The sequence below is a fragment of the Crotalus tigris genome, unplaced genomic scaffold (genome assembly GCF_016545835.1).
Source record: "Crotalus tigris isolate CLP2741 ecotype Arizona unplaced genomic scaffold, ASM1654583v1 scf7180000017977.1317863, whole genome shotgun sequence".
In the NCBI taxonomy this organism is placed as follows: domain Eukaryota; kingdom Metazoa; phylum Chordata; class Lepidosauria; order Squamata; family Viperidae; genus Crotalus; species Crotalus tigris.
In genome coordinates this window covers 437686-548988 of record NW_024096755.1, presented here as the reverse complement: position 1 = coordinate 548988, position 111303 = coordinate 437686, and the positions used below count along the sequence as shown (strand labels likewise).

At 39.8% G+C, this 111303-nt stretch overlaps 3 protein-coding genes across 4 annotated transcripts; 2 read left to right on the top strand and 1 right to left on the bottom strand.

The window, feature by feature from the left end:
* Nucleotides 1-35296: 35296 nt before the first annotated feature.
* LOC120309033 (spidroin-1-like) lies at nt 35297-72046 on the top strand. Its single transcript, XM_039345823.1, has 19 exons — nt 35297-35412; nt 38677-38693; nt 44449-44505; nt 45012-45065; nt 46590-46634; nt 48814-48870; nt 49816-49845; nt 53826-53870; nt 55578-55610; nt 59243-59308; nt 60288-60335; nt 64178-64249; nt 64802-64882; nt 65402-65473; nt 66305-66358; nt 67396-67458; nt 68106-68189; nt 70593-70634; nt 71311-72046. Exons 4-19 carry the CDS (start codon nt 45041-45043, stop codon nt 71334-71336), a joined length of 843 nt encoding a protein of 280 aa, XP_039201757.1. The 5' UTR covers nt 35297-35412; nt 38677-38693; nt 44449-44505; nt 45012-45040; the 3' UTR covers nt 71337-72046.
* A 1517-nt stretch (nt 72047-73563) lies between these two features.
* PKMYT1 (protein kinase, membrane associated tyrosine/threonine 1) lies at nt 73564-91542 on the top strand. Of its 2 annotated transcripts, XM_039345821.1 has the most exons (9): nt 73564-74223; nt 76394-76461; nt 80507-80877; nt 81802-82292; nt 82470-82576; nt 82749-82921; nt 84450-84709; nt 85757-85855; nt 86361-91542. In XM_039345821.1, exons 3-9 carry the CDS (start codon nt 80509-80511, stop codon nt 86605-86607), a joined length of 1746 nt encoding a protein of 581 aa, XP_039201755.1. In that variant the 5' UTR covers nt 73564-74223; nt 76394-76461; nt 80507-80508; the 3' UTR covers nt 86608-91542. The 2 variants fall into 2 exon arrangements, with proteins under 2 accessions (XP_039201755.1, XP_039201754.1); XM_039345820.1 differs by lacking the exon at nt 76394-76461 and having other exon boundaries at nt 73566-74223.
* Nucleotides 89493-108602, bottom strand: PAQR4 (progestin and adipoQ receptor family member 4). Its single transcript, XM_039345822.1, has 3 exons — nt 108157-108602; nt 93332-93550; nt 89493-92499 (listed from the first exon to the last, which is right to left on the bottom strand). The coding sequence occupies exons 1-3, from the start codon at nt 108320-108322 to the stop codon at nt 92066-92068; spliced, it is 819 nt and encodes a 272-aa protein (XP_039201756.1). The 5' UTR covers nt 108323-108602; the 3' UTR covers nt 89493-92065.
* Between the last annotated feature and the right edge of the window lie 2701 nt (nt 108603-111303).

Here is a 111303-nt window from a genome sequence, read left to right as displayed (position 1 = left end):
AAATTTGAGCTAATATACTTGGCTCAGTTATTCCAATTATCACCTTATGAAATAGGTTAGACCATAGAAAGTGCCAGTCTGAAGTCTCTTCTGTACTTTATAGCAAAGAAGATGGGATTTTAATTTTGACTTGCCTTCCAAAGCTGACCATTGCAGTATAGCCTTCACAATTTGCTAACTCCCAAAATTCCTTTATCCAAACAACACCCATGCTGGCTGGGAGATTACAGTATGGAGTTGTCCAATATTACATCTGGGAACACTAGGTCAGGGCTTTTCAACTTTTTCACCCATTGTACCACTTTTAGGATATGGCAACATCCGAGTACCACCTGTCACCTAACAAGGTGTCAAAAACTTGATGACCAAAAAAAAAGGAAAAAAGTGATGAAGTACAGGTAGTCCTCGACTTACAACAGTTCGCTTAGTGACTGTTCGAAGTTACAATGGCACTGAAAAAAGTGCTCCTAAGCCACAGCCGAGCAAGACAACCCCCAGCGGCGCTCTTCCTCCTGTCCGAGGTTTCCATTGTTGTGAGCATTTCTGTTGAGGATTGGCAGTGGGGGTGGGGTGGGTGTTTGATTTTTATTCCTCCCATCTGCTGAGTGGTTGCAGCAGGTTTTGGTCACTTCACATGACCCTGGGACACTGTGACCATCATAAATATGAATCAGTTGCCAAACATCTGAATGTAAATCACAAGACCCTGGAAATGATGCAACATTCCAGCTGATCAGCACTTATTCTGGGCTCAGCAGAAGCACCAGGATCAGCGCCAAGCTCCAGCTGGAGCCTGGCGCTCATCCTGGTGCTTCCGTTGAGCCCTGACAGCCTTGCAGCTCCAGCCATCTCTCGCTCAGGCTTGTGCGTTGCTGCCACCAGTTCAGCTCATTCCCCTCCTCCGCTACCACTTTTCTAGGATAGTTGTGTACCATCTGCGAGGTGCCAATGTACCACAGGTGGTACCTGTACCACTGGTTGAAAAGCCCTGCACTAGGTTACAGAAGTATTCTAAGCATAAATTACTATTGAAAATATCTTGCTCGGTCATTATTCACTACAGCAAGCTATTCTGCCTTTCTACTGCAAAGTTTTAGAGCACTAGGAAAATATTGATTACTTGATTGTTTACTACTCTATCATTCTCTGGTAAATCCTCTTTTCATCTTGTCTTACAATTAGAAGATGCCCAGTTGAAATGCCATTTATCACAGCTACTAAAATTATAATCCTGTGGAACATCTGGATCAGGGCTTTCTCACCGGCTACTTATAGTAGGAGAAAAACTGTCATTCCTGGCAATGGAATAGCTTTTTTGCAATGCAGTGGCAGTCTTCCATTAGGCTGGAATCAAGGCGTAAAAATATCTGTGCTAGGGTTTGAACATGAGTGTCTTCTCATCACTATTCACATGTTATTTTCTCAGTTTAAAAAAAACTAATACCTTCACCTTAATCCTACTGAGAGCTGTTAAATACATTCTGCAAATGCATATAGCTGTGTAGTGCATTGGATTTGGTCTCCAAAAGGTGTTTTGGAGCATGTGTGAGAAAAAAACCCAGGTTTTTTGGATATAACACCAAAAGTGCTCTAGTACTGAGTAGCAGTTGCTGGTCAAGGGGAAACATCAGATTATTGCTGTTTTGATATTCTTCAGGAAGTATCCAGCTGAGCATGGTGTGATCCAACAGACTAGATGGCTTGTCAGTTTAACCTGTGAGAGCTGTTTTATATGTGTTATAATAGAGGACATGCCCTCTGATCTGCTAATCCAGTTATGTAGGATTCAACACTAGCTATAGTGTGAAGGAAATGTCACTTTTTATATAGTTCAACTGGGGTTGGCATTTTCTGGTATCAAGCCCCTTTTCATGGATCATGGAGCCCCCTTTTGCTGAAAATCAACAGTGCAACTTCTATCATTTTTAGGTAAAAAGTGCAAAAACACCATGTAAACTAAACAGGCTTCATACAATTAAAATGAACAAAGTCCTCCAAAAATAAAAGCTAAAAAAATAGCTTTGTCTACTTTTATTTTATGCATGTTCTTCTTTGAAACTGACCCAATTACAAACTTAAACTAGCTAATGAAGACACTGGAAAAGATGATGTCTCTCTGAACAAATCTGCTTGTTTCCTCCTCAGCCACTGCTTAATTTCCCTTTAAAAATGTTTTCAAGGCTATTATTTGCTTCATTTTTCAAATTATTGCATTCTCAACACATTTTGATTATCTTTACAGTCATTCAGAGATATTTAGATAGTACTTTGCATATGCAGAGTCTTTAAGAATATGCATGCATTATAGCATTGGCATATCCTTCATCTTCAGACACATGGCAACAGACTATAACTGGATTAATACAGTATAGTGAACCACAAATGAGTCATTCACATATTAACTTAGCATACTGTGTCACCTAAAGTCCATCAAATTAGTTTTGTGGTTTAAATGCTGTGGTAATCCAGCTATTGTGTTGGTATGTTGTATGAGAGAGAGCATTTTATTAAGCCATGATGATTCTATTTCATTGAACAAAGCTTATTATACAAACATAGCAATTGTGTTTCTGATTTAAATTCATTAGCTTGCTTTTCCATAAATTGATGTGACCAACCATGTTATCTTCTGCGGCTATTTTGTCTATAGCAGCCATTTTGTGAGCATGCCCACAACATGCTGTCAAAATTCCAGATGTTCTTATTATTCCTGTACAACAGCTGTGCAATAGGGAGATAAAGTAGTTTATAAATGCACTGATTTGAGTTAGTATTTGGGTCTCAGTCCAAGCAAACTCACAGAGTTGTTGTGGGGAACAACAGGAGAATAAACTATATATATCACCTTGAGGGCCTAAAAATAATGTCCTCATTTATTATTAGAACAAATAATAAATAAATGAACAACAAATAAATAATACAATATTTTTTCTGAAAAACTCTCTAACACTGGTTACCTGAAACATGGGTGAATTGAATGCAGTACAGGTAGACCTTGACTTATGAACACAATGGAGCCCAAAATTTCTGTTGCTAAGCAAGACAGTTGTTAAGTTAGTTTTGTTAAGTTAGTTTTGTTAAGTTAGTATAATACGGTTGTTAAATAAGTCTGGCTTCCCCATTGTCTTTGCATGTCGTGAGATCGCAAAAGGTGATCATGAATCCAGGACACAGCAAATGTAATAAATATAAGTCAATTGACAAGCGTTTGAATTTTGATCACATGATCATGGGAATACTGCAATGGTCAAAAGTCGCTTTTTTCAGTGTCATCACTAAACAAATTGTTGTAAGTCGAGGACTACCTGCATTTACAAGTCACTCTTGTTTTTGTACATTTGTTTGAAATTATAATCAGAGCAATAAGAGTAAAGATCTTCATTATCATTCTCCAAAGTGCTTATGGAACAGCAGAGGGTTTCCCATCCTTTCACTTGTCTTCACAACGCTTCTGAGAGGTAAGTAACCTAGAAAAAAGTGTAGCTCCTCCAATTCAATTCACTTTGGAGTTCAACTGAGAAAATCCAAATTTGGGATTGCTCCTTGCCGAGTCCAACACTCCAGCCCAGCTGCTCCGCACAGCATCTCTGAAGTCCTGCCAAATCAAGATAGTAATCCTGGGTGAATCACTAGGTTGACAGGGAGGCCGGGGTGACCTGGGTCAGTTCCCAGAGGGAGGTTACTTGAAACTACCGCTGGCTGAAAGGGGCGAAAGAAGGAGGCCGCTGGGAGGCACAGGCGAAGCTGGCTTTCTAGGTCATTGCTGCCTGCAAACAATGCCCATGTTCCCGCTTTGCAGAAAATAGGATCGCGTTGCCAAGGGAGACGAACTGGCCCGGGGAACAAAGGCAGGCAGTGAAGGGAGACCAGGGCTAGCTCACCTGGGAGAGATCAAGTGTCCAACCAGCTTGTTTCCCCGGGGCGCCATCTGGCGGCCAGCAAAGAAGGAGCGCGCCTTCCAAAAATGCCTTGCCAAAATTGCCTCTCCCTTCTCCCCCATCTTCACCCGTGAGCGCGGGGTAGGCCGATTTGCCCGGAGCAAAAATAATGACCGCAAGAGTTGAGCGCCTGCTTTAAGCGGAAAACATTTTTCCCTTGTTAGGCCAGAGGCAGTTTGAACACAAGAGTCGATCTGAAGTGTGTAGCCGCCAAATGCAAATGAGCAGGTGCTTCCCTCCCCGCCCCCCCCCCCGCTTCGGTTATTTTTGCTTTGCTTTCGGGCGCATCGGGTTTGTAACTTCCAGGCCTTATTTGCGGAGATCCTTACTGTGTTCAGCCGGGTAACTCCGGGTTGTGCTTGCTTGTAAAGGTGGATTGGGAATCATATGTGTTCGTCAACAGCCAACCCGAAGGAACGGCCCATTGCTTTACAGCGCCACGATTCTAGGGCCGAAAATTGAGTTTTCTGCCCCTTGCCATTACTTCATGCTGCTAGGAGCTCGCTTTCCTTCGCTGCATTTTTATTTTGTATTTTGTGGTTAGCTGTTTTTCCACCCATGTAAAATCCAAGGAAGGTGAATTCTTCTCATTTTTTTTAAAGAAGCTCTTACAATACAGGTACTCCTCGACTTACAACAGTTCGCTTAGTGACCTTTGGAAGTTACAATGGCACTGAAAAAAGTGACGTGACCATTCTTCACACTTATGACTGTAGCAGCATCCCCATGATCACATGATTTACATTTGGATGCTAACAAATGGTTCATATTATGGTTGCAGTGTCTGGGGTCATGTGATCATATTTTGCGGCCTTCTGCTAAGCAAAGTCAATAGGGAAACAGATTCAATTAACAACCCTGTTGCTAATTTAACAACTGCAGTGATTCAGTGAACAAATGTGGCAAGAAAGGTTGTAAAATGGAGCAAAACTCGCTTAACAAATTTCTCATTTAACAACATAAATTTTGGGCTCAGTTGTGGTTGTAAGTCAAGGACTACCTGTACACCAACTACCATTGGGATGATATAAAGTTCTAACCATTTAGAGCAGAACACCATTTGTGTTCTGGAGGTATTGCATTTTGACAGCAGGTGCTGGGCTCATTCACAAAATGGCTGCCAGGGGACACTTGCGTACTCTAAAAGTGACTGGCTGTAGCATCATCAGTCACAACATGCACATTAACCAGAAAGTGAACAGTATCCAAGATAAACCAGAAATCGTAATAATTTGTGCAAATGGAAGTTTGCATTCAACAACCTAGCACTTTCCTATTTATTCCCTTTTAATTTAAAATCTCTTCCCAAAACCACTCAGAGCCTAGTAAGCACCAAGGGAGATATCTGAGAGTGCTCTGTTGTTATTACTTACCTCTGCCCTGTTTATAATTTATGCCAAAGCTAATAACTTTGGTTTAAGATGCTGCACACATGTGTTTTACCCAGGGGATAATGCCAAAACTGGAACAGTCCAGTTAGTGACAAATGAGGAAGATTTAAGAGTTGAAACCTATCCAATATTAAACGTTGATTAACCCATTGACACTCAGCAGCCATCAGGAGCAGAACAGAATGGCCCCAGCATAAAATGTCAGGGTAAGCCAACTTTAAAAAATGCATTTGTCACACAAGACTAGATAATGGATTATGCAAAAATCACAACACTCAGGAAAGAACTCAATTTCCAAGGCTAATTCAGGGCAAGAAGTGTCAGTCCCCAAGAAAAAATATCAAATAGAGCAGAATATTCAGGGATCTGGGTGGCACCTGGGCTGGGTTTGAGGCCAGAGGCTAATGCTTAGCAATACTGTGGATCTCAGGACACACAGTTTTTAAATAAGTATTGCCTATTTGTAACAATCTCCTGTATAAAGCATGCACAGGTAAATGTGCAACCTGGATGTGTGAGGAGTCTTATCTCTTTTTAAATGAAGTTCTCCAAATTAACACTTCTCTGTTTCTTTCTGGATACTTGAACAAAAAAGGGGAAGGGGAGCAGAAAGGCTACCAATATTTCCTCTATTTATAAATGAGGGCCCAATTCATATATAATTAGGGGTAGTCCTCGACCCCTGACCATAACTGAGTCTGGAATTACAGACATAAATCTTTGTAGTAACACAGTTAGTGCAGCATCATGTGACCAGACCCAATTTTTCAGCATTTTTTGTGGCAATCATTAAGCAAATCTATTTTAATGGGTATTTTTTTGCCAGAAACTAAATAAACTCTGGAAAGCAGTAAAAAATGTAAAAAAAATCACAGTCATGTGACAGCAGGACACTGCAACTGGTTATAAAGATGGGTGGGTTGCCAAGGGCTTGAAATGTCATTAGGATTAGAACTGTGAAAATTGTTGCCAACTTACGGATGCTTTACAATCAGCATCATAAAACATTTTAGAATTAAACCAATATAGCTTAGATTAGTTTTGAATGAAAACAAAAAAGACAGATTAGATCTTATGGTAAACATTTTATCACATTCTTAAAACCTTCCTTATGTTGGCTGGGGAATTCTGGGAGTTGAAGTCCATGTATCTTAAAAGTTGCCAAAGTTGAGAAACACTAGCTTAGACTCTTTAGGTAATCTTGAAACCGTTGTAGAGAACATAGGCACCCTGAACATGCTTAGAAAACCACAAGCACTGAAAAGAGATGGGAGAGGCAGAGCACAGAATGGGACAACTTTCCTGGACCAACTCACTATGGCCAATTTGCTATGGCCAATCCGCTGCAACATAGCTCACCATCGCCAATTTGCCACAGGACAACTCACCGCAAGACAATGCCACATGGGATAACTCAATGTGATAAATAGTATCTGCCATTATTTCTTTAACAAAAATGGAAATAATGTTAAAGAAACAGTGGTGGATAACATTTATTGTGTTGGGTTATCCCACATAGAATTGTCTGTAACAAGTTGTCCCACAGCAAGTTGGCTGTGGCGACATAATGTGGGGATTTGGCCATGGCAAATGGTCTTAGACCGGCAGAGCAATGATGGATTCCTACTGCCATCTGTACTCACCCACCCACTTTTATGCACACCACAGACAAATCTGCTTGGTGTACAGAAAGCTCCAGAGGGGAGCAAAACCTGAGGATTTTGCATAAATTGGAAGGCAACTAAGAATGCTGTCAAAGGACCTCCCACCTTGATAGAAAAGAGGGCAAACCTTCAAGACAGGTGATGATGGGGCCATGACTTGGACTGAGAGCCAGCACAGTTGAACTGAAGTGCTTGAGAGCTAGACAAATTTTGCGAATGGAAATTTTAGGGACAGCAGCTGATCTATAAACTCTGAGCTTAGCTAAATAGGGTTATCAATGCCATCTCTATAGCATTTTTTAGCTGGAAAGGTAAATTGCTTTTTTCTCAGACCAAAATGTTTGACAACTGCTAAAGTAGATTATGTTGGGAATCTTGCTAATATCTGGAAGCAAAGTTTGATAAAAGTAAACTCTTGTTTCAAGTTTCCTTCTTCTGCACTGTTTATAATCTTATTTCTTTCCATGTGTTTGCTGCCTCTTCAAATATTATTACTCAGATTGTTGCTACTGAAAACAAAGGGTTTCCAGATTTAGCTATCTGTAAATGTAGACAGTCTGTAATCAAAGAACTTAATTTATCCATCTTGACACGATGGTGACCTATTTCTCAATAGAAAACAATGAGCTTAACAAACCAGTTCAAAACACATAAGGATATTCATTTGTATAAGGAAAGAAACACTGACGAGCCCATGAAGAGTTTTCAAGATTAGTGCCAATAAAAATGAGAAATCAGTACATGTTTGGCAAACTGGTTGAACCCAATACCTGTCAGGAGCAAGATAGTGATGTAACTAGACAGAGGTATAATATTTAGTTTGGGACTCACCACCTAAAACTTTGCCTTGCCTTGTCTTGCCCTTCTTTGTGTCTTGGCAAAACTTACCAACTTACCAATCTGAGAACAGATTAAATCAGACCCATAAACAAAGAGAAGGAAGAAATAGGGCAAGGAAGGTGAATTGGATGGTTTTGGCACTTGGTCGGCCGTTAACGACAATTGTAGGAAACCTATAAAACTTCAAACCTGTTCAGAAGCGTTGGCCAAGATAAGCTCATGTTCACCTGTTCTGCCCTCCCCATTGGGCCAAGAGTCTAATCCACTGGACAAAAATTTATTCTATGCCTTCCAGTATTTCACACAAATAGAAAGGTGCTTCTAACCAGTTATTTCCCCCAAAGAGAATCCTTGACGTACAGGATGCTTCCCTTTTCCTCCATCTTTTGCTATTTAAACAGTTCTAGGGAGTAAATTCATTTTAGGTTTATGTTTAATTTAGTTTTAGAGTAAGAATTTAACTGATCTCTTGCTATGTTTGGGAATACTATTCATGAGCATCTACTGGGAGGGGGGAATAGCATGTTCATAAAAAATATGACAACTGCTGTCATTCTGTCCCTTTTTAAAGTGTGGCTTTGATGGCATTTTGAGATTTTTGACACTACAATTGACCTCTCAGTTACTGTAACGCGGGGGTGCGGCCACCCCATTGCTGGCAAAGGAAAAAAAGGTGCGATACGTCGCAACACATCACGTGACATTGCAAGTTTGACACCCATACTGTAACGGAAGCTCCACTGTTAAAACCAGAAGTTCAATGAATGAGGGTGGGGGAGGCATATGTACAATAGTTTGGCAGCATCTGTTGTGTGATTCCAGTGGGTTAGCTCAACATTTTTGGTTTTCTCTATTAATTTTTGTATTAGTTTTGGAGAAGGATTCAGGGGTAATTTTCCATTTGTACAGCACCCCCAAAATGATTCTTAGTCTGCCCATTTTTAGAAAAGATTTGCTCATGCTATGGAAAGTTTGTAACACTCCTTAAACAAATGAAATTGGCCCATTTTGGCTTATTATCCTTACTTCAGCACCAAGAATTTCTTCAGCAATCTTCCATCTGATTTTAAAAGCAGGAAGGAGATTATTCTTTGTGTTAAAGATAAACTAGTAAAAAATGCCACTATCCTACAATGAGTTATCAACCATTCAACAAACATAACACAGCTCAATGGCCCATTCAGTCTAGCAAAAATAAACTGCACATATTTCACATTCACAAGAATATTAATTGCAGTTAGATGTAGAGTGAGAGACATGTGTGCATTTATATACAAAACGTTAAAATGTGCAGTGGTCAGTTAATGAATCTGCCAGAACTTTGATCGGTTACGCACTTTTGTCTAGCTGAAATACATTATTTTCCTTATAAAACTGAAGGTGGCAAGTACTACAGGTGGGCCTCAACTTACGGTTGGTCGCTTGGCAACTGTTCAAAGTACGACAGACACTGAAAAGGGGTCTTACAACCTAGTTTCAAAGTTCTGACATTCCCCCCACCACAGTTAGGTGACCAAATTTCAGGCACTCTCCAATCAGACCGCATTTATGGCCATTTACAGTGTCTCACAATCACATTAACATTATTTGTGATGTTTTTGCCAAAACAGAGCATTTTCTTCTAGTTTCCATCAAAACCTTCCCAAGAACAATAAATTTGCTTAATGACCATGGCGTTCACTTAACAGCTGTTACATTGACTTTACAATTGTGTTCACTTAATGACCATCATAAAAATGATTGTAAAATTGAGCCCAGTCATATGATAACTTATTTTATGAAGGTCATGGCTTACAATCAAAATTGTGGGGCTCAATTACGATTGTAACTCAAGGGCTACATATATAGCTTATAGTCAAAATAATACTACAAATGCAAGAAGCCTAAGCTCTGTGTCTGTTGGAAAATAGTAGTAGGTAATGGGAAAATCTCCACCTTAGACTTGGGCAAGACAGTGCCAGTCATACGTGATCATTTTTTATGCTGTAGGTATAAGAAATTTGAGAGCTTATTTATATAATGTGTCCCTATGATGATTTTATATCTTTTTGAGATAATGTATTAATATAGGTTAGTACATTTATGGGAAAATCTTTAATTGTTATAGATGTTAATGTAATCTTGAATTATACCAAAGGTTTGGAATTTGACTGTTTATCAGGAACTGCAGTTAGATTGTGCATGGGGGAATGGGGATTCCAAAAAGAATTATATTAAAATATTGGAAAAGCTATATATTCCAGATGACAAGGAATGCTTGAAAAAGTGTAATTTACAATATCTGTTTTGGAAAAAGCGACATTTTCTGCCAATCAAAGGATATGTGTTGTTATGGTAGAGATTCTCTGATATCTTACAATAATAACTTGTATTGATCATATTATACTATGATAGTAAATTCATTGGTAAATCAATGACTCTGTGAATAATTATAAAATACTAGGCAATCTATGACCTGTTGAATCATCCTTTGAGACAAAAGTTATGCAGCCTGATGTGACCAGAATGAGCCATAAATTTTAGGCCAGTTGAAAATGACCGGTTATTATTATTTTTATTTACTATTTTTCTACGGTGGCTACCCTCTCTTGCCAATGATGGGAAAACATCTAGAAGACAGATGGCAGCTCTCATGAAAAGATGATCCACTACCTAGGACTAAGATCTAAACACAAAAGCATGTTTGTTGTTTCAGCTGCCCAGAGAATCTGCAGCTTAATCCCTTAATTGATTACACCATAAACAAATGAACAGGAATGAAATGAGAGCTGGTTTATCATGCTAAAAGATATAGATAGATAGATAGATAGATAGATAGATAGATAGATAGATAGATAGATAGATAGATAGATAGATAGATGATAGATTGATAGATTGATAGAGAGAGAGAGAGATAAAGAGATAGATAGATAGATAGAGACAGGCAGACATAGACACAGAGTAACAGACAGACTCTAGAGCAGTGGTTCTCAACCTTTTTAATGCCGCAACCCCCAACCGGTCGTAAGTGTAGGACTACTCAACTGGTCGTAAGTCGAGGACTACTCAACTGGTGCAGCATCGTTTGCAGAATGGGACTTTTGGCGGGCTCAGCAGGGCAGAGACAGCCTGGACAATTCCTATTGGCTTTTGAAAGCCAATAGAATTAGGCTCTATTCAAGAGAGTCTATTCTATTGGCTTTCAAAAGCCAATAGAATAAAAGGGAGTAGCACAGCTAAGGAAAAGGGGGGGGGGGGAAATGGTGGACTGCATTGTTTGGCGACCCCCGTGAAATGGTCATTCGACCCCAAATGGGGTCCCGACCCACAGGTTGAGAACCACTGCTCTAGAGAGAGACAGAAAGAGAAAGAGAGAGAGACAGAAAGACAGAGAGAGAAATTATCTAGTTATTGATTTGCTGTATTTGTATGGTGTTCATCCCCAAGGAAATATTATAAAATTATAATAAAAGAAATAAAAATAAACCCATTGGGAGAAAAATAAGAAAGTTTGAGGAAAAGAGTTGAATGGTTATCCTAGCCAAAACTAAAGATTGTTCCAGGTGTGTTCTAGCATTTCAACATACTTAAAAGGCTTATTGTTAGCTCAAAGAAAAAAACAAATTTTGTAGCTGAGGCCTGGCAGATGCAAAGTGCCTGGCTTCTCTCTAGTGGTAAAATCTAGTATTGCCTTTTCAAGAACACTGACTGCCCAACCTATACATGATGAAGAGATGCTGAAAGTGTCCTTTCTTTAAAAGCAATTGTAGGACTCTTTCCTGTGAATTAGAGTAGTACAACTAAAGGAGGGATCTTAATATTTTCCCCACTTGTTTGTTCCCTGACTTAAATCTCCACTTTCAATATGCCATGTGAACTATGATATTGCCTTTATATCATAAAGTTGTCAGCTTTCCCCAATTCCCTTTTGCCACAATTAGTAGCTTCAGCAGAATTGAAAACAGGAAATTCATCTCATAAAACATTTTTTGCACTAACTCACCTCTGTCTTATCCTGCAGCAAAGAAACATAGTCTGCCATCTGCTCTCCCCACATTAATGCAATATTTCTTCCTCTTTTACTTTCTCTTCCATAAAGGGTATACCAATTTACATCACAGTGCTCTGTCTCTATCCCGATGATTTAAATATAAGATTGTAAATCTTACTTAGCCAATGAAATTAGTTAACTGGTAAAAGTCCAGAGCTATTAACTAATGTTTTTCCTCAATCAAGCAATAGTCCTAGCCTATCCACACATGGCAGATAATAGTATTCATTTATTTGTTACATTTTAATCTGGCATTCCTTCTAAGAAACTCGAGGCATATATGGAGTGAGAACTCTTGACATAAGCTAGAAAAAATACTGATTACTCCAGAGTGGGCAAATGAGGTTGATATGGAACTTGAATCTGGATCATCCCAGACTCAGTCCAACCCTGTAATCATTGCAACATGCTGGTTGAATTTAAAATGTCACCTATTTCTAGGCAAAAACACACACACAGGCATGCATTTTTGTGTGGGCTGCTATATGTATTCACTAGTTTATTTCCTATGTTTTGGCATAGGAAATAATATTTAGTATATAGTGTCGAAAGAAAATTCTTCATCAAGGTCCAATCCAAGCTGGGAATAAACAAAATGGAGACTACTTTAGAAAGAAGGCTGGAGTTTATTGAAGAGAAGAGCCAGACAGAAGCGTGGCTCTGGGGAAGTTGACCACGTTGCTGGGAGTGGTGGGTTTTTAAACCTTCTCGGGCTCTTGAGGTTGTTTCCTGTTCCTGTTTGAGGCTTTGTATTTTCTGTGTCATGTACTTTGACCTGAGTCTGAGTGTGCCCTTTTGGTATTGGTGGGTTAATCCCCAAGGTCATGTCTTTTAGAGTTTGGGAGCGGTATGTAGATTTTAGATGTCTTTGTCTTCCTAATTTCAGCTTCTAGCTTCCTGGTCCCAACCTTCCTGAATGGATTATTACATCTGCATTTCTAAAAACTGGTTTCTGCTGAATTTTCTGATTGGGGGGGAGGGAGAAGTTTCTGCCTTTTAAAGATCTTCTCCATTATTCCTTTTGGAGAAATATATTCTGCCTTTTTAATATTTCCCAAAATATTTCTTTCTCTGGATTCTTCCCACAATAGTATAGTACAGTGGTGGCGAACCTATGGCACGGGTGCCAGAGGCGGACTCAGGGCCTTCTCTGTGGGCACGTGCGCCGTCGCCCCAGTCCTAGGCCTTCAGCTGGGTTTTATAAAACCTTTTCACTTTAGGCCTCCGCCGTCATGTGCAAAAAAAAAAAGGTTCAATCAATCAGTCAATTTCAACTTCTTGCGGGGAAAAAAAAATCTTGCAAAGTTGGAATTCATAGATTGAATTTTTTAGTCCCATCCAGTCTGCCATTACCACTGCAGCCATGCCCACCCAATGGGCCACACCCAGCCAATGGGCCACACCCATCCGGCACCCGACGATGCATAAGTGGGTTTTAGGTTGCAATTTGGGCACTCGGTCTCTAAAAGGTTTGCCATCACTGGTATAGTATATTTAATACAAATGTGTTTATGTGTGTGTGTGTGTGTACCTGAGATAAGTTGCTGCTGTATATGTACTACATATTTTTATCTTGTATATAAAAAAAATTAAAAAGGGTCAAACATACAAAAAGCACATAAAGCAACACAAAAAAGAAAAAGAAAATAGTAGACATATATTACATATAGAAAAACATTCAGCTTTGTTTTAAAATACATTATTGAAACTTCATCTTATAGAATCATATGGATAGTCTTTCTTTTGCCTTTATAAAGACAGTTTATAAAGACAAAGTGAACACATATTGGTAATCCAATGAATCTGAATTTAAATTGTATTTGAAATATTCAGGTACAGTATAATCTTTTTGCCACTACCAAGCTCAGTAAATCCCTAATTTTTGCTATAGTGAGAACATTGAAAGTTTGCAAATATATAACTAAAGAGTACATTAATTATCTTTAATAGTACATTTTCACTTTTTATATCATTTGATATTTTGGATATTAAATCAGAAATGGGCAAACTTACCTTATATGAGTACGTATCCCCTTACCATTTTATATTTCAGACATGGTGTGACTGACCTCACCCCTTTCTCTGAAGTGTCACTTAAATGTGAACAAATATCTGTTATTGAACTGATCTCATCTTTAAGATATTTTCTTAATATCAATATGTCTCTCACGAAACTAATCTAACATTTTAAAGACCCTTAGTTATTAATTGATTACAGCTATTCTTACAAACATTACATTATTCTTACAAATAACACATTAAATCCAAATTAGAAACAACCTAGTTGTTTATTTAAAGTATTCTGTACCCTTAGGGCATCTCAATTTAATATGAAAGTTCAGTCATGACTAAAGGCATCTGGGGCCAAATTGTGAAATCAGGACCTCTTTTAATTTAATTCTACACGTTTTGGGCCATTCAAATCTCTCTATAACTCAAACAGTTTAACGTTTGATTGGCAGTGAGCTGATCAAAAGTGTTAACATCCCTACTTAACCATGATTTATTTAAAAAGGATTACCTGTGATTTTCAGGATTTATAATGATAATTTACTAGGGATCTGCAGTGCTTTGGTTTTGATCTCCAAAAGATGCTTCATAGTGCACCTATCTGCATTACCATAAGCAGCCACATTTTTTTGATTTTGGGGGGGGAAAAAACCCAGCTAATTTAAGAAGTTGTGACAGATGCTATTTTCATGGACCCCCATGGTCTGAAGCATCTTTTGGAAACTGTATTCAAAATGTTGTTCATCTTACATGAGAGTTACAAAATTCTCCAGCTACGATAATGCAGAGCTTCAGTGCTGCACTGAACTCTGGAAGAAAGGGGGCTTACCATTGCAGCTTTACTCCTTCCCCCTCCCCTCTTTCCCCTTCCCTTCCCATGTGAAGTTTTTTTGCTTTGCCTTTCCTAGAATGAAAACAAATGACAAAGGCAAGACATCAAAGAGGAAGGCAAAACCCAAAATTGTTCACACCCTTTCATGCCACATCAACCCTTCCTGCCCACGCATATTCTTTTCTTCCTGACTCGCTCTTCTTGAGCTCAAGGGAAAACAGCTGTGGGGTGGCGAACAGGGTTCAACCATTGTACAAAGAGAAAACACCATTCCCAGCACAGGGCAGCAATTACATCAGCCACTCCCAAGTTCATGAGATCATATATTTCTTAACCTAAATATTAACACACAGCATCAGCCGGTGCTTTAGAATTGATCTCCATAGACAGACAAGCAAGGTTTGGGGCCAGAAAAACAGATCTTCTATCGCAGGGGTGTCAAACTCAATTTCACTGAGGGCTGCATCAGCACTGCGGTTGCCTCGGGGGGGGGGCCAGGTAGGTGCAGCCTACTGGGTGGACGTGGATGGAGTTGGTGCGGCCTACTGGGTGGGTGTGGCCAGTTCTACCATTGTTCGTGTCAATGGTGCCTGTGGGGGCCTGGACAGGAGTGGGCCAGATCTGAGGGTCTCTGGCAGAAGGGGGTGGGACCAGGACACGTACCAAGGCATGGTCCACTGGAGGAGCCTCACTGTTCCTCTCAGGCCATGGGGGGGGGCTGGATGGTGGTGCGGGCTGCTCAGAGCACTGGGCAGCAGAGGTCAAATGCCCTCAAGCACCCGCGGCACCAAGCCCAGCCCCACTTCCACAAGGGGACACCCAGCTGCACTTACCTCCTCCTCAAAGCTGCTGCTGCTGTGCTTGCTCTCCTTAGCCAGGTTGCTCATGATGGATAGGAGGGCAAAGTCAGAGGGAGGCCCATTCCCTCTCCATGGGAGGAGACCCGGCTTTGTATCCAAAGCAATAGGATGGGAGACCCCAGGATAGGCCAGGAGGAGGGGGCAAGGGGATGGTGAGAGGGCAACAGGGCAGGACTAAGGCAGGATTTCCCTCAGACCCTTCTTCTCCTTCCCTTCCTTCTTTCCTTCCTTCCTTCCTAAGTACAGAGTGGTGGGAAAAAACAGACAAGAAACGCAGCTGGGGAGGTGTCACCCTTCGTGAGGAATGAAAAAAATGCACCATCGCTTGGAAGTGGCCAGCACATGGCCCTCACCTACTTCACATATCTGGCTTGGTGGGCTCTGGGGAGGGGATGCCATGAGCAGTGTGAGAGTCAATGTTACCTGCGCAATGCCGCCCAGCCCCCAGCCTGCCCAGTTTTGGCAGGCAACGGGGTGCTTTCCTCACAGCGCCAAGAGGCTGAGCCAAGCGGCGCGAATCCGAAAAGAAGAGCGCCGCCGCCCAGCGCTCAGCCTGCCTGGTCTCGGCAGGCAGCGGGGCACTCTCCTCACAGTACCCAGAGGTTAAGCTGGGCGGTGCGAAGCTCGCCAGCTTTGCACCTTGCTGCCTGCTGAAACTGGGCAGGCTGGGGGCTAGGCAGCATTGCACTTCTTATCAGATTTGCACCACCCAGTTCAGCTCTTGGCATTGTGAGGAGAGCGAACACAGTGGTTATTGCTAATACTGTACATGAGGCTGCCTTTGGAAGATATCCAAAAGCTTTAGTGATGCAGAATATAGTGGTGGGGACAGTTATGTGTGCCCCTAGAAGGGCACGTTATATCTCTGCTCCACGAGCTGCATTGGCTTCAGTTTGCTTCTGGGTTCAATTCAAAGTGCTGGTTTGGGCCTATAAGCCCTTAAGGGCCTGGGGCTGGGTTACTTGAGGGGCTGCCTCATAACTGATAGGATTAACTCAATGGTCTTCAAAATTTACAGATGTAAGAAAAAAAATAGTTGTAAGAGAGAATAGCTATAAAAGGAAATAGCTAGCTGAAAGACAAAACTGAATTGTATAACAGGAAAGGCAAAACTAAAACTGAATAACAGAAAAGAACCTATTGTTCTAAGAAGCTATAAAATACCCAAGAACTCAAAACAAGCTAAAAGAGCATGCTCAATACATTATTGAATATTAGCTGACACACCTTGCATATATTATCTGCTAATTTAAATGCCCATGTGATGTGTGATTTAGTATGTTTGGGAAGGGTAGCAGGAAATGTATAGAAGGGGTCAGAAAGAGTGTGACCTCATAGTACCTCAGCCAACAGGAAACTAGGAGGGATGTGGTGGCTGGGACAGGGTTGTATAAAGAAGGGAATAGTTTGAGTTGGAACTTTAGAGAGAACCAAGCTTTGATAGCTTCTCTCCCTATTTGTTGCAATAAACGAAACAAGGAGATCTTCACTATGTCTTGGCTGGTTATTGGTCAGGTAAGCTTGTCTCTAGTCATGAAGGAAAGTGGCCAGGAGTACATAACATCTTGATTACATCTACTCATCCTATCAAGTCTGATAAAAGAGATATGTTGCAGGTGCTGTCTGCTAAAGAGCTACACCTGGTGGAACTCAGGAGACAAGACTCTTTGGAACATCATCCCTCCATACCCCAAGGCGAGACTGACCTTATCTCTGCGAGCCTTTCAGAAGTCCCTCAAAACCAGGTTGTCTCAACAGGCCTGAGGGTTTCAGCTGAATGGTGATCAGTTCAGTGGTGGCTTCATTGTTCATCATATCTGATGCTCTCTCTTAGCTTTTTAATAATATTATTTTTTGTATTTGTTGACTGTTTTTTTTAATTTATTTTTTGTAGTTTGCATGCCATTTAGAGACACAATTTATGGGATGACCAGCCATATAAATATGATCAATCAATAAATAAAGGTGGATCTAAATAAAGAGGAAACTGGCCTAAAATTCTATAGACTTCTTTTGGATCACTGATCACTAATACCTTTGTAACTTCTCTCGGTGTCTGATAATTAGGAATTGTAAAAAGGCAACTGCAGCTAATGGGGCTGGGTAATAATAATTATATCTATCCAATGAAACTAGAAATGTGGTTACAGAGACGGGGAAGTTAAAGAAGAGGTTCAGCCAAAAATAAGAGGAGAAAATGTATGATGCAGGGAGTACTGTGGAAGAGATGGTTTAAGAGACATATTTTGGCAAAGGAAGAAAAGAACTTAAAGGGGGTTAAGAAGCAAACTCCCATCACAATTTTTTTTTCCTGCCAAAAATCTGCATTTTTATTTTTCCTTTCAAGGTAAATTCCCCTCCAACATTCCTAAAAGCCTAGACGATTCAGAATCTGGAAAGCAAAATCTGCAACCATGGGATGTGGGGCAAATGAGACATTACGCCATTTTTGCAATGTGCAGTTGCATGAATAGATTCTAAAATAATAATGAGCAAATTGGTCTTAAAGAAGGGTTCAAATTAGGACTTTGTAGTAAGAGTGATGTTAGGGCTTCCCCCCACCCCCCACCCCGCTATAACCCTAATCTAGAATCTGTTACAAACTACATGTTATCAGGAGGAAAAATTCACCTGATGCTCATGGGAGTTTTCAGGCAATTTAACTCCAAACTCTGCACTCTTGTAACTTCTAAGTTAAATCTGATTAGGTCTGCTGTAAAGGATCTTTTACTTTGCCAGAATTTTGATCTGAATTCTGCAGCATCTCCTTTAAAAATATGAATTCATTTGACTGATAATCTCCAATTGGCACTGTCATACTCATACATCTGTAAGAAGCTGTTCTTGCCAGAGTAGGCTGTTTGTCTACCCAGCTCAGTGTTTTCAGCACTGATTGATAGCATCTCTCTGTGTTTTAAGGCAGGAATTCTACCCACTGTATCTGTGTAGAAACTAAGGCCTTCTGCATGCAAGACTTATCATGAGACAAGTCATGAGAGATATCTGGACTGCAAAAATAAAGACAGTCACTAGAGGGCAGCAGACACAGAAAAAGAAGCCTCTTTGCTGCCATCTGGTGGTCATTGGACATTTTCCAGTCTAAATCTGTTGGCAGAGGGAATTATGAGGAAATAACGATTCTTAGAGTAAATCTATAGATGAGGGCTAATGGAAGATTCATAGGTAGTATTCTAGCTTTGCCCTCATAGAATTAGCATTTGTTTTCAAAGATTCCACGTTGAATCTCTAGTATCCAGAAAAGAGAAGGTAGCTAAGTGGAGGTCTAACTTGGGATAAAATAACAGAATTATTATTTCTTATGAAATAATTCTGAAGAGAATTCTGCCCTTCCTTCCTATCTTTTCCCAAAGACCAATTAGAAAACAATCATAATAAGGAAAACCTAAACTGGATTTTTTCTGTGATGGCCTAGTTTCCAACTTCAGATGTAGATAAATGTAAGAGAATCTTAAATCAAAGTTGACTACTGATAGACACATCAGTGCAGAATGGGTTTTTTTTAAAAAAAAAACTTCTAGCCTAGATTATAATTGCAGGATCTAAACAGTTAGGATTGGTCCAGATCAGCCTGATTCAGCTACCTAATGAAATGAAATGTAACCATATATGAAATTTCTCTTAAGATGATGTTTCCTTCCATCCCCAAATTATGTTTATCTTTTAAAAAATTGCTGCTATCATGTTCTCAGCAAATGTAAAACTTGTACATTTTGAACACAAAGTATTTTGAGGAAAATACTTATTTTTAGGCAAAACAATATGTCCGCATTTAACATTATGATAAATTTAAAACATGAACCCCCATTTGCTCTACATGGAAAGGTGTCCATTCTGTCATTTCCTTCCATGGTTTGGAAGCTACAACTGCCTGTGTCCCCAACCAGCATTTCTAGCTGAACATTTCCACCGCTTCCCAATACTTTTTTCCTGATTGAAACCTTCCTATCAGCCTAAACCCTCTGCAGATCATCTCCATCCGATCTTATTTTGACATGGGACTTTTCCTGAGCAATCTCCCATATTTCAATTTCACTTTTGAAAGCCAGTGAACTCATTTATATAGCAGCCACTTTCCTTTTTCATAATCTGAACTCAAGGGCAGGTTGATGCATTAAAGGGAGAAATTAATCACACTTTGCACTTATATGTATAAGGGGGTTGTAATCACACACATGTCAAGAGTGAAAACTTGGCACAGACATCTGAAATAAAGGCTCATGTCTGGATTCCTAATTCCTAATTTCTATTTTGTGACAAATGGATTATGTAAAACAAATAACCATTATATGCAGCTGATCCAACTTAGCAACGGCTCTGAAAAACATAACTGTGAAGACAAATATTATTTCTCTTGCCTGGAGAAAATTTGGGCACAAGCTTCACTTTTTGCTCCCATAACAATGCTGTTTAAAAATTTAAAGGGCTGATTGAAGTCCCTTCATTTTTTTTAGGCTCCTATTCTCCATGCCTTGATGTTTCCAACTGGCTGCTTTATACAGTGTATCAAACATGACAGTGTGTATATGGTGACAAATCTACAATCCTGAATTTATGTGGTTCGTTGTGCAGTTAATAATTTTGCACAACAAACCAATAAGGTCTCTTTGATTGGATTCACACTTTGCATCAAGCCATGATGTAACTTATTTGGTTTTGGCTTAGATGAAGTCAATTGTTACTGTTTGTAGACCACGTTGTATGACTTTGCATGAAAACTCAGCTACAAAGTTAAGGAAATCATGGCTTGGTAGAGAATGTGAACCTGAGTTTTTTGTTTTGATCCTCTCTTTTTCTTACTTCTGCTGCTATGATCTATGTGATTTTTAACTATATTGCTTTTAGTCTGGGCAATATTGCTTTGAAGAGTACATATATTAGCAACCTGAGACATTTTTTTTAGTTAGATGACATGCATCTTAGTATATAAATAAAAGTACTTCTTGGATAAGCCATCAGTGGAGTATACATTATTTTTCAAAAAATGTTATACTTTCAACCTAAGAGCTTTAAGAAGGGAGGTTGAAGTGCTGCTCAACAGCCATCTGAAAACCATCTGATCACCATATGCATTGACTCTCTCCAGGTAATTCTCAATTTACGACCATAATTGGGTCCAAAATTTCCATTTCTAAACAAGATGATTATTAAATGAATTGCAGCCAATTTTATGATCTTTTGGCTACAGTTGTTAAGTGAATCATTGCAGTTGTTAAGTGAATTATATAGACATTAACCAAATCCCACTTTTTTTATTTTGCTTGTCAAAGTCTGGCTGGGAAGATTACAAATGGCAATAACATGACACCAGGACGGTGCAACATCACAAATACATGCTGGTTGCAATAGTAGCAAATATCTGTAGCTTAGGTATAGGATGAGGGTGAAGCTTCGTTCTCCGAGCTTGTGGGTTGATTTCCAACCCTTTCATTATGAGATTAGGTAACATCTTCAGCAGAGTTTAGGGGATGTCAGTGTTCTTCTGTTTATAAGAGCTTCAGGTGTGGGTGTGTCAAGTGAGGGTCTTGTGATGGGTCAGGTGTGAGTTATCAGAGAGAGGCTTGTGATGGGGAGGTTACCTGAGGTCAGGGTCACTGGATGATGTGAGGGTCTGACCCACTGATGACTTACACTCTCCAATCCCTGACTTGAAGTAATCTCCCCATCAGAAGACCCATCACAAGCCTCTCTCTAATGACTCACACCTGACCTATCACAAGACCCTCACTTGACACACCTACACCTGAATCCCTTCTAAACAGAAGAACATTGACGCAAACATCCTCTAAACACCGCTGAAGATGTTACCTAGTCTGGTAATGAAACATTCGAAAACCAACCCACAAGCTCAGAGAATGAACCTCCACCCTCACATGCTTGTTGTTTGGTGCCCAATGTTGATCATGTGACAGTAGGGATACTGCAAACGCCATAAATGTGAGGACCAGCTATAAGTCACTTTTTTCAGGCATCTTGTAATGTTAAACGTTTGCTGAATGAATGGTTATAAATCGAGGATTATCTGTATTTAACAATCACAATCATTTTAAGGTTGGCCAATGCAAATTTTATAGCATCATCTTTTGGAAGAGGAGAGGAGTGGTGTTTTTCCACTTATGGGCAATGCATAAATAGGCACATTATAGAGTAAGAGGTTCAGGACCAAAGCCATCCCTCTCAGCATCCTCTCTACTTGAAAGCAGTTTTGCTGTTTGGCACTTTCTGCCAACTTGGCACCTTCCAAATATGATGGAAGTCCAAATCCAAGAAATCCCAGCCAGTACAACTGGGGAATTGCAGTCTGGGAAAGAGCTGTGCCATGCTCTGGATTTTAAATGCCAACACTATTGGTTGTTGTACTTTGTCCAAAATCAAGCAGTGGTTTCAACAGGAGGCATATCTGATATCCCAGAAGTTAGTGTTGATGACCAACAAGAAAGAATGTGAGGTGTGCATGTGTGGTTGCATTCATAAAATCTTGAGTGTGGGATGGTTCTGCTATTTATTCCCTTGACCCACAGGACGGAGCATAAGGACTCATTTAGCAGCACAGACACAACCATGTTTCTTTGAACAATAGGGCAGGTTTATTCCATTGACCTAAAGTTGCCTTTGCAATTTCTCTGCCTTTCTCTATTCTTACATTCTTACATATTATTATTTATTTCTTGATTGGGGTTAGAATTATCACTAAGGAAAAAAATTAAGAACATAACATAATAATAATTTTTATTTTGCGGTCACAGACCAAAATGCAAGTGCAACAAAAGAAAACACAAGAAAAATATAATCACAAACAATTAACACCAGAAGCCTTGGCTAAAGGGAATTACAACATTCTCTTCTAATAGTTACAGCTCTTAAGAGAAATTTAGAAACCTGAGAAGTAATACAGGAGGAGCCATCCCCTCTTAGACAATATAAGACCAAATTACTAACATTAGAACCAGAGGGATCAATTCCAAGAAGAGACAATAATTTAATTATGGCTGTGTTATACATAGGGCAGTACGATAAGACATGCTCCACAGTTTCAACTTCAGCCCTATCACAGGGGCATAATCGGTCATTAAACAGGAGCCTCTTGAATCGCCCATCGAGTAATGCTGAGGGTAAGACAATGGGCTAGGGAAAAGATTCTTCTATACTTGGGGATGGTTAGAGTATAGAAATATGAAGCCATCCTCAATCCATAATTATTAGAATGGCTGAAGATCAAAGGGGAGCAGGTTTTGTTGGCTCTGGCTCTTAAGTATTGCAAATCTATGTCCACAAGCCATTCGACTACCCTAAACTGGGCGTCCTTGAGACCATAATATCCCAGAGCATCCCCCATAAAACCTAAGAGAACATAACATAATGTTACCATAATTATGTTTCACGGTTATCTTCCCAATTTGTGTTATTGAGCATTTGGAGGAGAGAAACAGAGAAATGTATGATGCTCCCATCTACACCTTTCCTGTTTTCCCGCCTACTTCTATACATCCAAACAAAATTTTAAAGGCCTATCAAGGCTGATAGTGGTGGGGGGAGGAAGGGAGGGGTGTATGTTGAATGTGTGGTTTTGGGAAAGTGGAAGAAGAAATTGTAACTTCTGAGTGAAATTTAGTGACTGCAATTGCACATCTTCCTGCACATCTTCGTGCAAAAGTGGGAGGCAATTTCAAAAGGTTAGATAAATCTATATGGGGCAGCTTTAAAAAAAAACTTCAATAGTTTCAAAATATTCCTGTAGCAGCAGCCTTTCCCATTAAATTACCCTCCATTTGTATTGAACTACAATTCCCATACTTTCCTTTCAATATTGACTGGCAACCAGGGAGGGCTATGGTACCATGTTGTAGAAAGTACATTGGAGAATATAAGTCTAGATTAAGGTCAAGGGCTGCCTTATGCTAGCACTAAAGAATTCTCTCCTGGTTGGTTTTATTCATCAGCCCACAATGATCCTGTTTGGGACATCTGTCTGGATTGCTGGGTTTATTTATTTATTTATTTATGAGACTTATATACCGCTTTAAGTGCAAGCACTCTCTAAGCGGTGTACACCAGTAAGCAATGTATATATATATATATATATATATATATATATATATATATATATATATATATATTTACATTGCCCCCAACAATCTGGGTCCTCATTTTACCTACCTCGGAAGGATGGAAGGCTGAGTCAACCTTGAACCGGTGAGATTTGAACCGCTGACCTGCTGAACACAGTCAGCTAAAGTGGCCTGCAGTACTGCACTCTAACTGCTGCGCCACCTCGGCTCTTCTAAAGGTTGCTCCCTTTTTTATTTTTGTTGTCTCTGATCAAGTGTTTGTCACTAATTAGCATTTCCCTATTTCTTGAGGTTTACTCATCATGCATTGGTCATCTAGGATCATTTCAGTACTCATCCATACTACTTTACAGAAGACAGTTGTAGGAGCGTTCATGGGGAAAGTAAAATGCAGTGATCACAACCATTCAGCTAAAACCTGTCCCCTTTTTACATATGTTGCATATCACACGTATAAAAAGGGGGCAAGACATCAGTCATGCAGCCGCTTGGATGATTTTTTTTATCCTCCCTTTGATGATGCCCTTAGACAGTTGTCTTCTTTAAATGGCTGGTAGAAACCAATTCTTGCTTTGAAAGCTTTCTCAGTTTGCATGACTGTCCAAGCTGAATGCATACGCACACACGGACACAACACACACACACACACACACACACACACATTCTTTACGGTAAAAAGGAGACTAGTTAGAACATAGGTAGCATACATAGCAGAAACAGAAATAACCTGCTGTAAGGTTTTACAATATGAAAAGATCTCATATAAAGTACAGGCCTACCTCAGAGATATTGCAGGTTTAGTTCCAAACCACTGTAATAAAATAAATACTGCAATAAAACAAGTCACACAATTTTTGGGGTTTCTAAGTGGATACGAAAGTTATGCTTACACTATAATCTATTAAGTATACAATAGCATTATGCCCAAAAGAATGCCAATTCATCATCCTAATGTATTGCTTAACACCCCCCCACACACACTAATCTTCATCTAAGCATTCAACTAGTCGTAATCTTTTGATCTTGTAAAAAAGCACAAAAACCAAGATACACCTGTAGAATCATTATTTTTAAACTTGCATGTGTGTGCAGTATTTACACAGACTTCTATCCTCCTTTCTCCTCCTTGTGAGACATTTTCCTTTCCAAGATAGGGCACACTTTTGTGGAATAAGCCTTTGCTGTATTTTGCTGGAGCCTCCCAGGATGCCAGGACAAAATGCCTTTGCACTGGCTCACATCTGTTCTTTTTAACTCTCTTACTTCTTTCTTCTCCCTGCATTAAATGTCATATTAAATAAAGGCAGCGTATAAATCTAATAGACAGATATTTCAAGCCCCAAATTTCCTAAGAGTTGTTGACAGCAAGTAGGGAGCTGAAAAAGATGCTCTTCCTCTCTCTTCCTACTGCTTGGTCTCACACCTCAGGAGTAACAGAAAAGAGAAGACAAAAGGCAAAGACAGCAAAAACAATCCTAGATCACACATCAACTAACAAGACCAGGACAAGTTGGGAATTGTAAAATAGCCACCACTACGACATTACCCGCAAACGGATCCTTCTCAAACCTGGAAATGCTTAATTTCATTTGCACATTGTAAAGACTGCCTTGCAGTCAGTTCTTTCCAATAAGTTATCTCAGTTGATCTTGTTCAGCCTCAAAAGAGCTTTTGTATCTTCCTGTAGAAGGACCCCACTCTTTTTGCGTGCTTGCCCACCCACGTCATTTGTCGTAGCCTACCCTACACTCCTTTCCCCAGATTTCCAAACATTTCATCTGTTTGCTACATGCCTTTCCTGGAATGTACCTGCTGTTTGACTTTCCCACGAGAATAGTCAGGTTCTGATGAAGCTTCAGAGGAACTTTGTGTATTAGGGTGACAACTGATCCCACCCACCTTGATAATTCAAAGGTTTTCTCCCACAAGCCTGGAAAGAGAAAATGTAGAATAAAGGTTCAACACACACACACACACACACACACACACACACGTTTGACAAGCTGAACAATTAGGTTTTATAATGGGTTTATGGATTCTTTCGGAAAGCATAAAGGATGGGATGACCACTCCTTTGCTTTGCTTATTTAGTTCTAAAGACATTGGAAGCTAGTGGGATTGACCTCTGAGTAATCCATAAATTCCAAGCAGCAACCATGATTTGCATTCAGAAAATGCTACTTCTAAGCACAAAAGTGCCCATTTTGTGGCCCATTGATCCCTAAAAATTCACTAGGGATTCTCTTTATTTTAACTTAAAGAGGACTTTTAGACATTTGTGCTCACTTCAGGAGCAGTAATTAAAATGGATGTAGGATATCCATTGGTGACCAGATATGTATATACTGAGGTTGAGAATATTATGAGGCAATAATTAATGCAATAGTCATCCTGGCAGACGATAATGGGAGTTGCAGTCCAGCATTATTGAAATGCACTGTCTTCTTTCATTTATGAATAGATTGCCAGCAGACACAGTGCGAGGTGAACTTTTCTGGACAAGATGTTATTGTGTTCTCTTTCAGAGAACCCAGAAACCTTGGCTATCATTTTTGCACTGGATACTTGTGAACATCTCTCAAAATATCTGACAAAACTGGCTCCCAAGACTTAGGTATTCTTTTTTCTCTCCAAGCATCTCAGCTCCAATTTACAACATGCACGCATAATTCAGAGGTATCAAAAGTTCGTGTTTTCAACTCCTTCAGTTCACTTTCTGATTGGGTGCCAATCCTTCTGTATCTTTCCATTCTGCTCTTCAGGTGGACTAGAAATTAGATTTATTGGTGGTTTCTGGCACTCTTCTCTTTTCAGGATAATCTGTCTTTCAAATCTGTCCTGGAGTCACCTCAGTTTTGACTCTGGGATTAGAGATATTTTAAGCAAGATAAATTCTGGAAGAAGTAAATGATCAAAAAGCAACAACAGACTGGTTATCCATTTGTTTGAGCAAATAGACTCCAATACAGTGAGAAGTGCAAAATCAGAGCCAACTGTAATTGAGACTGGAAGGACAACAGTAGAAACAAAATTGGAAAGTGGAGCATACTCTTCAGAACAATAGCAGAGCTGACTAGAAAATTAAAAAAAAACAGATGTATGATACTTCCTCTTGCTAAGCTTAGAGACTTAAACATATTTTGTTCTACTCTGTAAAACAGGAACAGTAATATTATGGTGATGTTTTCACTATTAAAAAATACCTTATGGTAAGCCAATTTTATCCCATTTCCTACTTAAAAACACGCAGGAAATCATGCTATGGATTACTAGCCAGGGCATCACAGCTTCTGCAAACATAGGAATTTATTTTTAGCCCTTCAATGAAAAAAAAGGAGAAAAAAGATTTCAAGTCATAGCCTTTGACAATGAGAGTTGTGTTATGAATATTCTGGGTCCTCTATCTTTTTTCTAATTCTGCTGTAGGCCAAAACTAAGGCATTGAGGGAGCTCAACTATTTGTAACCAATTTCTTCTAATTAGGAAATTGCAGGTGTTTTAATTATTCCTTCTATATATCCTACCTTTCCCATGAGGTGGCATTTATTCACTGCTATTCCTGCCCTCCATTTTATCTTGCTCAACATTCTAAAATAGATTGACCGAAAGAATGAATGAGGTACAGTCATTGAGCGACCTTCCAAGCTGGGAATTTATAGTACAACTTTGAAGTGCTATTGCCCTACAAAATGTCATCACTCAGATGCTAACTCTGAATTTGAAGAAACTGTTCTAGTAGAACCTATGTATGGTATGTCAGCCTCAGGAGACCAGAAACCAAGAGTTACCAGAGACAGGTTAAACACAGCTAGCATCTGAATAACTGGAGTAGTTAGATAATGAAGATGTAAGGTCGCTAAGCCCCTGCACCTGATGTGTAGAGTGAAGAAGAGAGCAGAGATTTTTTTATGAGACTCCTTACCAAGGAAGGGCGTGATCTCTGGCCTCTTGTGTGACATTTGTATGGATTCTTCTTGTGCAATTCTGACCACTGGACTGGCTGACAACTCTGACCTGGCTCTTGGAACTTGAGACTGAACTTTGACTATTTTCCTTCACATTCCTGTTAACAGTAAAACCACTCAGGCAAGTTTCTTTTAAGGACTCTGTTTTAGTTTACATTCCTTGTTTGCTGTTATCTCCTTGACATTTAGTAAACTGCTAAATTTCCATTGCAAATGTGTGTGAGAGTGTATAATGGAACCAGAAGCTGAACATAAGTACTAGTGGCAGCAGATTGTAGGAGAAATATAGGATCATGTTAAGTGATATCACTGATATGATAATTAATACCATTATCATATGGTATTTCTTTAAAAAAATTCATTGGTATTTGTTCCTTTCATAAAAAGTTAGCTATTAGCTTGTTAATCTGTTTAAAATATTTGAGTGCGCCTGTATAAATACCACTCTCAAATGTCTATGGAGATTCAGATCGTGGTTGTCCCAAAGGTGCTTTTTCAAGAGGTAACTGGACTTTCTTGTTTTTTCTTTGAAGATAATGCAGTGATACATGTGCAGATCTGTACATTGGAAATTCCTGAATAATGGGAGCTTACTGTATGGAATACTAAAACTAACTTTTATCCAGTTTTTATCCAGTGAAAGTTAGTTGTAGTTATCTCCCTCTGTAATCATTGTGATAAATTATAGCATTGATATCTTACACTGAGATAGTTTCTTTAGCCTGGCATAATCAACTTTGGTTGGAAATACTGTCTGGGAGCTAACTTGGGGATCTCTCCTAATTTGTTTAGAATCACTTTGATATAGGTGCAAAGAACTTAACTTGAGGTCTCCCAGTGTGTATCTTCAGTAACTATTGATGTGTTTTGTTCCATGTTCCATTTTGTTCTTGACTTAGAGCTATACATTTAGCAACCATTTAAAGTTACAATGGCTTTGAAAAAAGTGAGTTACACAACTAGTACTTACAATCACAACCATCATAGCTGCCACACAATCACATGATCAAATTTCAGGCAATTGGCAATCAGCATACTTAACAAAGATTGCATCATCCCAGGGTGACATGATTGCCATTCACACCATCCCAGCCAGTTTCTGACAAAATCAATGGGGAAAGTTGGATTTGCTTAATGACCATGTGATTCACTTAACAGCCATGGCAAAATGGTCATAAAATCAGGCCCACCTCACTTAACAATTGCTTTGCTTAACAAAGGAAATTCCAGTCCCAATTGTGGTCATAAGCCGAGGAGTACCTGTATTAAAAAACTTTGACGCAGTATTAGTGTCGTATTTAAGTCCAAATTTTCTGGAGAAGGCTGTAATGTTGGGAAAGGTGGGAGAAAAGAAGACCAACCAAAAGCAAGGTGAAGGGACTCAATTTTAACCCATTGGAAGACCTGAAATCCTGAGTTAGGGATAGGTTGTCATGAAATCTATCTATCTATGTGGCTATTAAGAATTGATACTGACTTGATTACACATAATCAAGATACAGACTCCTGCCATACTACACCAATTTGTAAACTGTTCTCAACAAAAGATAAGCTCTTTTCCAACACCCCAAATGTATGCTAGTGTTTTTTTAAAAAAAAAACACTGTTTAGAAGTTTGTTAGGATGAAAAGAGGTAACAGAGATTTTCCTCTGCAATCCCAGTCAGAGGTCAAAAGACATGCTCTTTATGCATTCCTCCTGATATAGAAACAAGGAGAAAATGTTTCCAGTGTTTGCAGAGAAGTTTGGAAATTTTGGTTGATCATGTTGGCCCACTATTGTTTCCACTGTTGAAGGATCATGAGAATGTTAAGGTGTGTCTAGTAATAGATGCAAGGTTTCCTCTACATCTGGGCTGAGGCCTGTAATATTTCTAGGTCAAAATGGGATGGATAACTTTTTGACTTTGATGCTTCATTCCAAATTAATTTTTTTTTAACATTTGTGAATGCCCCCTAATTCAGATTTTACAGTATCAACTTGTCTTGGTTGGTACTGCAATGTACTACACACTCTGGTTTATCCTTCTAAAGTGTTGGACTACAAGCCCCACTTACTAGGTCATTTAGTTCAATATATCCTCTATTGGCAAGTTAGCAGTTCTCCAGGATTTCAGGCAAGATATGTTTTTCCCTACTCTGCTTGAAATTATGGGGACTGTTATGTCCCGAGCCTTGCAAACGGCTCGGGCGTTTGCAGGCAGTCCCGGGCAGGTGCAAAGCTGCCCGGGACCAGACAGGCTGTCGCCAGCGCTGTGCGCATGCGCGGGTGCTGGCGCGGGAAAAGTAACACATTTACCCGGGAAGCGTCTATATAAGAAGCTGGGAGGTTTTGGGAGCTGCTGAAGCCATCTACTTGTAAGCTGAACGCTGAATAAAGGAAACTGAGAACTTCAACTGCTTCTCGTGTCTGCTTCCCGCCAAGGACTCAACACTGGCGACGAAGGTGGGATGCCTTGCACTACCTGGAAAGGAAGAAGTGTAAGCTTACCCAAGGAGTCCTGAGCGGCGGAAAGGAACGGCGTCGACTCGGCAGCTGCCCGCCAATCCGGTGCGCATTCGGGGGTAGGCTGGCTGATAGACCCGTCTCCTGAAGATCTAAAGATGGCAAAAATCGGAAGGCTTTCGGAATTCGACGTCTCACATCCAGAGCGGTGGGAGTCATACGTAGCCAGGGTGGAGAACTACTTCAAGGCAAACCAAGTGAGGGAAGAGAGCTTGAAGGCTGCCACCCTGCTTTGTGTTTGCGGTCAAGACGCCTTCGACATCGCAGAAAACCTTGCAGCACCTGTTCCAGTAGAGTCTGTCAGCTACGCAGATCTGAAGAAGCTACTGAAAGAGCACTTCCACCCCAAGATGTCCATCATCGCATGGCGCCACACCTTCGAGCAGAGGGATCAACGGCCCGGCGAGTCGGCCAAAGAATTCATCGCCGCATTACGGAAGGCCGCCAAGCACTGCGAGTTCAAAGACCTCGAAGAACGACTGAGGGACCGATTCGTGTGCGGGTTAAGGCATCGAGATCTACAACAGAGACTTTTCGCTAAAGAAGAACTGTCCTACCAAGATGCCTTAAGGGAAGTCACCGCAGAAGAAGCAGCAGGCGGCGCTATCAAGAACATGCGGCCGATCAGAAACAGTCCAGAGGTTGCATCCGTGCACCAGGAAGATGCCCAAAGGAACTCCGAGGAGGATCCGGACGAGGAAGTCGACCGTCTCCACCCCACGACGGAAGAAAAACAGAAGGGAAGCTCTTCAGCTCCGCTCAAGTGCATCGGCTGTGGAGGTCGCCACAGGAGAACCGACTGCAAGTTCCGCTCCGCTACCTGCCGGGCATGCGGCAAACAAGGACACATTGCAGCTGTGTGTCTGGGCCAACGAAAGGTACAACCTCAGGAAGAACCGCGCCTGAAAGGTACCAGATTCCCCAGCCAGAATAGGGTAGGGTTTTGCGCTTCGCGAAGAAGCATCCTTAGGACAGGCACACACAAGCCAATTAAGAAAAAGCTGTCACTCAAGGTGAAGCTACAAGGGGTTCCATTATCTATGGAACTAGACACAGGGTCTGCCTTTTCAATTATCTCCTTGCATACATTTAGGAAGATTTGTTCCGGTAGTGGAACTCAGGCCAAGTTAAGGCCTTCTGACATTGTGTTAACAGATTTTCAAAATTCAAGAGTGTGTGTTAAGGGGGAGGCCACCCTTAACGTGCAATACAAGAGTTTTGAAGGTCCACTAGACTTATTAGTAGTAGGGGGTGAACGAACGAGTCTCATAGGACTCGATTGGTTTGAGGCCCTGGGGATACACGTCACAGGACTCAACAGTTTACAAACACTCGACCTACAGGAAGTCTGCAAAGAATTTGCAGATGTTTTCAGCCCCCAGCTGGGCACATTCAAAGGACCCCCTGTGTCCTTAAAGCTAGACCCCACTGTCACTCCCATTAGAATTAAAGCAAGAAGGATCCCTTTTGCTTTAAAGAGTAAAATTGACACTGAGTTAGACAAACTGATTCAACAGGGAATCCTAGAACCTGTTGATTCCAGTCCTTGGGAGACCCCCATTGTCACGCCTCTAAAGGCACATTCGCATTTGTGCTGATTACAAATGAATAAGGCATTGCAGCAACATGCCTATCCTGTTCCTGTGGTCAGTCATATTCTGGCCTCCCTCAAGGGGGGGCGCGTTTTTGCAAAGCTTGACCTAGCTCAAGCGTATCAACAGCTGCCTGTTGATGATGATGCTGCTATAGCTCAGACTATTGTGACCCACAGGGGAGCCTTTAAGGTAAAAAGGCTACAGTTTGGAGTGAATGTCGCTCCTGGGATTTTCCAAAGCGTAATGGAAAACACACTACGGGGTATACCAGGGGTTTGCCCCTACTTTGATGATGTCTTAATTGCAGGAGACTCCACACACATTCTAGCTGAAAGGCTAAGGGCTGTTCTGTTAAGATTCAGGAAAATCAGGCCTCAAGCTCAAAAAAGACAAATGCAAGATTGGGGTGCCTTCTACTGAATTTCTGGGGTTCAAAATTGATGCTGCTGGGATTCACCCTGCTGAATCCAAACTGACAGCTATTTTAGAAGCACCTAGGCCAAAGTCCAAGGCCGAACTTCAGGCCTTCCTGGGCCTCCTGAATTTCTACAATTCTTTTCTTCCACATAAAGCTAGTGTAGCTGAGCCTCTTCACAGGCTACTAGACAAACAAGCAGTGTGGCAGTGGTCACATACACATGAGGCTTGCTTTAACAAAGTCAAGGCCTTGCTCACTTCTAACAGTGTACTTGCACATTTCAACGAAGTCTCTTCCTGTGTGCATCGCATGTGATGCGTCCCCTTACGGGGTAGGAGCTGTCCTGAGCCACCTCAGGTCTGATGGAACTCAGGTTCCTGTTGCATATTACTCCAGAACATTGTCTTCTGCTGAGCGCAACTACGCTCAGATAGACAGGGAGGCTCTGGCTGTTGTCGCTGGAATTAAAAAATTCCACGATTTTCTCTATGGTAGGCATTTCACGGTCTTTACTGACCATAAGCCTCTGCTGGGACTGTTTACCACACCTAAGCAGACTCCCCAAATCATTTCCCCTAGAATGCTTAGGTGGTCTATTTTTCTGTCTGCATATGATTTTTCTTTACTCCACAAGCCTGGGAAAGAAATGGGCCATGCTGATGGCCTCAGTAGATTGCCTCTGCCAGTAGTAGAAGCTGACCCTGCGCCAGCTGTCAACATTCTATCAATCCAAGCCTTGCCCGAGCTCCCTCTTTGTGCCAGGGATGTTGCCGCTGAAACAGGTACAGATCACACACTTTCACGTGTCCGTTCCTGGGTTTTGTCCGGTTGGCCTGAGCACTGCCCTAGTCCTGAGTTTCAGAGTTTCTGGTCCAAAAGAAACGAGTTGTCCCTTTCTCAGGGTTGTCTGCTTTGGGGAAACAGAGTTGTCATTCCCACCTCAATGAGGACTAGGGTCTTAGAATCCCTCCACGAGGGTCATCCTGGCATTGTTCGTATGAAGGCTCTTGCACGCAGCCACTTGTGGTGGCCTGTTTTAGATAAGGATATTGAGGCTCAGGTGCATGCATGCCACCTGTGCCAACGATCTCGCCCAGAGATGCCCCAAGCTCCCGTGCATAAATGGGAGGAAACACAGTCCCCATGGTCTAGGGTGCACATTGACTACGCTGGGCCCTTTCAGGGCCAGTTCTTCTTGGTCCTTGTTGACAGCCATTCAAAATGGCTTGAGGTTGTACCTGTCTCTTCCACCACCACTGCAAAGACTATTCAGGTACTGAGGGGGATTTTTGCTGCACACGGGCTTCCAGATGTCATCGTGTCTGACAACGGCCCTCAATTCACTTCCTCCGAATTCCAAGCTTTCTTACAGGCTAACATGATTCGTCATGCCACGTCTGCACCCTTCCACCCGTCCACCAACGGTATGGCTGAATGTATGGTGCGCATCACAAAGGACGCCTTGAAAAGACTCACCTACGGGGACTGGCATCACAGGTTGGCTGACTTTCTCCTTTCTTATCGCACCACACCGTCCACTTCTACAGGGAGAAGCCCAGCTGAACTTCGCTGGGGGCGTCAACTTACTACTAAACTTGACCGGTTGCATCCGGACAGACTGCCTTCATCTACCTCACATCCTAGGGCACCTAGACAACTACTTGTGGGTGCCCCGGTTTGGGCTCGCAATTACGGGCCTGGTCATACCTGGGTCCCTGCTTCTATTTCCAGGGTCACAGGTCCTCTCTCCTACGAGGTTGCCCTGGACAACGGTCGTGTCCTGCGTCGGCACATCGACCAACTCCGCCCTAGGCGGGACTTTTCAGATGAGACTCCTGGGTCTTTTCCAGGGGGGGAGGGGGACCCTTTGGAGCAAAGGGAAGGGCACGAGCTGCTGCCCATCTCCACTGATGGAGCCACAAACGGCCCATCCCAGGGTTCCGCAATTGCTCCGAAAAGGAATTCATGGAGCTTACCCACACAACAGGCACTCACGCCTACTCCAGCCAGGGAGTCACCCCGGGGGCATACTCACCTTCCACACACATCACACAGCACTCCAGTCACGAAGGATACCCGGGGGCATCCCAACAAATCATTCCCCGCAAGAGAGCTGGCACACAATCCCCAAGATTGGCCTGACCTTACCCCAAATTCTACAGGGGGTCAAACATACAGGGAGGTGGTCGAGGAACCAAGTCCCGACTACAACACCTCTAGCCCAAATCAGGGAGTAACTGAGTTTTGGGAAAGTACAGGAACCCACACAAGCCCGGACACAGAACGGGGTTCAGGGAATGGTCAGCCTCCTGACAGGTCTTGGACGGACCTAGGAGGTTCAACAGAGATGCCCAGCAGTGGCTATCACTTCAAGGGGCCCGAGGGTCTACAGCTAGGCAGGTCAACCAGGTCACAAAGTGACAGAAGCCCTGGCCTGACGAGCCCGGTGGGCAAGCAAGCAGGCCAGGCATTGGGGCACAGTCCTTGGAAGGCACCAAGGCAAAATAAGGAGAACAGGCTCACATCTCCCTCCAGTCAGGGAACTCATGCTAGTAACCCAGAGCTGAGAAGGTCACAGAGAGCAAAGAAGTCTCCTAAATACTTAGAGGATTACATAACATTGCTGGCTAAACAAAAGCCAGGTAACGATAGGAGCACTGAGAAGCAGAACACTGCATAAAATAAATGTTTATATGTTGGTAGTAGTTTTAGCCCGGGGGAAAGGGGTGTTATGTCCCGAGCCTTGCAAACGGCTCGGGCGTTTGCAGGCAGTCCCGGGCAGGTGCAAAGCTGCCCGGGACCAGACAGGCTGTCGCCAGCGCCGTGCGCATGCGCGGGTGCTGGCGCGGGAAAAGTAACACATTTACCCGGGAAGCGTCTATATAAGAAGCTGGGAGGTTTTGGGAGCTGCTGAAGCCATCTACTTGTAAGCTGAACGCTGAATAAAGGAAACTGAGAACTTCAACTGCTTCTCGTGTCTGCTTCCCGCCAAGGACTCAACAGGGACTGAAACAAACAAGCTGGCCAACTACTGTATAAACTATCCAAGAGTGTAGTTTTATAGAAACTGGACTTAAACACGTTATGTTAACAGTTCCAAACTATTCAATTATATGACCTTCTTAATTGTAAGTTGTCCTTTATACTTTCTTGCAGATTGTGTGCATTGTGGGATCTCAAATGCAGCACCATTACTGCATGTAGAGCATGTGGCTTGCTGTGGAGCTGCCTTCCTTTCACCAAGGTCATCTTGTCTTTTGATACGGTTACAATATAGGTACTATACCCTCTATATATGAATTCACTAACTTTTCTCACAGACCTCAGCTTTTGGGAGGGCTCTCATAGCCTAAAACAGCCTTGCTTATCTCATGGTTTCTAGATGTCATGGACTGCAATTTCCATCATCCCAGATCAGGTAGAGTAGTGTAGTAGAGAATAAGGAAGATGACCTTGGGCTCTGTTACCAAAGCAACAGGGGGGAAAAACTTAACAGGCAGATAATTTTCATGAGCAGTTCAGACACTTCCCTAATTCGTAAGAGTATAAGAAAGGGGGACAAATACACCACAGTTATATTGCAATATTCTGTTGTAGCCAATCCCCCCAAAAGTAGTTTTATCCTTCCCTTAGAGTTGATTTCTTGGTCTGGTCTATCTAGAGCTGGTAGGCTACAAGGTTGGGATGTTGCTGCCTTGTAAAATCTATCTAACTTGGTTAAATAAATTTTGTGTCTGAGTTGTGTCTTTTTAGTAAAAAGCTGGTTCAGTTTTTTTCCAACACAATCTTGTTGAATAGAGGAGTATTCTGCTCCCTCCTTCCCTCCCTCTCCCCCTCTCTCCCCCTTCCTTTCCTCTCCCCTCCCCACCACCACAAGCATTCCCAGACAGTGATCTCTGGAACTTAAATACTGCAAGTGGAGAAGAAGTGGATTTGTTTGTGCACCCAACCAGCAGAACTTCCAGCCCCATTTGCCATGTATGCTTGTGTAAAGCACCCCATTCTTGTGACATTTGTTCCTCCTTCCATTCATCAAGATCTTTTGGATCAAATCCTCTGTAGTTGCCCTGAAGATAAAACAGGTCATGGACCAGGAATGTAGATGCATTTTCCAAGATTTAGGAAAGCAGGAAAAGGCTATGTATTTGTTGGCCCCCAAATCAATAGGGAGTCATACTTACACAAGGTGTGTGGGTACACAGTGTGGCAGGATGCTTCACAGGTCGCAGCTCAGCGTTAGCAAACACCAGAAAGATCCAAAAGGAGCAGAACAGGAAGAGAGCCAACTCTATGTTCCTCTAGCTGGATCTTAAAACCTAAGGACAACTGATAGAGCATATCCCAAAAGTATCCGTACCTTTCATACACAAGTCAGTGACACACACACAACCTTGTACAGCTGGCCAGTATTATTCTCCCCATGTTGCAGCTAGAAGTTTCCAGATCATTAACAGCTATTTAGCAAGGACATGATTCGTAATGCAACCAAGTGGAAGTGACACTCAGAACAGATCATCAGCTAATATGCTACTAAGTAATTTAGTCCACATTAAACATTTTTGCAAAAGCTGCACCTCCCGAACTTTCAGCACGAGAGCTAGAGGCATCTTTGGGAACAAGACCTGGCAGGAAATCTAATGTTCAACAGCCGAGACTGTGTCTATCCCAGACAGTTTAAACACGGGTTAGCGGGGAGAAATGAGGAGGAAGAAAAAAGGGGGAGCTGGTGGGGGAACATTACACAGCTGGCTGGATGCAAAAGTTTATGAAATATCCTGGTGGATAAGTAATAAATTCAGGGAGAGAAACCAACGCAAGTATTTACGTTGGATGAGTAGAGCTGATTTTTGCAAATGGCTTTACAGAGTTGTTTTGAAGAAGAACAGGTAGAGCTCACTCTATATTCCCTTTTTTTAAAAGCCAGGAAGAGTCTGTGCCTTCAGCAGATTGCAGCATTCCAGGCATGAAAGTGTATTGAACAGGGGCGAGATTTGTTTTCACTTGTTATTGCTTTTGAACTATTCCTCCCACCAACCAAGCCATCCACCCCCCCCCCTTAAAAGACATCTGTTTCACGCTGTCTTCCCTGTTTCTGCTAAGTTAGCCTGCTGTCTTAGGACAATGAAAGAAGATGTAGTCAGCAGTAACAAATAGCCAAATTCTAGCTCAGATGACTTCAGTATATGGAACCAAGAAATTTCATTTTCATACTTTTATAGAAGTATGTGGAGTGGGAGAGGACCACAAGGATCGTGTAGTCTACCCCTCAGCATAGTAGAGAAAACCCACTTAAACCATCCTTGAGAGGTGATTGTCCAGCCTCTTCTTAAAAACCTTCTGAAGTGGAGAACCCATAATCTCCATAGGGAGACGGTTCAGTGGAAAACTTCTTTTTATCATCAGGAAGTTTTTCAATGTATAAAATACAAAGAAAAATAAAAATAGAAAATTAATTTCCCATTTTTATTTTTCTTTGTAATTTATACATTGATAAAGCAATAAAAGTCATATTTTTTTAAAAAAAAGGAAGTTTATCCTTGTTTTTAAATCTAGGTAACTGCAACTTATTACCCATTATTTCTGGTTCTAGTTTCCGTGGGAGTGGGAAATGGTTCCTGACCATCTTTTTTTTTCTATCCTTTATGCTCCTGAACACTTATTATGCTCCCTCTTAGCCTTCTTTTCCTTAGACTGAATTTTCCAAGTTCCTCCAGCACATATCAACTTTGTTAACCTTTTCTGAATCTATTCTAACCTGTTAGTATCTTTCTGAAAATCTGATGTCCAGAAATGTGTACAGTACATGGTTCTAGAGAAAGATAGAGATAGAGATAGAGATAGAGATAGAGAGATAGAGATAGAGAGAGAGAGAGAGAGAGAGAGAGAGAGAGAGAGAGAGAGAGAGAGAGAGAGAGAGGGAGAGAGGTATTGCTCAGCCTGTAGAGATTGTAAAGCAGTGTGTGTTTGTGTACAGATGCTTAAGGTGTTTATAATTGTTCAAAATTAAACTTAAAATTAAAAATCCATCAAATTATGATTGAGCCATTACCAAGAAGCTACAGTACTTAAAAACAGTGTCTAAAAAGTTTCAGTTCATTTGAACATCCAAAAAACATACTGTATATTAGTTTCTATTCTGCAAAAACAGCAACAAACTCAATATATTTAATGATTTTAAAATATAATGAAACAGCCATATTCATCTTTCTGGGAGCATGGTCCCTGCAGGTTGCACAGATAGAACTGTTGCAAATCTATCTTAGACAGTTGAACAAGGAGGATTGGAGTACAACATTAGTAGCCCATAACACATTTTGGAATTCTGTTCAAAATTGACTGGGTCCTATAAAGGAAGGATCGTCTGAATAGTGAATGAGGAAGGAAGGTTTGAGGTGGGTGGAGTGAGAAGAGGGGATAAAAGCAGCCATCCCATCTCCACTCAACATTGTGTAGCATCCAGAGGCTTTGAAAAGTGACTGCAGCATTTCACAATGGTCAGATTGAATCTCTGTCTTACACTTCTGCTCTTATGTTTGACCAGGTGCAGCCTGCAAGGAGGTAAGTCAGACCGAGGGGGGGGGGTGAAAAGGGACCTTACATAACAGGTAGGAACAAATGGAGAATCTGATCTTTTTTTTAATCACAAGCATGGACCCCCCTTTCCAATGAGGAAAATAGGATAAAATTGGAATTTAAAAAGATGAATGCCAGAGATACGATACAACTTTATAAAGTTACAAAGAGAATGAGAATTCAGTTCTATTTTTTTCATATATATATATTTCCATATATATAAATTTCCATGTATGTGTATGTGTGTGTGTGTATATATATACACAAAAATCACATCAGATAAATAGGTCAGAAGTGTATACACACACACACACACACACACACACATTATATATATATAAAAGGAAGTGTATATATACACTTCTGACCTGTTTATCTGATGTAATTTTTGTGTCGAGTAGTTTCACCCAATTTATTGGATTATAAAAAATGAAACAGTAAGGCCCTGTATATAACAAAACAACATATTTTGGTTTTGAAAACTCAGTAAAGTGGCTAGAAAGTCTGCACGAACCAGGTGATTAAAATGAATGGTTTGCCCCTCATTTATCACTGGGTTTGCACCTGATCAGTGCAAGTTTGCTGGCAAATTTTGACCTGTGTTCCTTTCTACTTTACGGTTCAGGAGAAAGAAAGAAAAGGAAATAGTTAAGGTAATAAATGAGAAGTGGATGATAAGGGAATAGCTTTTGATATAGCATCATGGAGTCAGGGCAAGATTGGTAGTTTGAGGGAGGCAGAATCTGAGATTCTATTCAACAAAATGATGTCTCCAGACACAGCAGAGCTGGCTTACCCAACAGAAGAAATTAGGTCAATCCACCTTGCCAATTAAAGCCTAACAGGAGAAGGACTTGCTTAAATTCTTATTTGGCATGTAAAATTAACTAAACCCAGCACTAAGTGGGCATATAAAGTTTTAATAGAATTTTTTAGCTGTTGCAAAATTGACCATGGCATGCCATATATTTTGAGCATAGGATTAGTTTCATCCCAAATCTGCTTATGCCTCCAAATTAAATTTTTCTTGTGATTATACATTTTGAGGATTATGTGTGCTATATACTTATTTCCAACGGGGTACAACAGAAGAATAAAGTTCCTTAGTGTTTACCTCCAAACCTTTCATTTTAATTTTATCGCAATTTTCTTTCAGTAAATTAAGTGAGGAAGAAAACCACCAAGAACCAAAACAGGAAATCCTCCAATGATGTATAAAATGATATTTTAAGATGAAGGTCAGCTTGTTTCTAGCTAGGCTCTTAAAGAATATTTATAAACTCTCTCAGAAGGAAAGTGGCTGCCGTTTGCTGTGGGTGCTTTTCATAAAAGAGTTGCCTGAAAAAAATAAGAGATTTTGAAGAAGGACATAATCCAAAATGCATTAGGCTTCATATTAATATATGAAGAAAGAGGGAGAGTTCTCTCCCCTGCTTTTGTTTTGTTTTGTGATAAACACAGTTTACCATTTGAATGTAATACACTATTTTCAGCTCTTGTTCCTTATTTTCTCACCTTAATGATAAAATTTTGTGTCCAGAGATTTTGCAGCAGCAAAAAAGAAACAAAAATCCTATTTTCATTGGCTGAAGATGACCAAACAAAAACAGCAGATGCTTTTGTTACATATTAGGAAAAAAAAACCCAAAGTAACATTATGATAACACTTTTGTTAATGCCAGTTAAATAAATTATTTTTTAAGGTTACACCCTAAATCAGGCCAGGAATAAATGAATTGAAATGTCAAGGAAAACAAAGGACATTTGTTGAATTTTTTTTAAAAAAAAATAGCGTGCAGTTTAAAGTCTAATAAAGCAATTTTAATCAGCAGACTCTTTCTCTGAATATGTTGAGACTATAATGCCCAGAATGTTCAGCAAATATGGACAACAGCACATCTGGAGAAGCCGCTATACAGGCAGTCCATGACCTATGATCACAATTGAGCCCAAAATTTCTGTTGTTAAGTAAGACATTTGTCAAATGAGTTTTGCCTTGTTTTATGACTTTACTTGTCACAGTTTTTAAGTGAATCCCTGCACCTGATAAATTAATAACCTGGTTGTTAAGTGAATCTGACTTCCCCATTGACTTTGCTTGTTAGAAGGTTGCAAAAGGGGATCACATGACCCTTGGACACTGCAACGGTCATAAGTATGAACCAATTGCCTAGCATCTGAATTTTGATCACATGATGATGGGGTTGTAACTGTGAAAAATAGTCTTAAGTCTCATTTTTCAATGCTGTTCTAACAGTCACTAAATGAACTGTTGTAAATTGAGGATTACCTCTATTTTGTTTATCTTGAAGGTGCCATACTGACCCAATTAACATCTTGGCTTACAACTGCTCAGATTTTGTATTTTACAAGGTTGTCCTCTGCTTTGTCATTCTAGAGGCCCAAGGGAGGTGCCTTCAGTCTAAATGGCAAGAGATTTCAGGCAGTTTTAAAAAGCATTTTTTTCATACAAGGCCTAAAATTTTTAAGAATAGCAAAGAACAGAAGGCCACCAAATCCTGTTGATCCCAGTTTTTAGTCAACGGGAATTAAAGTCCTAAAATATCAAGAGAGTTTCATTTCCTCAGTCTGAATTTACAAAATTCAACATTATAGATTGTGATGAGGGCTGTCATCCTTTTTTCTATATTTAATTTTAATACATTGTTTTACTTTAAAATATATGTTTATTTGTTTTTAATATACTTTTTATGAAAAAAATAATTATAATTAAAACTAATACAAACTAAACTTAGGGAAAGATAATTGAAAGAATAAAGACCAGATAAAAAGAAGAAAAAGGAAAAAAGAAAGAAAGAATACAATGTATATATATATATATATATATATATATATATATATATATATATATATATATGTTAGTATAGCTGCCTAACATGCACAAGTTTGGCTGAAGAGAGTTAAGAAACTCGAAATAGCTATCCCATTCTCCCTTAAGTCTTTGTTAGCAATATAAATATAAATAAATTTATATTTATTTATAAATTTATAAATAAATTTATTTATTTATAAAAATAAATAAATTTAATAATTCTTCACCCCCATAAGGTTATACAGATATCTCTTCATTCAATAGCCCATCTCTTATCTATAAGCAAATCCAAAAAACATCAACTGTTTAATCCTCATGTTAAACAGTCCATAAACTTTTGCCATAATATTGGGAAAAAAAGACTTCTTTTAACCTTGATCAAATAAATTGATTATATTCCTTCCTTTTACTTCTAACAATTTTAATCTATAATACAAACAAATATCTTCATAGGATTTGATTTCTCTTCAGCTCTTTTTTATCCCATCACACAGATTTCTTCAAGGCTTTAACAAGCTTCTTTTGTAGATCAAATTAGAAAACATTTTTCCAGGTCTTTCTTTTGGTTTATAATTGTATTTTAATTTTCAAAACTTTGGTCAATTTCTTTTGTATATCCAGTAAAGAGTCTTTTTCACAAGCCATTCTCTTAGCCTATCATTTGTAGTTTCACATTCTGTATTTTCGGACTTGTCAGGCAAAATTTCTTCCACGTCTGTCATTCCTTCATGAACATCTTTTATGCATAGTCTATCCACAGAAGACACATTACAGTTTTGACGTTGTAGTTACTAATTTCTGGCTCCATTCTTCAAATATCTCCTTTAACATTTCCTATGTTATAACAATTCTGTCATTTTGTAAAGTGCCAGTATTAACTGACATCAAAAACATACACCCAGATTGGAACCATTTGAACATGGGGATGCTGCAACAATTGTAAGTGTAAGTCACTTTTTTCAGTGCCATTGTAACTTTAAACAGTCGTTAAATGAATGGTCATAAGTAAAGGACTACCTGTAGAGTGTTTCAACCCATCTGGCCTTCTATGTTTCCCAATTCCCAACCAAACCTTCTGTGTCCCAAATCTATCCAAAAGGATGACTCCATGTGAAAATAGGACAGGAATAGGAATTTGCACACTACATCCTATGTCACATAGCTGTCTGGCCTAAAAATGCCAAATTCCTCTAGTTTTCTTGTCCACCTTCTGCACACAAAGACCTCCTTAGTGCCCTCAGTAGGAGGGGAAACATTGACATACTCTTGCAAAGCCATAAAGGGAGGCCAGCCAACTCCCTATGCCAGGAGGCACTGCAGTTCTAGATGGATTAGAAGTTCTAAATGTTTTCCCACAGCAATTAAATAACCCTTTGGCATCAGAGACTCAGGCTCTGAAAGTAACTTTGGGGAAAGACCCAGACCTGACCCCATCAGACTTGTCATGAAAAAAACAATAGATGGTTTCCACCAGATGCAACAGGAAAATTGCTCTCTCAGTGACCCAAACCACCAAGTGTTACAGCAGGCTGAAGTGCTATATTATACAATGCCAGTTGTACATGTGCTGTACACCATGGGCCTGCCATTCCATCACTTCCAGTGACCAGAGTTCATGGTCTGAGACATGGGAATGGTAATTCAACAAAACTGGAGAACCTGAGTAGGAAAGAATGTGTGGGGTTGGATGATAATGGTGATTAATTCAACTATCTGATACATTTCAGAATTACTGAAGAAAGAATTAGTGAAATCATCTCCACACAAGACATATTGGAACTTAGAACACAAAAAAAGCAGATTAAACCAGCCTCACTCAAAGTTCATTGATTTATCTTTGTCTGGATTTAAACCCACATCTAGGATGAGCATATGCATTTCTTGATGTAAGAGGAGATACTGTATCTCCTCTCCTCCCTCAAAGAGATTGTAGATTGCATAGCATTTATATATAGTAATTTATATGAATAAAAGCAAATGTAGAAGTGATTACTATAATATTTCTACTTAGAAATTCTTCTAAAATAGTTTGGATTAGATTGGGGCCCAGAGAATGTGATTATATTTTTTTTCATCTGCTAAAGATTGATGGCCAACTTGATATCTTCTGCCAATCACTTCTTAAAACTTTCTGCCTTTAAATCTGAATGGATTGGACAGTCCTTTCATTTATAGGTTGCTTTCAGACCAATAGTCTTTTAGAACTGCAAATGATCATTGTAATCCAGTTGAATTTAAGATTAGTTGAACTAAGGCAGAAAGGCTATGACGTATAGGATCTGTTCACACAATCCCCATGACATTATTAGGAGCCATGGTGGCGCAGTGGTTAGAATGCAGTATTGCAGGCTAATTCTATTGACTGCTGACTGTCAACAGTTTAGCAGTTCGATTCCCACTGGTTCAAGGTTGACTTGGCCTTCCATCCTTCTAAGCTCAGTAAAATGAGGACCCAGATTGTTGGGGGCAATATGCTGACTCTGTAAACTATTTAAAAAGGGCGGTAAAGCACTATGAAGAGGTATATAAGTCTAAGTGCTATTGCTATTTTTCTTTTTGCACTTTAAGCAAGGCATGAATACCCAACCACCATGAACTGAATTGTATATACGAAATCAGCTGCATTGGTTCAGATCATAGCAGTACCAAAAAGAATTTGGCCCCTAGTAATTTGTGGGTGTGTCTATATAATTTTCTTAGAAATATAAAAACATGTTTGCCATTTCTTGTCCTACATGATTTTTTTTTCTTTCAAATTTACTACTTCAACCTTACCAGGTTCTATGCTGCTTAGTTGTTTTAATTACTTTAGATCTGTGAAAACTGGCTAGCTGGGCTAGTCAACAGATCATGATTTAACGTGATGTGACTCCAGTCTCATTCTCAATTTTTTTCAACATATTTTAGGAGTGAAACCTCAAGTAAATGGCCATGGAGGAGGTTATCTTCCATCTCTAACAAGAGGTAAGTATTTTGTGTCATTCGCTCTCCTCAGGCTTCTTAGAAATAGAGCAGGATGCTAGTTAATTGACAGAAGTCCTTTATTGTCAAAACCTATTCCAATTAGTGATTTAAAGTTTGTACATAGAAACTGAGCTAATTTCCATGCATTCATAGACATGCAGACATGGTTCTCTTGGAGGAGGTAAGAATCTAGCAATAATCATCCACTATTTGTTTTTTTCCTGTTTCAAGGAATTCCCTCATTTCACTCAGCCTAGTTTATAGCTCAGCTGAACTCTGAAACTAAACTAAGGAGGAAGGGAGGTCTGTGGATGGGTTAAAAATGTCCAGAGAGTGACTATGGGCAAGATTGAAACATTCCCCCCTCCATTTATATGAATTGTGCACAAGATGCATATAAAAAAGTGATGGAGGTTCAGTCATGGAATTACAGCTGCCATCCTGACTTTTTTGACCTATGGATGTCCCTGACTTCAGCTTCCCTCCTTCCCTTCCCTATCTTTCAGGTGCAGGAGCCGTACAGCCAGGAGCTGGAATGGGACCAGCTGGAGCTAAAGCTGGTAGGTTGGGTAGCAATGGCAAGTTGGAGAAGAGGTTCCCTTTACAGGTCGTCCTCAACTTGCAACAGTTCATTTAGTGACGATTGAAAGTTACTGAAAAAAGTGATTTATGACTGTTTTTCACTCTTATGACAATTGTAGCATCCTCATGGACACATGATCAAAATTCAGACACTTGGCAACTGAGTCATATTTATGATGGTTGCACTGTTCCAAGGTCATGTGACTATATTTTGCAACTTTATGACAAGCAAAGTCAGTGGGGAAACCAGATTCACTTAACAACTGGTATTACTAAATTAACAACTGCAGTGATTCACTTAACATCTGTGGCAAGAAAGGTCATAAAATGGAGCAAAACTCAATAAATGTCTTACTTACCAACATAAATTTTGGGCTCAATTGAGATTGTAAGTCAAGGAGTACCTGCATTTCAAAAGAGGACTAAAATGAAATTATTATTTGCCTCCTGTCTCTTTTATCCGTTACTATGCAATATGTTTGATGTAGTATCAAAGATATTTTGCCTCTGGAATATTAGGGAACTGCAACTTGAGGTTTTATGTCACTCTGAAATGTGTTTAGGATAAGGTTCATCTATCAGATGAAAAGAGACAGAGATGTGAAGAGGACATGGTGAATATCTCTTTGATTTCAGTGACGGCATGATGATCTTTTAACCACAAATATTTGTGTTCTCTCTCTCTCTCTCTCTCTCTCTCTCTCTCTCTCTCTCTCTCTCTCTCTCTCTCTCTGTCTCTCTCTCTCTCTCTCTCTCTCTCTCTCTCTCTCTCTCTCCCTCCCTCCCTCCCTCCCTCCCTCCTTCCCTCTCTCTCTCCCTCTCCCTCTCCCTCTCTCATCTCCCCCCTTATAAACCCCCCCTTATAATTCTTACCTTAGTCCCTGCCATTTTAGCAGTTTTGGAAATGATTTGCCCTTGCCTTCTTCCTAGGGCCAAGAGATAGAGAGAGCTGGTTTTGTGCCCAATGCTAGACTAGAATTCTTGGTCTCCAGCTTCTAGCTCAGTGTCTTTAACCCCTGCCTCAAACTGGCTCTCTTATTTGATATTAATGATGATTGATTATTGTATCTTACAATTTATGATCTATGATTTATCACTTTGTGGTTTGTATGTACAGTGAGAGCTTTATTGGAGACTTGGCCAATAAAGAATTCTCTTCTCTTCTCTTCTTCTCTCCTCTCCTCTCCTCTCCTCTTCCATTCCATTCCATTCCATTCCATATTACCATTAAGAAGTTGAAAGAATTAAGCAGGGTGACCTCTCTCAAATTATCTCCATAACAGCACTTTAAATTAAAACAAGACGTAATTTTTAACTGATCTGTAGAACCAGTAGGTGTCATAGATGAGGAGGCACAAACCTAGAAGTTTTTTTTCCTGGTTCATATTATAGTTAGCATATGATAAAAGTTAAAATGCAATATTGGTCATAATTTATAGTGCAGACTAACCTGTAATTATCCTTCTGTTTACATTGTCCATTTTTGTCTTTTATTATCATAGGAAAATATTCTGCCTTTGGGGCCCAAGGGCTTTTTGTAGGACTAGGTAAGTTTAGCCAAATAAATGAAATAAATCTAAGAAGCGTAACATTTTTATACTTTTTTCTTTTTTGTACTTGTGGGCTCAAATTTGACTGGAACAGAAACGATTGTATTTGCCTTCTAAAAACTTGAAAGGGCAGAAGCCTCCTATACATATGGTGACATAGAGAAAAAGGAATTTGTGGACAGAATCAGCTCTTGAATGTATGATAAACATCACAGAAACAGAAAACAAATAGGGCAATGGAAAATGCCATATTTTCCTGATGTGCCTGGATACAAGTATTCCTCAACTTACACTACATTTGTAATGGAGCCTGCCCATTACAGTTGTGACAATTGCAAAGCAGGTCATCACATGACGAGACTCATTTTATGACCTTTTCCCCACAGTGGTTGTTAAGCAAATGCAGCTGTCATAAAGTGAACCCATTGTTCACTGTGGGCTGTTTTTGCCAAAAACCAGAAGTAAATACTTGTTTTGAACAAAAACAGCATAAAGCACGGTCATATGACCCCAGAACGCTGCCAATAGCCATAAATGCAGGTCAGTTGCCAAGCATCCAACATTTGGTCACATAAACCAGGTTGGAATTCCGAACTAGGTCATAAGTACTTTTTATTGGGGGGGGGGTCTATTGTAACTTCAAACAGTTGTTAAGCAACTAGTCGTACGTCGAGGGCTACCTGTACATGTTAGTTATTTGCAGAGAGATGTTTATGTATTACCATAGTTATAAAGCTTTCAAAATATGTTCTACTGATATTACGTAGTCAGCAATACACTAATGTTCAAGATGGCAGGTATGGTGTTATGCCTTGCTCCTTTTGTACATATCTACATATGTGTAAAAGGAGAGGACCTGCTTTTGTTATACAGCACCCTCTACCTTGCAGATTTTGACCCTCCCTGCAGAAACTGGTAAGTCTAGTAGTCCACCTTGGTATTTAGACTGAATGTAGAGGCAGGCATTTCTAGCACTTGGTTATGCCAAATTTTCCCCCAGATAAAGTTTGAACCTAGAATGTTTCCATTTTGATTCATTCTGAAGGTTCTGAGTAACCTAAGAAAGGCTGTTTTGGGGACGAACTGTTTCCAGAATGCCTGAAATGCTCAGATTAGGTTGAAAAGTTCAAGCCATTCATAGACTACTCCAAACAGCCCATTGCAATCTCCAAAGAACATTTTGCATGCATCTACCAAGAAGTTCACAAGGTGGACCTCTTGATTTTAAAGTAATAGTTTCATTTTTTTCCATCCCATTTTTCTATCTGTTAAAGACGTAATTGTTCTCTCTCATTCAATACTTTGATCTTAATAGCAACCTGGGTAGGATTTCTAGACCAGCACAGTAACAGTACAGTAACAGTAATTGGTAAGCCCATTCTGTTTCTCTGCTTATGCACTCATCACAACTACTCTAGTTTGAAAGAACTGATGCAAAATTTGGACTCCTCTACTTTGCCAATGGTAGTGACAGATTTTATTTTTCTGGGCTCAAAGATCACCTCAGATGGGGACTGCAGCCAAGAAATTAAAAGACGCTTTCTCCTGGGGAGGAAAGCTATGGCAAATCTAGAGAGCATACTAAAAAGCAGAGACATCACCCTGCCAACAAAAGTGCGTATAGTCCAGGCCATGGTTTTCCCAGTTGCAATGTATGGCTGTGAAAGTTGGACCATAAGAAAGGCTGAGCGCCAAAGAATTGAGGCCTTTGAACTATGGTGCTGGAGAAGACTCCTGCGAGTCCCTTGGACTGCAAGGCGTTCAAACCAGTCAGTCCTAGAAGAGATCAACCCTGACTGCTCTTTAGAAGGCAAGATCCTGAAGTTGAAACTCAAATACTTTGGCCACCTAATGAGAAGAAAGGACTCACTGGAGAAGGGCCTAATGCTGGGAAAGACTGAGGGCAATAGAAGAAGAGGACGACAGAGAATGAGATGGCTGGATGGAGTCACTGAAGCAGTAGGTGAGAACTTAAATGGACTCCAGAAGATGGTAGAGGACAGGAAGACCTGGAGGAACGTGTCCATGGGGTCGCGATGGGTCGGACACGACTTCGCAATTAACAACAACAACAACTTTGCCAATACTAAACAAAATTTATGGTTTGAGGGAAATTACCTTAAGTCTGCCCGCAGTCATACACAAATTTTAACTTTCCTTGTCTCTTTCCTTGCAGGTGTTCAAAATGGATTTGATGCTACACGAGGTTTTGGGGGCAAACCAGGAAAGCCAGGTGAGCAATGCCTTTGTTGACAGCTGGATTCCAATCTGTCAATACAAAAACCTACACTGACAATTTTTGTGCTAAATATGCATCAGAGACTATGACACCTACTCAGTACACCAGGGGTAGGCAACCTTGGCTCTTTTATGACTCGTGGACTTCAACTCCCAGAATTCCTGAGCCAGCCATGCTGAGGAGAAAGGGAGAGGTTTCTAAGCTGAGCCATGCTGGCTCAGGAATTCTGGGAGTTGAAGTTCACGAGTCATAAAAGAGCCAAGGTTGCCTACCCCTGGTATAGACAGAGCAGTTGATTTCTTTTACTCAGTGTAATGCACCCAACTCTTAGCATACCTACTACCATACCAGGATGGTTGAAAAGGTGTCATCTGAAGTTGCTTTTGTGATCATCTGGCCAGCATAACTAAATGCTGAAGCACACAGAATGCTGTTACCTTCCCACTGAAGTGGTATCTATTTATCTATTTGCATGCTTTCAAACTGCTAGGTTGGCAGGAACTGGGGCAAGGACAGGAGCTCACCTCATCATATCTTGAACTCTGACCTTCCAGTCAACAAGCCCAGTGTCTTAACTGCTAGACCAATGTGCCCCTTAACGATCATGTTCTTAACCAGATATTTGTCATTAGAGGATTTAAAGATTTAGCAGAAATGCACAGTCTCTTTGGAGCTAAGGACCTCCACTGCCTTTTCAGTGGCTTCAGGCCAAAAAGGAAACAGGGCTAGGCAATTACTACCCATTTATTTAATCATTGTTTCCTTTTGTGACAACTTAGGAAGGAGCTTGGAACAACAAACCTGGAGTAGCTTGTGGCCCTGAGGTCACAGGTTTGCATATTATGTGAATAACTATTACTACAGCACTCTTTTCCATTTTTTTTCTGAAGTGATTGATGTTACTATCTAATGCTTCTCTGTCTGAATCTTTCTCCACAGGTTACAGAATGCCAGCTGGATATGGAACTGGTATGATGTGCTTTTCCTGTTCAGTTTCAATGCATGCGATGTTCCATGTTCAAAATAGACATTCACAATTCTCCTAGTTCAGAAGTCCAACATAAAAAAGGCCTATTTTGAACATTTCACATTGTTAGTCTCCCCAGATAGACCAGACAGGAAATATGACCAGATGAGCTAATTCTACTTTATTGCAAGGGTTAGGGTTTATTACTTTATTAACAGAATCTTGCAAGTCTGAAAGTAGAAATTTCTCACCCCTTTTACAGACTGAGAAGTTACTGAGGTTCCTTTCTGAGTTTCTTTCTCTGTCCATTATGCAGCTGCAGGCTATGCCTTCTCTTGTCTGATCATTCCCTAGACAGCACCTCTCCCCCACCCTTCCCAACGTCATTTCCAACTTTGTTGTTGTTGTTGTTGTTTTGGAACATCTAAACCAGTCAAGGTCACAATATTCTGTAATGGCCCATTCTACACACACCTATTTAAAACTCAACATTGGGAAATGTTGAGCTCAATTTCATGGGAAGGTTGAGGGGTAAGGATTCGGTTTTTGAAGTATTCTGACCTTTGGGTTGAAGTTCTCTACTCTCATCCTTGAGTCAACAGAGGATTGCATGCACGTATTTGTAACCCCTGTCCTGCTTCAAATGGCTTTGTTTCCAATTATTGAAATCAACTGATTTCTCTTCTAGATAATAAGTGATGAAATGTAACAAATTCTCTATACCTTAAGACTGTTTTTAGATGCTGTCTGGATAAGGAAGGAAAACTCCTACTTTAAGTCCAGAATGACTTAAGCTTCTCTCACTTGTTGCAAGAGGATAAAGTAGAAAAAGATGTCCTCGCGATGTGTTTGTGCTGTAGTAAAATGCCCATGAGACAAAGCCCATAGAACAGTGGTTCTCAACCTGTGGGTCGGGACCCCATTTGGGGTCGAACGACCATTTCACGGGGGTCGCCAAACAACGCAGTCCGCCATTTTTTTCCCCTTTTCTCTTGAATAGAGTCTAATTCTATTGGCTTTCAAAAGCCAATAAGAATTGTCCAGGCTGTCTCTGCCCTGCTGAGCCCGCCAAAACTCCCATTCTGCAAATGGTGCTGCACCAGTTGAGTAGTCCTCGACTTACGACCGGTTGAGTAGTCCTCGACTTACGACCGGTTGGGGGGGTCGCGGCATTAAAAAGGTTGAGAACCACTGCCATAGAAATTCCTTTGGCTATTGGCAGCTTTAGCACAAAATGGGGTCTGACCTTTCCATGCTGTTAACAAGTGAAGATTTCTCCTGCAGGAGAAATCAGTAGTGAAAAATGAACTACAGGTAGTCCTCACCTTAGAATAGTTCATTTAGTAACAACAGCACTTAAAAAAGTGACATGATCATTTTTCACAGTTATGACCATTGCAGCATCCCCAAGGTCAGGTGATTTACATTTGGATGCTTGACAACTGACTCAGATTTATGATGGTCACAGTGCCCTGGAGTCACGTCATCCCCTTTTGCAACCTTCTGATAAGCAAAGCCAATAGGGAAAGCAGATTCATTTAACAACCATTTTACTAATTTAAGAACTGCAGTGATTCACTTAACACATGTGGCAAAAAAAGTCGTAAAATGGAGCAAACTCACTTAACAGATTTCTCACTTAACCACATAAAGTTTGAACTCAATTGTGATCTTAAGTTGAGGACCACCTGTAGTTTATTAAGCCTAACTCTTTTTGCATTATTACTTATGGATTTTTGTACGCACAAATTAGAAAGGCTGCGTCTCCAGACTTGACATGAACCAATGGAAAGAGAAAAGTTAAAGCAGATGGAAAGGAAACTGAACTGGAAAAAGCAGTGTGAATCATCATGATAACAGGCCCATCCAGAGAAAGGGCTGGTGGTAGAGGAGGAACAGTTATCAGTTGGACTCTGTAAACTAAGCAGACTGTTGAAAGAGCAACAACTTTCTCTAGATCTTTGATGATGGAAAATACATTTTAAGAATTTATATGTACTTTTTCCCTGATGACCGAATGAAACATTTTGAAAATATTCCAAATCTAAAAAGAAAAAAAGAAAAGAAAACCTAGACAACAAAACTAAGTCTGGGTATGGACACATGAATAAGATAAGACCAAGAAAAATTAATATACATTTGCCTGCACAAAGATGAGAAATGGTTGGCCTTTTAAAAAAATTATCTTCAAAATCAAGGATTTGTTTGAGTTTTATGATATTCCATGCCAGGAATAGGAGCCAGCTGCCTCAGTTGGTTTGTCTAATGATAGGACAGACCAGCCATAGAAAATTTGCTGATATATTTGATTATAATAGTACTTCTGATAATAATAATAATAATAATAATAATAATAGTAGTAGTAGTAGTAGTAGTAGTAGTAGTAGTAGTAGTAGTAGTAGTAGTAAAGTTGGAAGGGATCTTGGAGGTCATCTAGTCCAACCTCCTGCTCAGGCAGGAAACCCTATACCAAATGGGGTCCCGACCCACAGGTTGAGAACCACTGGTATAGGGTTTCCTGCCTGAGCAGGAGGTTGGACTAGATGACCTCCAAGATCCCTTCCAGCTTTACTACTACTACTACTACTACTACTACTACTACTACTACTACTATTATTATTATTATCAGAAGTACTATTATACTATTATCGCTTCTAGAGGCAGGTTCCACTGGTTAATTCTTCTAACTGTCAGGAAGTTTCTCCTTAGTTCTAGGTTGCTTCTTTTTGGTTAGTTTCCACCCGTTGCTTCTTGCCCTGCCTTCAAGCACTTTGGAAAATAGCTTGACTCCCTCTTCTTTGTGGCAGCCCTTGAGATATTGGAACACTGCTATCATGTCCCCCCTCATCCTTCTCTTCATTAAACTAGACATACCCAATTCCAGCAACCTTTCCTTATATGCTTTAGCCTCCAGTCCCCTAATCATCTTTGTTGCTTTTCTCTGTACTCTTTCTAGAGTCTCAACTTTTTTTTTACAGCGCAGTGACCAAAACTGGATGCAGTATTCCAAGTGTGGTCTCACCAAGGCATTGTAAAGTGGTATTAATACTTCATGTGATCTTGATTCTATCCCTCTGTTAATGCAGCTTAGCACTGTGTTGGCCTTTTTGGCAGCTGCAGTACACTGCTGGCTCATATTTAGGTGATTGTCCATTAGGATTCCGAGATCCCTCTCACAGTTACTACTATTGAGTAAGATACCCCCTATACTATACCTGTGCATTTGGTTTTTCTTGTGACGTGAAGATATGTGACATGAAGATATGATATAGCCTTATAAACATCTGCCCATCTTTATAGACAGTGGTGGGATTCAAATATGTGAACAATTGGTTCTCTGTGTGGATGGTGCTTCTGGAATTCCATTCTGGGCCTGGGCAACAAAAAATTAGCTACCGGTTCTGCAAAGTGGTACAAACTGGCTGAATCCCACCACTGTTTATAGATATGGGAAAGAAATCACCTGATCTGTGTTTTGGAGAACTGCACAGATCCCTTCTAGAAATCATTTTGTAGAATTAGGTGCTAACTAAATACTAGTGAACACAAACTATGTTTGATTAAGTACAGAGACACATCAGAAACTATTTTCCAGTGATTTGAGGGACAGTTGTGGAACATTTCGACCAAACATGTTGTCTTAAGTGAATGCTTCTAATGTCTGGCATTTTAAAAAATCAGAAATTTGTTTGACTTGGAGCAAACTTAGCATAGACTGATACTGGCTATGAATTTAGGAAGTCATCTGAGGTCTTTAACACTGGGTCATCATAACTCTCTCAGCCCAGGGCTCTTATGATGTTCTAGCCTATAAGAATATCTAGAGGGTATCAGATTAGGGAAAGCTGCTTTGACATGATTATCTAAAAATGCATTGTTCACCTAGAAATGAAATATGACTGCTGTTAATTTAAATTAGTTTAAAAACAAATGATCAGTGTCCAAACTAGGATGTAGCTCATGATGCATCTTTGCTTTCCAGGCTTCAGAGGTGTTGGTTACCCCCATCCTGTTCTCCCCTTGGGAGGTAAGAATTCTCATTTGGATATTTTTTCTTCATTTTATGATTTTTCTTTCCAGCTGAAGAGGCACTTCTTTTCTAAAATGTTGGTTTGCTTTCTTTAAGGGAAGGGGGAAAAGGAACAATACATGTGCATTAGAAAATACAGATTTTATATGGGAAATTTTTGCAGAATAATGTATGGTAACATTAGAACAAGGTGCAAATTACTAGAAGAAGCAACTTTCATACTCTAATAAATCCTCCTGAATTAAAACAAATGTAAAGTTGATTGTGACAGTTTAACACCTTAGCATTTTCAAAACTGTTATATTTAACTATTATTAAAGTAAAATTTCAGATTAGCTGAGTGATCTATACAATAAAACTAAATAATCATAGTCAACAACCTTATTTTAAGAGAGCGCAAACCTCAGATAAGGCAGCAAACCATATAGTACTCCATAAATAGTTTCTAGCTTAAACTGAAGTTGACTTTGGACTAACAAAGGCACTTTTACATTTTTTTTCCTCTTAACCTTCCAGTGCAAAATACATCTTGCTCAAAGTATGCTTTTTTACAAGCTTAGAGGCCCACCAGGTGTTTTGATTGCATTTCTTGGTTAAAAACAACCCTTCTTTTTCCTGTGTTGACTTTCTGGAAGCAGTTGGGTGCCTCTTTCATTTTAAGATTCTTGGGGATCAAGTCTTGTAATGATTAGTTTGCTGGTTTTTCTTTCCATTTATGTGAGATCTTAGACTGTTTATTTAACTGATAGCTCCTGTTGGGTCCATTTGACTACTTTAGTTTTCACTCATAAATCTTGGCAGCAATCAGGCTGATTAGCCCAATTATTTCTATTTCTTATGGCAGATTCTTTTTTAAGTGTTTTTCTTATGCAAATCATGCTCTCAGCTTCTTCCTTTGGAGTGTGTGTGTGTGTGTGTGTGTGTGTGTGTATGACTATAATAATCTGACTGTTATTAGTATGAATAGAATAGAATATCTTTATTGTCACTGTGTAACTCACAACGAAATTAAATTGCTCAGAATGTTATTGTTTAGGATTTTAGCTTTTTACTGTGGGATTCGTTGTCTAGTTGAAATAAACAATCACCAGCCAAAACTTCCAAGAGAAAATAATGGTAATTTATTTGTACTACTTTGCAAAGAGGGTACTCCTTGTGCATGCAAGCACACAGTGGACACACCTTAAATCTTCAATATTCATTCTTTATATTCTCCATTGCAGTTACAAATTTCTCACCTCTTCTTCATTGGCTTAGTAATCATATTGTAATCATGTCACTACAACCTATCCAAAGCTTCTAAAGTGAATACATTATCTCCGCCCCTGATTACATCTCCCACCTCCCTAATTCTATCACCCCTGGCCCTTATTTACGAATTACCTTTTATGTTTGTTAGTTCCTAGGGGTTGTCTCTAAAGTTACTATCATATCAATAAATTCTGGTTAAGACCGGTTTTCAGCATAGCAGAGACCTTCCTAGATACAATTCTCAAGCTTCAGTAAGGCTCATGAGATTAAAATATATACAATGTATTTTCTTCACAGGCTAGCATGTCTTCTGCAGTTTCTGTAAAAACAATAGACCCTTTTTCCCACATTACTAAAAAAAAAAAAAAAGGATGAACAATGCCAGATACAGTATCCAAAAAGCTTCATCTGCAGAATATATAGTGTCTGACTTCTCACTCTGTCCTCCTACAGGTCTGGGAGCAAGAGGCAAGCCTTCCAAAGCAGGTAATAGAATCTCAGCTTCCCCAGTGGGTTTCTTTTTGGGACACCTGAAAGATCTACAGGCTACTTGGGATTGCGACTGAGGCCAGAATTTCCCTTGCTAAGCAAGTTGGTTATCAAGTGAGCCCCACCGGATTTACTGCCTTTTTTTTTTTTGCTGTAGTTGTTAAGTGGATCACTGCAGTGAAATGAATTACATGGTCATTAAGTGAATCCAGCTTTGCTTGTCAAAAGCCAGCTGGGAAAGTTCTTTGCTTGTCAAAAGCCAGCTGGGAAAGTTCCCCATGACAATGACATAATCCTGGGACACCGCAACCATCATAAATACATGTGCTTGAATTTTGATCATGTGACTCTGGGGACGCTGCAATGGTCATAAGTGCGAGGACCGATTGTGAGTAACTTTTTTCAGCACTGTTGTAACTTCCAGGGGTAGTTGTAAGTCGAGAGCTACCTCGATCTCCTTCCGACACAAAAAGGGTAGGCTAACTACTATCCTCCAGCTCACATTGCTCAAATCGATGCTCTCTGCTTAAAACCAAGAGCAAATTTTCAGCTTGTTATCACATATAGGTTCTATACTGGTTAAGCCTACACAGAAGGTTCCAGAGCTATCTTTAGCATTCAGCCTGAAAAACCAGAATCTTCATAGTATCCAGCATGTAAAGCTGGGACTCTTTCTTTCTACCATTCTTTGTTCTCTTCTGAGCTCTGCAAAAGTAGCATTTCCTCTTTTGTTCATCTCTCTCTTCCCCTCAGAATCATCTTAAACTTTTTTCAAGGTGGCAAAAAAAGGTGGCAGCAAAATAAACCTTGTCTATGCAGGCCCATCAAAACTAGGGTTCTTGGCCCAAGACATCTCCAGAAACAGACTCTTAGCCAAGACTTTGGAGACTTTGGTTTTATGTCCCACTTGTAAATCTTGGTCCTGTGTATATTAGTATTGAACTCCTTGGAGCCCACAGCTACCCGCCCCTTCTATTACTTCTTGCAAGACAGCTGTTTAGTTCTTATTAGACTATCCAGAAATGCTAGCAAACTCAGTGTTTCATGTGGACATGAGCTTTCATTGGACAAAGTCATCCTTCATTGTTTCTTGACAACTGCAGTTTCTGACTTCCCTTTACTCTGTGAGGTGTTCCTCTCCTCATCTTTTTCCTAAATCCAAAGACCACTTTTAATGGACTTTATGTGCCACTTCATGTTCAATTGGGCAGTTTGTTTTTATTCATTTATTCATCCATCCATCCATTGCTGCAATTGCAAGACTCTCAACAGGTATAAATGCAATAAATAAAGAGGCTTGTCAAATAAATAAGGTAAATAGATAGCAGCCACTGCATTTTTTTTCTCTTTGCTGAATGGTTTTCTTTAAGAAAGCTCTGCAATTATAGACTTTGGTAAGGCACTGATGTATCATCCTAACCTCTTGCCAATCGTTCACAGCAACAATTACACTTCATTATGATTTGGCAGGAAACCCACATGCTCTTCAAGTTCACAGCCATTCCATGTAGCCTCAGCCTTTCCTCAAGGTTGTATTTTTCTTGTAGGCTGCCATGTGTTTGCACTTTTCCAGTTCATCAGATATTACATATTGCAACTTTGGTCTCAGCAAGCTTTTGGCAAGCCAAGTCCTCTCCTTTTTTTGGTCTTTTGCCCATCTTCAGGTATGGTAACTTATAATTTTCCTGTATGTGTTGAATCACAAAATCCACAAGGAAGAAGAACTGGTTACTCACCCGTAACTGTGATTCTTCAAGGAGACTTTTATGAATTTACCAAACCAACCTGTCCTTGTCTTTTGGGTCCAAAAAATAACATGCCACATCATTGAGGCATTGTGGCTGCCTTTGGAAGTGAGGGAATAGTTGGAAGTCCCACCATTATAAGTGTTGCATGGCAAAAGAAGGTAAGGCTCACAAAACCAGTGCTAAGGTCTGAGAACAAGTTGAGTAGGCTACAGGGCAGATGCAGAACCTGTCTGTATAAATTCACAGATAATCGTCCAGGGACTACAGTTGTGTAAGTAAGTTATTCTTCCTAGTTTAAGATTTTCATCTGCTGTATTGAGCCCTTCGTTTCATAATATCCCCATGCTCTTCTCTACACTTCTTTTTTGCAAGCTGGTTTTCCTTTCCTAATTTTTACTTTTGCTATATCTCTGCAAAGATCTTCCCAAGGCCATTTTTGTCCTCCTTGTCACATCTCTCCACAGAGATTCTTCTCTTTGGCATTTCCTTCTCCTTACTCATTAACATGAATTTTCCAAACATGAACATAATGAACAAGTTTCATCATCATTTCAGCCATTGTCTATCCACTGCAGGATGAAGATCTCTTCTGCATGTTTCCAACCAATACAGTCCTGAGCTTTCTTTTGCCAATTGGACCCGCCATACTTAATAATGTTGTTCATCCATCTTGTTTTAGGTCTCTTTCATGGACGCTTTTTATCAAGTGGGATCCATTCTATGACTGCGTTGGCCCACCTGGCATCCGTTCTTCTTGCTATGTGACCAGCCCATTTCCATTTCAATTCTTTTACTCTCTTGATGATATTGTATACTTTTGTTTGTTCTCTAATGAACAAGTATATAATATCTCTAAATGTCACTTAAAATATTTAAATAAGTGATCAGAATCTTCACCCTTTGATCTTGCTCTGATGGAATTTTGAAATTTTGCAGAAAATGGCAAAATACAGTCATTATATATGCTGGAATCACTTAATGACCACATGGTTCACTTAACAGCCACAAGATTTACTTAACAACCTCAATGACTCATTTTGTGACAATTGTAAAAATGGTTATAAAATCAAGTCAGGTCACACGGTGATCCACCTAATGATTGGAACAACTTACAAATAACATTCTGGGCTCAGCTGTGGTCATAAGTCAAGGACTACCTGCATAGTATCAACAACAGGGAATCCCATAATGCAGTGTTCTTGAGCTTGAGTGGTAATGTATCCATGTTCATCAGATATCTGATATCATAAAGACAAGGGAATCCTGGGAAATCACTTACTGTATATTAAGCTCTCTAGCATAACAGTATGATACATTGCTGTTGCACTATTCAAGGGATTAAGAAAGGAGCAAAGGATTGCTCTTAGGGATTGGTTCAGCCAGATCTTCCCGTTGTTACTAGTACCCGGGAAATGAAGAACAAAGGTGGCAACAAGGCAAGGATCAGAGAAGATTATGAAGGAAAGCATTCAAAACACTCTTAGCGTCTGATTACCCTGAGCAAGTTACAAACAGGGCTCATTTCTGAACACAGCTTGATAACCTAGGAATTAATCCACAGGAGATTTAGCTGCAAAACTTGGATATAGAGTCACTGGGAGTTTTCTAAAGGTTTATCTCTTCAAAGGGAGATATTTAGGCCCAATTTTATTTTTAAAATGTATCTTTTAGCTATTCTTTGTCCCTGATGTCTCCTTATCTGAACAGGAAAGATCTTTTACACATATTCAGAAGTACTTACTTCCAGTTTTCCATGTCAACCCTGCTATCTGAGCTTTAAGCAAAAGATAAGGAAAAAGAGGAAGTGTGTGTGTGTGTGTGTGTGTGTGTGTGTGTGTGTCTATTTGTGTCTTGGTTTTTACTGTGTATTTTCTTCCACAGGATATATGGGTGGTGTTGGAGCTGGAAGCTTCCCAAGCAATGGGATGCAGAATGGATATGGCAACGGTAAGAAAGACTAGATTGTTTCAAAAGAGGCACATGTAGGTATTATGCAAGTAAGCCTCTTCATAGAGTTGTACTAATGATAATATACTCATGGACTTGCATGTAAAAATTCAGCACGTGCCAACTTCTAGTCAAGATAGGAGGTGGGTCAGAGTGACCAGTATTGAGCTAAGGAGCAATAAATTTTTTATAAAACTGCTTCTTTGGACACACTATTATGTACAGATTCCCCTTTCATTTTCCTCTTTGTTTCCATTTCTGCCATCTTGTTTTGGGATACTTGAGATACAGGTTTTGGGATACTTGAGATACATTCCTCAACCAATGTCCAGAATTTCCATCATAAATTATTGCGGCCATAAGTCAAGATAGACTCAATTTTACAACCATTTTTAAGTGAATCATCACTTCACATTGAGTGAACCAGGATCATTAAGCAAATGCCACAGTTGTTTGTGGAGTTTTGCCATAAATCAACAAAAATGGTAGCAAATATTAATCATGTGACTGCAGGATGCTGCAGTCAGTCACAAATGTGAATCAGTCACCAAACATTCAAGTTGCAATCATGTGAACATTGGGCTGCTGTCACAGTCAGAAGTGCAAGGACTAGTCATAAGAGCAAGGACTGGACATTTTTCAGTCACTAAACAGATGGTTGTAAGTTAAGGGCTACCTGTACCCTGGTTTTTCACAAAGCAGATAAAAATCATGGCTGCATTTCTCTTTCATGCAAACTGCTCCTGGTTTTCCCTGGCATCATTAATTCAGAAATATAGAGAGCTGCATAATGAACAAAAATGTTTTGCACATCACTTGCTGCAATAAATAGGTATGTCCAGAATGTGGCGCTGTTGACCAATGTGTTAAAAAAATAAAAGCTGTCTTTATCTGAATTCAGCTGCTTTAGAATACACAATAGATTGTGGCATGGGTTTCTAGCTAGCTAGACAAATGACATCTTCTTTTACTTTTTCAGGTTATGGAGCTGGAGCCAATGGATTCCCTCTTGTTGGAGCTCAGCCAGGTGGGAATGAGGATGGACAGCATTAATTTGTTTTTCTCCTTTCCTCCAAAGCACAGGTCGGCAACCTGCGGCTTCGGAGCCGCATGTGGCTCTTTGAGCCTTCCCCTGTGGCTCCCAGCCTCCTCTGCCTTTGCAGAGAGAGACAGAGACAGAGAGAGTCAATTGCGCTTCCCTGCTTCTCTCTCTCTCTCTCTCTCTCTCTCTCTCTCTCTCTCTGTGTGTGTGTGTGTGTGTGTGTGTGTAAAAGAGAGTGCACTCACAGTGTTCCCAGAGGAGCTGAAAAGCTTACTGGGCGGAGCTCCTCCCCTTGCTGCGTCTCTGCAGGAAGCAGGAAGCAGGAAGGGCAGGAGAGAGCTAGCTAGCCCAGCTAGGCTGACTCAGGAATTCTGGGAGTTGAAGTCCATGAGTCATAAAAGAGACGAGGTTGCTTACCCCTGAACTTGTTGGACAATAGCTTGAAGCTTGCCAGGTGAGCAGCAGATAGGAGGGGGGGAGAAAGAGAGAGGGAGGGGGAGAGAGAGAGAGAGAGAGAGTGGGGGAAGAGGAGTGGCAGACCAAGGGCAGATAGAGAGGGAGGGAGGGAGAGAGATAGAGAGAGACCCTTTTGACATCTAAAATGAAGATAACACTGCATATATCCTTTTTTTAACCTGTGTGTGTATGTAATTTTATTCTCTTAAAGCATTCTCTTGGTGATCATTGTTTTAATAGTATGGATATTCCCAAGAGTCATATTTTTACTTTTATTTTTAATGTGTGTGTGTGTGTGTGTGCGCACACACATACATACACACACACACACACACACGCACACACACCTATAATAAAGGTAAAAAAGGATATATGCAGTGTTATCTTCATTTTAGATATCAAAAGGGTTTTGCGGCTCCCGGTGTTTTGTTTTTGTGGGAAACGGGTCCAAGTGGCTCTTTGAGTGTTTTGGGTTGCCTACCCCTGCTCCAAAGAGTTTAGAGAACCGTTTTAACATAACAACTGATAATGGAGGGTAGGTTAATCAGATGGCAAGCTGCTTAAGCCTTCTGGTCAAGCTGATGACAAAGGCCATATTTGAATATCGATTACTCACGTTCAAATTCAGCAGCTGTCACCACTGCACTATATTGGTAGTGATGGGGAAATCCATTTGGGACCGAGATAGTATGAAGAAACCAAAGAGTAAGAAAGAAATGGGCTACAGAATTTGTTATCAATCATGGATCTCTAGCTCAATGTGAGAGCTTATTTGGGTTATTGTGTGCTTCAGCCAAGAAAGTGTGACAGTTAGGGAGGCAGCCATTTGAGCAGGTGAAAGTGTAAGCAGCATTAGTTGAAGGTGCAAGGCAATTTACATGAGACCCAGACAAAGATACTATCTCCCTTCAGTGAAGTTCAAGGTTCATAGCAATAAAAAAATGCTCCTTTGACTATGGCTCAAGGTTAGAATCCCAGGTCCAGTCACTAATATAGCTAATTAAAAGGATCGAGTAATATACCAGTTTCCCATGATGTCTTGCAATCCTTGCAGTTGTAATCCCAGCCTATCTAGAAGGCAGAAGGCAGGAATATCTAATATTCAGCTAAAAGAGATGGCCTACTGTTCCAGTGAGATTTATAATTAGACAGATCAGCATTTTGCAAGAGCAAATGTGTTGATTTCACACATTGTGCTAAGCCATGGTTCATTTCAATCATGAGTTTTGAATAAACCACATTGGGCTAAGCCACAAACCATTGATTCCAAATGTCTGCAGCTTTTACCTTAGACTAAATGATAAACTATGTCTGCAAAATATACCAGCTGAGTACAAACTACCTCTAAATTAACTAGACTATGGCGGCAAATTCAGTCAGTCAATCCACAAATTTTAATCAGGGCTACAATGGGAATAGGCTTTTCCTGCCATGTCTTTGTTGTACCAATTACTAGTCTGAAATTATCCCAGTACCATATAACCCCGATTCATTTTATGAGGCATTGTGTAGCTCAGGAGTGTCAAACTGTCAGCCTGCAGGCCAGACGCGTCACCTGGAAGCCACATTCACCCCATTGCCGGCAATGGCAAAACCTGCCTGATATGTTGTGTGATGTCGCAAATTTGACATGCCTGGTGTAGCTCCAAAAGGAGAAATTTGGATGAGAAAATAACATAAATTATGGTTCATCACACAGTCAACCACAGTTCAGACTGGATTTGGCATTTTTATCCACCTATCAAAAATTATTATTATGTTTTATTTATTTGAATTTTTAGCGTCAAAGGCATTCTTACCCCATCACTACTGTGGTCTCAGGTTGAAACAAGGATTCCCTGTAAATATATTGGCTTTAAAATGCAGATGATCTTATTCTAGTTCATTCACACTCAGAATTATCGTAGTGTGGTGTGATGGCTCAGCGATTAAGACCCTCGGCTTTCTGGCTGGAAAACTTGACAGCTCAGATTCGAGACCCAAGCAGCAAGGTGGCTCCCGTCCTTGCCCCAGCTCCCATCAACCTAGCAGTTTGAAAGCATGCAAATGCGAGTAGATAAATAGGTACCACTTTGGTGGAAAGGTAACAGTGCACTGTGATATCATGCTGGCCACATGACCGCAGTAATGTCTTTATACAGCACTAGCTCAGTGGCCCTTGAAACAGAGATGAGCACTGCCCCCTGCATTCAGCAACTTCTTCTTCTTTTTGTGCCATATCCATTACTGGATGTTGGTGATCATGTTGGCGATCCTGTTTTTATCAGCAGCCGCACGAAAAAGTGCTGCTGAGTTTTGTCCAAACCAGTCCCTTAGATTTTGAAGCCATAATGTTCTTCTTCTGCCTGGACCTCATTTGCCTTCAATCTTTCCCTGGAGGATTAAATGGAATATGCCGTATTTTTCTGGGTGTTGCATCACATGTCTGAAATATTCTAATTTTCGTTTTTTAATTGTTTTGATGATTTCCTTGGCTTTCCCAGGTGGCTGATCACCTCCTCATTTCTGATCTTGTCAACCCAGCTTATAACAGCCGCCTGTAAATCCACATTTCAAATGCTTCTAGTCTCTTCAGGTGGCCTTCTGTCAGCAACTAGCCGAGTCAAATCCACAGGGACTCATTTACCTTTACTCTCAAAACTAGTGTTCCCAGTTTCTCCTATTATTTACAACTGTAGGGTTGGGGAGTGAATACTTTCTTCAGTTTGAAGAAAGTAGATTTTGGGAAATATTCATATTTGCAAGAAATTAATCGCAATCGGGTATTGAATCATTGAATCAATGCAGGATCCAATCTGGGTCGGTGAGTGGTATTTATAGTGTCTGTTATATGTGGCTTTTAGATGTTGATTGGGGTGTGTTGATGGCTGGCTTTTAAGTTATAAACTATCATTTTGCTTGTTTTGCCCAGCCCTTACCCTCTAAGTACTTAATAGGCTGGTGGTAAATCAGCATTCCTGTTGATTGACAAGTGGCCTGTTTCCCAGGCTTCAATACCACAGGCAGAACAGCACACACCCTGCTAAAGAAAAGTTTCCCTGAGGATGGGCTCCAGCACGAGTCCAAAGCTCGGAAGACTAAACTTCTTCTGGTCCCGGTGACCGACTCAGATTGGATCCTGCAACATTATCCTGCGACACATGTATATTTGCTTTCATTCATTGAATCTATGCTGAGATGTAGGCCATGTTTGCAGATGGTAGCTAACCACATTTTAGCCTCACTTTTGTGCAAATTCAGCTGATATGTCTTGTTTAAATTCCAGGATGTTATGTAAATCCAGAAAATTAGGTTAATCGAACAAACCATAGTTATGATGATGGCTTAAGTGTGTCATGTGAACACAATCTTTAGGCTGGTTTCATTCACAGGTGTCCAGATTCCATATGGCGGTCAGCTAGGCGGTTCAGCTGCTGCTGCTGCCGCCTTGTCCAAGTATGGAGGTGAGTCTCCAAGCTATGACAGAATGAAGAGCAGCATTCCTCTGCCACTCCCTGGCAACCCAACAAACCGTTGTGCAGCTTAAAGTTAGCTAAGTGGACTTTGCCAAGTGCTTAGCAAGTTCTGAGCACCAAAGATCTCATCTTGGAATGGCCTGAGCAGAACTACATTGACCATTATTCTGGTTTTAAGCCCTTCCATCATGACTTCCTTCCAAAAAATCATATTATTTGAAGAAGGCAAAGATCAATTTTTGTGGAATAGCCACACATCTCCTCAAGCTTCTTTCTCAACAGTGGTGTCCTCCAAGGTACTGGATAGAAAACCACTGTGGATGATGGAAGTTTTGATCTGTTAGCAAAGTGCCACATTGGGGACAGCTGTCCTAGAGCTTCAGATTCCTGGAAAGAAGGAATACCTATTCCATTTAATTTAAATTAAAGGTGTAGTGTGGGAGCATTTGCAGATTTGTCTTAAGACGTGGGAAGATGGCTACAGAGGGACTGGGATTGTCTCTGTTCCAGTTAATCTTCTGACTGCCATCTCTATTACAGGGGCTGGACAACTTCCATACAGAGGACAACCACAGCAACCAGAAGCTACCGGCCTAGGAGATTATGGTGCTGGCAGATATGGTGTGTGCAGAGCAGAATGAATTGTACTGGGATTATTTTTACACTATATAAGAACAGAAAAATAATATATATTTAAATTTAACATAGCATTAAATTTAATGCTAAGTAACTCAAGGTTTAGTCTTTTTAAAGATCCCAATTTTTAGACGTTAGAAAGGTGTTCTACTTGTAAATAGAGTAGAAGATTTGTAGGCAAAGAGATATCTTTCCAACTAGGTAATGCTTCTAAGAACTGAAATGATTATTCCAAAAATGTTATAGGTGAGTAGAGTTATACTTTTATCATCAATATGGGGAAGAGGTCCAACACATAAGGGCGAAAAGGGTTATTCCAATTGAATTTCTCTTCTGGTCAAAGACAACAATAATAGAGTGGCATTCCTAGGAAATGCATTAAAGAGTTGTCTTCTTAGAAAGCTACTGTAAACTGAAGTTCAGGAATAGACTGCCTGGTGCAGGACATTCATTTCTTTGTAAATCATATCTCTTGCACTGAAACTAAATATTTCCTTCTTCTAGGAGACCCCAGCCAGCTGCCATATGGTGCTCAACCTGCTGGTCTTGGAGTTGAGGGTAAAGCAGGACCATTTGGTAAGACTGTTATGGAAATCTTTTCCTGCATTCCTCTGGTTGTTTTGCAATTGTTTTCCAGAATTCTAAATTATCTTTGATAGATATCCTGCCCTTGGTTTACATTTTTTTTCAGACACCTGGATCAACTTATGGTCTAATGCTTTCAATATGACATAGTGGGATACAGCAACTTCCTTTGCTATACCAGTAATATTGGTTAGTACAAAAGTGATCAGGGCCACATGTCACACACACCCCATCTTTCTCTACAATCACTTCATTTTTCTTCTTTGTTTGTGTGTGTGTTTTATTTTTCAAAATTAAATAAGGAAATGGAACAGTAGGTTTTAAGAGCTGAACAGCTCCTTAAATTCCTCCAAAACACATGAATTACCCTCCAGATGACAATCTGAAACAGGGGGGGTTAAGGACCCTCTTAAATAGGAGTAATTTGTCCCCCAGGGGCTCCTTCTCTAAACTGCTACATTTTAAAAAAGGGAAAATATACCAAAGAAAGAACAGCCCTTTGGTGACATCAGCAGATGGCTTCATATGTCCCCAAAAGTTTGGAGACTGTATTGCAGCCCCTATCTCCTTCACTCTAGGTAGGATCAGGCTATATGATTACTCCTTGCCAATATGGGCTTTGGAAGGAGAAAGCTCCTCTCCCTACTTAGTAGAAAGATAATGCTGCAGGCCAAGTCTACTATGTTGCAAGGAACCCTTGTAGATATGACATCAACCTCAAAATCCCTAGATTACATCTGGAGAGTCCTGTGCAATATAAAAAATTCTTGTATCTGTTGTTTTAAAATTTCACTTTCCTGCTTTTTGGTCTCTTTCACCCAGGTGGGCCACAAGTAGGATATGAATCCCAGCGTGCCCAGGCAATAGGATTGGATGGTAAGAAATTTGATCTCCTACAAACTAGGATGGAAATAGGAATTTAACAATAGTTCATCTTGAAAAGGCAAAAGTATTCATTATCATGTCTTCCTGAGAGTCTCAGTGTGTGAGTGACCAAGTTAGAAAACACTTACTTAGCATATGATTGATGTAATAAAGGAACACCATTTTACTCTGCCTCTTTCTTTTCTTTCATACCCCAGGGCAACATTTTCAAATTCTGAGATGTTAGGTTAACCTGTTAAAACAAGCCCAGAAAAAAAAGGAATTATTCTGTTTTAAATGAATGATATATTATACTAAGATTATGCTTTCTCGAATAAACTGCAATCACCTAAGTTTATACACCACACTGCTATAAATCATGATTTGCAAACCAAAGTGGTTGAATTTATTAAGTCAGATTGAACCCATAGCTGATAGAATGTATCTGCCTCAAACACCAGATGTGTAACTTTTGACATCACATTTGTTAAAATACAATTTAAATAGCAAAATGGCTATTTTCTCTCAAATGAAATAAATTCTCCCATCCAAAAGAACTGCAAATTGCCATTCCCCCAGTCCGCTCCAGAAACAAATGGAGAGAGAGAGGAGAGAGAGAGAGAATTTTGTGTCTACATAAAGCTTTCCCTCTGCAGATAACTGTGTTATTTCTTTCGATGACTAGCTGCTGTTGATAGCTCAACTAGACCATTCAAAGAGGACAGTCTGTTCAGTGCTCCTTAAGTCTTGTATTATATATGGAAATATACTGTATTGCCTGAACTGGAAGAATAGAAGAAGTTGCCAGCAGAGTATCTCAGGAGACTGAAATATACTTCCATTGAATTTTCAATTATCCTATTTTAGATGGAAAACATAGATTCTATATGGATAATTGAAGATCATTATTGGCAAGTAATGGTTAACAATACTTTTTAGATTCCCATTCCAAGGATCAAAGTTTCCAGGAGGGGAGCATAGTGACAGGGCATTTGATGTGATTTCCTATCTTGTATGTTTTCCCCTTTCTATTTTTCCATCCTTTGCAGGCAACGGAAATGGACTAGGATATTTGAACAGTAGAGACCTTCAAGCTAATGGACTGGGGGCAGGTAAGGTTGTGAGCCTTCACACACACACACACACAGAGAGAGAGAGAGAGAGAGAGAGAGAGAGAGAGAGAGAGAGAGAGAGAGAGAGAGAGAGAGAGAGAGAGAGAGAGAGAGAAAGAGAGAGAGAGAAGACTCTTACTCTTCATCCTGCTGCTGGTTATGTAATTAGCATTAGAGTGTTCTGACAGTCTTAATCTTTTCCCTTTGTCACATGATACTAGCTTTATCTCACTCTAGCCTATGATTTAAACAGTCTTATGCTGATTTTAACACTAACTCTGCTAAAGTCAACACAGAACCATGATGGGCAATAGACCTTTTTTTTTTTTTGCACTACCCACCCCCGTTTAGATAGGTGTATTTATTTGATCAAAACATCTTTGATCAATGGATCCTGGAAAAGTCCCTGTATTTTAGGTGAGATGCCATTAGCTGTTCATCAGCCGGTCAGCAAATATCCTCACTATTATCAATAAGGACATTTCAGTAGCCAATCAGAGTGATAATAAGAACCAGAACAGCACATCAGTATCTCATCAAGACGTGGATATAAAAAGAGTATTGGCTGAGCTAAGTTAAGGATCACTGGGGAGGAAAGGTTCATAATACCATTGAAGATTATCTTGCCTCTTTTTTTTATCTGGCAGGTGGATATGGCCCCCTTGCTGCAGGGCAAGCCCCAGGAGGATATGGTAGTCTGCTAGGCCCTGGACAGCCACTAGGAGGATATCGTAAGTGGCACCACAGTTCTGTTTTCCCATGTTTTTTACTCATTTGCTAATAGCCTAAAACTTGCCTGAAATAATTTCCAGATTTTTGGAATGAGCAATTATTTTTCAAACTGTGTGTCTGGGTAATTCTGGAGTCTTTCAATATAAGATCCTTAAGGACTGTATTCTTTAATATTTTTATATCTAACTGCTTGAAGGAACCACCAGGCGATTTAATAAAAAAATGAAATTCATAATAATCAATAAGCTAGTATTAAACAAAGCATTGTTCTTTAAAGGTTTTAGTGTAATAACATAAAGGAAGCTTTATGGTGATCAGTAGGAATACCCTTTGGAGAAAGCAAGTGTTTGTCACTTAAAGTTTTAAGTGAAGCATATTATATGTTTACTCAGTGGTACTTCCTAATCTAAGGACTATTGTTGAGAAGGCTCGTTTTATACTGTATAGCTACTTCCCACATTTCAGACCTCTCTGCTTACCTGAGTTCAGGTAAGGTTTATGTGAGAATCAGTATGATCTAGTGGTTAAAGTACCAGAAATTAGGAGACTGAGTTTTAATCTGGCTTTAGGCATGAAAGCCAGCTGGGTGCCTTTGGCCAGTCACTCTCTCTCTCTTAAGGCCCAACTCACTTCACAGGATTATGGTTGTGGGGAAAAGTAGGAAGAGGAAAGAATATTGTATATATTATGTTCACCTCCCTGAGTTACTTGTAAAGTAATAAAGATGGAATATTTTTTTTAAAAAAAACCCTACAGATTCAAGCATAATAAATCCTTCTACCCAACAGCAACCAACTATAACCCGTGAAACAATGAAAATCAGAGCACAGTGCTCTTATTTGCCTCTGCCCCCCCCCCTTAAACGTATAGGAACATCGTTCAAAAATAATCGATTTCCAAACACACTTTCAAGTACAGCCCTACAAAGAGCACTTCATGATCAGTTAATCTGGATGTTGCCAAAGCATGAGTGATAGGACCCTCATCTGATGGTGGACAAGCTGCCATTAAAAGCACTTCACACTTCTGTGACTGGGAAAGATTTGAAAATGTACTTGGCATGTCATTGGGAGATCTATATGGCCGGAATATTGAAACCTATTTACATCTTAGTTGCTGCAAAATATGGGCCAGACATCTCTGCAGACTTCCTGGGCTTTTTTAGAAGGCAAATCCAGCTTTCTGAAGGCAGGTTTCCCTCCCTAAAGGTTTTCCTACTATTATGCTACCTTCACAAGATGATACTATTCCACCTTACAAGCAGTTTTAGATAGTTTTAATTGCTATATGTATCCTTTTTTTCTTTCAAATATAATTTTTAACTGAACACAAATATGATTTCAGGAATCCCAGTGATTTAGCCCTGCCCTTAGCACAACAAAGCCTTGGACTGCAGAGATCATCAAAATTAAGCTATGCTTTCATCAGAAGAAAATTTCATTTTTGTTGTTAATGCTATTAGCATAGTCTCCTCAATTGTATTTGCATTTCATTTCGCATTCATATTTTTTGATGTACATCCCACCTTTTAGAAAGCATATAAAAGCAACTGTGTTACTCGTTTAACAACTGTAGCAAGGCCTTGGAATACATGAGCCAATCAGGGCCCGATCCCAAATTACTATGGGCCCCAGAACTCCCTACCTCATTTCTATTGCGCTGAAGACCATATTGTGAAAAGCTAGCACATCAGCCATTTCCCCCAACATCTGCACTATTATCTATGGATGTACAGAGCTACAGATATATATTCTTAATAATGCCTGCTGACAGGCAGCATGAACACAGATTTGCTTGTGGGATAGAAGAAAGATCAACCTGCAGCAACAAAATCCCCTTATCATTCCACACAAAAGAGAAAGGGGGAAAAAATGCTAGCATAGCCACCAATCCATGACAGAAAACTATTCTGCATCCTATGAATCCTAGTCATGCTGCTGTTCCCAGAGACCATCAGTCCTCTGACTTATTGCAATGGGAATTATTACCAGAGCATAATATATTTGATATACTTTGAGGCTACCCCTTGGATAGAAATAGAAAATATCACTTTAACCCCGTTACAGCTAAAGATGGCTTCGGTTTATCTCACTCATGGGCTGGGGATTGAGATGAAGCCAACTTTACAGGGATGTGATAGAAAAACAATGTTTCCAGGACGTGTTTATGTTATGATTAGACAGATGTTAGGAAAGTATGGTTAAGTTGTTTGTATTCATCTTTTGGAATGCTGCAGTTTGCACACAGATATGAAAGTGTAACATTTGTTCATATTATTAAATAGTAAACTTCTTAGGATTATAAAGAAGTATTAACAATCAAGAATATGATGTAAGAGGAACAGAAGAAAAATTCATTGTCCAGAGGTAAATCTTTTGGTATCTTTTTTTCTTTTGGTTTAGGAGGGAAGGAATCAAAGTATGGAATGGGAAATGGCTACAGAGGTAAGATTTAAGAAGATGAAATACATATATCTCCTATTATGTTGATTTTCTGTTCACCTTCATACCCACCATCAGCCAAAACATGCATTCTGACTGCATTTCTAGGTATTTATGTAAAATTAAAAATTCCATACAATCATCAAAAGTTGCGGTATATTTAAATCTTCACTAGGTTCCTAAGTTATAATGTGATTTATTTATCTTGTGGGTGAAACCAGCTGTTGTGATTTGCAAAACATGTGTGAAGCTAGCTGTTGTGATCAACAAACCATGGTTAAAACAAACATAACTGGTGTATTATCTTAAGCAAATCACTGTCCTGAAGGCTCTGGGATTTCAGCTTAGGTGAAAAGTATTAGGGATTGCTAACAGAAATCAGTTATATATTTCAGCATCATTGAAGGAAGTAATGATAAATATATTATTACTGTTTAAAACAATACTATATTTATGCTTTTGAGTATTTTCATTTGTTAAAAAAATGTACTGGATTATGGAATACCATATACGCAAGGAAGGTGAATAATTTTGAATCAGAGAAGTAGATTCCTTGCTAATTATGTGAGGAATAGGACTGACATTTCCAAAATCATCTCATGCTGTCCTGCAATCAGTCTCTGTAAATGGCAAAGCTGGAAAATAAAATAATGGTTCCCTTGTCTTCACTCTTTCCTAGGCCGCTGCTCTTCTGGAAAATGCTGAAAGACAATATTGCTCTGCAGAACTTCCAACAGCAAGATCTAACATTCTAGGCAATCTTTGGTGCTAAATGTAAAGACCAACAACTGCATTCCCAATATAAATGACTGTGTCTTTTTCTTTCTCTCTGTTTTATTTTGTCATTAGAAACTTTTCATTTTTTAGAAAAACATTGCATGTTAGTTTTTAAAGCTTTGGTCAACTATATTTTCCACGGACTAATAGTATTTCTGTGACTGTACTACACAAAGAGTTTGAGAAGCTAGAAATTGCTTTCCCCCCCCCCCCAAGACATACCCTGTGAATTCCACAGATTAGGAGGCAGTCTAGAGACGTTTTTCATCTAATTATATGTCTGGAGGCCCAGACACCAATGTCTTTTTACATAAGAATAAATCCACCATTCTCAGTGTCTTGCATATTTGTGGTATCCTTGTTCAGCCTTGTATATTTGTGTATATTTTTTTAAAAATCCTACTGAATATCTTCTATTGCTGTGGTTTCCATAAACTAAATATATTATGCAGAAACTAAAAGCTTACTGCTTAATTTCTTCAATATTTTCTAGATGCTACATAAATGTATTACATTATTTCTAAACATGGCATTCTAAAACTGATACTATGGAATCTAGAAATGTTGGCATCTTCAGATTAATTATTGGATAATAAATCTTTTTTCATTTCTTACATTAAAGGATAAACAGTACTTGCTTGTTGCTGGCCACTGGAAATATTTATATCTATTGCCATCATAATTTGGACCATTAGCATTTTCAGCTTCAGAGATACTTAAATGATTAGAAGAGATGATTAAATCTTATGAACCCCATTAGTCTTTATACATTTTATTAATCATTTTGATATGCACATTTTTAAAAGGAATTAGAGATCCATATCTAAACAATAGGAAACCGTCTTAACCTCTGTATCAAAAATGTCAATAGACCTAATTTACAAAATATTTACAAAAATATTTTGTACTTATTGTACCCCATTGCATTTGTGTAGAAAAGAAACAATAAATCATCATGCTAGAGTGGAAAGGGGAATGCTGCCTCATTGAAACAGGTTTTTCCACTGTTCTAAAATTTTTATACTGTGGGAATAAGTCATATACCCATATGAATTTGTGTCTGAAAAGTAGTTTAATACTTTCATGCAACTATATTCTTTTGATCAATATATCTGTTATAAGATAATAGATGGCTAGACAATGTATCTCATACCTTTCTTATTGCTGAGACTTGTCATTCAACATTGGAAAGATACACGTACATATACATGTATATGTAATAATACATATATATTTATTTATATTGCTTATATCAACTTAGTTTACTACTAGGCAGCCACCCCACACAAAATGAAACATTTTGCATACAACTGACAATTAACATAATAACAAATGGTGTTATATCATATTATATCATATTATTATATATCTTTATAACTCAAAGGGGCTTACATAATGTTCCTGCCTGTTTTCCACACAACAATCCTGTGAGGTAGATTAAGATGAGAGAGAGTGACCAGCCCAAAGTCACCTAGCTAGATTTCATGCTGAAGAGAGAATTTGAGCTATTTCTAATCCAGCACCTTAACAAGCGGCTCTCTCTTTCAAACTTCACAGTTTGCAAACTATCTTAATAATGGCACAAGCAAAAAGGGTAGTCTCTATTTTTTAAAATTATTCTTACTGTTTATATCCTATGTTTTAATATATGTTAATCAATTTTTTTAATCAGATGCTTTTTTCCCTTTTCTCTTCAATTGTGTCTGATTCTCAGAGACTACTTGGACAAGTCCCTGCAGTTTTCTTGGCAAGGTTTTTCAGAAGTGGTTTGCCATTGCCTCCTTCCTAGGGCTGAGAAAAAAATTACTGGCCCAAGTCAATCAGCTGGTTATGTGCTTAAGACATCTCCAGGTTTCTACCCTAATGCCATAACCACTATAACCAAAACTGGCTCTCAGGCTGGTTCCCAATTACTTAGCAGTTGTCAGCTGCTCTATTTCTTTTTCATCCACATAAACCGTTATCAATCCAAGAGCATCTGCTGTACCGCAGACAATATATTTTAGAAATAAATACTTGCAATTTTAAAAATTTGTAGTACAATCCTGAATCCCACTAATACAAATGAATCTTTTTTTCCCACTGTGACAGCATAGCGTAAATATTGTGGAGTTTTAGATTCCCCCCCCCCAATGCTATTAATATTCTTTATCGACGAAATAAGGCTTTGCTGAAATGAATAGAGAGCCTGCCCTAACACATCCTTGTTCAACATTTTATTAAAGTTTCACTACAGAATACTGATCATAGCAAATACGTTATCTTTTAGCTAAGGCTGCTGTACTGTATTTTTACGCCACAAAAGTAGGCATAAATACACATAACCTTCAGTTCTTTGCCGCCACTTGGTGACAGTCCTGAGTTTTTCAGCACACGATGAAATTAGATACAAAACGATGGCTCTGAGAGGAAAAAAAATAACCGTCTTTTAGGAGATTCGTGAGACAAACGAAACAAAGGACAGGTGAATCTGAAGACCACAACAGGTGGCAATTATAAAAGCCAAATTCGGTTGCCAAGCGCGCGCGGATATCGAGTCTCTTCGGTGGAGTTTTTTTTGTTTTTGTTTTTTTTGAGCGCGGGCGTCTGTGCGTACGCGTCGCGATTATGACGTAAAGGCGGAAATGGGCGAGGCCGTTTGGAATTTTGGCGCGAGCGCGGAGCGTTGGGTGCCTTCTCGGAAGCTTGGCGCGCTCCTCAGAGGAGGGGGAGGCGGTGGTAGGACTGAGTGAAAACAGGGTTGCTGCTCAGTGAGAATCCGAGTTTTTCTTCTTTCGCGACTCAGGGGATTGGGACACAGGAAGAATTTAAAGAGGTAAGAGAACCTGCGAAGTTTTTCCAAGAGGGAAGGGAGATGGGTGGAACTGACTACTCTTGTGCCGACCTCTGTTGAGGAAAGGCTGCAAACAACTCGCCTGATGCTCTATGACGAAGATATAAATCCGTCGCTGTGTTTGTGAAGGGGAATGGGGCAGATAATAATAAGAAGGAGGAGAAGAAAAAGAAGAAAAAGTAGTGCTTTCCCCCCCCCCCCAAAAAAAGGTGCCGGAACTCACACATGTCATACAACCTGCCTTGCCTACCCTACAAGGTTCCATCCAAAAAAGGTGCCAGAACTCCATTCTGGGCGTTCTGTGAGAAAAAAAAGCACTGATGATGATAATAAATAAAGTTGAAAGGGACCTTGGAGGTCTTCTAGTACAACCCTTTGCTCAGGCAGGAAACCCTGTATACCATTTCAGATAAATGATTGTTCAGTCTCTTAAAAACTTCCAGTGTTGGAGCATTCACAACTTCTGGAGACATTTGTTCCACTGATTAATTGTTCTGTCAGGAAATTTCTCTTTAGTACAGTGGTTCTCAACCTTTTTAATGCCGTGACCCCCAACCGGTCGTAAGTCGAGGACTACTCAACCGGTCATAAGTCGAGGACTACTCAATTGGTGCAGCAGCGTTTGCAGAATGGGACTTTTGGCGGGCTCAGCAGGGCAGCGACAGCCTGGACAATTCCCATTGACTTTTGAAAGCCAATAGAATTAGATTCTATTCAAGAGAGTCTATTCTATTGGCTTTCAAAAACCAATAGAATAAAAGGGAGTAGCACAGCTAAGGAAAAGGGGGAAAAAATGGCAGACTGCGTTGTTTGGCAACCCCCGTGAAATGGTCGTTCGACCTCAAATGGGGTCCCGACCCACAGGCTGAGAACCACTGCTTTAGTACTAGATTGCTTCTCTCCTTGATTAGTTTCCATCTGTTGCTTCTTGGTCTACCTTCAGGTGCTTTGGAGAATAGCTTGACTCCCTCTTTTGGCGAAGGGGGGTGCTGTGATTTCATCAGGAAGGCCTCAAATTTTAGGCTTCATTGTTAACATTTTAAAAGGCAATATTAGTACATCTGATTAATATATAGGGGTGTATGTGTGCGTGTGTGTGTATCAAGAACCATTTTAAAAATCCGAGTCCCAGGTACATTTATTTGTAAAACAGAAGGCATATCAATCTCTGGAACAGAAAATATATTTTGCACTGAGCTTTCATTAGCCACTGCTAACATTATCAAAGAGTAAACCAACATTGGAGAGACATTGTTTTAATTGTGTGTGTGTGTGTGTGTGTATCATACGTATATGTATGTGCAAGAGTATGGGTGTATGTGTATGTGTGTGTGTATATATATACATACACATATATACATATTCTTTTGAGAATAGGCATCAATTTAATTTTTTTAAAGTGTTCCAGTGTGTTCACAGAAAAAAAGTGACAAAGATTATCTTATCTAACATGACACTCTGGGCCTCTTCTTTTATGTGTAATAAAGCTTTTTTTTTTTTTCTTTTAGCCAAGGTCTTTTCTTTTAGTATGTGAGAACTTGCCTTTTCAGCAACCGTAAATAAAAAGCATATTCTCAAAGTCCTTGAATACACTTGCAACTTTCAAGGAAGATATTAACCTAGCTGGGGAAAAAATAATATAATCCATGAATTGGTCATTTGTGGAATGTTGTTTAGAATCAATATTTTCCATTGTTCAAACTTCACATGCAATAATGTATTTTACTGGTTGATCATTTATTTATTGACTTATCACATATACTGAATGTATCATTTGTTTCTTTACTCTAAAAAAAGACTTGCTGCCACCCACCTGCCCATCCCAGGTAAAGGTGTTTTCTCTCTCAAATTCAGGGAATAGATCCTCAGCTTCATGCACATTTGGGTGTGTGAGTTTTGAGGCAACACCCAGCTTCAAATCTCCTCTTAGCCAAGGAAACCCATGAGTGGCTTTGGGCCAATAATTGCCTCAGCCCAACCTGCCTCAGGGTTGTTGTGAGGTAAAAATTGGTGGAAGTTCTTGGTATACCCCTTAAGCTCCTATTGCAGCTTATTCACCCTGCATGTGCAAATAATGCCATTCCAACAGTATCATTTCTATGCCGCTTTAATTAGGTGTGGGTTCAGTTTCTATTGTCTCTTTCAAATACAGCCACAATCAAGTTGGCTCCAGATTACAGGAACTGGAAGTTACTCCAGCTTTAGAAATTCAGCTATTATGTAAGTTATATTATCTAAGTTTTCCCTTGTGTGTTAGATATTTTCAAATTGATGTCATTCAGACTACTGGATGACATCTTTCATCATCCCCCCCCCCGTTAACTGCCAAATGGCTAAGACGAGGGGATGTTTGTCCAATACTTCAACAAAAGGAGATCAGATCAGCTAGAAGGGTTTCTTTCTTATGCTTTAGCAGATGGCAACGTTTGCTTCATTTTGTGAAAGCTTGGAAGCTAATCAGCGGTTGTCCTAGTTAGTATTTGTATGGGAAGTTATTAGATAGTGCTAGAGTTGTTGGTTAAATTGGAAAATCATCCTTGAAAGAGGCAATGGCCAACCACTTTTGAATTATTACTAAAAATACTGCATGGATGGATCCATGTTCTATTGTTATCAAGAGATGAACTCAACTGAAAAGTAACTTTGCCTTTGTGTACTGCCACAAATTGTAAGAGTGCAATTCTCTTCCAAAAGAGATTTATAATCTAGATTTAAAATATTAGAGGAAGAGAAGGCAAATTAAGAATAGGTAGTGGAAAATACACATATTTAAGTTTTGTTTATTTTAGTCACATTAGAGATTGGAATTAAAGGAGATTAAAATTTCCATGAACATAGCTTTGAAAAGGGACTTGCGGAAAAAGATGACTCAATAAAAATTCACATAATACATTGTGCCATGGATTACCCAATCATATTTTAATCAAGCCAGTGTTTTAGTTTTGATAATGTTATGCAAACCCACAACATACTTTGAATTTAAGTCAATCAAAATTAACCATGAGACAATATGTTGTGTGAATATAGCAAGAGGCATTGGGAAGAATTAATCCCAAGTATATTAGCATTAACACAAATGGGTAGAATCATGTGAGAAAGCAGAAAAGTTTCAAAAATTTATGACTAGTGTATTAGGATTGGAGAAACAAATGTTCCTTTTTCATCTGATGTGTTATTAATGAAAAAGTGGACTTTTTATGGGTATGTTGGATAAAATGTTTAGTTTTTTTTCAAGGGGAATCAATTTAGTGATAATAAATAAATTGAGTGAATGATTTGTCCATTGTGTCTTTATTTAACTCTTTCAAAAAGTTAGAGTACACAGTTCTTGTACATATGAATTCAGTTTTATATGCATTAGAATTTTGTAAAATAATTCAGACTTTAAAAAGTGACTCATAGAGTAAGTTAATGTTCTGGAAAAATCTATAGGCCACACCCCATTATAAGTGAATTAATCATGTGGGCTAGAGCAGTGGTCTCCAACCTTCTAGCTTGGCAGATCGGCGATGGTAGCAGTAGGGAGATGGAATGGTTTTACGCACGCACTTGCCGCTTTCACAAATGCAGCTTCGTGTGCATGTACTCAGTCGCCCACCACTTCCACGGTCTGGTTGCAAATGGGCTGCGGATTGGAGGTTGGAGACTCTTGGTACGAAGAAAGCCATAGAACTAACTTTAATATAGGTGATTCCAATAATCACTGCATTTTTGTTACCCAATAACTTATACCCTCTAATATTGTAATAATATGTGGGAAAGACCTTGAAAACTGGGGCAACGAGATACTGCCTAATGTTTGGATAAAAAAGGACATAACTCACAGCTGGATAGTGGACAGAGAAAGAGACTCAGAAGAGACCCTTCCATAGCTTCTGGGGCTGTAAAGAAGACAGTGGGAGATTTGTACTTTCTGACCTGCAAGATTTTGTTAATACAACATAATACAATACTTTGCAATAAAGTAGAATTAGTTTATTGTATCTGGTCATGTTTCCTGTCTGGTCTACCTGGAAAGGTGGACAAATATTTTTGGGAGATTTTCATCATATTTCTTGGCATATGCCAACATCAGAGCAGGGCAAATGAAGAATTGCTGGAAGAGGAAATTTAGAAGAAGGTGATTGATCAGGGACAGACAAGCTAAAAGGCTTAGTAATGGAGTAACTTCAAATGGTCCCTGAACAAATATAAGTTAAGGAAGGGCTACCTATATTATGGACCATTTTTTAGATTGCAGATAGTTTTTCAATTTGAAGATAAGGAGGAGTATAATGTAATGTGGAAAATTGGGAGTACAAGCAACAGGATTAGTGCACAGTATTTTTAAGCAACAACTTAATCCCCATCTTCTACTTCAGATTTGTAGTTCTGTTACAAAAGTATTCCTTTTAATGCAACTGCTTCTTTTAAATGCCTCTTTTAATGCCTATAACAGCCTTGTAAATTTTTATTTTACTCTGGGTGGAGTCCAGTGATCATTCTATTATCTAGAAATGTTCGTTGGACCATTTTTATAATATTTTATAAAATATTTTGGTGAGACTTGCTACCATATTTTGGTGAGATTTGCTCCATAGTATGCAGAACATAATCAGCTTCATAGCTACATTTGAAGTCCTACTCTTAGTCTGATGCTCTTAGCACTGTAAAAATATAGTTTGTGTCTTTTAAATATTATACACAATTACAGTTGCCATGTTGGATAAGAGAGCATGTAGTGCATTCTATAACCTTTATCCTTTAGTAAAGGTAAAAGAGTCCTTGCAGATTTTACTCTGCTAGTCATTGCCAACTATAAGGGGCAGTGCTCATCTCTGTTTCAACCCATTGAGCAAGCAGTGTCCGAAGACATTTCCGCAGTCAGGTAGCCAGCATGACTTAACAGAGCACTGTTACCTTCCCACTGAAGTGGTACCAATTTATTCGTATTTCATAATTTCAAACTGCTAGTTGTCAAGAACTGGGGCAAGAACATGAACTCACTCCGTCACATGGCACTTGAGTCTCGAACCTGGGTTGTTGGCTTTCCAGCCAACAAGGTCCAATGTCTTAACTCACTGAGCCACCATGCCCGCCCCTTACCCTTAAGTAATCGCCACTATTTTTATTACAACTTATCCCCGAAAAGTATATATGATTACTTCTTTTTTTAAAAAAAATTCAAGTACTTTATGATGGATTATGTAAGCAAGGAACTGGTGGAAAAAAACAATACTTTGAAACTTTTTATATTGTTTGTTCAGTTTATAGTTCTGCTCAGTGGTGGGATTCAAATATGTGAACAACCCCGGTTCTCTGTGTGGATGCCGCTTCCAGAAATCCATTCTGGACCTGGGCAACAAAAAATTAGCTACCAGTTGTGTGAACCAGCTGAATCCCACATTTGAATGTCACGTCTCTTATCAGGAATCACTAAGAAACTTCATGACTGTTATTGATGGATCCTGGACAGCTGCAGCAGACAGATAAATCCATCTTACCTGAAATACTTTTCAAATAGTCAGAATTTAGAGATAGCAGACCACAGAGCATTGATTTTCTCAGATGGAAATCTAGTGCTGATTGAAAAGTATGGTCATTATTAAAGCTTTTGGTTGATAAGCGTTTTTTAAAGGATAAAATAAAGAGAATCTTACTGCAAAAAGAACTGAAAACATAGAAATTATTAATATCAAATTAAAGGCTGTTTTTAGAATTGTAAGCTAGAAATAAAGAAGCATCAGTTTGTGCCATAGCAATACTAGAGGTCTTACAAACTAATGTTTCTAAATATGCTTACTTTATTCCTTCTATTTAGCCTTTTAAGTGCTTCTAACTAAGGAAGAAATAAACAAAGCAGACAGATGCATAGCTAATAAACTTTATAGGTTTGACTATTTATATTAGCTCTATGAATTTTATAGTTTTGTTAAATATATTTACTTACCTACATTCATACGAGTTAAGGTGAAAAACATAAGGATGCTTATTACATTTTATTGGATTTTTTTGTTTTCTTTTTATTTTTCATAATGTATCTTTCTCTTTAATATGCTATTACATTGTGTGAAAAGATGGTTTAAACTCAATATATGTCATGATCTATGTTATTCCAGTTAGGTTAAATATGAGGAATAGTTTGTAACTGCTTATATTCAGTTTTTATGATTTATGAATCTGAAGGAAAATGCTCAATAGCTTAGCACCAAAACTTGATGCTTTCTGGTTTAGACTATAAAGGAAAATATTGCATAGTATTACTGATTACACTTTCTATTTTCAGACATGCCAGTACCTCTTGACTGTTCAAGTGCTGAGTCTCAGTTGAGCCATACTCCTCTGCCAGTGCCTGCCTTCTTCAGGGAAGCAGAATGCAGTTTTTCCATCAAAAAGACCCGCCAAGCCCTCAGCTATACCCTTCCTCCACGGCCACGCCACAAGAGCACATTAACTGTGAGCCGAATTTTCTCTGACCGCCGTCTGCAGCCTTGGACTAAGCTCCAGCCACATAGTGTTTCCTTCCATAGTTTGCACAAGCAGCAATCACTTCTACATAGTCATCTGTATGATGCCTCTAAAAGAGAGTTGTTTTTCAGGCAATGCTTCCAGAAACTGAGCTGTTTGGGACGAGGATCTTTTGGAGAGGTATATAAGGTAAGTGGTCATCAAGTAATGATTAATGGCTTAAAATACGCGTACAGAAATTAATGGAGACTTTAATGGATTTTAGTTGGGACAGCTAAATGGAGATTCCACATTCTGTAGGGCTATGTGGGACTAGATAAAAAGTATTGTCATCACATTCCATTAGTAAACCTCTTTGAACCATGTGGAAGACAATTCAAAAAAACAAATTGAACTTTTATTTAAACAGCAGATAATTTCCTATATTTCAGTGTAACTTGGTAATCCCGTAGAAATTTTTGCATTTCAGATTACAGTATTTAAGTACTTGTGATTTAATTTTGGCTGCCTTAGCAATTAGAACAAATAGAACATTTATTTGCAGTCTCATTACATGATATAGACCAGTGGTGGCGAACCTATGGCATGTGTGCCAGAGGCGACACTCGGAGCCCTCTCTGAGCATGTGCGCCATTGCCCCAGCCCTGCCTCCCACCACAGCCCCCTCACCAGCAGCCCCCTGGAGGAAAGTGGCCCCCAGGTGCGGCCTGCACAGAGTAGTACAGCCAAGGACATAGCCAGGTAGCACGGACAAGACTTTGCCCTCACGCCCCATAGTGTGCAGATGCTGTAGGGTGTGGGCGGAGGGCGTGGCTGCCATGGCACTGCAGGACTGCCTGGCTGATCTGCGGTGGGCCATGGAGGCGGTCTGTGGCCCTGCAGATAGGCGGGGCATGGGGCGGAACAGGCAGGGTTGGAGGTGGAGCGGGGGCAGGGAGTAGTTTTGGGGCACTTGGTCTCTAAAAGGTTCGCCATCACTGATATAGACATTATTCCCTGTCAGAGAAAAAGAATGTTTTTGGCACAATGGTACCACTCCTCACTAACAATGTTGGGATTATCTGGTAGGATTCTTTAATTTAAAGCCAAGTTCCTCCCCATTCTCTCTTATAGGTACGGTCTCAGGAAGATGGTCAATTGTATGCAGTGAAGCGTTCTGTAGAGCCTTTCCGGGGTGAGGGTGATAGGCAGCGCAAATTGGCTGAGGTGCGCAAGCATGAGCGTGTGGGGCACCATCCCAACTGTGTGAGCTTTGTACAGGCCTGGGAGGAGCGTGGTCAACTGTACATCCAGACAGAGTTGTGCCCGGGCACCCTGTTGCAGTACTGTGAGGAATGTGGGCCTCTGTCCGAATGGCAAGTTCAGGCCTTTCTCTGGGATATGCTTCAAGGACTGCGCCATTTACATGATCGTAACCTTCTACACATGGATATCAAGCCAGCTAACATCTTTCTATCATCTACCAATGTCTGTAAGCTGGGCGACTTTGGGCTAATGCTGGAGTTGGACTCTGGGGATCTGAAAGATGCTCAAGAAGGGGATCCACGATATATGGCCCCGGACCTGCTCCGTGGAGAATATACCAAGGCTGCTGATGTCTTCAGGTGTGGGGTGTGATGAGAAGGTGGGGAGCTAGATTTTCTGGTGCCAGGAATGGCCACTCTTGCATAATTTGCTCCTTTGCCTCATATGTTGCTAACAATGGGTATTAAAAATCAGTGATATGATTTAATAGTGCTGCCTGCTACAGTTACATGATCTATGTCTTTCTGCCTTCTCAGTCTAGGCATAACTATCCTAGAAATTGCCTGTAATATGGAGCTCCCCAATGGAGGTGAAGGCTGGCAGCAGCTTCGACAGGGTTATTTGCCTCCAGAATTCACTGCAGGTGAGCAGCAGTATAGGGGACATCTCTGTGTATAATATTTACAATGCAAGAATTATGCTGGCAAGCAGGCAAACTAAAAAGCAGAATAATCAAGTAAAGAAGCCACTGATATGAAAAATTCAATATGCCACATAATTAAAGATAGGTGACTGACTCTTCCTACCTACTTCAGGTCTCTCGGTTGAGCTGAAAAAACTTCTAGTTGCCATGTTGGAACCCGATCATTTTCTCCGGCCCTCAGTGGAGATGTTGCTTAATTCTAGTCTCATGCAGAAAACTGAGAAGTGGCGAAAACTCATGTTGTTAGCGCAATCTGGAATCCAGCAGGGTGTCTCCATGTACAAGGTAAGCATGAATTTAGCCAGATATTGTTATGGTCCAAATTGTACAGCAACCTTTAACCATATCCTCTTTGGTGACTATTCATTTTTATGTTATGTTTGCTTCATAATGGAGTAATAAACCTTTTAAAAATAAATAAATACCACACAGGGATGCCAGAGCACTTTTTTCCTTATAACTATAGTCATGGCTTCTGGTTTTTTTAGCTTTGTTGTTGTTAATTGCGAAGTCGTGTCCGACCCATCGCGACCCCATGGACAACATTCCTCCAGGTCTTCCTGTCCTCTATCATCTTCTGGAGTCCATTTAAATTCACACCTACTGCTTCAGTGACTCCATCCAGCCATCTCATTCTCTGTCGTCTCCTTCTTCTATTGACCTCAATCTTTCCCAGCATTAGGCCCTTCTCCAGTGAGTCCTTCCTTCTCATTAGGTGGCCAAAGTATTTGAGTTTCAACTTCAGGATCTGGCCTTCTAAAGAGCAGTCGGGGTTGATCTCTTCTAGGACTGACCGGTTTGAACGCCTTGCAGTCCAAGAGACTTGCAGGAGTCTTCTCCAGCACCATAGTTCAAAGGCCTCAATTCTTTGGCGCTCAGCCTTTCTTATGGTCCAACTTTCACAGCCATACATTGCAACTGGGAAAACCATGGCCTGGACTATACGCACTTTTGTTGGCAGGGTGATGTCTCTGCTTTTTAGTATGCTGTCTAGATTTGCCATAGCTTTCCTCCCCAGGAGCAAGCGTCTTTTAATTTCTTGGCTGCAGTCCCCATCTGAGGTGATCTTGGAGCCCAGAAAAATAAAATCTGTCACTACCTCCATTTCTTCCCCATCTATTTGCCAGGAATTGAGAGGGCCGGATGCCATGATTTTGGTTTTCTTAATGTTGAGTTTCAAGCCAACTTTTGCACTCTCCTTCTTCACCCGCATCAAGAGGCTCTTTAGTTCCTCTTCACTTTCTGCCATTAGAGTGGTATCATCTGCATATCTTAGGTTGTTGATATTTCTCCCGGCAATCTTAATTCCAACTTTTGATTCATCTAGCCCTGCCTTTCTCATGATGTGCTCTGCATATAAGTTAAATAGGCAGGGCGACAGTATACCGCCTTGCTGGACTCCTTTTCCAATTTTGAACCAATCAGTGGTTCCGTGTTCGGTTCCCACTGTTGCTTCTTGACCCGCATATAGGTTTCTCAAAAGACAAATGAGATGGTCTGGTACTCCCATCTCTTTAAGAACTTGCCATCTCTTTAAGAACTTTAGCTTAGTAAGTCTTAATAAATTGTTAGATACTTTTACCTGCGATTGAATGAAACTAAACTGGGTCTATTTCTCCTTGAATCCTTGGAATTCTTAGACACATATTAGTACAAAACCCTGGTTTATATCAAATGCTTATTGTCATTTAATGCTAGAACCCTTTCTAGTTTCCGTGTTACTGTCAAATTTAAGACATGCTATATTTCATGGTTGTTTGTGTATAATATATCTGCTGATTTCTCAGTGTTTGATCCTTTCTGTTCATTCCAGGCTCTCCTCAGGTTCATACGGTGGCTCTGGGGAGCTCTGTGCAGTCCAGTTCAGTGGTTGCTCTTTTGGCATCAGACTGTTCCAGTTACACCACCACATTCACCCTTTCTTCTTCCCCTGGAAAACAGCAGTCTCTCTAGTGACTGGGGTGAAGAAGATGAGGGTGATGAAGAGAGCTTTGGTGAGGCTGTACTTGATCTCTCTGAGATAAATGAACGACATAATCACACTTGCCCTGTGGAGCTACAGTCCTTAGATAAGTAAGTCCCTTTTCTACCTATCTCAAAATGTGGCAGAAGTAGAAAATGAACATGAACAAGTGGCCTGCATCAGATATTAAAAATAGTGTTAGATGAATCCTAGTGCTTAAGGTCAGTGAAGTGCTTGCCTAATTTGAGAAACAAATAAGCTCAACTCAAAAATTCATTGGAAAAATTCCCTTCTGATACTGGAATTGATGAATTAGTAACACAAATTCCATTTACCCATCCTTTTTTAGAACTCCTTAATTCCGTAATACTTCACCTGCATGCAGTAATCTTATTTCTAATTTTAGCAATCTCTGAAACCCAAAATAGAGGATAGTGATTAGGCTTGTGAAAAGTATTTGAAGAAGCACTTTGTAAAGAGCCCTACCAATTTTGCTGCCTGGAGCATAACTGACAACCAAGGAAGAGCTTCAAATTGATTGTTCCCTGTCTTTGAGAGAGAAACTGCCTCACTATTCCATGCAGCAGTGTCCTCCAATGCTTTTTACAGTTGTAAAAATTTTCTAGAACACCATCCCAAGCCTGAAGCCAACCTAGACATTAGTAAACTTATCCAATTCTATTTTTCATATGAGAATGTATTTCTCTTGATATTTTCTCTAATTAGTAGGAAATGTTTTTTTTAGCTTATGAAATACTGTTGTCAATTATTAAGCATTAAAAGAATTACTTGGTTAAAAGTACTCATCCAGCTTTTAAACAAAATTTCATCTTTGTTTAATTGCTAAGGATAGCCAACTGTCCTATCAAAAAAATAATTATCTCCTGATCATTCAAATTATTTCTGGCTAGGAATTCACCTTTTGGAGGCAAATGATTAATATTCTTTGCTTTTTTCTTGAAGGCAGAACAGATCTGTTAATACACCTAGAGCTGTATGATGAAAAGGAGAAGAGAAAGCAAATATAGCCTACTTGTTCAAACATGTTGTGCATCATTTATTATATGTGTTGATCTGAATTCCCCACCCATTCTCCAACATATCTTTGTCAGATTTCTGCTAAGCCTGGTAGTAAAACCTATTTACTTTTTTTCCAGACATCCTGGTTCTCCCCTGCTTACCATATGCCCATGTGCAGGAAGCACCTCCACACCACGGCATCCCTCACCCCAACAGACTGGTTGCAGGAAAAACAGGTGAGCTGTTACTGAAGTAATGACTATAAGGAAATATTTGTATATATATATATATATATATATATATATATATATATATATATATATATATATATATATATATATATATATATATATATATATATATATATAAAAATCTGGTTTGCTTTGATTTAGAGAATTGTGCAAATGTAATATTCAGTAAAGTCCTATTACTTAAACCAAAGTTTACTGTGTGTAAAACCAGCCAGTAACTAAATTTCTGGAGATTTTTGCAGAATTGCCTGCAAACTGAAGATACAAAACAATATTCAGAATACTTGATGACTTACTCAGGGAGCAACTATAGCACTGGGCTAATACTTCTGTTGCATGTTTTCACCTCTTCGGTAAAAAATAAAAGTGTGGCATTTTGAAGTTTGAGACTTTCCCAAGGCTCTTACTGTGGAGAGGCCAAGTTTCTTTCTTGCCAAGTTGTGAGGTTTCCATACTTTTTTCCTTTTTAACTTTTTTTTATCATTCACAGGTCTTTTACTCCCCAGGGAAGTCCCAACTTTAGTTGCATTAGTCTGAAGTCCCCATGCAGCAGCCCCATTTCATCAAACATATTACCTGCGAATAGCTTGCAGCACACACCAGCATATGAGGATACAGAAGATGAATGGGAATCGGTTTTACCTCAATGCTCAAATAAGTGCTCCACTTTTGAGCCAAAAAATTTGTTAAACTTATTTGAGGATTCTCTGGCATCTCAGCAAAAATGTCAGAGCTGATGGAGGAACTATATTTATTTGCTGGTTTGCTTAGGCCCTTTTTTGGAACAAGAAGAGGTTCTTGCCATTAACGTTATGCTAGAGGTCAATATGCTCAGAGTTTTGACCGAGATCAGACTAGCAAAGGAAAAGCAAGTTTGTATGGATGCTTTGCTTTGTGTACATTTTACCTATTTAAGCCATATATAAGGCTGCTTTTGAGATGATTTAAGAATAGTATTTTGCTGGCAATCAGTAGAAAGCAGATCATACTCTGTCATCATTTAAGGGAAAAGGCATCCTACTTTTATACAAATTTGATGCTTGAATACATTCTGTACGCATTTCTTTTTAAAGTTTTGTCCTCTTCTGTTTGTGTCCCAAAGATTTGTTGTCATTTGTGGAATTGGACTTTAAGTATCAGAACTGAATAATCTTTCATAATGAGATTTTACAAAGGTGGCAGCTGTAAGTCATGACAATAAAAACATTCAGAATTTCCAATTGGTCTGTTTCCTTTTTTAAAACATGGATGGAGTCACTGAAGCAGTAGGTGTGAACTTAAATGGACTCCAGAAGATGGTAGAGGACAGGAAGACCTGGAGGAACGTCCATGGGGTCGCGATGGGTCAAACACGACTTCGCAATTAACAACAACATAAAGTAAAACTCCATTAAGGAAAAAAAAGACTTAAAGGAGATGTTATTTAAAGCGAAGTCTAATAGACGATGAGGGAAAATATTTGAGTTTTTGTTTAATGGAGGGAAATCTTGAAAATATAGACCTTCAGAGAAGTGACTGCAAACTCTGCACATTATTAGCTGCCCATATTTACTGTCTCTTGGTTTCAGTATTTTCCAATCAGATTATATGAGATGCCTATTCTTACTGGTTAGAGAAAAAGGTGACTGGTGATTAATAAAAAAATGTGCTTTTCTGAAAGCCTGTTCATTCTACTTTAATGAGCTTCAATTAGGATATATTTAGAATGCAAATATTTTCTTATTCTAGAATATCCAACTGGGAGCCTGATGAATGTATGCATCATTCAGTAGCAAAAAAGTCTGTACAGTATCAGCATGAAATTTGCCACCACAGTTAAGCAATTCCTGTCCTGCTTCTGTGGCATCTGTTCTGGCTCACAGAATGGCACTGCTTTGATTTTATGTATGCAGTACATCACAATCAAAGCAGTCGGCTGATTTTTCTGGCTGTAGTAGGAAAAATAGCTGGCAACCAAGGCACTACAGGAAGGAGTGGGGAGGGATAATCTGGTTGCAGGTAGTGTTTCTGTAGGCTGACTATATTGTATTATATTGTAATCCATACTGAAGTTAAAAAGTCACTGCAGAAGCTGACTTTTTTCTTTGCTTCCTTTCCCTTCAATAGGCAATACATGTGAACTTCCAGATTGCTCTGCTACTTAACCAACAAAGAGGCAAAAAGTACACTAATGCTATCATTCTGTTATTAGATTATTTCAGCTTCACAATAACCTGGTAAAAATGATAAAGTCAAAGTATTGCTAGCTGAACAGTCTAGTCCAGTCCTGTTGTATAATTCTGACAAACTATCGGCACAGTGCTGCTATATCTTGCTTTTTAGGGAGACAACAGAATGGCAGCAGGCAATGTTGACTAGAAAAGAAGGAAGAGGACATGCCCCAAAAGCTTGAAATAGGCAATAAGCTTCTTGTAGTTTCCATCAGTATTGACAACCTGATTTAATCTCTAAAACAATAGGTGACAAATAGATTTGTGGCACCTATTGGGAAATGAATGTGTGCTAAAACCATTCCATTTGTCAAAATACTTAACATAGTTTTCCAATGCTAATCTTAAATTTCAGTAGCAAGAGTTCCGGGATACAAGATAAGGTGAGAATAATGAAATTTAAGGCAAAAATACCTTAAATATCAGTCGCAACTCTCAACCAACATATTCTGGAACTGATTTTGTCTAATTGTGTTAAGTTAATCTATTTACTTGATGAAGAGGTCTTAGAAATTCCAAAACTAACATCTTATTTTCTAAAATTTAAGTTGCTCTAATAAAAATCTTTCTACATTTTTTTTTCTTTTAGCCAATATAAATGCTTCATAGCTGATTTAAATCTTATTCGCTCTAGCCTAGATTGTAAGAGGAATGAGGTGTTAAATTTTTGTCCAGGCATTGAATTCCAGAGTCTGAAATTCAACTCAAATATTTGTAGATATTTTAAAAACCTAAAGTACAATTTTTAAAGCATCAAGCGAATACAGGGTACAAAGTCCTACTCCCTTTCAGCCAAATATGATGAAACTGTTAGAATGTAGTGATTTAACTGAAAAATAAATTTTCAATAAGCAGGCTATTAGCACTGAACTGATCTATGTCTCACTAAACATTTTTTGTAGTTAAGTTTTTATAAAACATGCAGTTGTTTTATAAAAATATAGAGAAAGCTTGTGGTAATTGAATCTTCAACCATACTTATTATTTCCAAAAGAAATGTGGTCCCTCACTTGTGAAAGATTCCAATTAGTTCCAGTCAGCACAATAATTTTAGCTGAACCACAATTCAAAATCATACCCTTAGCAGCAATTCATTCAAATGTAGAGAGACAGTAAAAGCTGTCAATGTGAAAGTATTTAAGACTCCATTTCCACTGCTTCAGAATGAAATCTGATGGTTACTCTAACAGACATGAAGGAGGCATCTGGCATTGAGGACAGCATAGCCATCATAAGCTGGAAAATTTCAAGAGATTTAGAGTAGCAGTTCATTTCTTATCTAAGCCCCATTTTAAACATTCTTTATCAAAAGCCCAAATCTGCCTAAGTTTTTTTTTTCAGCCTTTTTTAAAAGATTCTGGATCTTAAGTATTTAAAATTCCCATCTCTCCCTCCCTCCCATATGAAGTGCATTTTTGGATGTGCCTTGCTCTTTTATTTTAAAGATATGTGAAGCTTCAGCTTCAGAAGCTGTGAACATCAGCAATGTCCATCTACCCTGAGATAACAAGAGACAAGACTTGATTAGCAGCAGATTAAATCCTCTTCCAAAATAGCTGCATGACACAAAATTCACATTCTAACATGGAAGCTTTAGGTCAATACTTCCCTTTTCATAACGTTAAGATCTACTTGCAACCTAAAACACAGAAATTGTTTAACCTTCACTCTATTTCTTCAAAAACTTGTTTGACTCACTTTTCAGCTTGTTAAGTTACATCAGACTCTTTCGTGTTTTATCCTGGTTACCTTCTCTAAAGAAGATACATCCAAAGTAACACATTGTATAGACTAATATAAGTTTTTTCCCAATTCTTTTAAAAATCAAAATTAGTCTCTACATCTAAATCTACATGATTGTTTTTCAGTCTGGCTAGTTTTAACAAGGTAGATTTACAGATGCAGGAGGACAATTTTGATCTTTAAAGGAATCAGAAATGATTTATTTTAGTTGATATGTTAGTCACAGTATCATCCTCTACCCTTTCCAAATTTCTTTCCTTGGAGAAAGGGCTTCCCACTGCCACTTATATTCTTAGAAAGATACAAGTAGATTTTTTTTTCTTATTTGACCCTAAATTAAACTAAAATCCAAATAGGTTGGCTTACTATACACTGAAAACTAGTTTTCAGTAAAGGTCACAATATGCTTTAACCATTTTCTTAAATGTTTTGTGCCTCACTCACTAAAACAATATGAAGTAACTTGTGCTGCATAGAAAATATAGAATTCCCCCATTCCAAGGAGAACCCCTAAACATAGCTTTTTAAAAGCCAAATTACAGTGATTTACATAAATGCAAAATATAAAGCGCTACCAAATATTGAATAGGTTGCTTGATTTAGATGTATTTTGAGGCTAAACAAAAAAAACCCTGATTTTAAGATTTGTCATAAAACAAACAAATTCCACTTGAAAATCCATTTTACATTGAAAGTAGCATTATGCACAATTATTTTGAGTGTTCAGATGTGGAAGATCACCAGGGCCTACAAGATCTCACATACCTCACCCCTATTTAGACATGCATCAGGACCTAATATTGTTCAGCAGGCTAAGGACTATGCGCCAAATTTAGGTATCTAAAAGAAATGCTAGTTCTCCCGGTTCCTAATTTTAAGCCAAGAGAAGGACTTCAAAGGGATTGTAAAATGTTTGCTAAAATGCTGTTTTGATCCTCAACCAGCCACTTCTGATTACGTTCTCAAAAAGTACCCCCTCCCCAAAAAATTCTGACCATGGACCAGTAGTTAAAAACTTAGTTCTTCAGAGGAAGAATTGATCTCAGGATTCTATTTGAATCAAAACAAATCAAATTAGAAAGCAAAATCTTCAGAATGCATCAATTCAAGAAGCCAGTGAAAGAAATGAACCAAAATCTAGAAGCTATAGTTAATGGACCAGTCAGGACAATAACAAAGGGGAAAAGATAATAGCACTTGCCTATTATTGATTACTGCAATTGCAGCAGCCATATCAATGGAGTAGAAAGTTCTTCCAAATTCATACAAAACTATAAAGCTCTGAAAAGCATTGGTCTGGTCAGGGTAAAATTGGAATGTGGTAGCAGAAAAAGAATTCCAATCTAACCATAAATATTGTACACTGCCAAGAGATAGGAAACTGAGGTATGCTGCAAAAGAGTCATGGCCCTAAAGTTGATGACAGTACCCAAAAATTGAAGTCAGGACTCCTCAATTTCAACTTAAATCCAGTTTGAAGGCTCCTGATTATCCTTCTGACAGGTAAAGAAAAACTAAACTATGCAGCAGAGCTTAATATTCTGGTGTCTGACAAGCCCTTTTAAAAATCAGAAAGTATTGCATGGTGTCTGAAAGACCTGGATAAAAAGTATTAAGAAACTGCCTCTAAAAAGCAGAGAAGTTGCACTCAGCTCCAACATCTTCTACTAAGAATGTCTCTCTTTTCCCACTGCCCATGTCATCTTCAATGCAAATGGAGAAAAAAAAGAGAACCAACTAATAGGGTTCTTCCTGCTATCATCAAAGCTACCTCAAGAACAGCTCTGATGATAAAGTCCTACAGCAAACAAAAGTAAGAGTTGGGGATGGGGTGGAAATCTTCACTAATACAGTTGATCATTTCTCCAATTATATCTTATTAGAGATCAAGATTGTTTTTAACCAAATTATGTTTGCCTGTTGTAAACTGGAAGAATAGTTGCACAAACTGATCTAAGAACCTCAAGTGGTGGAAACTTGTTACTTTAGATTCAGAAGTATACAAATCCTAGACAAGTTGATCCATGAATAATCAACCAATAGGAAACTACTATATTAAACCCACAGGAAAAAAAAATGCAGCCTCTTTTAAATAAATCACATCCAGAAGATGTCCTTTCTTATGTACTTCAGCCCTTGTAGAAGATCTTGGACAATGAGAACCGTGGCTCACGCCTTATAAATCACCCAATTCTCAGTCAGCAGATTTTCTGTGGAAGGGGTGAATCCAAACATGATGTGGTCATTCCTTTATACAGGCATAGTTGGCAATCCAATGAAGATCAGCCACCACTCCCCAATGAAGATAGAGTATACTGACCACCACCAGCACGTGCATAATCTGATGGCTGTTGAACCAATAGTCAAAACAGCCTGGCTTCCAGCGCTCAGGCACTCGCGAGATGTTAATGACGCCCCCAAGAAAGGCCAGACCGTCCATAATGAGGTATGAACGCAGAGACGTGGGATGGCCGGTGCCTAATCCCACCCACCGCAAATAGAAGAAGAAGAAGCGGAACAGAGCCTGCCAGGCAAAGGCTCGTAAGCGCCGGACACTGGAGCGAGCAGTCACTGCACAAAAGATACCGTAGCTTGACAAGCCTGTGTAGGCCAGCAGGGCAATAGAACGAAGAAGTGGGCAGCAGGCCAGCGTGCAGTAGATGATTGGAAGAGCACCTGTGTGGAAAAAGACAGTCAGTCCACCAAGAAATTAAGGATAAAAACAGTGGCAATCAGCTTACATGGTCAGTCACTACAGGTAGTCTCCAACTACAATGGAGCCTCACTGCAGCATAAATCAAGGCATTGTGTGATCAGACTCAATTTTACAATCTTTTTTATAATGTTCATAAAAGGAGTCAATGCAGATGTTAAACGAATCACCTGGTTGTTAAGTGAACCACTTGGTCATTAAGCAAATCCAGCATATCCAGTGGGCATTTTTTGCTGGGAAATGGCAAAAAAATTGCAAATTGTGATCACATGACTGCGGGACATTGCAACCAGTCACAAATGCTTGGTTGCAAGTGCCTGAAATGAGATCATTTGACCTCAGAAGGATGGGTGCAGTAGTCATAACTTTGAGAATGGGTCATACCTTTTTTTGAAGTCTATTGTAAACAGTTGTTAAATAAGGACCTCATGTAGCACTCTTGAAATATTTCAGCTTCCTTCAGTTTCTCAGAACAAACAGTCTTGTATTTACAACAATAGAAAGCCCCCTTTTCCCCAAATAGTGTTTACAATGCAAGGATCATTCACTGCTCAATTCCACATCCTTTTTACCTCCACTTCATTCTTGAGCTTTTACCCAAGATGGCTTCTGCCATCACACAAAAGATTGGCTCTTCAGTACCCAAAGCCAATATACATTGACTCATTTACCCTCTACGCAACCTGCTCTCAGCTCAAATACCACTTTCAGCCCTCCGCATTGCGATCATGTCCCTTTTTTGTTCCTCCAATCCAGTAAGTCATCCATGGATAACAAGGGAGTGCTTTAACTCACCCAGAGTGTTGACCATGCATACCCCACACATATCAAGGGTGAGCAAGGTATGGTAAACAGCAGGGCCTCCCTCATGATTCATGAAGAGATGGTAAAGCACACTGCCCAGCTGTGGAAAAATGCAAGCCAAATAGTGCACAACTCCTAGCCATGATTCTGAAAGTCGAGCCCATGGAATGGTCAGCGGCAGCACGAAGAGAAACCCCAGCAGAGGGATACCTGAAAGAAGAGGAAAAAAAGAACTGAGAGGATGACTACTCAGAATCCAATTAAGGATAGTACCAAAGATCCCTCCCTTTTTTCCAACCCTGTCTGCATTTCCTGCATTTTATCCCACCCAAATATGTATTTGTCCCAAGCAGCATCCTTTGTTTATCAGTTGTCACAGAGCAACGATGAAAGAAATTTCACGGACCCAGCATTTTTGTGTAGAGACACTCAATCTATGGGTCCTCCTTTTAAGAGATACATTTGTTTTAGTACAGACTTTTCTAAGCCTTCCACAGCTTGGTGGCTTCCTAATGTGTTGGGATTGTATGCAAGCTGGGAATTCTGGGGGTTGAAATCCCAACATATTTGAAAGATACCAGGCTGGGGGAAGCTGGTTTATTGATTTCCTTTCGTTTAGTTCAGGTGAGAAAACTTTCAGCAACACTCAAAAATGTCTATGGAGACACACAGTCATCCAGGTCATGGTTGTCCCAAGAACTGAAGAAACTTTTTGGATGAGAAGTGAAACGTCTTCAAGAAAAAACGAAGTCCAGTTGCTTTTTGAAAAAGCACCTTTGGAGAACACTCAAAAATATTAGCAGATGGGAGATTGAAGAAATGGCATCCTTGTCCCAGTCGTTAGAAAATGTTTACTGTGAATGATATTGAGGATTCCTCAGAAGAAAGCACAAACCCAAAGAGAAGTTTAGAATTAAAAACTACAGTACTTGCAGATCTCTTAAGTTTGTGATCTGTTTAATCTATGCTATTAGGTTCTCTGAGCGTTATATCTCTTTGTATGAAGTTTTACATGATTTCCATACCTCCTTTTTGGGGGGAGGGGAGACTATAAAGGTAGTCCTTTGCTTATGACCACAACTGAGCCCAGCATTTCTGCTGCTAGCCAAGACAGTTGTTAAATGAATTCTTGCCCATTTTACAACCTTTCTTGCCAGAGTTGTTAAATGAATCACTACAGTTGTTAAGTTAGAAATATGGTTGTAAACTGAATCTGGTTCCCCAGTGTCTTTGCCTGTCAGAAAATCAAAAAAGGTGAACACGTGACCCCAGGTTACTGCAACCGTCATAAATACATGCCAGTTGCCAAGCGTCCGAACTTTGATCAGGTGACCACAGGGATGCTGCAAAGGTTGTACATGAAAATAAGTTACCTTTTTTTCAGTGCCACTGTAACTTTGAATGGTCACTCAACAAATGGTTGTAAGTCGAGGACTTACTCTGTGCATTAGCTATCCAGCTATCCAGGTTCTGGCATTTAGTGGTTGCAGGGAAGGATCTCAAAAAGTGCTATCAGAATGGCATATGCAGTCTACTATCCCTTAAGCCAGTGGTTCTCAACCTGTGGGTCGGGACCCCATTTGGGGTCGAACGACCATTTAATGGGGGTCGCCAAACAACGCAGTCTGCCATTTTTTCCCCCTTTTCCTTAGCTGTGCTACTCCCTTTTATTCTATTGGCTTTTGAAAACCAATAGAATAGACTCTCTTGAATAGAGACTAATTCTATTGGCTTTCAAAAGCCAATAGGAATTGTCCAGGCTGTCTCTGCTCTGCTGAGCCTGCCAAAAGTCCCATTCTGCAAACAGTGCTGCACCAGTTGAGTAGTCCTCGACTTACGACCGGTTGAGTAGTCCTCGACTTACGACTGGTTGGGGGTCGCGGCATTAAAAAGGTTGAGAACCACTGCCTTAAGCTCTCAGAGCAGAGAGATAAAGACGTTGCATTACTTCATGTCCCCCTGTACAGAATTTTACAGGCCTTCCCCATTCTGAAACCATTTCCCCATATTCTTTCCTGGAATCACCGGGTGCTGGGACCTGAATAGCTCCTAAAGTTAATGCACTGCACTAACTTGCACTAAGATGCAAATGTCCACGAACTGAATTGCTGGTAGAGGCTCTGAACTCTACAGAATAGCATTTTGCTATCACAATAAAGACAGAACTCCTTATTGTGCTGTTTGCTGCCCAACGTAACTATTAAAACTCATATGGCATTCTTTTTTCCTTCAAAGAAAAAAAATCTTGCAGTTATGGGGAATCTTCACACTTGTTTGATACCAACTCATCCTTCTCAAGGATATGATATGTTGTCATCTAGCCTTGATGATTCCTAAAAAATATTCTGAGGAAAAAAATGGTATGCTCCTATTATTATAATCTGGAGTAGATTTTCTTTTCACTCCAAACCCAATGAATTTCAACCATTTCTGATTTGCACATCCTGCTGTCTGTGCTTGACCTTATCCTCCTTTTTCGTCATCTCCTGTTTCCCCAGAGGTTGCAACTTTACACAAACAGATTAGGTCTCCTTGAGCCCAATTACTGTGCTAATTGTGGCTGCCTGAAGCCAGATCTCAATTAGGAAGATGATAAATACCCCCCTTGAAGTTCATTAAGGGCCAACCATTCTACTTGTGGCAGGCCCAAGAGAAGATTCTACAAGTGACGAGTCAACAAGTAAAACTCAGGAGGCCTGCCACTAGACTAGAGAGCGGTAGTGTCACAAATTGGCTAGTAAGCAAAAAGCTTGTGGCCAAACTTATTTTGCTAACAGGATTTCTGTAGCTTTAACAACAGTGTAAAAAACAGTTCTAATTGGAGCCACTCCCTCACTTCCAAATTATTCTAATCCTTACCCAAAAAAATATGTACTTTCAGCTTTTGTCCAACATATATGAAGAGCACCGGGTGGCAGTAGTCAGGAGATTAAAAATACAAAAAAGGGTGGGAATTGATTTATTTAACTTACATGCTGCCCATCTCACCATAAGCAATTCTAGGTAGCTTATAGTCATTCAAGTAAAATGCAGTATAAAACACTTGAAAAAATAAATAGGGATCTTAAATTTAAATTTAAAATTCAGTTAAAGTAACATTGACCAGGATGGAGAGGGTGGGAGTAAAGGGAGGGAAAGAAAAATATTTAGGAAGGAAAACCTGAGTCTCTTAAAACATCCCAAAAGTGCTACTTTCATCATGAGAAAGCTCACCAAGAACTGACAACCTTGGTAGAGTAGGTTACTTTATCTTGATAATGCAAAGAGAAAGCTCCACTTTTTAAAACTGACAAAAGTTCCATTCACAAAAGGAGAGGCAAAGTTTTATTCCAAACATTCCTTTAAGTTCAACACTGTCTAAACCAGTGGTTCTCAACCTGTAGTCCGCAAACTTCTGGGGGGGCTGCACTGTCATCACAGGAGCTTGAAGAAATGTTACGATTTAACTCTTAAGTCTTGGGGATCTGTGGCCACAAAAGATATGTAAAGGGGGTCCATGGGGAAGAAAAGGTTGAGAACCATTGGTCTAAACTAACAATTCCAAACCTGGGCTCTCCTACAACTCATAATACAAAGCAGCACATCTATGACTGTGAATTGCAGGGGACCATATCTTCCAGGTTAAGGAAAATTGACATAACTTTTCCTACCTGACCTAAACATTGAAACCTAAATGTTTTATACCCAAAGCATGTACAGATAGTCCTTGACTTACAACAGTTCGTTTAGAGATCATTCAAAATTATGGCACTGAAAAAAGTGATTTATTACCATATTTCACATTGCAGCATCCCCATGGCTACGTGATCAAAATTCAGACGCTTGGCAACTGATTCATATTTATGACGGTTGCAGTGTCCCGGGGTCATGTGATCACTTTTTGCAACCTTCTGACAAGCAAAGTCAATGGGGAAGCCGCATTCACTTCACAATCACATTGTTAACTTAACAACTGCAATGATTCATTTAACAACTGTGGCAAGAAAGGTCGTAAAATTCACTTAATAAATGTCTCACTTAGCAACAGAAATTTTGGGCTCAATTGAAGTTGTAAGTCAAGGACTACCTGTATCTTCCTACCAAGCTATGGTTTCACTGTCTTCAAGAATGTTCCCACTGATAGGAAGGATTATGGACTTAGAATCTAAAACTGCATTTAAGGATCAAAAAAATGGTGATGATGATGATGATATAACCAAGCAACTGAAGCCAGTACAGTACCAGGTATTTCAATGAAGAGATACCTAGGTGTTTTTTCACCTTAGTTCTCACCGGTCCCTGGAAATTCCACCGGATGGGATGACAGCCTCAAGGACAACACGGATGGTGTGTCAGCAGATAAACTGCAACTGTACATTTTGCTGGCCGCAGAAATTTGGTATCCAAGCTCTAACTGTACAACACCAAATGCCTCCAAAATGCAGCCAAACCAATTAAACAGGCTATGCAGCAACTTAGTTCCTGAAGGAAGAACTATATACCAAGGAAAATATACCAAGTTGCTGTTATTTCTCTCACATTCCCACCCTCAGAGCACCGAGGAACCTGATTTCCAACCTCAGAGAAGAAAGGTAACAAAACCTGAATTGAAACATCCCAAAAGATGCCAGGAAACTTGAAACCAGCTGAAAATTGGTTTTAAAAATTGGGTGGGGAAATTAGTTTTAGAAATTGGGTGAGTCTGTGCAGGTAATAACAGTTGAAGTTGTACGTGAATGTCTTAACTACACCATAGATTTAGGCTGAGGAGGCAAAATTCAGTGCACTTCAGTGGGAAGGTTCTAGCTCAGTGTTTCTCAACCTTGACAATTTTAAGGCATGTGGACTTCAACTCCCAGTTTCCTGCAGGATCTCTCTCTCTCCTGAGGGACACAAGGTATAAATAAATCTAACAACCTGAAGGACTACACACAATGTTAGAGGCTAGGAAGTAATTGGCCTTCAACTCCAATCTCCAGGTTCAAGAAACAGCAGCTAACTGGAGATTTCCAATTGTATCTTATCTTTCCAGTCAGTGCCTCCCTTGACATTTCTCTTTCTTCTCTTTCTGCACACATCCTGAGTTTGCTTGCTTCCCTCAAGGTTGCACCACAGATGGAACTTTGGACTCAGAGGCATCATGGCAATATAATACTAATCAATAATAATGGTACTCCCCAAGCCATACAGTCTTGGCCAAGGGAAAATACGCTGCACCATGCTACCGTTTGAGATTCCCTGAAAGAAGGATGGTGGGGGGGGAGAGAAATTCCCCTGCTTTCCATCCACCCTCCCCCACTCTCATGAATCAATACACACTCCCTTTGCTCTTTACACCTAATCTTCTCCTGGCTACAAGACAAATCTCACTTATTACTGTGGGTTGTCATTTATATACCCAACACATGCAGCACAGAAGAGCACGCTGAGCATGCTTGCTGAGGTGAATGGGGCATGCGTAAGTCATTTAAAAAAATCCTTTAGGGGGTAAACAGAAAGCTAACCACTCTCTCATGAGCACTAGAAGAGAGAGTAAAAATTCCACCCCCTCTCCAGCAAACTTGTAAGCAAAATTAGATTTCCCAAAGGTAAAGGAAAACAGTGTGGCTATGCCACAATAAAAGTTGAATGCAGGCTGAGCAACTGAGGGTTATATGCAGGATACACAGGTCTCTGCTATGAGCTGATGATGATCTAGATTCTGATTGAAGGAGCAGCAGAAAGAAGAGACAACAGTGAAAGCAACAATAAATGAGTTGTGTGTGAATGTAAATGCACATGTACATATACAGTACAGTATACATTATATACATATGCAAAAGGCATTATAAAACACCACCACTTTTGTGCTTTGCAAGAGTTCGTATTGGCTTCTCCTTGCCACCTACACAGTCAGCTGCTAAAGTGTAAACCACTTAGATCAGAAACTACTATTTTAACATATCTGGGATAGGATTTGTCTTCCTTCCCACGGGACCTGTGACACTGGGACCTCTGGCTGGAAAGAAGCAGGAGGGAGGGAGAGAGGAAGGAAGAGAGAAAAGAGCTGAGCCTATATAAGATCACCATTAACTATTTGGAAAGAGATAGGAAGATAAATAGCAGGTGGATAATTGTTTCATATGTGGGGAGTATTTCAAAATGAGCTCAGGAAAAGAGTGCGGGGCTTAGTGTTAAGCCTTCCATGTGGCAGGACAAAGTTAAGAGTAATTATGGTTCCAAAGTCACAAAAGAATTGAGAATAATTGTCATAATTTGGGATTCTCAAAGATTTAGAGTCTTAACAATGTAAACTGATGAGCTGTTTCTGCAAGCTGCAAAAAAAAAGGGTGTGTGTGTGATGAAAAAGGATCTCCTGTCCTCAGTTTAATTATTTTTTAAAAGGATATTGCACAAAATCTATACTAAATAAATCTATCAATGGTTTTTAGTTAAGCCCAGACTGGTGTCCTCCAAAACCAGAATTCTCTTAATTTATAAGGGAATTGCAATGAAACAGATGTAGAGCACCATAAACAGCTTATTACAAACCAAGGTCTTTACACTTGGCTTCAAACAAGGATGGAAGTCCTCTCCCTCCACTCTCCTTTTTCAAGCTGCTCTTGCCAACTCCTTGAAGATCCACTGTCTCAGACAAATTGCAGAATTTTGGCTAGATGGAGTAAGACAATTCAGAGTCTGTTTTTTGCAATCTCCTATTTCTGATGGCCAGTGGGTAACGTTTCCCAAGAAGGCCTTCTCTGGGACAGCACCACAATTATGAAACTCCATTTATAAGCATATTTGCCTGGCACAATCGCCTTTCAGATACCAGGCGCAGTTTATCCTGTTCTCTTCAGCCTTAAACAGCAATTAATATTGATCTTCTTCTTCTTCTTCTTTTAGCTACTGTTGACCCATTTACTGTATTTGTTCTTGGAATGTATTATTTAATTTTCCAGGCTCAGTGAATCCATCTTATTCAATCGGGATGTTTTTCAAATGTTTGTGAGCCATCAAAAGGCAGATTTAAAATTTCTAAATAATAATGCATTCAGATTTTACCACTCCTACCCCCATAAAGTCCTGGCTGAATCCCAAGCCATCTATTTCAGTTCTCTATCTGTGAAAGGAGAGCTCACTGAAAAACTGACATGACAGGTTAGTATGATAGAACAGGAATGGGGAACTATGGCCCTTTTATGACCTGTGGACTTCAACTCCTAGAATTCTTGAGCCAGCATCACTGGCTCAGGAATTCTGGGAGATGAAGTCCACAAATCATAAAGAAGGTGAAGGGATTTTATTGTGCTTATGATTTTAGTATGTTTAAGTTTGACATTAGCATTTATTTTATATATAGTAATCATTTTATATTGATACTTATAGTGTTATCATGTAATCATTGTTTTGTTATTTTGTAATCATTATTTTGTTATTTTGTAATCATTATTTTGTAGTTAATTGCTTGATCAGATACTTTATATATATATTGGAAAAGTAAAGGCTTCATGCTTTAGGTACAGGTGATTGCTTATATGAAAACAGCATAGTAAGGGGAGGGGGGAAAGGAGTTACGGATGGAGCCTGAGTTGCTGTGTATGAGTCATCATCTAAGAATTGTTTTTTTGTGCCATCTTATGCCTGGCACCAAGACCTGATCTTTTTGTTCTGAAAAGGTATAAAAGGTGGAAGACATCTTTTCTGGTTGTTGCCTTTATCTCTCTACCAGCCACGAAGAGAGATGGGGTCACCCAACTCTATTTTGATCAAAATAAAAGTTGTTTGCTTGTTGAAACCTCGGCTCAGGAGTTTCTTTGGCTCTTTTAAATTCCTGAGTAATGCTGGGGCAATTGTGAGGCTAAGTGGAAAACCTTGCAAGGGCATAGTTTTCCACCTCTGCGATAGAAGAATGTTTACTTCATTAGACCTTGCGCTCACCTGGCTCTATAGAAACTTTATATCAATTTTCCCAAACCTGGATGTCCCCCAGATATGTGCATTTCAATTCCCAGAATTCTTAGCAATGCTATGCTGCCTGTGGAATTCTGGGATGTAACCTACTCATCCAAACGGAGCCCAGGATAAGCAATGCTACTCTATTTTGATCAGAGATTTTGCTGTTCCAACCAAAGCAGCAAAGGATTGATTCTGAGTATTTTAACCTGCAAAATACAAAATGCTCTGACACTTTGGGTTCTGGGTTTTCTGGAGAAGTTAGCTGTTCAGGTGGTTACTAAGTATATTATGTCACTAACTTCAAAATATACAAGTCACATCATCTGGCACACAAACATACTGTACACCCTAGCCCATATCTGTGCCACAGTCCTTTGTTTTACAGATCTTACAAGTTAAAGCTTTTAGCAAAACAAAAGAGTCAAGACCAGTAGTATCTATGACTCTTTGCTGAAGAGTCTGCAGCATATAACACCTCCAATGGCTATCATACAGTATGGAGCCTATGGAAATTAGAATGACTTCTAGACAAAAGTAAAGAAATACGGAAAGTGCTGCCTCTTTGCTGTATCTGGTCAATGGGATTTTGCAGCGCAAATATGGTAATCATATCCTGCTCTTATCCTTCAGTATTGGATAAAGATTATGAAATACTTAAACAAGGTTTCCTCTCCAATTCAGAAGCAGGCCCTTCTATATTTATAAACCATAATTCCTTCTCACCTCCCAGCAGGACTCCTCAATTCTATAAGAGATGAAAGCTAAGCTAGACTGAACTGGAAAGAAAGCTCTCCATGAACAGATTAAACTTCTATATATTGAGCTGCACAACAAGCCAATTAGATGACTTGATAGCTGGAACAAGCAAGGTCCAGAGGTCATCTAGTCCAATCTGTTCCTTGGGGTAGGAACTATAGTGCAGCAAAGGAAAGGGGAAAAAAACAAATCAAAATAAACCACAATGTCTAAGAATAGCATGGGTTATTCTAACTGCCAGTACCATTATAAAGCATCAAAGAGAATCTACTCCTGCTCATTATATGATATTCTTTAACCAGAAATTACATTATGCAGGGCACAGTGCTGGTCAAAATCAAGCAAAAGTCCCCCACAAGCAATGGCTAATAGTTAGAACTAATAAAATCCCCACATGTAAAGGCAGCATAGCTTAGAGAATTGCCTAAGGACAAATAACAGATGAGTAACGTTTACATGTTCTACCTCTAAGCTTCTCAGAAGTTTTGGGTTAGTCATCACTACAAAAAGAATGCTAGATCAGATCAATGCTTAGCTTAAGTCATGTTTTTACTCCACCCTTGATTCTTCGTTTTGCATTCTTGGGCCACAGCCCTAAGAAGTGCACTGACAAACCAACCCCAGGCATGTGGTACAGGCCGCTCCCTGGAGAATTCCACCCTTGTAACGCTAAAATAATCAATAGCATCGTAAGTCAATTTTCCTGGGAAGTGAGTATAGGCAAGCACGCAAACACATGCACCTAGTTCCACTTAACTCAACAGCTTTCGTGGCTCAGGGATCTATCTGAACCTTAGCTTTTTGCTGGAAGAATTAGATTTGCAAAAGAAGTTACAGCAATTAACTTGCTGTTACTGAATTTCTACCTTAGCATTGCCATTGCTTCCCCCCCTGTACACACACACACACACACACACAGTTTCTTTAGGATCATCTTCCCTAACTTGAGACCCTCCAGCTGTGAGGGACTATAACTCCCAGAACTCTCAGCCTCCTTTTGGCCATGCTGGCTGAAATTCCGAAATTTAGGCCATCTCCAACAAATCCGGAGATGCAAACTGTTTCTGAGGGATGGAATAATCTGGATGAAAAGACTGCATGCCCACTATTATCCAGCATGCCTGAGAGCTCCCCGTTCCCAGAATCCTTTGCAATATGCACAGATTCCTTAGCAGGCAGGCTGGCGTTGCCTTGACAAAGAAAACAATGTAGAAGGAAGTGTTTCCATTTAGGAACTTGGACGCTAATAATGCACTAAGCCAGGGCAATTTTTTTTCTTATTATAGGGAAGAAAACTAAATGTCTATCTTCTCTGTAAGACGGTGATTCATTAAACAACGTGCAGCAACACACCCATCCTCAGGGATATCTCCACAGTGTTTCTCAATCTCAATTCTGAGAGTTGAAGTCCACCCCTCTTAAAGCAGCTAAGCACTGCCTAGGGTGTTTTCTGAGAACTTTGGAAGTTGCTACATATATTGTTCAAAGTCATCTAGCCAGCAAATGCTTACTGCTGTGTTCCTACCATGCCGTTCAACATGCTTAGGCAACTACAACTGCTCCTCTGTTCTCTTGTTCTTCCCTGCCCTCATTTGACATCAGCAGACTGAGAACAATACCTTTTCTCATTATGATGCTCTTGCTGACTGGCCCAGGAACATCAAGGAAAAGCTTATTATTCAAGGACACTATTAGAGCACTTGATATGCCATTTTTCCAAAAGAGTGCAGGCTAACCAGATTCCTACATTCTGGTTCGTTGAACATTTCTGATGACCAAGATGCACCTGAAAAATGCACTGTGGGATTGGTGGAGAAGATAACATGGACTCTATTGAAATGGGTCCATTTCAGGGAGGATTCAGCTTCAACCCACGGATTCTTTCAATATACACCATTTAGGTTTTAGATATGATAGGAGGAGAACTGGTTAGTCTGTGGTGGCCATAAAATCAGGAGTTTGGTAGGATCTTTTCCAAACAATGCATTTTTAAACGTGTTGCAATTCACAAGAGCTGATACTTCTTAGTATATTTTGTCAGGTGGAAAAAAGTCCTATCACACCCCTGATTTCTTTGACATAAGTAGACTGAAAGCTTTTGCAACCCCAATCTTGTAAAATACCTAAGAGGAATTGTGGTGGCCCCAGAAGTCAAACATCTCTTAATCCATGAAAAATAACTCTCAATACATCAATTAATTCAACAAAATAATGAACCCATACTATCCTTTCAAAGATGGAGAACCTCTAAGCCAACGTTTCCCAAAGTGGCATTCTCCAAATCAGTGTTTCTCAACCTCAGCTGTGTGGACTTGAAATCGCAGAACTGATATCCACCTACCTTAAAACTGCTGAGGTTGAGAAATACTTTTTTGCTCCCAGTGATCTGGTAGGGTGAGGAGGACAAAGGAGCTGTAGTCTCCATGTTGGAAGGGAGCCAGAATGGGGAAAGCTATTCCCACAAGAAAATCATTTAAGAAAGGAAGCATTCTGCTTTCTTCTTTCCCCACAATGAGCAACAACAAGCAGCAACTTTGCACAACTTTCCTGAGCACCTTGGTTGGTTAGCCATAAGAGGTTAGGAAGAGCTGCCCTCATCGGTTGACTTACCAGAACAGCTAGTAAAAGGAAATTTGCAAGGTCCTGAGACAATTTGTTCCACACTATTATTCCAGACTAATGTATTTGCCCACAGCGGAAACACAGTTCTTCTCATTTTCTTACAGGAAATAATGAAACAACAAAAAAGGCATTAGTTTCCTACATAATCTTAGCTCACTGGCTGCTGTTTAAAGAAGACTGCAGAAGTTCAGTTCTTGAAGGCACCTGTCTTAATTTCTTTATTTTATTTTATTTTATTTTATTTCATGCTATTCGTTGATTAGATTTTTGTCTAACAAATATATCTAACTCCCTGCCTTTTCCCAAGGAATTTAGGGTAAGTTCACACACGTCCAATGTTTCTCAGTACAGATTATTGAAAATAGGTTGGGCTGAGAGAAAATGACCAATTTTAAGTGATTTGGGGAACTTTTGTCTTTGAAGAGGACTAATATCTGGTATCACAAGTCCAATATCTTAAGTACTGCCCTGTATAAATGTGATATATTGCCAGTCTATCTCTTTTACACAACGAAAATCAAAATCACATACACAGGATCCTCAAACAATTCCTAAAGATGGTGGCTGCATCCATTAGGAACATAGGTATTATTTATTTACATGCGCAAGTTAAAAGCTAGATTTTGAAATTGGATCACAACTTTTGTAGTAAGAAGGGCCAAGTATTTGAAGATAAAATGAGAATGCATTTAAAAATAGTTTACACAAATCTTTTAACACACACTGATTTTATTTTTTTACAGAATTAGCTGTAGACTTCTGCCTGCATGGTTTTCTTTCTAACATTAGAACCTTTTTAAAAATGAAAGAGTAAAACTTTGATTTTATGACATACTATTCCATTCAGTGTACTTTGGATGCAGCAAACAAAATCTGAATATATGTTGCTTCCTTAAACAATGGACAAAGTCCAGTGTTTGGTGAGCCAATCTACATAAAGTTTGTGTGAGCGGGGAGGTTACATAAATTATATTAAAAATATGTATAATTTATATAGTTATGTAGTTAAATACATTCAACAGACACGGTCTTCCCAATTGGTTCATAATACAAAGGCCTTACGATACAATATATATTTTTAGGAACAGGCAGCAGCATTTCCTTGAACTCAGCAAAAACTCCAGCACTTGATTAAGCCTTAGAATAAATTATATGTTGCAAACCATGGTTTTTCTTCAACAGTAAATTAATGCAATAGAATAACTAAAATATGAGCAAGGATATTCACATTTCAAATTATCACCACAACCAAGTATTCACAACAGTTTTCATAAACATCAGGAATCTGAGGATGAAGCTAGTTTACAAAGATGTCATAAAAATTAATGAAACATTCGCCATAACATCCTTTCAATTCTCAAAAATTGCTTTAGATACTTATGCATATTTTTCTTCCAATTGACAGCTGAAAACAGATTTCCTTAATTTGTGATTCAACGCAAATCTATGTTCAAGAGGATCCCTGCTTTTATTATCGCAACCTGGCAACAAGGGTAGGAAAGGTACCAAAACAGTGGCACAAACGATCCTGCTAGGTCTCTACTCAAATGAAGAAGCAGGAGAGTTCCAAATACCGTACAGTAGATCTGCTTCATCAGTTTGAAGTAAATGAAATAAAACCTATTTCCATTTGCATTCTTCCCCCGCCTCATATATTTTAATTGCAGTATTTTTGCTAACAACAGATTGCAAAGTAATGCAGATTATTGAATATGTGTCATGTTTTGCAAAGTCAGAATTTTTCATTGGCAGTCTTTATTTATTTATTTCCGAGCATAGCTGGACCAGGCCAAGTTTGTTTCAGTATCATCAACATGTCACAAAATTATTCACATAGCTATGTAGTAAGGGGGGGAAATGATAAGGAGTCGTCACTTTTGTGGAGTCTTTGTAAGGCTCTCAACCCTCAAAGGAACGTTTAGCCCAGTAGAGTCAGAAAAAAAATTCAGAGAAACCAGTGCTTTCTTTGCTTCCTTGAACATAGGCAAAATTCTAAACAACCCATTCCTATTCACTTTTTGATGATAAATGGGCATATGGCAACCCTCTAAATCAGTGGTTCTCAACCTTTTTAATGCCGCGACCCCCAACCGGTCGTAAGTCGAGGACTACTCAACTGGTCGTAAGTCGAGGACTACTCAACTGGTGCAGCACCGTTTGCAGAATGGGACTTTTGGCGAGCTCAGCAGGGCAGAGACAGCCTGGACAATTCCTATTGGCTTTTGAAAGCCAATAGAATTAGACTCTATTCAAGAGAGTCTATTCTATTGGCTTTCAAAAGCCAATAGAATAAAAGGGAGTAGCACAGCTAAGGAAAAGGGGAAAAAAATGGCGGACTGCATTGTTTGGCGACCCCCGTAAAATGGTCGTTCGACCCCAAATGTGGTCCAGACCCACAGGTTGAGAACCACTGCTCTAAATACAACTAAGTACAATTCCTAGCAACACTATCATTGATCAGAGTTTTGGTTTAGCAACATTTAAATGTTACAGGTGCCTTATTCAAGCTCTTTTGTGAGGGATGAAAATTACAGAATTAAGTCCAGGACAGGATGCATACTAAAATGCCACAGATCAAGGGTCAGGAAGGTAGGAGAGTTGATAATGAATCCACACAAGGATGCCAGGGATTGAACCCGAGGCCTTGAGTATACAAAGTGCAAGCTTAACCCTTCCCAGAGGTTTGCTCGCTGAATCCCATGGAATCTAAATTAAAGGCTCTCATAGCAATCTTTCTGGGAGAAGGCAGGGCACTGCTACAATTGAACAACTCAATGGCCATGCTTCCCTGCAAAACTCTGTCCCAAGTCTGGCAAACTTGTCTTCTTTGCCATCTTGTACAAGGAATCCCTCACTTGGCAGCAAGGGGGAGGGGGGGGAAATAATCCAAAATTGGAAAAGTCTAGAGAAAAACATATGTGTGTGCAAAGAAGAGTTAGGTACTTCAACTGGGGGGGGGGGGCTGGCTGGCAATGTGTGTCTGAGGATGTGGTGCCTGCAAGCTAAGCCAGCAGGCTAGTGATTCCAAAAGTATTACTACCTACTGGGCTGCCAAATACTGTATAGTGGAGTTTTGTATTTAACTGGGCTGAATTATAAATTTAGGAGGTGGGGGGGAAGGTGTGGAAACAGAAGGGGTTGGTTCCATGTCTTCTTTTACGGGTGGGAAATAACATATCCAGGCCCTGAAAGAGGGAAATCGGGATACTGGCTCTACGGGATGGCCGGCGTCCGAAAAAAATCAGTGCTGTCACTTAATTTTCTCATCCTATGAAATACTGGAGTCACCCAAGGACACGGGACCGGCTGAAGCTGCGGGACGGACGGGGAAGCCTCCCGATGCCCCACGCAATTCCTGAGTTCTTCGGGTGGGCAGAAGCGGGGATGGCGGCCAGGGCAACGGCGGGAACGGCCCTGCAGGGAGGGCAGGGAGATCGGAGGGCATCGGAGCCCGGAAGCGGAGGGGAGAGAAGGTTAGGGGAAGCAAGCATGGGGTCGGAGGAGAATCTGCCACATCTCACCGTGGGTATAGATGTTGCCCAGCTCGTTGTGCAAGTAGAAGAGGCTGCGGAGACAGCCAGACCCGGAGCTGATCGGCCGGTAGCCCGTTAGCACGAAGCGGTTGAATTGCAAATGAGGGGGGGAGCTGGCCCAGTCCAGGAGCCGGGCTCCCCCCAGGAAAGCCATGGCCGGGCTCCCCCCCCAGGGTCAGCTACTATCCGGGTTCTGCATCCTTCTAGCTCTGCTTCCTCCTGCTTCTGCCGTTGCTGATGGGGCCGCTGCAGGGGGGGGAACTCCTCCTTGGGCTTCCCCCCCCTTTCCTTTTCCCCTCCGCAGCCTGAGCTCACAATTCTGCCCCGCCCACCGACCTCATTAGCATAAGAGATGCGGGTGTCGCCCGCCGCCTTTGCCCGCGCTTCTTGCGGGCGCGTTGCCCTGCCCTTCTCCATTGCATCCTCTTATGCAAGCCGCGCCCACCGTCCCCCATCTCGTTTGCATAATCTCTGCACCGCAGTTCGGTAAGGCACAGTTGTCCGAACCAGGGTTCTATGCGTTGCGTAATACTATAGGATGTAGAGATGCAAACCACACCTATTCTATTTTGAGAGCCTATCAGCTGCCCAGGAAAAAACGATAGTGTTCTATTATTAGCATAACCGAAGGCCCTCCTCGCATCGCTGCCCGATCTTAATAAGCGTCAGTTTTTGGTATAAGCATTGAGACACGCCCTCAGTCTCCTCCCAGGGAGGACTGTGATTGGGTAGCGCGGCGCGCGCGGAAGATGGCCCGAAACAGGCAAAAGACGCCTCCCAAAGGCTGAAAGGGTTGTAAGGTTAACACCATAGGATTCTAAATCGTAATTAATCGGAAAGTACTATACAGTAATTAGGCCTGGACGCCTCAACAGTCCTACATCTTCTTGGAGGAAGACTATTCGATAGAGTCTTAATAATAATCTATTTTATATCATATTTCTATTACAACGTAGAATGTACAGAGAGTTCTCGACTTATGACCACAATTGGGTCCCAAATGTATGTTGCTAAGTGAGACATTTGTTAAGGGAGTTTTGCTCTGGTTTACGACCTTTTTGCCATAGTTGTTAAGTGAAGCATTGCATGTTAAGTGAATCCGGCTTCCCCATTCACTTTTGCTTGTCAGAAATTTGCAAAAGCTGATCACATGATCCCAGGACTTGGCAACCGTCATAAATATGAAACAGTTGCCAAGCATCCGAATTTGGATCATGTTACCATGGGGATACTGCCATGTTCCGTAAGTGTGAAAAACAATCATAGGTCATTTTTTTCTGTGCCATAGTAGCTTTAAACAGTCACTAAACAAATTGTTGTGAGTCAGGGACGTATAATATTACAATATAGGAGGTCCATTATTATTAAACTAGGACTCCTGCCTTGAGCAGCGGGTTGGACTACAAGACCTTCAAGGTCCTTTCCAGCCCTATGATTCTATGACTACTCTTCTTCGTCTTTGTGTTATAAGATGCATTTAATTTTTAAATTATTTGTAGAAGACTTTTTCTCCAGTATGTCTATGGAGATTCTCAGTCATCCAGGTCAGGGGTGTCAAACTGGTGGCCCACAGGCCAGATGCATCATGTGCAAGTCATGTCCACCCCAGCTCTTCAAAGGCAAAAACCGTCATGATACATCACAATATGTCATGTGATGCAGTCGAGTTTGACACTCGTGATCCAGGTCATGGTTGTCTCAAAGATGCTTTTTCAAGAGGCAACTGGACTTCTTCAGCTGTGACTGAATGGTGGAGAGTTTTTCTCCCTTAGATTATCCCCAAACTCATTTTAAAACAATTCCACAAAAAAGCCAATTGAAGACCACAAAAACATGTTCAGGTTTCCAAATTGCTCATCATTAATAAAAGTCTGATGAAACTGCTTTGAGTTTTGAAGCCAGCAGACTGTTTTGGGACTGTGATTCTATAAGATTTCTTCAATAAGGGTTAGTAGAATTTCCCCCCTTATTTAGGAGGTTTATTTGTGCTTTTAAAATGCCAATGCATGTTACAGGCATACAGGTTTCTTTGCAGCTAGACAGAATTGGTCTGATAAGGTTTTCTTTTAAGAAAACCAATACACAGGCCTGGAATTCCAAATCCTAACCAGATCTGAACTTGCTTAAGCTATCAAATTCAGAAAAGGTCAGGCCTCAATAATACTACCAACAGCTCTATATAACAGTCTAACCACATATCATTTTCCTCAAATTGCTAACTCCTTGACAGTGATTTAGCTGAGATCAGAGTGGGTGTCTGGCAGAAATAGACTTTGGACAAGAAATACCTGGTTTGTAAACTATTCTCCCACTGTGGAAGGAGAGAATTCAAATCATATACTGTAGAAGATTCTCCTTATATAAAAGAAAGATACAAAATTAATGCAGCTTGTGGAATTGCACTCCTTCACTTATTTTTGATTGGTAATAATTTTTGAAACAAGGTCTGGGTTCTTTCTCCATTCACCCACAAAATGCCCACATTTATGAGAAACTGACTATATTGCTCCTATTCATGTGAAAAAGTTGGATTTCTTTATTCTTGATTGTGTCAATTTTGAATCTTGTCAAATGAAGGTTACGCGATCCCAGTCATATATTTGGGCCAATGCACAGTATCTGCTCAGTTGTGTCTTAGCATCTAACTCAAATACACATTGTGAGCTTGCATCACAATGTCACAACATACATAAGTCACTATTTCATTCCTCATCCCCCATAGATTTTTTTATACTTTAAGTAGTGCACATAAAGGGAAATAAATAAAAGTGTACAAAGTGTAGTTGATAATCCTCAACTTAAGACTGCAAAGGGGATAGGAATATTCATCATTAAATAGTAGTTATTAAATGAGGGATCACATGATTACCCCCAATTTTACAGCCTTTTTTTGACATGTTCATTAAGCAAATCACTGTGGTCATTAAGTGAGACACCACGAGTGCAACTTGCAACCTTCCCTGCTGATTTCCCCATTGACTTTGCTTGTTGGAAGCTGGCTGGGAAGATCACAAATGGTGATAATGTGACTTCAGAATGCTGTGACAGTCATAAGTGTGAGGATTGATCATAGGTCTTTTTTTTCAGTGCTGTCATAGCTGTGAACAGTCACTAAATGAATAGACATTAAGTGGG

Bases quoted from the DNA above. Each gene is read 5' to 3' on its own strand.
- LOC120309033 (XM_039345823.1), top strand. From the start codon at position 45,041: ATGGGACCAGCTGGAGCTAAAGCTG. The intron at 66,359-67,395 runs GTAAGAAATTTG...CATCCTTTGCAG, and splicing joins CCAGGCAATAGGATTGGATG to GCAACGGAAATGGACTAGGA. The intron at 70,635-71,310 runs GTAAGATTTAAG...ACTCTTTCCTAG, and splicing joins AATGGGAAATGGCTACAGAG to GCCGCTGCTCTTCTGGAAAA.
- PKMYT1 (XM_039345821.1), top strand. From the start codon at position 80,509: ATGCCAGTACCTCTTGACTGTTCAAGTGCTGAGTCTCAGTTGAGCCAT. The intron at 82,577-82,748 runs GTGAGCAGCAGT...TACCTACTTCAG, and splicing joins GCCTCCAGAATTCACTGCAG to GTCTCTCGGTTGAGCTGAAA. The intron at 84,710-85,756 runs GTAAGTCCCTTT...CTTTTTTTCCAG, and splicing joins GAGCTACAGTCCTTAGATAA to ACATCCTGGTTCTCCCCTGC.
- PAQR4 (XM_039345822.1), bottom strand. From the start codon at position 108,322: ATGGCTTTCCTGGGGGGAGCCCGGCTCCTGGACTGGGCCAGCTCCCCC. The intron at 93,551-108,156 runs GTGAGATGTGGC...CTCTTCTTTCAG, and splicing joins GGGCAACATCTATACCCACG to GTATCCCTCTGCTGGGGTTT. The intron at 92,500-93,331 runs GTGAGTTAAAGC...TTTTCCACACAG, and splicing joins ATGCATGGTCAACACTCTGG to GTGCTCTTCCAATCATCTAC.